The sequence below is a fragment of the Symsagittifera roscoffensis genome, chromosome 2, assembly GCF_963678635.1.
Source record: "Symsagittifera roscoffensis chromosome 2, txSymRosc1.1, whole genome shotgun sequence".
NCBI classification, from domain to species: domain Eukaryota; kingdom Metazoa; phylum Xenacoelomorpha; order Acoela; family Convolutidae; genus Symsagittifera; species Symsagittifera roscoffensis.
The window spans coordinates 42,941,028-43,058,687 of record NC_087063.1 but is presented as its reverse complement, the minus strand read 5'-3'; the positions used below and the strand labels follow the sequence as shown (position 1 = coordinate 43,058,687).

Genomic DNA, 117,660 nt, shown 5'->3' with positions numbered 1-117,660 from the left:
TGAAATTTTTTTATGAAAATCATCCCCCCACACGCCATATAAAGTACAAAAGGATAAATTTTGCTCCTTGTAACAAACCATTATGGCAGATAAGCTTCTTTTAACAATTTGGAACGATTTCTAAGACGGATTAACTCTCCGCTTACGCGTTAATAGCGCGAAATATATCGCGCGTTAGTTGTCCCAAATTGGCCAAAATGACAATCTTTAAACCCCCGTAACTTTACGAAAAATGACCACAGGTGAAATATCTTTTCAAATATGAGCTCAGGACAACAATACCTTTTGAATGATATAAAAAAATTCCGTCAAAAATGGCTAGTTAAAAAGTCGAAATTTGTCTGAAAAAAAAACCCACCCCGAGCACAAATATTCAATTTACGTCGACGAACCCTAAAATTTTTCTAAATATATACCAGTTGAGAAGGGTAGAGCGCGCCAAAAAAGCGCAATTTTTCGGCCAAAGATTTCAAAAAATGTCCAAAAACGAATTTTTTTGATCTGTTTTTTTTTAAGTACGCCTGCGGCAAAAAATGTTTGGTCAAAATTGGGTCTTTCTAGTGTTCTGGGAGTTCTCGAAAAATCAATTTGGTTAACCTAAAAATAGATCTACAAAATTTTTTCAAAATCCGCCCCCTCGAGAAAATCCTAGATCCACCCCTGATCAAAACCATTTGCAAATGAGTGAAGTCGGATCGTCAACAATCTACTGAGGCCAAACTAGGTAAGACCTATAGTTGAGGCCAATAGTTAAAACCTTTTAAACAGTAACAATTCATACGTTTGGGTGAAAGTGATTGTCCATTCTACTCAATTTTAGCATTTTTTGGAAGTAAAGCTGCCTCAAAAAGAAAAGGCTGCTTATGTCAGAAAACTGTACCGGACCGGTACAAAATTATGTTTTATGCACAAATTTCTTGAAGATTTTAAGAACTGACCGAGTCTGATTTGTACTCACCCCCATAAACAATAGAGCAGCTGATTTCCATGAGAGCCCTGCTTGAATCTATGGGCTGATTGACCATGAAGGCAGTGCCCGTTAATAACATCAGTGCACTTAGGAAGTCAAGAACAGCCATGCTGATGATGAGCAGGTCACTCTGGTTGAACTCGGAGGGTTCCCGGAAGAATTTGACGACATAGGAGGAAGCGATGACGAAGTTAAGCAGAGTCTAAACTTTAATTTGGAAACTAATTTATTGATATAAAAGTTTAGTACAAACAAGTCCAACTGTATTTATGCAAGTATTTATTAGAACACGTGAATGCTGTTTGTTCAAATCTTCAACATGACTTTTCATCATTTCATAAAAATGCAATTCTTTCCATGTGTATAACTTCTATTTATTTTTCAAAAATAGCAAAGTATCTGTCCTCTTTACGGAAAAAAGTAGCCTTATCATTCGAATTTAAGAAAACTTAAACTTTCCTAGATCAGTTTTAATGGCTAGGCTTTAAATCAATACACCATTCTTGATAGTTCGTTTAATGAAAGACATGTAGAGCCACGTTAAGGTACCAGGTTTGAGAAACATTTTTTTATAGTTTTGATAATAAATTTTTCAATGAGTTTTGTATTAAATAATTCACAACCGTTTGTTGGTCTTAAAACCACTAAATTTTCAATAACATTAAAAAAAATTGTTAGATGTTCTGGCCATGTTTTTTGCTGTGTTTTCCAACGCCTAAACAAAAAAATCAATTATTTTATTCCGTTTTATTTCTAAGTTACTTTTAATTTTGTGCAAGTAATATCTTTTGCTAGATAAAATAGATTTTTTGACTGATATTTTGATTCTTGGGATATGATCTACAAGTAGATTTGCTATTTATTTGGTATGGATTTTTGAGTTTTCGTATTTCATTTTTATGATGTTTTATGATGGAAGAAAGTCTTGCAAATTTCGACCTTGTTTTCTAAGTACTATTTTAATAAACATCTTTTTTGACAAAATTTTTACCTTTTTACTAACACATTCCTTTTCTCCTTTGTCATTTTTAATTTTGCTTTGTTTCAGTGTTATATTTTTGTTAAACGAATTTGAACCAAGCTCCAAAAAAAAGATTTCATCAAAAGAAAACTGTGGATTAATTTTTGAGTTCAACTAAGGCTATGTATACTAAAAAAATTTAAATCTAATCAAATTTTAATCTAATCAAATTTAAATCCAATCAAAATTATCCATCTTTGCAATTGTAAGCCGATTTACATCTAAAAACAAAGAAATTGATAGTTTGATAGTGCTCTTTAGGATAAACAAAGAAAGATTGATGACTTACACGCATTTAGGTATTGAATTAACAAAATCCCATACACAAGCCTTATGTAGTGGGCAAAAGTTATTGAACACTGTTTTACAATCTAGTTTGAAAAAATGTCTCGGGTTTCAATTAAACAGCATTCATTCTCTATTTTTTCTGGAGTTTTAGCTACTACATTTTTGTTAAACGAATTTGAACCAAGCTAAAAAAACCATTTCATCGAATGAAAACGGTGGATTGATTTTTGAGTTCAACTAAATCTATGTATACTACAAAAAATCTAATCAAACTTAGTTTTGGTCTAATCGCTTAAAGCTTCTAAGCATCTGGAATTTTTCTTCTTCTATACTTCCATTGAAATTCAATCATTTTGTTGAGAACGAAATACCATGATAGTCTGATAGGTCGTTGGGTTTTATTTCAAACAACCTTTCAATATTCGTCGATGCGGTTTGCCTTGTAACTGTTTTTGTTTATTTCAACACTAGACTTTCTACTAATTGTGTGTTCATCAATTTTCTATTATGACTTGTTGTTTCTGAAATTTTGATGTTCAAGTAACCGCATAGAATATGCTTGTATCTCGCTTGGGTTGCTAGCCTTGTCATAAGTTCCTGTAAATTATCTAAAGTATCTTCAAAACCAAAGTTAGGACTCGGGTAAGTAGTTGAAATTAAAAAGTAGCTCACAATATTTATGGTTTCTTAGCTCATTTTTTTGAAATTCTTACTCCTCTCTATCGACTTCAGCGCACTGAAAATAAATCAAATATTTTTCAGCATTTCTTTCAAAAATTATCATACAATTTTTGGTGCAGTTGAAAAATTTTGACTGAAGAATGGCGAGAAAGGGCTCAATAAGGCTTCCGAAAAAAACTTTCGTAATTGAGTTTGATATGTATCTGCTGAATCCGATTCTTTATTTTTTTGGCTGGCTGACCCAAGAACCATTCTAAAAAGGTCTTTGCAGCTAATAAATAATAATTACGATACGCAAGGGCGCGGCAAAAACTGAAACTTACTGTTTTGAATCCCACATAAAGTGATAAAAGCCATATGCCTCAAAACCTCCATGCAGCAAGTCACTTTTTCTTCAAAGAAGCAAATCTTTCTCTTAAATTTACGCTATCTTCATTTAGTTAGAGATTCTGAGGAGTCGCATATTCATAATAGACCTGAAAGCACCAATTTTTTTTCAAAAGCCGCCCTACGAAAACTTTGTTCGCACCAAATAGCAGGGTAAAAAATTTCAGTTCAAATCGGGTAAAAATTATGATCCCACTAACCCCGAATGAGCCGGAAATGAGTAGGAGATAGAAGACTGCATTGAGGGTGATGCACGTCTCCATGTCTATGAGTGGGATTTTGAACGGCAGAATGTCATCCAGCGTGTGGATTCTTCTCATGAAGGTGGCATTGTTCAGCTGGTCACAGAAAAAGTAGTCCGGAAGTATCATTTTTGTGGAGTCCACTCTGTGTGTGAACAGTTATTTTATCGCAAGTTTTTGTCTAACGGGACATGGAACCACTTTTCAAGCTTTGTAATTTTCCCAATTAATTCAGTTTGATATGCTCAAACGAGGTTATAAGTTGCATTTTACCTTTCTGATTTGTTTTATTGATTTGGAAACTTGGTTGGTTGCTCTCTAGACCCGAAAAATTATATTGAGTTGACATTTACTTTGATAAACTCTTTATGTCTTGTTTATTGTTTCTGAAGCAAACAGACATATCAAATATATTCAAAGAGCGTATATGTCATGAAGTTTGAACTTTTTGTCCTGGGTCCCGAAAATACAACCTCTTATGCATGCTCAAAAATGACCTCGGGAAAAATTTTTGGGATGCTTTTGAAATTTTTGATTATTTCCTCAAAATTGCTAGAACAATTCTTTTTATGCTAGCCATTCTTTTTGCAAACGACAACAAAAATCCACCAAATTCTGATGATATATTTCATTATAATGGATTGTTTTTTTTTCAGGCATGTTTCTGCTATTTATCGATTTTTCACTGCGTTTTGTGCTGAACAGGCTTTTATAGTGCTGATTGCAAATAACCGGATAATTTGAGTTAGGATTAAATTTTAAAACTTGTTTCTCTCAAAATCGGTTAACTTTGTATAACTTTGGGTCAATTTAATAGATTCGAAAATAAGGAGGAAAACAGCGTTATTTTGGGTTGAAACTCCGCAAAATGAGTCGCACCAAAAAACGTTTGCAAAATTCGAGCTGTTTTTGTCATCGTCATTTTTCGACCAAAACTAACTGAATTTGAGAGACACAAGTTGCATTATTTTTTAGTCTTAACTCAGTTTATCCGGTTATTTGAAATCAGCAGTATAGAAGCTTGCTCAGCACAAAATGCAGTCAACAATTGCAAAACCGTAAACAAACCCAGCATAAAGAAATATTTCATCAGATTTTGGCAAACTGTTGCTGTCGTTTGTAAAAAGAATGACTTCAAAAACAAAAAATTTTTCAACTTCTCGACTTGTGATACAACTCAAAAGAAGTAACAAATTTTTTAATGTTTAAAAAAACTAGGTGAACCAAAATTTTTGTGTATATTGGTAAAAACAACTAGTAGCCCAGACAAAGCTGGTAGAGGTACGTGCTTGATATTGAATTAAATTGCTGTACTGATGCCGCACGGAAAATGTGATTTCGAAAATTAGACTTTGTCCAAAACCTTAGTAGTTTCTTTTCTAAAATAATTGAGAAGGGTAAAATTTTGAGATAACCAATTTTCCCACGGAGATAATAACAATTTTCGTAGAACAATTACTGAGTCGCCGCTTCTGCAGGAAGCTTTTCATAACTGCTCAGTTCTTTGAAAGCAAAAACTCAGATTTGAGAGAGGTATTTTTGGAGAAAACGAAAAAAAATCAAAATCATCAGTCAAATATTCCCTCAGAGGCTTTTTCGACGGCTCTAGACAGAGGGGTCAAGTAAGAAGAGACTCTAGAAGTCAAAACAGACACAGAGGGTAGTAGGCGGTTTTTCAATTGATCCACTTTTTGAAAATTTTTAGAAGTTTCTGAGAAAAACTAAAGTTCTTATTAAACTAACTAATGAATATTAAACTAACTTTCTTTAGTGAAAAAAAAAATTCAGCAAACCGATTGGTGAACATATAACTAAAATGAAAAGTGCTGAAAAGAGTCTTCAATTTATGTTTCCCTTTAAACAACCGAAAATAAGGTCTTTCCGCCGATGAAAAATATGCCGAAATAAATTGGGCCGAGGAATTTTTTCTGAGCGAAAAAACAATCAAGAAGGAAACACGAACTCAAGGTAAGTAAAATTACAAATTGTAGGAGTAAATCATACGCTAAAATCAAAATTAACGAAAATTACCCACCGCAAAAAAATGATGTCAAGATGTGACAGCTATGCCGACAACAGATAAGCAGGCAATAAAATAAATGGCTGACGATTTTATTGGAAACAATATTTCACGTTTAAAAAAAGAACCTGGTCAGATTCAAACCCAGTACCTTTGCCGTTTGAGGCATATTTGTTATCTCCAGGCTAAGTTAGCCGGGAGCGCAAAGAAGTTTGAGTTCATTTTGATCTAAGATGCAAGTGATTCAATGATTCTGTTACACAAGTTGTTTAATTCCAGTTTGACAACGCTTGCTTTTTGCAATAGTAATAATACATTAAGCTGATCGCTAGAGTAGAAACTTAAATCGAAAAAAAAAATTGATTTGATTTTTTTCCATTTAATTGAGGAGGGTCTGTGGGGTTGGCTAAATGTTTTTAAAGTTTGTTGTGCGATTCAATCATTATCAAATAAGATCAACAAAATAAAAAACATTGAGAAAAAAACTCGACAGAATTAAGGGTGAACAACATCCAGCGCCGAAAATCAACCGAACAGTTTTGGCACCGAAATATATATTTTTTCTACTTTACAAGAATTCTTAACTTGGTCTCAAACGATGTATGCTACCAATACACTGACCATGCGATTACCTCATCAGTGGATATTGAACAGTTGATACTAATTACTATTTACGCATTCTGCGAATTAAGTTATTTACAGGAAAAAAGTCTGGAACTTGGATGCAATACTCCTTATTTGGAAATTTTGAACAATGATGAGTTTGGAGGAGTTTTCAATTCACATATAAACTTTTACCAGTAGAAATTGGCTAGTCGACAACTCAAATTGCTTGTTCATATTTATTAACACTGATGGCATGAAGAAAAAAACAGCAGAAAATAGGGTTATTGAAAACCTGTGTTTGACACTTTGTAACCTGTTGAAATAAACTGAATTATTGAAATTTGAGTTGTAACACTGAGAACTTAAAGAAAAAATAGCAGAGAACAGGGTTATTGAAAAGACGTGTTTGAAACTTTGTAACCTGTTGAATTGAGCTGAATGATTGAAATATGAGTGATGGACCCAATTTGAGCAGGTCGAAGACATTAAAAAGGGACGAGAGTACAATGACTAGTCACTGCATGCTTGAATACTGAGACGAAGCTTTAGAAAGTGCATTAGGAAAAACTAGAAGTAATTCTCGAGTTTGCAAAAGTTCGGCTAGGTCTAGAATTTGATCTGCGACCTACTGCCTTCTAGAGTTTTTGAGTTTCTCGCACTAAATACTCAGCCACGCACGCTTAACTACCGAAAAACACTAGTCGCGAATAAAGCAGCTACATATGCTCATAAGTTGCCACTGCGATACAGCAAAATTGGCACCAAATACAATTAGACGCAAATTTGCAAGTAATAATTTGGACTATAACAAATTGCAAAGCATAAAGGCAGATTATGTATAAGCTATGCTGTTTAAAAATAGCGAGGTATATTGAGTTAGATAATTTCTGAAATTGAGTTTTTTTATGGTTATGTTGTGTTTTCGGTTCATTTAATGAATCAAAAATGCATCAACTGTGTTAACTTATTACTATTCGAATTTCAAAGCACATGCTATCAAAAAGCTGCAAAGGTGCCCCATAAGTGGCACCAATATTTGCGACTTGGGCTAGAAACAAAATTCTTAATAATACACTGAGCTGACGCAAGTGTAATTATAATTTGCAGATATAGATGATTACGGCTAATAGAACATTGAAAAACTGGAGAATTAGTTGTTATATTTTTTTGGCTTCAACCCATTTTTACGAGCAATTCAATCAGAAAAACGGAAAAACTCAGACAATTTTTCTCGACATTTGGACTTTCAAAAATTGCAATTTGATTAAGATCTGAGATATCTTTACCTGACAAGATCCTGAATTTCTATTATTCATATTTGAAAAACCTTAAATTAGTTGAAGGTATTAAATCAGGTAAAAAAATCCAATTCAAAGATACAAAACAAAGGTATCATGGTACGGCAGTTTGCCTAAAAAAAAAGACCCCAGCCACTAAACCAGACAATGTTATGAAGTTCAAACGTCTATCAAGTCTAAGCTGAAACGAGAAGTTTTTTTTCAAATCAGTGTCGTTATTTTTGCCGTGGTGTTATTAAAGGAGCTGAACGAAAAACTGAAGACTAAACAAATTGAAAAATCATAGTAAAATGAGCAAATTGAAAAAAACCGTAGAAAAATTACTAAAAAAACAAAACAGTATAAAAAGTAAATTTTCAAACATTTGTTGAATTATTTTTGCAGTTTTTTGAAATTTTTTCTTCCAAAAAGCCGCTAAACTGCTAAAAAAAGTTTTAACTTATTCCAGTAAAACTAAATTTTACATTTTAATTTAGGCTATTATAAACTTTAAAGCCATTAAACTAGGCTTTTGTACGCCTGCTCGCTCGCTTTTTTTCGCTCGAATTAAGACGAATAACCAAAAATTTCAAACCGGTTTGTCTCGAAATCATGACGATAAGGCCTCAATATGATACATCACTCAACTCTCTCTGATGATTTTTTGGGGTACCTGACTTTGCATGGTAATAAAAAAAAAAGTACTACACACCCGAATACAAAGTTTCTTACCATTTTTCAATTGGTCGGAACAATCACAGCATGAAAATCATAATTATCAGCATTAATCTACCCCGGAGCCATTTTTTACCCAACCGTAACCAAGCCAATAAAAATTGGTTAGACACCCGTTGGGCGGTATAAAAAACTTCAAGCTATGCAAATTTTCAAAATCGAAGTTTAACGAGAAAACCGTAGAAGCATAAGCCAAAAATATTTGAGCCAAAAACACCTTAAAATTTTATATTAACATGAAAGTTTTATTAAATCTTAAAATTTCTATTACCTGCACTATTAGAAAAAGAAAAAACGTTATTTTCAAATGAAAGGAATTGCTGCTTCTTCAAAAAAGGCGCATACAACAAAAACTAAGTCGGCAAAAAATAAGCGGACACAATAATCCGAAAATTGAAATTTTTAAGCAGAATTTATGGTTCAAAAAGGCAGATTCTGCCCGGACTTGAACCCCCAAGCCTTCGACGCCCTAAGAAATAGCGTAATCTATGTGAAAAAAGGCCAAATCACACATTTTAGAATTCATTATGGAGCAAGTTGAAACACGCAACCTTCTCACTTGCGAACAAAGCAAGTCAAAACACCAAACCTTCTCACTTGCGAACAACAAGAAAAAATATAGTACCTGGCTGCATTACCCTTGCCAATCGCAAAGGTAAAGAATGCAATCAATTAACCCACAACGTTGTGTATATAATAACAACCTTATTAATGTCTTTTGGACGCGAAGAGAAACGGTTAACTAATAGACAAGTGACTGGATTCGCTAATTTGAGCATTTAATTATTCTCGAAGACATTTTGAGAAGTCATTTGGAAAGTCATCTAATTAAACTAGTATTATACAAAATCTTTAGGTCGTGTGCAGGGGCGGATCTAGGATTTTGTCGCCTTTTTTTAGGTCGACCAATTTGATTTTCCGAGCTCTCCCAAAGTACTAAATAGACCATGGTTTGGCCAAATTTTTGGCTTGGCGTCTCAGGTAGAATTTTGAAAAAAAAACAGGCAAAAAAGCGTTTTAGGCTTTTTTTGGAAACTTTTGACCAAAAATTTACACTTTTTCGGCGCGCGCTCCCTCCTCAAAATTAGTATATAGTGGCGCCTTTAGAAAACTGTTGGGGTCCGTCAGCCAAAAATGGATATCTTAAAATAATTCAAAGGGGGGGGACCCCTTGGGTCGAATCCTGAAGGGAATAAGCGTCTGCTACCTTTCACATTCAATATTCACTCATAAAATTTTTCTTAATCACAACGATTTAGCAACGGTAATGCAACCGGGTACAAAATTTTTCCTTGCAGATATTTTTTGCAGTTAAAATCTTTAAATACACGACCTAATTAGATAAAAATTCTCTTCGGTCATTAACACTGAAAAATGAGTTGAGTGCAATTCAAAAACATTTTTACGTGCGTGCAATCCTCTGATACAACAGGCTAATTATACTTAGAAAAATAAGAGACTGATGATAAAAAAAATAAATTCTCCAAATAAATAGCTAGATAGAAAAGAAGATACAAGTCGACAGCAGAAATACAAACTAACGAATCCTCCGTTACAAATTTCTTTTACATTAATAAGTTAACATTGCTTTTGAGATTGCCTCCAACGTTAGTTTTTCCAAAAAAATTCCAAAGTTCATTCAGTCGTCTAGAGATTGTTTGTCGTTGGATAGAATTTTGTATATGACTGAGAAGTCCTTGATGCCGTATCCCTGTGCGCACATGGTCCTGTAGATCTGGTGCGAAATGGATCCCAGAGGTGTGGCACTCTTCGATTTAGTTGCCTCGTGCTGTGCCAGACCCAAATCCTGAAACACAGTAGGCTAACAACTACCACTAAGCTATTGGCCTCTCAATCGAACTTTTGGTTGTTCGAGGCTCACTATGATACGTGCTCTTTGCTTGAGGGTCAAGAAAATGCACTTATTTTTAGCCGGGTCACAACAACGGTAGTGGGATGAGCGGCTAGCACATTGGTCCTTTTCTTAGTGGATGAATAGTTTTAACTTAAGTAAAGCTAGTTAAACTTAACAAAGCTTACATTGTATCGTTTTTCTTTTCTTCACTTTTTTTGTTAATTTGAGCACTGATCGCCTAAGAAGATCCTAATTGAAAAGAAAGATTTTGAACAAAATTTACTCATTTTCTGAGGTCACAAACGAAGTTTTTGAACGCGGAAAACCAATCTACCAAGTCTGTTTTTTATACAAGGCAATGACGAAATACTTGCAGTCTATTGGGGTCGTTGTTTTAGCTTATTAATACGACCGACCTTAGTGATGAGTGCAGTTCCAAATCCGTCCTTGTAATCATTGGAGGCTGGCACATTGGGTTTAACGCCTGGAACTGGGTTGTAGGTATCCACAGACCATGACCTTCCACTGCTCACACTGAGGATTTCAGTCAATAGGTTCTTGTCCAGTCCCATCCTGAAACATTTCACCTTTGAGAAACATGAGTATGATAAGGAACATATTTGTTCATGAAATGAGAAACTTTGGTTGGTTTAGCAATTTTGGCTACTGTTTTAAATAATATCCTATCAAGTACTTTATCAAATTAAACTGTTTTTATTGTGCCGGCATGTATAAAGCAAGTTTGTCCAGTGGCCGTAAAAACTACATATCGAAAAAAATCGCAAGAAATTATGCTATTGATGATTTTTGGGTAATCTTAGTTTCAGAGGAAACTTAGTAATCAACCTAAACTAAATTTTAAAATGGAGCGCGCAAAAAAGCAACCACTTTAGCGTCGAAGTTCTCAAAATTTAACAAACTTGCTATTTTTATAAATCCGAGTACTACTAAAAATCCAAGATCTTCGATCGCATTCGAATCTCAGAAATGCACTATCTTTAAATCAGATGAATCTATAAAACCAGTCCTCTTGACCAATGACAGGTTTTGGTAAAAAGCAGCTCTTGAACACTAAAGGGGATTTCGATTACAAGCGTATTATTAGCGGATTCGATTATTAGGAATTAATATCGTTTATTAAACGGATATAGCTGTGGCAAGAAAATTGCTACTGCAACAAAAAAACAAATTATTTGTTTACTCCGATTTTCACATGAATTTTAGCAGTAAGCCACGCAGCAGTGAATGAATGCGCTTTATTTTAGCAAAATAGCCCATGATGAAAGAAATATGGCAATTACATAGGAAAAGGACAGGTATTATAATACCACAAGCGTTGTTGTTCCGACTTTCGAAGAAAGTAAGGAACATAAATGCCTTGGCGTTTTTTTCTACATTCAAACCAATTTTACAAAAAAAAATGTCTGGATATCATGTGGATCGATCTGCGCGTTTTCAGGTTGCCAGGCGATCGTGCTTGCCACTGGCCTGATTACGGTTAGAAATTGCTCGATTACTTAACTAATTCCGGTTGCTTAACTAATTAAATAGCAAAAACGTTAACTGGTTACGAAAACTGATCAATCAAAAATTCCGAAAAAAACTACAGAGAACATTGTCAATGATTTTCAACCAACCGACATAAATGATATCTTATTAAAATTTCACACAGAGGCGACGGTGCGCTTTGCAAACACTAGAGAACACGGCAAAAGGCAGCTCTAAAAATTGCAATAAGAAAAAAAACATACGTCTCGAATTAGTAAAAATTCGGATACGTCTCGAATTCGAACCTACGAACGACTACGACCTAGAGATTATGAATTTCACGCACTAAGCACTCAGCCACGGACGCTTAAAAGATGACAACCACTAGTCGCAACTAAGCAGAAAACAGATGCTTTGCAATTTCCAATGCTAGAGTGAAATTTCCATTGGAAAGAAATGCTTTCTGAAATTAGTTTTTGACATAATTTCTATTAGCGCATTTTCGTCAACTCAAAGGTAATTTTTGTCTCATGTTCCAGCCACGATGTCGGTACTATTTTAGATCATAACTCTATTATGTGGTTGGCTAAAACTAATCAAAAGCTAAACAACAACTTTTGTCTGAACTCTTAGCCGTAAAACAGTAAAGACCCTAACTCAAAAATCATAAGGGAGCAAAAAAAAATACACAGATATCATTACGCAGATATCATTTTTGTCACAATTCCAGAATTGTGATAGAAATGATAAACAATTCAGTCCCAGACCAAAGGGAATTCGCTCACCTGATGCCGAGGTTCAATGTCTCTGAGGTTCCAATCATTGATATGGCCAGCATCATGTTGTTACAAATCTTTGCTGTCTAAACAAAGCACTTGAGACGCAATTAGTTCATAGAAGTTCAAGAAGTTTCACGTCTAGTTAATACACCAGACCTTAAGTACTGACAGACGAGCAAACACCCACCCCCCTGAAATTCACCCCTTTTCATAACATATCGAAAAAAATCGCAAGAAATTATGCTATTGATGATTTTTGGGTAATCTTAGTTTCAGAGGAAACTTAGTAATCAACCTAAACTAAATTTTAAAATGGAGCGCGCAAAAAAGCAACCACTTTAGCGTCGAAGTTCTCAAAATTTAACAAACTTGCTATTTTTATAAATCCGAGTACTACTAAAAATCCAAGATCTTCGATCGCATTCGAATCTCAGAAATGCACTATCTTTAAATCAGATGAATCTATAAAACCAGTCCTCTTGACCAATGACAGGTTTTGGTAAAAAGCAGCTCTTGAACACTAAAGGGGATTTCGATTACAAGCGTATTATTAGCGGATTCGATTATTAGGAATTAATATCGTTTATTAAACGGATATAGCTGTGGCAAGAAAATTGCTACTGCAACAAAAAAACAAATTATTTGTTTACTCCGATTTTCACATGAATTTTAGCAGTAAGCCACGCAGCAGTGAATGAATGCGCTTTATTTTAGCAAAATAGCCCATGATGAAAGAAATATGGCAATTACATAGGAAAAGGACAGGTATTATAATACCACAAGCGTTGTTGTTCCGACTTTCGAAGAAAGTAAGGAACATAAATGCCTTGGCGTTTTTTTCTACATTCAAACCAATTTTACAAAAAAAAATGTCTGGATATCATGTGGATCGATCTGCGCGTTTTCCGGTTGCCAGGCGATCGTGCTTGCCACTGGCCTGATTACGGTTAGAAATTGCTCGATTACTTAACTAATTCCGGTTGCTTAACTAATTAAATAGCAAAAACGTTAACTGGTTACGAAAACTGATCAATCAAAAATTCCGAAAAAAACTACAGAGAACATTGTCAATGATTTTCAACCAACCGACATAAATGATATCTTATTAAAATTTCACACAGAGGCGACGGTGCGCTTTGCAAACACTAGAGAACACGGCAAAAGGCAGCTCTAAAAATTGCAATAAGAAAAAAAACATACGTCTCGAATTAGTAAAAATTCGGATACGTCTCGAATTCGAACCTACGAACGACTACGACCTAGAGATTATGAATTTCACGCACTAAGCACTCAGCCACGGACGCTTAAAAGATGACAACCACTAGTCGCAACTAAGCAGAAAACAGATGCTTTGCAATTTCCAATGCTAGAGTGAAATTTCCATTGGAAAGAAATGCTTTCTGAAATTAGTTTTTGACATAATTTCTATTAGCGCATTTTCGTCAACTCAAAGGTAATTTTTGTCTCATGTTCCAGCCACGATGTCGGTACTATTTTAGATCATAACTCTATTATGTGGTTGGCTAAAACTAATCAAAAGCTAAACAACAACTTTTGTCTGAACTCTTAGCCGTAAAACAGTAAAGACCCTAACTCAAAAATCATAAGGGAGCAAAAAAAATTACGCAGATATCATTACGCAGATATCATTTTTGTCACAATTCCAGAATTGTGATAGAAATGATAAACAATTCAGTCCCAGACCAAAGGGAATTCGCTCACCTGATGCCGAGGTTCAATGTCTCTGAGGTTCCAATCATTGATATGGCCAGCATCATGTTGTTACAAATCTTTGCTGTCTAAACAAAGCACTTGAGACGCAATTAGTTCATAGAAGTTCAAGAAGTTTCACGTCTAGTTAATACACCAGACCTTAAGTACTGACAGACGAGCAAACACCCACCCCCCTGAAATTCACCCCTTTTCATAACATTTTAAAAGACCCATTTTTAAACCATAAAACTTTTTGAACGCACTCAAAGAGCTTCGAAAATGGTCATTTGTGTTTTTGGCACAGCTATATTGACATTTCCTACCTTTTTATCAAATAAAAAAAAACTATAATGCAGATAGCTTGGCAAAATATGTTTTCTGCATTGATTTTAAAGAGCTCATGAAATCAAGTTGGTCGACCCTTCACAAAATACATCTATGATGACGTATATAAATATTATCATAGATATTAAGCGCTGAAAAACTTTCCTATGTGCGCTTATTTTGGAAAAAAACATTTGCTTATATAAAGGCTTTTTAACCGCATCAAAAACGAGGCTTTTTAATCGCATCAAAAACATTTAACGCACCAGTCCTGCACCGACTGGTCCACAATGGAAGAACTTCTGTCCCATCGGTTGCAGAACCTCCTTGGCCAATTCATACTTCTCTTTGTCGCCTCCAACCATGAATGTGAGAGTGGCTGCTTTGGCTGCTGGAACTGCTCCAGACACCGGACAGTCCAGGAAAGAGAAACCCTTTTTGGCCGCCTCTTTATGGACCAGTTGGGCTGAGTCTATGTCTATTGTTGAGGAGTCCAGCAAAAGAGTGTCTTTGTTTGGACCACTGAAACAGTTATGGGCACATTGTAAGAAGAATAATAACAAAACTACAGGCACTAGGAAAAACCCAGTACACTTTTTTGGGCTTCACGAGACACTTTAATCAGGCATCAAAACAGGGTTAGAGTTGATTCAGTATCATCAACCTGGAACAATTTTAAGCCAAGGTATCGAACAATTTATTCAAATTAGTAATACAAGAGCGAGGCATTTAAAACTTATATAATCATTTGGAAAAAGAAGATATTTTTTCAATGAGTATAGAAGGACAAATAATATATATACAAGTGTATAAATGACAGATAAAAAAAGTGTTCAGAAAGCGTGAAAAAGGGTAGATAATGAGATCCGCCGAGTTGCTATCAGCCTATTCTTTGAACTTCGCAAATGAGAGTTTCATAAAAAAAGCTGATCTATAAAGTGAAATAAAAAGTAGAAATAAGTAGAATTTATAAAACTTTTACTGTGTCGTAATCGAGCCTGCTACCTTCGGATTTGGAGTCGCACGTCCTTCCCTCTCAGCCACAGACGCTTAACGATCGGCAAACATTAGCCATAGTGATTATGCGTCCTAGCCATAATTGTTAAGCGTCCGTATGTATTACTAAGAGTCAAATAGGCTTTTTTCCTTTCACCCCCTCCTCACATGAGCATGAGTTTTATGGTGCAGTGAGTGGTTTTACAAGATTGATTATTAAGACCAAATATGTTTGTCATGCCCTATTTAGTGCGCATGTCAATTTTCATAACAATCAAATGATGGGAACAGTATTTTACTTGTAAAAATTTGCAGGTGGAGGGAAAAGGAAAAAGAGCCGTCAAATGGAAATATAATGCAGAACTTCACTCATTAAATCAAACCAGTACTTGATATTACATTTTGTTGTAAAGAACAGAGCCTTCATGCCCGAGAACAGTATAGAAAATCTGTTCTCATGAAGCAGAGAACAGATTCCATGAAATTTTCAATGCTAGAGATCGTCATTATAGCACAAGTACCACCAAATAAACACGTTTATTTGCAAGTTAGCTTGGAAAACAGTAGAGTTTCACTAATACACTACTCTCGCTAGCTCGCTAAAGTGAAAAATCAAACATGAAAAAAAGCAATTTTTTGCAGATGCGATGAATTGAACACTCCAGGGATCAATCCTATAAAATCCGATCGAGTGGCTAATTCGGCGAAACACATCGACCAGCCTCGCCTCATGCAATTCAAATTTCAACCTAACTTTAGCTTCTCCTTTTTCCTTTCACTGTCCCTTCTGCGGCATATAAACAATTTTTAGCATTTTTTGGTCGGTTTGCCCAACAATTTTGCACGGGCTTCCACTGAAAATTAGCAAAAATTCGAGCCGCTGATGCCATTTAAAAAATTTCAGTGTCGGTCAGCCAAAATTAGATGTCGTAAAACAGTACCAAAGGAAACAGAGATGAGTAGTTCCAAAGTTTAGATCTGTACTCCATTTTGTGGAATCAAATTGTTTGGCTTACAGGAAACGGAAGCTCAGCAATTATTTCCAATGATGGCAGATCTGATCTGCCTACGAACATGTTAGGTTACCGACAACCTCCATTTAACAATTGTAAAGTCGATGGGTCGGGTCGATACATGTAACTGTATATCGACGTTCAGAGAAGAGGTGGGGATTTCTTTTTTACTGAGTGTCGACAGTTGCTGTCGATATTGAAGTGGTTGATTCTATGGATCGCAATACGTGCGTCATGGACATTGAAGGGTTGATAGTTCGCCATGGAACACGATGGATAATTTGGCGTCGCAGAAAATAAGCTCAAGAATGTATTGTTAGAATCAAATGGAAATAGAATCCAGAAATGTCACTCAGTAAATTAACTTTGTCTAGTGGAACAGAGCCCTACTGCCCGGCCTCTGATTCATTTTATTTTAGGTCACCAGGGTACAAGTCCTCTGTCTTGTTCCATCGAAGAGAACTTCAATTACCGCAAACGTTACGTTAGGGCTGAGTTATATGCGAATAGCGTTTAATGAGGATGATACTAACTTTATAGTCCCAAATTTAGCAAGAGGTCTGAGGAGTACACTGCGAGCTTAAAGAGTTATAGTGGCCAAGTTAGTTTTGAAAATATTTTAGATGCTGTAGAAACCTTGTGATCCTGATTTTCGGATAAAATTTTCTGTAACTCTCACCCTTTGAGAACCCCGTCCGACCCCAAGTAGACCTCTCTCATGTGTTTGCCCTCTGGTACCATGGACAGAATGGCATTGGCTCGCTTGTCCGCACACATTTCCGCCAGTTGAGAAGGACTGGAAGCTGCCGAGGCCCCTCCCTGCGAGACAAATTTGTCAGTGACCGACTTGGAGACATCGTATACGACGAGCTGATAACCTGTCAATCAAATACAAACGAGTGACCCGTATTCATAATACGCAAAACGATTCATTCAAGTGCGAATTTATGGTTGAATAATATCATATTTTTTTATTAAAAAAATTTTTAGAAATGTTTAACATTACACCCTTCCTCTCATCAGATTCACTGCTCAATTACTCACCTAGCGGTATTTAAAAGAAAAAAATTATGCGATTCTTTTTAAGAATTTATTAAATCAGTCTTTCTCAACATTGAGAGATTTTTGAAATAACTTTTTGAAATTCGATCACGACTGAAAGGGCTTTATTATGATAGACACTTGTCACCTAACAATTTAGCATGTGTCTAAATTGGTGTGGTAAAAATCACCCTCTGCTATGGTTTCTATCCATTTTTAGAAGTCACCAGAACAACAAATGTCTGAAACTGGCAGTGCGAAACTTTAACTTCTTTTGTCTTGGTCGCTTTGCCTTAAGTCAGCCCATTTTGGAAAAAATCGCGAAAAATTTTTAAATTTTAATCGCTTTGTTCGATTGACAAGAATCAACTCTATAAGTAGTAGAGGCAGGGTCACAGACTATGCCAATATTAGAGACCGTAAAGAGACTAAGACTATTGTTGCGATAAAAAATTGTATCAAACCGGGGCTAAATATAGCCGCTGCAGCACAAACAAAAATAGCTTTCGTCAACGTGGCAGTGACATGATTTCGTGCCATTCCAAATAGCGACTTCTATAAAAGCACTTAAAAGCCATCTTATTTTGATATCACGCTAGTCAAAAGACTATTTGTTTTGTCAAAAATCATGAACGATATCCTAATGATATTTGCATTGACTGTAAATATCAAAATATTCGCATTTTCACGTTGTCATTCTTTTCAGAGCTCAAATTATTTTTTGATTTCGGATTGCACATTCTTTCATACCCTCTCAATTTTTCCCAGTATTTGAAGGAACAATCGGTAAACCCCAGTCTGCCAAAACCAATAAGCTTGATCGCTCTTGGAAGAATTTAATATGGGAAAGAAATTTCTTCAGAAAATCCGCTGCCAATGTGTCTGTAGGTATCTGAACCAGGCAAATTGGTCTGCTTTCAAGTTTCTCGCGTAAGAATCAATTATTTGTAATAATGAGAGCATTTTTTGAGCGAGAATCCGGATGAAGAATATTTGTTGAACAGCTGAAGTTAGTGAAAAGTACTCTGATTTAACAAAAAAAGAGAACGTCGGTTCCAAATCATTCTCTTTGGTGTATATTTCGAGGCTCTTCGTGGGATAATACCAGGGGCGGATTTAGGGGGGGCGGACGCCCCCCCCCTCAGGGATTCGACCCCCTGCCGACCCAAAGGGTCCCCCCTTTGATACTTTTTCAGAAATTCCTTTTTGGCCGACCGACCCTAAAATTTTTCTAAAGGCGCCAATATATACTAACTTTGAGGGGGAGCGCGCGCCAAAAAAACGCTATTTTTTGTCAAAATTTTTCAAAGTGCCCAAAAACGGCTTTTTTGACTGTTTTTCAAAAATTTGCCTGCGGCGCAGAAAACTTTGCCAAAATAGGGGCAAAACAGTGCTTTGGGAGAGCTCGAAAAATCAATTTGGTCGACCTAAAAAAAAAAAGGTCGTCAAAATTTTGAAAATTTTTTGAAAATCCGCCCCCCCCTCGAGAAAATCCTAGATCCGCCCCTGGATAATACAACAATTTCAGGCCTAGTTTTCATAGCTTAAAAACGAACCGTAATAACTTTTTGGCCATGTTCAATCCGTTTTTTGCTTCCTTAGTGAAGTTTATAATTACTTATGACCGCATTTTTGATGACTCACAACTTTAAAGGTCAAATATTGAGAGAACGCTATCAGAGAAGATTTCCCAATCTAGAGTGATTGGGTTTTCAGTGATCTCAACTCTTTTTGATGAGAGCCATTCAAGTTTACCTGGATAATCTTTTCAAAACTTTTTTCCGAAGAGTATCAATAGCTCCTCTATATCTTTTTCATAAGCACTCGCTAAACTCAAATACTTAACAGAACTTAAACGTAGTTTTCTTTATAACTCAAATTTATACAATGCAATCATCATTTTTTGCCCTGTTAAATTTTTGCTGGTTCCTGATAACAGAAGTCGACTCCCTGCTGCTGCAGTGCATATTTTGATTTGTTCAACTTACAAACAGCTGTGTAACATTTTAAAGTAACATCTTGAGATAAACTTCTTCATTCAACTTCGCATGAAGATATGCTGGTTTCATATCTGAATCACGAAGTCTGCAATTTTCTTTGGGTGCTAGAGAAGTGAATCTATTTTGTTTGGCATTCCTTCTTAACGCCGCTCTTGATCGCTTGATCCGGTTGCCAGTTTAAAAGTTTCCTATTCTATAATTTGTGATATTTGTCACTCCTGTGTATAAAAAAAATGAAATAACTTTGTCAAGGATTTCTAGATCTGCGAGATCGATTCACACTTTTTATGATATTATAATGAGATTTTTTAAAACTATTTTTGAATTTTGGAACAATATTCGGCCCACCGATCAATTAAATCTACATAATGTGAAGCAGTTTTTTTTTTAAATCAACCGCAACAGCAAGGCGAGAAATAGTGTTCATTTGATCTTGCTTTGAACCTAGAAGATTTGGGTGCCCAGGCTCATTAGACCTAATTTCAATGACTAATTTTAGAGTTATGTTCCTATATCCTCCTGATTTTTTTTAATTTTCCTTCTTTCACGCTACATTGCTGATTTAAATTATCCGGACAAAACGCATTAAAATAGAAATTTAAAACGCATTTTGCACAAATTTGGTTGACATTAGGTGAAAATGAGGACAAAAATTGCTTAAAATGTAAGCAGAATTATAATGGTACAATTTGGATCTTTAGCAAAGTGCAATTATAATAATGGATCTTTTTTGGCTTTTTCAGTCAATCAAAACTACGCCAAAACTAATAGATTGATCACTGACATAATTAAACCAAAGTGCGCCTCTAACGTAGCCCAACAAACTTTAGCCATGTTATACTTTCCAAAAAATTCTATATATAAATTTATATTTGTTTGATAGACAAAAAAGGTCGTTTTCACAACTGAAAACACCAATTTTTTTATTTAAAAGCAATTTTTAAAAATTTTGCGCAATTTTTGTGGAGAGTATACCTTTTTAAGTTTGTTGGGCTAAGTAAAGGGCTCCCTTTGATTAAATTACGTTAGAGATCGATCAAGTAGTTTTGGCGTAATTTTCATTTGACTGAAAAAGCCAAAAAAGATCAATTTTTGGTGCAAAATAATGGGTCCGAATTTCTTAAAACAAATTGCATCATAATAATTCGGCTTAAATTTTTAGCAAGTTTAGTCAGCATCATGTTTTACGTTAAGTCAACCCAATTTGAGAAAAACGCGCTGCAAATTTCTAGTTTAATGCGTTTCGTCCGGATAATTTAAATCAGCACTATACTGCTATCCTCACCAATCCATTCAAAAACAATGTCTGTAATGGTTTCTTCTGATTCACTAGTTTGCGTTTCATTTACTGTACGTTGTTCAACACTTGTGTCCAGGTTGAAAATAGTTGTTGAAATTTGCAGATTTTTACTTTCAGGTTGAGCTGGAAAAACAGGTTCAATGAAGATTACAATTTTTGCTCTCTAAATTTTGAACTAATTTAGCCGTGCTATGGCCATAATTGCCGTAAAAAAACTGTTTTATGACCTTAGATCATTTTTGATTTCATAAGATCATTTGTTTTTATCTGGGCAAGTTATTCAAAAACTCAAATTTTTTGCTGAAATTCAATTGAAAATATTGTAATGTTGAATTTGGGTTGTTAGATTTATTTAGTAAAATACGAATGTGGTTTGCTGTTTCTAAAAATTGAACCCGGTAAATGTTACTAAGTCTTGAAAATTTTGGAAAACCACAAGTAATTCTAATTTCTGTTCAGTTTTATCGTTCTGCTAAACCAATTTGGGCAGGAAGATGATGGGCTGCAAACTCGTTTACGATCAGAAAATAAAGAAAGCTCTGAGTTTTTTTTGCAAATTATTCCAGTATCGTTATCAGTCCAAAGAATTGTTGAAAAACGTTTTTTATAACAAACTTCTCTAGTGTTGCAAACTTTTGTATCATGTATTTTACTTGCCAAAGTCATCACAAAAAATAATTACGCGTCAAAAACCTTTATGCATGAAAGTTTTACGGGGCTTAGTGCATGACACAAAGTTATGAAAACGCTTATTAGTCAGAAATATTCATAACTTAATTTCGCGAAATTTTAGCATGAGCTCAAACTGCGCCTATTTGGTTTTGAGCTTACATTTTTGATGGTACTGTGGCTTTTTATTCCATTCCTACAATTGAAATGATCAAATATTCTATGCCAGCTTTTGGGTTCTTGTTCGTGCTTGAATCAATGATTAACCGAGCGTTCTCAGCAAGATGCAGTATATGGAAGCGGATCTTGTTAACTATTACCCCCCCCCCCCCCCTATTTCGATTTTCAGAAATTCAACTTTGGCGGCCCCATTTTCAATAGCTTACAACAGTTTTCAGAAAATGTATGTATAAAATATGCATGTCAAAAATGTCAACAATTAAGAAGGTTTTCATTTTAGGTATTCGTATTTGTATTACTCACTATTTATATAATACCCACGTAAAAATTTTAAATATATATATATATATATATATATATATATATATATATATATATATATATATTTAAAATTTTTACGTGGGTATTATATAAATAGTGAGTAATACAAATACGAATACCTAAAATGAAAACCTTCTTAATTGTTGACATTTTTGACATGCATATTTTATACAGAAATGGTTGTCAAAAATAATACATGCATAGGGGGAAATAGATAACAAGGTCCAAAGGGGGGGGGGGGCGTAGTTAACAAGATACATGGAAGCAAAAAAGAATGCATTTTGATCAATCTTAAAATTTTGTCGTGTCATCATTGATTGTAAAAGTTTTCTTGTTTTTCGTGTCTGACTGCATAATCCTTTTGATCTCACTTGAAACAGAACTGATTTTTACTTTTTAACGGGTACATGAAGTACATATTGTTCAGTCAGAGTTTGAGTTTAGCTTCTTCAACTATTTGGGATTTTTACCTGCCAGACAGTTGTCAGACAGTTATAATTATTGAACCATCCTATTTAACTAGGCAAAAAAAACGTGATCTAAATCTAAATTTCACTCGTTTGCTTGTTGAAATCAAGTGTCTACTTGTTTATTGTTGCCCAGTGTAGGTTAAACTAAGATTTGGGTGGTAGATCAATAAATTGATATGTCAGTAAGCCGAAAACCAGATCAGTACACAGACCAGATCTTTTCACAAAAACCCCCAATTATTACATCATTCAACATACTAACTAAGATTCATATTTGTACAATAAGTATTTTTCGCAACATTTTATTTCACAAATTACAATTCGAACAAAATTGAAATGAAAAGATTCTTTCATTATCATAGTAACTTTCATATTATCAAACCTAAAAATCTTGCGAAATACAAATTAAATAATTATTTCGTAATTCGATTTACTGTCCTGGCATGGCAAACTACTGATATTTCGGTGTAAATAAGTAGCTTAGATTTGATGATAAGTACCTTTGTTGACCATGTTGCGTGCCATTAATGAGCCCATGTTGCCGAGGCCGATGAAGCCAGCCACCTTCTGAGCAGCCGCCATTGCAGATCTGAAAACACGCTGGGGGTGAGGTGAGACTAAATGAAGATGGTTTCAGAAAAATAACATAGGATAAAAGCAAAGTAGTGTCTCTGAACAGTCTGACTTAGAGGAGCAAGGGGCCTTAGAGGAGAGCCTCAGCAGACAATTTCCAGTTCATAAAAAATACATTTTCAGCTATTACCCGGGTCAAGGTTGTGGTTTAATGATCAGACCAAATTTGAGTGTTTTCAGACCGAAACTTGATATTTCCAGACTTTACAGACCGAGAAAATGTGTGCGCGACCGGTACACCGCAGTAAAGTTAGCCACGAATGGCGCGACCGAAAGAAAGTTAATCGCGACCGAAGGAAAATTAACCGCGACCGGCGTGACCCAAAGAAAATTAACCGCGGCCAGGGTTTGCCATTTATCTTTTGACCAAAAATTGGCATGTTTCGACCGTCTCGTCCCAAGCCATCTGTTTCGACTATGGTCGACCGAGGAAAAACGTTTCAACCAAATAAAAAGTTTTGACAAAGTTCAACGAAGGTAAAACGTTTCGACTGAGTTCCATCGAGTAGTTTTCAACCGAAAGAAATTTCGACCGAGAACAAACAATTCGACTATGTTTGACCGAGGAAAAACGTTTCAATTGTGTTAGAATGGTGAAAACATTTCGACTGATAACAAAAGAGGGTATTTTTTGATCGAATAGAATTTCGACCTAGAAAACATATTTTGAATTTGGTCAAATATTTTGCCCGAGTTCGACCAAGGGATTTTTCTACTCGACGAGTTCAATCGACAAATAGCTTCGAACTTCCAAAAAAATATCAATATATACCAATTTGTGGCCGAAAAAAATCAGAACACAGGGAGAATAATATCTTTATTCAGCAGCAAATTTTCAATAAAAACCGCAGGATTCTACTGAGCCTGATTTGACCCAACTTTTTCGCTATCTGGTTGATGAGTTAGCAGTTTATGAAATGTATAGTCTAGTCTAAAAGCAGCTCTCGAACTACGGAATCATTAGAAAATTGTAATATATTTCTTAAAATGAATGTTCGAAAGTTCCAAGCAGTTCCACTAACGCAGTTCCACTAACTCAATTCAGGGTAGAAACATGATCATACTTAACATCTGAAGGAAAAAATTGTTTTTAAAGAACTATTAGGAATTTTCAAACATTCAATTCATGAAAAAAATTACAATTGCCACCAACGGATTCCCGTAATTTGAGTTGGTTTAGACAATACTGTATGCTTAAAAAAACTGTTATATTCTGCTCTTTATATCCATTTTATTCAGCTTTTTATCGGCTCAATTTGAGACAAAATAGGGTATTTTGGAGGAATTTCGGGACAATTTTGGATTTCTCATAAAAACTATCGCAAATGTTGTGCCGGAGAAATCTGAAAACATACAATTAACAAGACAGCTCGTATCAGGGCGAAGCCCTGAATGTTCCGACTGCCTTTTAAGGTTTATGGAGCAGTAATAACATTAAAAAATTCAATGAAATAAAACAAAATGAAAAATTTTTTTTTCTAAAATTTGAAATTTTTTTATGAAAATCATCCCCCCACACGCCATATAAAGTACAAAAGGATAAATTTTGCTCCTTGTAACAAACCATTATGGCAGATAAGCTTCTTTTAACAATTTGGAACGATTTCTAAGACGGATTAACTCTCCGCTTACGCGTTAATAGAGCGAAATATATCGCGCGTTAGTTGTCCCAAATTGGCCAAAATGACAATCTTTAAACCCCCGTAACTTTACGAAAAATGACCACAGGTGAAATATCTTTTCAAATATGAGCTCAGGACAACAATACCTTTTGAATGATATAAAAAAATTCCGTCAAAAATGGCTAGTTAAAAAGTCGAAATTTGTCTGAAAAAAAAACCCACCCCGAGCACAAATATTCCGTTACTTTCGTATCGAAAGTCGGAACAATTACAACAATAGTGTAAACATTTGATACAAGTTTCTGCTAAGAAAAATAATTTTGCTTGAAATTTTTTCAGAAAGACTCCTAATTTTAGCGGAACTTCAATTTATCAGAAACTGTTAAATTTATCACTGCGCCATACATCAAATTCTGCTCTCTGCTGGTCTATATAATTCTCTGCTCTACAAGCACGATTCTGCTAATTTCTGCTGCTAGCCGAAGTATACTGAGCCTGGGCCAAAATGATTACCTTGAAATGATCCGTGAAATGCCTAGTAGCAGTAACCTGGTTTGAATCAAAAAGTTGTAGAGAGATAAACTTAGCAGGTGCGCAGGCATTGCTGCTTCATGATTTTTGTTACATATATATTTTAAAAACCGCTTCGAACTATTCATTCGAATACAGTAAGAAAACAAAGTTGCTTCAAATTTCACATGAATTACCATTGTGCAATTTATACTGTGAAATCCGCAACCAAAAACTTATCCCAAAAGATTATTTGATAAAAAGTCATATAAAAAAGCCTTTCACATAGCCCAACAAAGTTTTGGAAAAAGAAATCTTTTTGCGTAAAACGCAAAATGTGCTTTAAAGTTTTTAAATTTGTTTTTAAGCAAAGATTTCGAGTTTTATAGGGCAAAATGATCATTTTTAAATATCAAGCAAAAATATACTCTCCTCTCCTATACAGATTTTTGCCTTCTCAAACTTTGCTGGGCTTTGTGAGAGGCTTCTTTTGATAGGACTATTTCTTCAATTAACCAGGTAGTTTTAGCGTAATTCTTGATTAACTAAAAAACAAAATGACCTAATTTTGGGTTGCGATTTTAGTTGCGAATCTCGCAAAATAAATTGCACCATGGTAATTGTGGCAAAATTCGAGGCAACTTTTGTTCATTTCCATTTTTGTCTAATTTGCACAATATTCGGGAAAAACGCGTTTAAAGTTTCGAATGTTTTTAGTTTTGTCCGGTTAATTTAAATAAGCTCTGTACGTGTTCATTGCACTAGAAACTAATAATTGTTGAATGACTTAGTAGTTTTTAATTATTCTTCAATGATTGTTAAGGATCTGGTATCTCGAATGTCCTCTCCAAAGTTCCCCCTGGCTAGGTATCCTGGTTGAGCCCAATCTTTTTAGTTTTGCTACCCATGTTCTAGACTGTGTTTCATCGGAAATGATTGAAAAATTTCAAATCGCTCTAAAAATTATTCTGTTCGCATCAAAAAGAGCTCATAAATTTTAACTCAAATAAAGTTGCTAAATAGCCAACTGTAAATAACATTTGTATTCAAGCGAGATTAAAACTAAACAAGCGGAAAAGAAAATAAAACGACATTTTGGTATGCAAACAAAACATTCACACCAATTTTAATCCAAAACTGATTAGTTTCCCAAACAAAGCTGAAGAAAAACTGCGTGGCCAGTAATTGTTACCAAACAGGCAATTCAGATAAGAGGTATCACACTCTTCAGATTAAAGAGCAATGACTAGAGGCTATCGCGGAGCTCTGGTCATTTTTTGGGTATGAAAGGTCTTCTGGTATGAGAAAATTGGTCCCCAATAGCGTGCTGATGGGGGATGGGATGAGCATGGTCGATCTACCCTTAAATTTTAAAATTACTTTCGCACCAACGTACACTTTTTACGGGTAGGGGAGCAGGCGTCGCAAATGCGATGGTTTATCTACTCTTCCAAATAGTCTTTCGGAAGTCCTATTTTGTTAAAATTGCCTGCCTCATTGAAAACTATAGTTTAATAGGAAAATTCTTGATCTTCGGGGGCGCTCGGAAAACCAAAATGACTGACATATACCAAAATCGTATTGTCTTAACGAGATATAAAACACGATAGTATTAACTAAAAGAATGATGTTTTCGGACAATACTATTAGACACAATTTAATTGATTTAAATCAACTGCCATCTGAATTGCCTGTACACTCATTTTTTTCATATCAACCTTCGACAATGGAAAGTGAAGTGAACAAGTGGGACCCACCAAACCCATTCGAGACCAGTCAGGCACTGAAGGGCGGAGATGTAACACACAAAAATGAAAAAGGATATTTAGAAGACATATCGAAGAAAAAATTATTCAAGGTAGAAATTTCAATCTAATGGAGATTCAGTCAAACAAAATATCTCATATAAACATTTTTCACCAATCTTAATAATATTTTCAAAACAAATCCACACTCAAATTTTAACTCATATCTGAGGACCTTTGAAGATCTTATCATTTGTCAAGTAAATAAAATATTAAACATCTATGTCCCATAGTTAGCCATCTGACCGAACTCCGCTAAAAAAAACACGCAGACTAAGTATAAGACAATGCTTTAAGGCTGAAATCATCCGAAGTTGGAAGACAACTCGTGAGTTCCTGATGCCGCAGTTAGGAGGGGAGAGGAGCAGAGTCGAGATTATGATCTGGCTGCTAGTTTACTCGGGATTGGCTTACTCCATGGCCAGACAGAGCATACAACTGTACCAAGTTAGAAAATACTGCCAATATTAATCATCAAACATTTTGTTTTGATACCTCTGCTACAAACGTTTGTTGTATGGCTGCTTGTTTTGAAACTCTTAAATGAAATTGAAAGCCTGAATATTTCATAGGAATACCAGACTCAGCAGCCGTATGTGGTGGTGAGCATGGACTCTCAATACCCCACGCAGTTCCCTTCCATCTCAGTCTGCAACAAGAATGTCATATCCGCTTTCAACGCAGTCAAATACGCAGAGCTCAACTCACTCTACGGAGTCGAACGTAAGACAACGGACGACTCATCTACACTCGCGGCACACGCACAAACTAAACACACCATTCTGATTCTGACGATGAAGATAATTTATTTGAATGGTGTTTAATTAAATTAATAAGACACCATTCAAATAAATTATCTTCGTCGTCAGAACCAAAGATGTTTTCTGCACTCTTTGAGACAACAGGATGGTAATTCAAAAATTTGTTCGCCATGGCAGAAAACAAGATGATATGTAACGAAAATGGTAGCGATTAGGTAGCAAGAGGTACTTTAAACACGCCGTACAAAGGAAAAACATGAATAATAATTGCCTGATGCTCTGCAAGTAGCACAGAAAGTTCATACCGCGGTTATTTTGGATCTCTTTAACAATCGCTTTCCCTATGATACCTACTAAATAATTGCCATCCATATAAATAAAAACAATAAATTAGCTCTAAAACATTCGATTTATAAATAGAATTTTGCAGCATTATGATTGGTTGAAATATCGATTAACGTAAATTACTTAACAATTACCCCCTTTTCTTGAAGGGGAGGTAGATATTGTTAAGTAGATCCGTTAATTTTTCTATTTGTCGCTTTTTAGTGCGTGGATTGAGCAGATAAACTCAAGCTCTTGAGAACTTTATTAAGCGTTTTAACTGACCACAGTTATCTTATAGCATTACTTGCGATACATAGCAAACATAGCACGGCCAGCTAGTTAACGAAAAATGACGAAAGTCTCTAAGTTGAAAAAATGGAATGGGTATAAAAAAAATTAGATCTCTCTAACTCTCTAAAAATTCATAGCACGATTTCCCTCGAATGTAATTAATTTCGAGGAACGCATGTCGAGAAAAACAAAAGCCGGTGTACAAAAAGCATGGAAGCAATATTTACTAAGCGGTGACTAAGCCCACATTCTTGAGGCCGATACTCGTTGAGCCAAAAAAAATGATGCCATGAGAACTAAAGCTACAGAAAAATTTCTATGAAAAATGAAATCTATTATCATGAAGATATATGTTTGCCCTGCAAAAGACGCAGTATTAAATGACTAAGCCAATATAACCTACACCGATTTTACCTATGAAATGAATTAAACAAAATAAAACCGTAAAGAATTATACAAAATCGGAGTTGATCAATATAGAAGCAGGATAATGAAGAGAGGGTATTTTAAAAGCAAACACGCGCAATTTATGTCTGTTAACAAGTAGTGCAGGTATGAAGATGAAGACTAAGAACAAAAATAGTTCCGGAGAAAATTCTGGTACCCGGTTGCACTGCACTTACTAAAGCAAAAGTGATAACAAAAAAGAAAACTTTCTTCCAAAAAATTTACCAGAATTTTTTTTCACATTTCAGATTCATCTTTTAGTTTTTAAAACTCTAAGAGCTGAGGAAGCGCTAAACTAAAGTTCAAAAATTAGTTTGATTTTACTTTTTGAATTTTTTTTGAGAGCTTTTTGCGTTACTCGCTACAGAGTACACTAAAAGCAGAAATGTTAAAACAATTTTCTTGACACTAAAACTTTTGATGTCGATTGACTTACTACTCCAAGGGCTTTAATGTGATATATCACTCAACCCATTCTGATGATTATTGGTGGTACCTGATTTAGCAAGAAAAAAATGATACAGCACCCTTTTTAGTGATCGGAACAGTAAAAAAAAATCGATACATTAACATCTTTGATTGAGTACCATAAATTAAATAATTGAATTTTTTGAATTAATAATTCTGACTAATATTTAATCGTTCTTTGTTCGTTTTTATAATCATTTATAATCATTCCACTTAAACTCATAAAGGCAGAGTCCTATATGAAGGAGAGACTATCTTAAAAATAATAATATTAGGAAATCAAAATTGAGTATTCAAAAATCTCGAAAAAACATGCAATTCAATTTCGGCCGAATACCAAATTAGTAGAAAATGCAATTGAGCTGGTACGTCTATCCGAAATTGATTCCAACTAAAATTACCACTATTTTTATGAAAAAGCCAAAAAGAGGAAAATGTTTTGTTTGTATAGCTTTAAAATTTTAATTACAAACTTTTATTTAATGCCGAGTACTCGCCCATTTCAGAGAACCTGGCCTCCCGAGTAGCCAGTGGCGTGAACGCTCTGCGATCCAGGGGTGATTTTGAAGCAGGTTTCGCCCTCGAGAACCTGTGTATCTCCCTCGTTTGCCCCATACAGAACAGTTCGTGGGAGGATGAGTCTCATTTGTGCATTCCGAACGAGTGGCTGTGCGATGGGTTCAATGATTGTCTCCTAGATTCCGAAGCAGGAACTTCTTGGGACGAGACAGAGTACATGTGTGCTGTGAGGGAGGCCGCAAATTTTTCACAGGTACATAATGATAACAATGAAAAAATCATTTAAATGCCAAGATAAGGCTGGTAATTGCAATGAAATAGCTGGAAATATTTAATGTTGAGATCGCTCGAAAAAAAAATTTTGTTCTCCATAGCTTCAGATTTGTGACTAGTTTCAAAAACCACAATAAAACATCATCTTAACTTCAAACTGACCAACAAAACTGAGTGAAAAGCCTTCTTTTGAGTGTCTATTTAAGAGTGACTGAAGCAGAAGCTGATTTAGGGAAGAACTCTTGTACCCCTCAGCGAATTGTTCCCATGAACAGCCAAATCGAACACTCTGGTACATTTTTTGTGATAACGATTTTTGGCCGACCAACCCTAAAAACTTTGTAAAAGCACCTTTCGCGCCAATATACACTAAATTTGAGGATGAAGCTCGAGCTGAAAAAAACGAGATTTTTTGTCCAAACCCTTCCAAAATAAAACACCTAAAAAACTTTTGATTATAGCCTTCTATTTTGTGAAAGGTATGAAGATGGAACCTTGAAAGTTACGTGATACAGATATTACAAATGATCTGAAAATATCAAGCAATTACGAAACTTGATTCGGTTTGGCATCAAGATTCGGTTCAAAGTCTGCTAAGATAAGTTAATTTTTATGAGATAGTCTTCGAAAATTACATAACATACTTACTTACTTAGCTCGATGTAAAGGGCCATCAAAACATATTTAAAATAAATATCCGAAAGGTGAATGCCGTACATAAAGACATCTTAATGTAAGCACTTGCAAAGGAATGAAAAAAATCGAAACAACCACAACAAATAACTTCAAAACCCGTCCATAAACACAATCGACGGTGTTTATTGAAAATTCAAAAGCAATTATATAGAGGCAACTGAACCGACAGAACATGAGTAAATTCCCATAGAACCGAACACAAAACTATGAATTCTATTTTAAGATTTTTAAACATTTTGTATGATTCTGAGGTGAGCATGAAAACTATGTTTTCCTTGAAGGAACCAAAATTAGGTCACCAACCCAATAAAAAAAATAGCCGAAATCATTTGGGCCGAATTAAGTTCTAAGAAAAAATGAAAAAATACGAAGTCAAGGTTAGTAAATTTACAATTAGAAGAGTGAATCCAAACATTAAAAGCAACTACAATGAAATGTGCGTACATCAAAAAAAATCTAAGATATGGCAACTAAACCGACAAAACATAACGAGTCAAATAAAAGGCCAGTAATACTTTTTGAAACGCAAAATTTCCCCTATGAAAAAAACAGGCCCTGGTCAGATTCGAACCCAGGAACTTTGCTGAAACAAACGTAATAGTTACCTCTACACCAACTGTGTCGCAGACCCTAAAAACTTTCGATTCATTATTAAAGAAGATACCAAATGATTCAAGTGACTTTGTTTAACAAGTTGTTTATCCGAAATTTTTTTTTGTTAAGTACAAAGGGATGTAATCAGCGTCTATCAACTAAATTATAGTTCCAAAAAGATTGCCTCAAATCAAACTTGGAACGATTTGAGCCGGATTAAACATTGACTACCGCTGAAACAGTTCGAAATTTATCGCGCGTTAATTGTCCCTTAGTTACTTCCAACTCAGGCCTGCCAACTTTTATGAAACGAAATATGAACCTGGGACCAAACCTTGAAAAACGAACTTTATATGAACCTAAGAGAGCATTTTCTAACTATCAGAAAAACATGGTCAATTAAAACATTTATTTCTTGACAAATACTGAGTCAATGAAAACTGCAGACTGTTGATCCAATGTGACCATAGAAACAGTTCGTAGGTTATGGAGCAGTTCCTTCTTCTTTTCAAGAGCTTCAAGAGCTTTTTAAGCCTCGTCAATGCTAGAATCAACTTCGTTCACCTGGTTCTTGAGAGCCAATCATCGTACTACAGTTATCAATGAAATCAGAAAGCAATTTGGTATTTGTAGACACAAAAGAGTCAGTATCAACATTGACATTTAGTACCATGGTCCTCAAATATCGATTTTTTCGAACACCGTCCGCATAGTTAACAACTCAAGAGTTCATCCCTTGTTTTACCATTATAAGATGTTTCCTCGAGATGAATACCGACAAACTTGTCTTTGACTTCATTTTTCAAAATAGTACGAGCGTATGGGGCTATTACGTAAACTGCCACATAGGTTGCTTTTGTCTTTCCACATTTAATATTAGCGTGGCCCGAATCGGAAAACATTTGTTTGCAATTCCCGCGAGCACTAGATGCCGAATCACTGGAAGCGAAAGACTGGCCGTTCACTACAATATCAAGAACATGAATAATAAGTGCTCTCAATCGCTGGCAATCAGTCTGAGAAGATGTTGCTGTCCTAATGTCGGGAGTCGCGGCGCGCGCAGTTACCGCTTTCTTGTGGAGCTGAGTCTCTTCATGTATCTTTAGATCGAACCGCCCATGTGAAATCCGAAAAACGCGATTATCCAATATGCATCGGACTTGGTCCTGGTTCTCGAAAAAACTTTCGAAAAAAATGAAGGTATAAAAAAAAACTATATAAAATAGATGTTCTAAAAAATGTGAACTCTGGCTCAAATACGAAACAAATATGAACCATATGAACTAGTTCATATAATGAACTAGTTGGCAGGCCTGTTCCAACTCTTTGAGAGTAGTCGAAACAAAAAACCAAAGTTTAACGCTACCGAGACACTCGCAACAAAAGACAACTCGTAACAAAAGACAACTCGCGAGATGTCGCTTTTTCTGAATTTTTCGAGTTATTTTTTGTTACGAGTTGTCTTTTGCTTCGAGTGTATCGGTAGCGTTAAGCTTACGTTTTTTGTTTCGAATACTCTTTTATTTTTAACCTTGCGAGCTGTCGCTTTTTCTGAACTTTGCAAGGTTCAAAAACAAATTAATATTTGAGAACTAGTAGGAGCGGGGCTATAACCGGTTCTGAACTTCGAATTAAGTCCTACATTCTGTTGGCAAGCTCGCGACACGTTGGCGCGACTGCAGCTGAGAGTTTATTGTTCCGACCATTGAAAATGGGGAGGAACTTTGTATTCCGTTGTTTTAGTTTTTTTCTTCTTTTTGTTTTCCACGCAAAATCAGCTACCAAAAATAATCATCGTGCAGGGTTGAGTGATATATCATTTTAGAACCCTTCAGTCGTATTCGAACCATTTTTAAAAAATTCCAAAAATTTTTCCCAGTGTCGAGAAAAACCGGTTTGAAATTTTTGATTTTTCGTCTTATTTTGAGCGAGTGAAGAGAATGAAATAAACTCAATACTCCCGCCCTTGATAAACCAATTAAATGCTTGACTTAGTTTTTTTCTTCAAAAATGGGCGATTTTTTTTTTTTCATTGTCCGATATAAGATCTTTCTAAGGCCCAGAAGCTCTAACTGAGCGTGGAAATCGCTTCTAATAAATGGTATTCTCACTTATCCTGTCACGCCTTCTTCTGTTAATATCCAGGTGTTCAACATGTCCAGACCTCTTTCTCTAGAGTGTGCTCTTGGTTTCATTGCATGCACTGAGTACACGTGTGTGCCCATATGCGACTACCGGCACAAACCAGAATGTGTCTACGGAGACATCCCAGAGAGTCTCATGAGTGCAATTAATTGTTCAAACTGGAGCAAAGAAGATCTCTACACGCGAAGAAGTCAACAAGACTGGATCTTCGATCTGGTTCGGGGCAGAGTTGAAAAATCAGCGGTAATTTTAGATGCGCAGACGATGCAGAAAATTAAAGTTTGCTTCAATCACAACATTTTCAATAATCAATTTACAGTTAAAGGCTTAAATTAACACCGTCTAATTTATTAATCGAAATAGTTGAAAACTGAAAAAGTTTAAGCACCTCTCAGTGGTCATCATAGATCACAACCATCTATGCACTGAAAAAACTCGAATCATTTTAGATTGAGAGACTCCGTAGACAGAGACGACAAGTGACAAAAGGAGTAGAAGACCCTAATTGGGCAAGCTTGGGAAATCAGGACTGGAGAAAGATCTACATGGACACTCTCGAGGGAAACATGACCATGGACAAGATACCAACAGGTAACAGGTGAGAGGAAAACGTATCAAGTTAATATTGCATACAAAATTGCTACCAGTGCCACTCTAGAAAAAACGTTGTATCAGCATGAGATTTCCGATTCAAGCTAGAAAGACTCGAAACTAATGTTTACAACACATTTAGACACTGCAAACATCGAACAGCAAAAATGATGGTGCAGTTTTAAATTGAATCACTGATATTGGGAGGTTCAAATTATCACTCTGCCAACTTGGTACTACTAGCAAAAAAGAATCCTTAACTTAATTTTCGTTCAACGAAGCTCATACTTTCTTTACGAGAACATCTTCCCAAGTTCATACACTATACATCTATGAACTGCCTAAGTTTGTTTTTTAAAAACATTCTGAGATTCATAGTGAAGCTTTTGTAAATGACAATTTCGTGTTAAAAGATTCATCATACAATATCACAAGGGCTACGAGAAGCTTGGTTAACATTCGTGTATCTTTGAGCTATCAATTAAAAGAGTATCTTTATGCAATCGAAATGCAACTTATAACAATATTTTGGAAGAGAAAACAATCAATCATCCTAAAAAAGAACTTGCAATTTTTTTCTGAAGTGATAACTATGCCCATCAAATTCGAGATTTATTTATTGTAAGAAACAAAGATTTGACTACTTTATTCACATAGGACACAGGAGCTTTGTCTAATCATTAGAGAGAGAGAGAAATGCTTAACTCCTTTAATAGAATAACAAACTATGAAAAAAAAAGCAAGTAATGAAACTAGCTTTACAAGAAATACATCATTAGAGACAGAGTCGAAGCTGAGCTTCGCACCACTTGCGATACAACACAAGCATAAAAAAGAAGTCGAAAAAATAAGTTAAAGAAAAATTTAAAGAAACCAAAACATTCTCAATAAAAAAATAAGTTTGTTTTACTTATCCTGGATCAAAGGGGTAAATTCAAAAATTGGACTTTACCCGAAACCTTAGTTGCTTCTACTAAAATAAATGAGAAAAGTGAAAACTTTTAAGAAATTTCTATCTTCCCAAAAACATAAAATTTTCATCACAAAAAATGAGGAGTCGCCAATTCTGAAGGAAAATTTCTCGCAACCGGTTATTTCGATTGAACCCTACATCTCAAAATTCATAGGATAGTTTCTATGAAAAGCAAAATGTTTCTAAAAACTATGATAAGTTCAAAAACTTGTCTTTCCGAAATCTATCACTTTTCGATAAAAGTCCGAAATCTATCACTTTCCGATAAAAGTCAAGTTTCCAAAAAATGGTCAAAAACTAAAAAACTGATTTTTCCGTGAATCATACCTTTTTGAGTGAGCCGTAGCCGCTTGAGCAGAAGATGCTTCGATTGAAAGCAAAAACTCAAGATTTGAGAGTTTCGTTTTCGAAAACAGTTTAAAAAGACGGTACAAAAACCAATCGTTGTTTCGATTGAAAGCAAAATCAAAAGATTTGAGAGTTTCGCTTTCGAAAATAATTTCAAAAGACGATAAAAAAACAATAATTGACGTTTCCGAGGGCCATAACTTTTTGTAAAATATTGGGGGTAGCTGCCATGCAGTTGAACTTCCCATAACGCGGTCTATCCATTTAACCCAAAAACTCACATTTGATAGAAAAGTTACCGAGTAAAAGAAAAAAAAACAATCCCAAAAATATGGGTCAAACATTCCCCACATACTTATTCGAAGGCTGCAGACAGTAGGGTACAGTACAAAGATACAAGGGGGTTAAGCAGGCACACAGGGTAGTAAGCGCTCTTTTCATTGATATGCTTTTTTTGAAATTTCGGTAGATAGGTTTCTACTGACCTAAAATTTTTGTTGAAACGTGAAAAAAACTTCGAAAAAGTCTCAAAAAAGTAGAAATAAAAAACACAATCCCATAGTTTTTCAAAATTCTTGATTTTGTCAAACAGGAAATTTTTACCCTCAAAATTACAAAATATAAGTTGACTAAGCCGACGCAACATCAGCTGAAACCATTTAGTCGAAAAAAACGTCAAAGTTATTCAAAATCTGACGTGGTAAAATGACAACTTTCAACAATAAAAAAAAATAAAATACATGCTTTACAAATTAGTTTGATAAATAAAACCATCAGATAATAATAATGATACTTAAAAAAACGAAAAATGAACTGAGGGAAGCTAGCCCAAAACCACGAAACCGAAAAAAAACAGTAACATTTTTCGATAAATTCATTTGTGAAAATAATCACTGTCCCAGTAGTACTCCACCAAATATCTTAACTACCTAGATGAGGTACTTTTATTTGAACTTTCGAGAAATTGAGCACGTCTTGAAAATTACCATTCCTAGGTCGACCATTCTGTGACTTAAGTTATTTACGGGAAAAAAGTCTAGTACCCTGTTGCAATACACTTATTTATCGCAAGGGTAAAAAACATTACACAGAGGCGTAGCTGCTCTTCCCAAACACAAGCGAGGAAAATGCAAAAAAGATCTCTAAACAGGCAAAACAAAGTGAAATAAGGAAAAGGTTAAAAAGACACCTAGAGAAACTTTTTTGCAAGGCTTGGTAATAACACGTTCCCCTATCTGCTTCATGACCGCTTGTAATTTTACTAACACTAGCCACCAATAAAGCAGCTGCAGTTTCTATCAAATTGCCAATGCGATGCAGGAAAAAGTCGACCAAAAAACTAACTATTTCAATGTTCCGGTTTGGATCTCCTACCGATTGATTAGGATTTCCACTTCCTTAGCATCCCGCCATAGACGCTTGGAAGAAAAACTAGTTGCCCAGATTTTGCTAGATTCACATGTTTCAATATTTTGATCATATTTTGTACTGATACCGAAATGCGTAGTTTTGAAAATGGACTAAACAACTGAATTCAAAACTAGTTGCACAGATTTTGCTAGATTCACATGTTTTAATATTTTGATCATATTATGTACTGATACCGAAATGCGTAATTTTGAAAATGGACTTAACAACTGAATTCAACCTTTCAACTGAATTCATTATTTCAGATTTGGCTGGGTAGTTTTCGAAAAAAAAATCTAAAAAACGATAAAAAATCGAAAAAGTTGACTTTTCCTAAATTCACAAAATTTTCTCTATTAAAGCATGGAAATAGTCTCGTATGCAGAGAAGATTTCCACGCCCTGATTTTTAGATTGAATCCTTAATATCGGCTTTATCTTGTAGCTTTCGAGAACTTTGATGAAAAAAAAACGGGCAAAGTTTCAAAAATTGTACATTTTCAAAGGCCATATTTTTTCAAAACACAGGGCATAGCCGCTTGCGCAGGGAAGATTCGCTTACCACGTTTTTTCTTCCGGTTGAACTCGTATTCTCCGATTTGGCAGGGTAGTTTTTGAAAAAAGTCAAAAAAAACTAAAAATTATTCAAAATGTCAAAAAATGGGACTGTTTGAGGCCATAACTTTTTTCTTCCGAATTTAGGGAATGGCCGCTTCAGAAGGATAGATCCCAATTGTTAGTTCTGTAGTTTAAACGTTCATCTCAGATTTATGCATTTATTATTTGAGAAAATGACCAAACTCAAAATCAAATAAGTCAAAAATCCCCCTACTGAAACTTTCGAAAGCCGTAGAACGTGGTGTAAACTGAAAAGAGACTAGCAAAATATGCAGGCACATAGAATATCAGCCAGTTTTTCCAATGACACCATTGTTTTGAAAACTGGTTCAGTAATTTTTGAGAAAAAAAAATAAAACTTTTGCAAAAAGTTCAAAATTTTTTCTAAGCATCGCAAAAAAATTAACAAATCCCATACATTTCCATAAAACCTGTTGTTTTCAAACAGGACCTAACACTATCCAAAAATAAACCAACACTATATCCTATTAAATTACATATGCTTAAATACGCTTAAATTTGATGAAATTGAAATATACCAAAAGTTCCACTAATGAGCACTTTTATTTACAACTTAGGTTGAAAAAAAGTAGGTTCGTAATAATACACTTCGCTTCGCTTGTGTTAACACAGCTCGAAGTCTAGGTAGCTCGAAAACATTGTACATCTGCGTAAAAATAAAGAAACGTTAAGTGCAGGAGTTCGAAGCGCTGAAACTGGAGTCGACAAGCTGGTTTAAATAACTTTTTATTACGAGTCAATTAAAGCTGTGAAGATTCTATATAGTACGCAATGATTTTTTTTCGTTTGTTTTTTTGCAGAAAGAATTCTTAAAATTTGCTCACGCTCAAATTTGATATTTCGCGGTTTCGTTTTTGAGTTTTTTTTCTAAAATTCGGTTCATTTCTTTTGCTAAAAGGAACTATCGAACAGCAAGAAAGTAAGAGTCACTAAAAATGTGATCGATTTCTGGTTTCGAAAGAGGTTTTTAATATTCGGATTTCCTAGAGGAACAAAAAATTTACTTATTCATCCAGTTTTCTCAAGCGGGGTTAATTTTATTTAAAAAAGTGTCGATCATAAATTATTATTGAAATTGAAGAAGCTTTAAATCCATATATTTGTTCAAGTTCGAAAAATGAAAAATTTTTAGAAAGAAGTCAGTTATTTCTCTGTTTTCTTGGCATCACTGACTCTTTTCCAGCTATTTTATTTTAATCCCTTTGGCTGGATCATCAAACACTGATATGATTCTCTTGCGTACTAAATAATTAGTAAATGCATCAATGGAAATGAAGTTAGCTAATCCCTGTTTCTGCAGCGCCTCCGAGCATTCATTAAGCCTAAAACTCAGACTGACAGTTCGAAAAAACGGACGGTCTATGATCTTAAAGAAAAAGCAGAAAGCAGCTATGTAATGAATATGCATACTTCATCTCAAATTGAATATCCTGTAATTTCCAGAACCGTTGATTGATGCGGTTTTTAAAAATAACGGGATAAAGATGAATGCTTACATTCTGTAGGTAGTTTTTAAAATTCAATACACTTACGAACAAAAAAATTCGATATTTCGCACCACTTCCATTTTTACTTTGGGCGGTTAAGAATACTTCCTCTTGGAAATTGAACTTGAAAACGAACTCAAAAGTTCAAACCGAAAAAAAGAATGTTCAGCTAAATGAAAGAAAAAAATCAAAAATTTCTGAAAACCCTCTAGTAAAACCTATAATTAGGTATATATTTTAAAACAAGCAGCTTTATGGGACTTCCGAAAATTTCAAAGTAAGGCTGCAGGTAATGTTTATACGGACATTAACGTTTAAAATGGTGCTTTCAATTTTCAACAAATTGTGAAAAACCGTAGATATTGGAAATAAGATCTGTATCATTCGAGTAAACTCTGACAGCGCCCAATTACAGGAATGGTAATTTCAAATTTTGTTAAAAAAATTTCATTGAAGTTTTTTTTACTTAAGTTTTGAAAAACCATAAAATTCTGCTAAGTTCTTTGAAAAAAATTTAAAATGACATAAAAAACGTCGCATCTCGGAAAATGACAAAATTTGAATGCAAAATTTATACAATGAATGCAAAATTTATAACTTGCAGCTCGTGAGAGCACCTTTAATCACAAAACTTATTAACACAAATTTAAAAAAAAATCACAAAACACGTCATATCTCAAAAATACAAAAATTTGAGCAGTCTTCTGGAGCTAAGATTCGCAACCTCTGAGTGCACTCTGACAGCCCCCAACTAAAGGAATAGGGATTTCAAATTGAAAAAAAAATCAGTTTTTTGTAAAAAAATTTTTTTTTTTTGAAAAAATCACAAAAAACGTCATATCTGGAAATCTTCAAAGATTTGAGCAGTCACATTTGGAGGCAAGACTTGCAACCCCTGAGATTACGTTGACAGCCCCCAAGTGCTGGGTTGGTATTTTGAAAATTTGAAACAAAAAATTAAATTTATAATTTCTGAATTTTTTAAAAAACTCCCAAACAGCGTCATATCTCAAAAATTTGTGCCGTCATATTTGGAGGCAAAACTCGCAACTCCTAGAAGTACAATGGAAGAGCTTCATGTAGAGATGTGAACTTCAAGTTTTGTAAAACCCTTTAAAACTAAGTTCTTTGAACAATTAAAAAAAAGACAACAAACGTCACATCTCGGAAGTAAGAGCATTTTGAGCAGTCGCATTTGGAAGCAAGATTGGCGACTTGCAGCTCGTGAGAGCACCTTCGCAGTACAAAACTACAAGGTCGGAAGTTCCAATTTTCTGAATTTTCTAAAATCTAAATTGTCTGAAAAATTATAAAGAAATCATAAAACACGTCATATCTCGAAAACTACAAGGATTTGAGCAGTCATATTTAGAGGCAAGATTCGCAGCCCCTGAGACCCTCAGAATACTCTGACAGCCCCCACTACAAAAGCGGGAATTTCAAATTTAGTAGAAAAAAATAAATTTATGTTCTCTGGAAATTCGCAATTCAAGGGTGTACCCTGACACAGCCTCACTATTAGAGATAGAAACTTCAAATTTTGTGAAATTTTATATCTAAATTCTTTGAAAAACTTAGAGAACGTCATAACTCGAAGATTACAAGGATTTGAGCAGTCATTTTTTAAATCTAAATAATTTGAAAGTTTTTGAAAAATCATTAAAAACGTCATATCTCGAAAACTACAAGGATTTGAGAGGTGAGATTAGGAGGCAAGATTCACAATCCCTGAGTTTACCCTGAGAACTCCCAACTACAGGTTTGAGAACATCAAATTTCGTGAAATTTTTCAAATTCAAGTTTTCTAGACTTTTTTGAAAAATCTCAAAAATAGCCGTATCTCGTTAGCTAAAAGGATTTCATTATTCAGATACGGCGACCAAATTTGCAACCCTGGGGAATCCTTATAGCATCCTACCATTGGGTTGCTAATTTCAAAATTGATAAAATAATCCTTGACATCGAACTGGAAAATTGAAAAAAAAATCTTAACCATTGCAATATAGGATATAGCTTAAACGTGTAAAAAACCTTTCATTAAACATGCAAAAATATTACGTTGAAATTATTTAAATATGGCGAGATAGTGAAGCCCGCATTTAAATATATAATAGATTTGTTGCCTAAACAGCAGTTCTGTTTTCCAGGTACTCTGGTAGGTATGAGCTGGGGCCAGATGTCCACTCTAGGCCTGAACTTGGAGGAGTTCGTGGTGGAGTGCATGTACAACACAGACTACTGCAACCGATCGAACTTCCTCGAAAGCACCAGTGCCACATACGGGAGGAGAGTAGCAAAAATTAATTATATTCTATCGATTATTAAAAAAGTATGAATAATGACTACAGGAAAAACAGCAAAAAATCAACACAGCTGCGAGGTTTGAAAAATTCATTATATCAATTCTAAGCCGCGATATTTCAATGGAAGCATACCGAGAGAAGATATGATTTCAAATGCAGAACTTTTTATTGACTTAATCCACAGCGAAATCAGAGAACGTGTATTTTGTTCATACATGAAGAGCTTAATGCAAAGAAACCATAAACTGTTAGTCATTTGTCGGAGGGATGAGAGAAAATAAACTATAACAATTATCAACTCACAGCTGAAATAAATTTAAAGCTTATCTCATTGTCATTTTTGCGCAACATTAAATACTCTATGCGGCGTATTTTATAGGTGTTACACATTCACCGCAGACAGACCCACTTTCCAAACTGGCTCGGAGAGTGGACTGCAGCTCACGCTGTTCCTGGACACAGTTCACTCTATGGGGACACTGACCCCCGAAGTGGGAGTCGACCTATTCATACACGATGCACCCGATGTCAGAATGGCCAAACTACAAATATAACACTACAAAAACCATTTCAATTATTTCTTGCCATTATTTTTTCACGCAAGGAAAACCTTTTTCACACAATGAAAACCATACATTTCTAAAAGCAGTTGAACATGACTAAAAGAGAAAAAGTACAAAATGGCTCAATTTGAAGCAGTTAATCTATTGCAAAAAGTTTTTTAAATTGGCCACCCTGTCCGAGGTGCCCCCTACTGCTATGGATCCGATCTCTCTCGAGAATGGCAAAATGTACAGCATCGGCATAGGCCAGAGATACTTCGAAAGGGAACGTGACTTGAGCAAATGCCGATCCGAATGGCCAGATGGTAATTATATCAAGCACAGACGGAAACAATGTACAGTTACTGTACAAAACAAATTAAGCAGTTTCTGACTTTTTTACCCTGAATTTAATGTAAGTTTTACTTGCTTCGATGAGCTATTTAAAACAATTTTAGCTAGAATATATTTTGACAAAGAGGCGAAGCGGAGCTTCGCACCATTTTCGATACAACACAAACAAAGAAAAAAAGTCGAAAAAAATTTAAATGTTGAAAAAACTAGAAGATTCCCAAAACCGAGTTTCTCGATTCCACGCAACCTGAGAATTGGTACGGTGGTTTTCGCGTAAAATAAAAAAATTTTCCAAAAAACTGTATAAGTTTCTACGCTTTGACTTCTTTGAAGGCCATAAACTTTTTCTGAAACAAACTAGGCATAGCCAATTAAAAACAGATTTTCAACAGCCTGTCAACTCGATTAAGCCTTTGAAATCAGATTTGGCCGGTCAAAAAATCCGACTGTCATAACTTTTGGTGTCCAAAAACTTATGCTTAGTTGCATAATCAAAAGAATTTCTTACAACGCGTTCTTCGAATTGAACCCAAAATCTCAGATATGGCAAGGAAAACTTCGAGAATATTCAAAAAGTTTTAAAAAGGACAAAATCAAAAATTTGACTTTTGAGAGGGAAACAACTTTTTGTGTAAGCAAAACTTTGAGTGGCCGCATACACAGGGAGTTTTTCAGAACAATTTCATTCATTGAACGTAAATATTCTAATTTGATCGTAGTTTTCGAAAAAAAAAAGAAGAAAAAAAAATCAAAAACATGGGTCAAATATTCCCTCACAAAAATATGGGTTAAATACTTCCCTACAGACATTTTCGAAAGCTGTAGACAGAAAAATCAAGAAAAAAACACTCTAGACGAGCATAGAGGCACAAAAGAAAAAAAGACTCTAGGCGAGCATACAGGCATTCGATTGATATCCCTTTTTCGAAAACCAGTAGAAGTTTCGGAGAAAAATTAAAACTTTTCCAATATAATTGAAAATAATATTCCATAATAAAAAAAATCTTTCAACAAACTAATTGGTAAACATACAACCAACTTGAAAAAGCGGAGGAAAGTGTTTAAATTGTGCTTCTATTCAAAGGACCCGAAATTAGGTTATTAGGTTATTAGGCCGATGAAAAAAAAACAAACAAGGAAATACGAAGTCAAGGTAAGTAAAATTACTTATTGTAGGAGCAAACCAAACACTAAAGGCAACATTAATGAAAAATGCTCGTAGCAAAAAAAAGACGATTCCAAGATATGACAACTAGGCCGACAAAAAATCAGCAGACAAATAATTGGCCGACAATTGAAGTTGAAACAGAATATTTCCCGCTTGAAAAAAAAAAACAGGGCCTACTCAGATTCGAACCCAGGACGTTTGCCGTCCAAGGCATAATCATTACCTCCAGGCTAAAGTGGGAACGCAATGAAATTTGAATTCTTATGAACCAAGATACAAGTGATTCAAATGATTCTGTTAAACAAGTTGTTAACCTGGAAAAAAGTCTATATTCCAGCTTGATAATGCTTGCTAATCGCAAGCGTAATAATTTTGCATCATAAAATATTTGCCGCTTTTAACAAAGCCCCAAATCATCAACTTTTCGGTCCTTCGTTCGAATTTTGTGTAAAAAGCAAAATATTCAGAATTTTTCTCATCTACAACAAAGCATTTTTTCCAGAACTTTTCATTTCAGCTCGACCCATAACTACTAATGTGATTTATCACTCGAGGCCATATGACGTTAAATTATGGCATTTGAGCTTGTATGAGAAAAAACTTTAATCTGTTTTAGTCACCTAATTCAAAATGTTTTGTGTCGAGAAAACTGGTCTGAACTTCGCAAAAATTGATGACACTGTCAACTCATATTTGATAACACTAAACTTAAATCTGCTCCAATTTTAAAATCAATTTTTCTATAATTACCTCTCATTCTGCAGTTTCTTACCTAATTTATTAGCCAATTGACCATTTTTTCATGTTTTCTCTTATTTTTGAACTTCTGTGAAACTCAAACAGCAACCGGCTATCATTTTTTGTTTTGTTCATCCATGAAAACTATTCCATTTATTGTTGCAGAGATGGGTATTCACAGTCGTGTATCCCTTTTCACCTACAACCAGGACATGTGTGACAATCTGTGGTGTCAGAAGGACTACCTGGACAACTGTGGCTGTATCTCAGACTACACCGGATACCTCATAAGAGAAGACGCTCAAATATGCAATCTTAGGGACCCTGAAACATTGCAGTGCATGAAGAACCGACATCTGTAAGTCACAACAAACCATAAGGGCTCTAAAACTTGATAAAAATATTGTTCCTACGGCAATTTGCATGCGGTGAAACGACAACTCGCATTAAATAGCATTTTAAAACCGCATATCAGCAAAAATTGACAGGGGAAATAGGGTTTAACATCGTAGTTAAAAACACGATAGGTAATTCGAGAAATTATTAAGGAATTGGGAGAAGTCTCTCAGTGGTTAAAAGCAAGTAATTTAAGTTTAATCTATGAAAAAACAACACAAGTAAATATAACAAAAAAAGCGCTACTTGAGTTCCAGTTTTTTTTGATAAGTAGAAACTTTTCTCGCTAACATCTAGGAATAAATTTGATTCAAAACTAAATTTCCGTGAGCACATTGAAACGCAAGCACATAGATTACTTAAGCACATTGCATCTGAAATTAGGCATTATGTTCCGCGAAAGTTGTTACCGTGTTACTATGATTGCAATTTTTAGTCTATTTTTCAATACGGTATCCTCACATATGCTTACTAAGCTAAAATGCCCTTTTACGCATCCACAATTTACAAAAGAAGATAATTTGAACAATTTTTTTTTCTCAGAAAACATCAAGTGTTAAGGCAAAAAGCGATCGATCAAATAATTTAAATAAACTCGAAGTAATAATCGAAATGCAGATCATCGAAAAAAAGGGCTTTTGATAATACTTTAAAAAAAAACTAATATGCAAAAAAATCTCAATTAAACACGGAGGATCTAAGCTGTTCATTTTGTTGCAAACAATAAATTGGTCCCACTAGAGGTTCAAAGCTCGAAAGAAGCTCAGTTTTTAATAGTTGTACATCGCTCAAAGGATCTTTTAGTCTTAGAAAGCAACATGCTTTCCAAATTTGTTTTTAATTGATTCGGATCTCAATTTACCTCATTACTTATACTATATCGCGGTTTTGCCAATGGTTTCATATCCATTATTTCGGGTTCAGTTTGCATATCCATTATCTTAAACTGAACCATTCTTGTACTTATTCACTGGTTACTGCAGCATGGGTGTCCGCTGACTGAAAAGCATGTATCCTGCTGTGCGAGTGTTAAACAGGCTATAGGGACCTGGCTCAGTTAGAAGATGCATTTACCAAATAGTAAACAAACTCAAAAATTTTAATTTAACAGGGTACTAGGTCCTGCACAAACGATTTTTTATTTGAAGTTTTGAAAAAAGTTTTCGTAATCTGTGAAAAAACCACAAGCATGCTAGATCGAAACTTTCAGGCGGCCAGCCAAAATAACGTACTGCTAACATTTAGAGTTCTAAATTACAGAATATGCAATTACGGATTTTTTAAAATAGTTTTTCCAAAGTATTTTAAACTCATTAATGTTATTTGAATGTTTATTTTATTTTTGTCGATTATGGTTGAAGGGCAGCTGTGTGCAACCCTAGTAGGTTCGTTGGCTGTCCTCTCAGGATATGAACAATAATTCTTCTTCTTCTTTTAAAATGACTATGATAGAGTAATCAGATCGAGCAAGCTGAATTTTATGGGAAAAATATTTGCAGCCCCTGCTCGACCTCTTCGATGTTTTTCTGCCAACAAGCATGCATAGAGCTGGACTACAAACTGTCCATATCACAATCGACATGGCCTAGCTCTCAGAGCACCCTCCTATTGGTTAATGAGTTGAACCGACTCAATATGAGCGAACTCCTTAAAAGCTTCCTCTACAACACATTGACGCAGCCTGATATTGGAGTGGAAACCATTAGAAAATCTTTCGCGGAAAACTTTCTCAAAGTGAGACTGTACCTGAACGACCTCCGAATAGAGGTAACATTATTGCAGACCCAGGATTTCGATGTGAAAAATTGTCATACAGCGCTTTCCTTATTGCTTTTTTTCTTCACTTGTGATACGTCAAAACAGGAAGTTAATCACTTTTTCGATGGTTGGGTGAAGGGGGTTCAGAAGTTTATGGGGAAAATAAGCTTTATTTATTGGCATTTTCGGCTATTCTGCTTCAAAAACTACCAGATAACTCGAGAAATCAACAAGGCTGACTAACTACAAATTACGTTAAAATCAGTTCGCAACGCCAGGACTTCAAAAAAAATTTTAGTGTAAAATCTAATTTTTGATTCAGCGCAGTACCGAAGTGAAATCGAATACGATCAATTCATCCCTCAGTAGTTTCGGGGGATCCTTGGGACTGTTCCTCGGGTGGAGTGTGCTCTCTGTGATCGAGCTCGGCGTTCTGTTGATCAGACTAATCGGAATACTGGCCAACTGGATATCTCGCAAATGTACAGATACATGTCACAAAGAAACACACTAAAAGGGACTAGAAAATAACCTCTATTGAAGTTTACATTGATTGCATGATTTGTTTCTATCAAGTAATATTTTTTAAGGGTAATATGAAGTAATATTTTCTAATTTTCTGCGAAATTCTGAGCATGAAAATTCATTTGCTTTCAACATTCAGAAGATTTCTATTCGCTATTTTTCACAGCCAGAAAGTAAAATTTTTGAAGGCGCCAATATATGCTAAATTTAAGGAAAAGGGGTACAGTTTCTCAAAAACCTGCCACACTCATCGTCATTGGCATAATTTCTTCACAAAGTCAGGATTCTCAAAACCTATACACTATCCCTTCCAAAAAACTAAGATCTTTCCCTATAAAAGGCAGATTTAATTTAATCGAAATCGGACGGAAAACACTTAGTTCATTTCTTTTACCTTCATCGCCAAAAAACTCCGATTGATTAAACTGCCAGTGGAATACTGGATAAACAATTGCTCGCACTACAACTAAGTTTTTCTTTTAAATTACCTTTATTTGTGACCTGATTTAATTGTTCAAAGAAAATTGATTCGATTTGATTTAACTATCTGTTATGGCAACCTTCGAGAGCCTTTCGCTGTTTGTCCTCTCTTGATCTAAAATCTATCCTTTTTATCTATTTCCACATTTCCTCGCTCATGATAAATAAATAAACGATTGAGTAAATGAAAACAAATAAATATTCATGAACTGCATTTTATGTTCATCAAATTTTTGACGAGTTTCTTGATTGCCATTGTTGCAATTATTGGGAGGGAGTTCAAGACTGAAAACTTAGGAAAACAGACAATACAAAATATATTTTGTTGATACTTTAGCTACAAATGGTACCAAACAAACAAAATAATCCTATAACTTTCGGCGAAGCAAAATATACAATTTTTTAAACATTAGCAAGGAATGAATTTCCCACTCAATTTTCAGCGATGCATTTTATCTAAGCAACTGCACTGAAAGCATTAGTCAAATCGTCGATCAAATCATCAATATCTTCTAGGCCCACCGAGAGGCGTATAAGCTGATCGGAAATTCCGAGCACCGCTCGCTGTTCGGGTGGGACCGAGGCATGAGTCATCACACAAGGCAATTCCACAAGACTCTCGTAGCCTCCGAGACTCTCGGCCAGCGTGAACACTTTAAGACTTGCGATGAACTGTTTCGATGTCTCAACATTTCCCTGAAAATGAACATTTCTTTTATTTGAAAAAAACTATGTGCTTTATATTTGAGGCAAAAATTGGTGTTCAAATACATTTTTGCCTTTATAGCATGCATCAAAAAATTACAAACATTCAAGGACTTATCAAACTGGCAATCTGACCTTGATCCAAAATGTGACCATGCCTGAGTTGCCAGTGCACTGTTTCTGGACGATGTCATATCCAGGGTAGCTCTTCAGTCCAGGATGCATTACCTTCTCAACCATAGACTCCTTCTCCAGAAACTGCGCAACCTAAAATTAAAATGCCCTAACACTTTTAATAGTTCAACAACTCAAAAACACTGCATAAATCAATTTATAGCGAGAGTAATCCTAGAGCAATATTCAACAGTAAACAAATTTATGTTCAATGAAAGGTACAAAAATACTTAAGATGCAAGATTTTTTTTTGTCCATTCTGAAACTTGATTCTCACTAAGCCTGAATTTTTACTGGTTTAAGAGATAAGAACAGATTTAAAAAATAATAAAAACAGACTGCATGTGCGCTTAAACCTTCAATGCGTTGCTATTGTGTCTTTCCATTCTCAGATGAAGTGTCTTCAGCCCTCTATTAGCTAGAAAACAATCGAAGGGTGAGGGCACTGCTCCGATTGCATTCTGCAGAAACTTCAACTTCGCCGCCAGTTCATCATTGTTAGTCATTAGCAGACCCATGATTACATCTGAATGACCGTTTATGTATTTGGACACTGAATGCATTGAAATATCAGCTCCAAACTGGAGAGGCTTCTGATTGTAGGGTGACATGAATGTATTATCCACTACAAAAATCGCGTCGGGTCGTTTCAGCTTGGCCTTGATGATCTTCGCGCATGCTTCGATGTCCACGCATTTCATAGTCGGGTTGGTAGGAGTTTCGATCCAGACTATTCTCGTTTTTTCATTGAGAGCTGCTTCTAGTAGATCCAGTTGTGTGCAGTCCACTTTGTTGACGGTGACTCCGTTCGGCACAAATACACGGTTCATAAGTCGGTTTGTCCCCCCGTAAACATCGTCCATGCACACAACCTGCTCAAGAAAAAAACTAACAACAGTAGTCACCACACATCACATCACTCAAAAACTGTAGTCATGTATCATGACAGGGTGACCACTTCGGCCGAGAAAAAAAAGTGACCTGTTCTTTTTATTCGTAAAATAGCTATAGCATCCTAGTTGCCTCATAAACAAGTGGATTTTTTGAACAAATTTTGTTGGATTACTCATGAATGCAACAGTAAAATGTTAAAAAACTTTTAAAATGTTTAAAAAAAACACAAAAAAAATCTTATATAAAGTTGAATAATTATAAAATTTGATTGGAAGTGACTCTGGCCCATCCATTTTTCGTCTTACACTAGTAAATATTTTTTTGGAATTTTTCAATAATTGTAGTTTTTTTTTACAAAAACGGTTATCAGTGTTTACCTCTGACAATGGCAATACTTTTGGGTGATTCAGATTCCAATTTCAAATCGTAGTTTAGTTGTTGCTTTTAAATGATTTCTTTTGATTTTTGAGTTTTGAGTCTTTCAGTTTACTAATTTGGCGGCATAATCATGTCAAAAATGTGGTAAAATTAGGTTCGGCAAAGATTAAAGTTCAAATGTCGTAGACATAGCCGGGCCCATTTGCAGGTTGCAAATTAGAAAATTGTTCGTTGAAGCTGATGGTACGTCGTCGTTGATTGTAATGGTCATCTAGTTGTTAGCTGTCGTTGATCATGTTGGTCATCTAGTTGTTACTGTGGTCCAATACTCGCGAGAGTTTGACTGCTGGTCGGTGTAGAATCCCCCTGCTAGTTTTAATTTCGCAGGAGCGAACGATTCCGTCTGCACCTGGGAAAGTACGAAGTACCCGTCCCAGGGGCCAAAGACCTCGAGGCGTTAGGTCTTCCAGTATCCATACAAGGTCTCCTTGCTGAAGATTTTCCACATGCTTTGTCCATTTCGTTCGGGTCGTCAAGGTTGGCAAGTAGTCTTTGAGGTATCTGTTCCAGAACTGTTGACTCAAGGCTTGAGCTTGTTTCCAAGTTTTCTTGTCCGTTGTGTGGCGAGGGAGAAACAATCCGGGAGGCAAATTGTTTGTTGGTCGTCCTAGTAGAAGGTGATTGGGTGTAAGGGGCTCGTCGTCGGTTGGGTCTGATGAGACGTGGGTTAGCGGGCGAGAATTCATCATAGCTTCAACCTCGCACGTGAAGGTTGACAGAGTTTCGTCGTCCAGTGCCCGTGTTCCAATGACTTTGTAGAAGGCAATCTTAAATGTTTTTATGAGGCGTTCCCATGATCCACCAAAGTGAGGAGCTGCAGGTGGGTTGAACTTCCAGGTTATTCCAAGTAATTGGCATTGATTGTTGAAGTCGTTGCTGTGTTGAATCTCAGAAAGGCTTTCCTGTAATTCCTTGTCAGCTGCAACGAAGGCTTTTCCGTTGTCAGAGAAGATGATCCTGGGTTTACCGCGTCTAGCGATGAAACGGCGTATGGCTTGTAGAGTTGAGTTTGTGTCAATTTGCTGGCATATTTCTGAATGAACTGCTCGCGTGACGAGGCAGGTGAAGAAGAGAACGTATCGCTTACTGTACTCGTCGTTGTTCCGCGTGGCAAAGGGTCCAAAGAAGTCAATTCCTGTTGAGTAGAAGGGGTAACTGTTTTCCGATAAAGGGAGTCGTTGTAGGGGTAGATCTGCCATCAGAGGCTTCACTGGTTCCTGTCGAAGGCGTCGGCAAGGTATGCATTGTCGAATAGTTTTCTTCAGATGCTTGCGTGATCTTATGATCCAAAAGTCCTGTTGAAGAATGCTTCGGGTGTGTTCCATTCCACAATGGGAATTTATTTCGTGTGTTTGCTTCATGAAGAGTTGTATTGGGTAGTTTTCTGCGTTCAGAATGACTGGATGTCGGCTGCAAAGTAGAAGCGGGGCTTTCTGTAGTCGTCCTTTGGCACGTAAGTATCCGTGATCGTCGATGAAGGGGCAAAGAGGTTGTAGAGGGCTGCGGGGTGGAATGTCAGATTTCTTTGTCAGGCATGCTATTTCCTTGGGGAATGATTGATTCTGTGAGTGTTTAATGATCCATGCGAATCCTAAGGTGAGGTGTTGAAGTGAGAGGCTCTGGCGTGTCTTCCTTTTGATGTTTTCTGCGAAGAGAAGAACATATGAAGTAACTCTGAGTGCTCTTGTCCAAGTGCTAAATCGGTTGAAGTCGATTACTGATGTTGGCGGTTGTGGGTCGTTGTCTGTCAGATGAATATCGGCTGTAGGTTGTGTTGGCGGGTGATTAGGCCAATCGGATGATGGTCTTAACAAGAAGTCTGGTCCTTTGATCCATCGTGAATCGGTAGTCATGTCACATGCTTTGTAACCACGTGTTCCGTCGTCTGCAGGGTTGTCTTTGCTGGGCACGTTTCTCCAGTCCAGAGGAGATGTTGAGTCCATGATGAAATTCAGGCGGTTGGCAATGAAGATCCGGTGTCGTTGATTCGGCGAGTTTATCCAATGAAGAACTGTTGTACTATCTGTCCATAGTGTCGTACTGTCGATTCGTATGTCATGTTGTTCTTTGATGAAACGAGACAGTTTAGCTCCGTTAGTGGCGGCTTGAAGCTCGAGATTTGGAATTGTCATTCTGCTGATGGGTGCTACTCGGGCTTTTCCCATTTCCGTTGTGTCGTCGTCGTATCTGATTCTGAGGTAAGCAACTGATGCTAAGGCAAGCTCGGAGGCGTCGCTGAATACATGGAGTTGGGTTTCCAGTATCTTCGTTTCTGGTTTGAAATAAGTCCGGGGCAGGCAGATGTCGTTGAATTGGCTTCGCTTGTCTATCCAATCGTTGAGGTCTGTTAAATGCTCCATGTTTAGAGGTTTGTCCCATTGAGGTCCATTACTCCAGGCAAGTTGAAGTGATTGTCGTAGTCGAATTGTCAGTGGCATCGTAATTCCAAGCGGGTCAAAGATTGAAGAAGCAAACTTCAATAGTTTGCGCTGCGTTAAGTCCTTCTTGTCAATGGCGTGAAACTTCTTTGCTTCCACAAGAAAGACGTCCGTGTCTGGTTTCCATTTCACTCCAAGAACTCTTTCGAGGGGTCGTTCCTTCTTGGTGAGGCTGTCGTTGTTTTCCAAGTGGTTCTCGTTAACTGTTGTGAGGAATTGTTGAGAGTTTGAGGTCCATTTTGTGAGGTTGAAACCTCCAAGGCTGAACATCTTTTGAAGGTCGTTCATTAACTGTGTCGCTTCCGTCGGTGTTGAAACGGCTTTGTATAGGTCGTCCATGTATATGTTGCGTTTTGTGATTTGCTCCAAGGCTGGATATTTGTCGGCATTGTCCTTCGCACATTGTCGAGTGGCGTAGCAGGCAACACATGGTGAGTCGGTAGCTCCGAAGATGTGGCGGGTGTATTGGAAGGTTGCGGGTTGGCCCGTGTTGTCCTTCCACAGAAATCGCAAATACGGCTGGTCCTCTGGGCTCACGAAGACCTGCATGAACATTGCTTCAATGTCGGCAGAAATAGCGATTTGGTCCTCGCGAAATCGCATAACGATTCCAGTAAGGTTTGTGAGGAGGTCTGGTCCAGTTAGTAGGTTGCTGTTGAGTGATACTCCTTTGTAGATGCTCGATGCATTAAGGACTCGGCGTACCTTGCCAGGTTTATTGATGTTTGTCACTGGATGATGAGGAAGGTACCATTTTCCTGTTGAGTCTTCATGGGAATCATCAACTTTGACTATGAAACCTTTCTGCAAGTCGGTGTCGATGGTCTCCTGATATTTCTGTGCCATCTCGGTGTTTCTCTTCAGTCGTCGGAGAAGGCTGTCGAGCTGCTTCTTGGCAAGCCATCTATTGTTTGGCAGTTGTTGTCCACGTTTCCAAAGCATTCCAATTTCGTAGTGTCCATTGGGCAAGCGAGTTGTTGAAGATTCCAAGATGCGGAGAGCTTCCTTGTCGTCTGTTGAGAGGCTGCGTTGGTCAGTTGAAATCCCTTCGGCGTCCAATTTCATCCATTCAGCTACGTGGCGAAAGAGTTTATCGTCTGTCGTGAAGTTGATTGTGTTGATGTCGTTGGGTGTCGCTGCATTGTCTCGTCCACAGAGAGACCATCCAAGTGGCGTTTTCCATCCAATAGGCACATTTTGTTTTGAATGGATTACTTCTGAAGGTGTCACGAGTTCGGCGAAATCGCATCCAATGATGATTCCGATTTCTTTCGAGGGCAGTGTGGCTATCCGAATGTGTTGAAGAGGCTCGTTTCTTTGGCAGATGGAGTTGACGAGTTCAGGGTTGAATTGGGAAAGGTTCCAATCCATTATGACGTCGATGTCATTTAGTTGAAATGGCTGCTTTTGCTGGTTGTAGGGTCCAATCGCAATCGTCATCTTTGTAGAAGCTGTGTCTGATGATGTCAGTGCTTGGTTTAGCTGGATGGTGTCGTCTAACTGCAGATCTGGTTTGAGTTGGAGGGCGATTGATGATTTAAGCAATGTCAGTTTGCTTCCACAATCAAGCATTGCATAGGCATGAACTGTATGTTTGCCATGAGAGATCGTTATTGGCAGGGTCGGAATGTGGCGAGTCGATTTCCTTCTGTTTATGCTGGTGCTGCAGTTGGTGGTGTCGTCATGTTGTCTGGAGTTCCGGTTGGCTGTCTCCCTTTGTGTCGTCGAGTTGTAGGTGCTGCTGTTGTGCAGAAGTGTGTGGTGTTTCTTACTGCATCCGTCCGTCCGGCAGGTTTGCGTTGATTGACAGTCGGCGAACTTGTGGGGGCTGAGGCAGTTGAAACATAGTTGTAGGTCCCTGGCATGCTGTAATCTGTCCTTTGGGTTCATTGCGATGAAGTGATGGCATTTTCCAAGGTACTGGCAATTGCGTTTCTCCGGGCAAAAATCTCGTCGTTGATCCTTTTGTCCAGATTTATGTTGCTGCTGGCTGCGTTGCTGGTTCCGGTGGTTCTGATTGGCGCGGTGATCCGATGGTCCTTGTTGGTGGGTGTGACCGTTGGATGATGATCCTTGAGTGTTGCTGCTGTTGTAGTTGTTGTTGCTGCTGCTGTTTCTGGTGTTGTTGTTGTTGCTGTGGCTCGGCAAATCGCTGCATGCTTCGGCGTAGATGTTGAACCAATTGGTGAGGTCGATGAGTGATGGTTGTCTGATGTTGCATTGCAGATTGTATCTATTCCATTCTAGTCGGCAAGGGGTAGGCAGTTTTGACAAAACTGTTTGGACATTTGTCGTAGAGTGTAGATCGTGCTGGAATCCAAGTGTCGTGAATGTATCGACCATTGTCTGTAGGAAGTTGGCGAGGTCCTTGTAGCTTCTGGTATGTCGTAGATTGGGGCCGCTGATGGCGTCGAGTCGTCGAAGGAAGGATGTAACTATCTTCGTCGGGTTACCAAAGTCGTTTTCCAGTCGCTGAAGGGCTGCGTCATACATTGCTCCATTGCATCCATATCCTCGGATGAGAGATTTGGCATCTCCGGATACAAGTTTCTGCAGATGTGTCATCTTTTCCGAGTTTGTCATGTCGGTGCTGTTGATGGTTGCGTTGAACAGTCCTATCCAATCTAACCATTGTTCAGGTTCTCCGTCGAATATGAATGGTTTGACAATGGGCACTGATTTCCTGAATGTCTTCGAGATCGTTTGATGATGGTTGTGGTCTGTCGGTGCTGTTCCAAGGTTGGTAGGAATCGGGAAATAAGTCGGCTGGTTCTGATGTGCTGCATGTTGATGTGCTGCATGTTGATGGACTGCATGTTGATGAGGGGGAGGTCGGTTGATATTTTGGTGAGTTGTTCCTGTTGGTCCCCTGCAGCCTGCATGAGTGAAGGCTGTGGTTGATGATGTCAGCATGTTCGTAGGGTTGTATGCTGTCGTGGTTCCCAGAAATCCTTCCTGGTACGATCGCATGGCAGGTTGTGTACATTGGTGAGTCAGGGTCGGCTGGCTGGAGGTCCAATTTGTTGCTGTTCGTTGATCTCCTTGGTTTGTTGGCAGTAGTGCTGGTTGTGCTGGTATCGGTACTCCGTTGATGTTTGTGATACCCTTAGCTGTCGTCTGGTGTCCACAGAACACGTTGGTGGGGGGATGATTGGTTGAATTCTGATTTCCAATCGTCAAGATGGGTCTAAAGGCGCTATTCGGATTATGTGTCCTCTGTTGCTGACTTGGAGGCTGATTCTGTTGTAGGCTTGAAGGCTGGTTCTGTTGTTGGCTTGAAGGCTGGTATAGTCCATGTGGGGGGCTAGCTGTCTGGGGAGCAAGAAATGGGTGTGTGATTTGCTGTCCAATCATTTGACTCTGAGCTGCTTTTGAAGTTGCTGTCGGAAGAAATATTGGCGCTGAAACATTTCTTTGTTGGGTTGCTGGTGCGTTCATCTGCTGATTGAAAACTTGGATTTGAGTTCCAGGGTTGGAGTGTGGTGACGTTTCATGAAGTTGAGCTTCTGAGTTCGGTCTTCGTCCCACTGTTGCTGTCAATTGCTGGTTGTCGATTTGGAGTTGAGTTCCATTGTTCAATTCTTTTGTCGTTCCTTGAAGTTGAGCTTCTGGGTGGTTCGGCTGAAGGTTTGAACTTTGTGACAAGTCGGCGTTCGGCTGCTGCAATGAGAGGTTTGACTGAGGATGGAGGTGAGTTCCATGGGCAGTTTGAGTTCCAACAGTTTCTGTTTGTTGTTGATGAATGCGATGATCCAAGGTATTGGCGTCGCTGTTAGATCCGGGGCGAAGTAGGAGTCCTGAATTGTCCTGGGTGGAATTTGATCTGTGGTTTGAAGTAGCGTTTAAGATTGCTGGCAATCCTGAAAATTGTGGCGAATCGTCCGGGGTGTACTGGTCCATGGTGACGTTTTGTGTAGTGGTACTACGGGTTAAACTTTCCGTTTGGCGTCGAAGGGGAAGATTTTCCAAGGCTTGTCGTATTATTGAAGGCGTCGAGACGTTGCTGGCTACTCGTGATGAGTTTAAAGAAGACGTGGCAGTGTTGTTGAGGGTACGCTCGTATCGTTTTGATCGTAGTTGGATCGTTCGGTACAAAACTTTCAAAGTTTTCAATCGTTCAATGATTGAGTCTTGCTGGTCCGTTCCGGTGCGTATTATCTTGACTGCTTCGTTATTGGCATCGTCAAGCAAGCTCTTCAATTCCGTTAAGAAATCGTTTATGATCTGTACTTCGTCGGAATCGCTTATGGCTTGGTTAATTGCTTTTGCTAAAATTTCTACGTCTGTTTCTATGACTTTAAAAACAGCATCATAGGTTGAATTCATTTTTAATTGACTTTGTCTCCTAAACTTAATTCACTTTTTGACGTGTCAGACAAAAATGTAAATGGCCAATATGTAATTCCTTTGATTACATGGAACCCTCGCAATTGTATTGTAACAAAAAAAAATGATTTTGAGTTTTTTTTTTTCTTTGGAACTTACAATCCAAAAAAAAAATAATAAACTATATGACTGGTTAGTATAAGGATGGGTTCGTTGATTTTTCCAACAAAAAAAAACCTTGGTTTCGGTTTCTTTGTTTTAAAAACTATTGGGCGCCAATGACAATGGCAATACTTTTGGGTGATTCAGATTCCAATTTCAAATCGTAGTTTAGTTGTTGCTTTTAAATGATTTCTTTTGATTTTTGAGTTTTGAGTCTTTCAGTTTACTAATTTGGCGGCATAATCATGTCAAAAATGTGGTAAAATTAGGTTCGGCAAAGATTAAAGTTCAAATGTCGTAGACAACCTCTTCGCCCTTCTCTAATACATGCAGCAATGTCGCTGTAGCCGCGAGTCCAGAGGCAAACGCCACTGCATGCTTCGCCCCTTCTACCGCCGCTACGCACTCCTCGAAACATTCGCGAGTCGGGTTTCCCGACCGACTGTAGTCAAAGCCACACTCGGACAACTCCGCCGGACCAGTCTGAGCAAACGTCGATGCAAGACTGATCGGCGGAACGACCGCACCACTGCGCCACTTCCAGGGATCCTGTCCAGCATGGATAGCTCTCGTTCCAAACTTGAGTTTCTCACTTTCCTTCACCATGTTTTCTGATATAAATTTCTTCGAACTTTGGAATGTATCTTGATTCAGTGCTTTGACAATTTGCAGGCAAAGTTGGCAATGTTGTTACTTCTTATAATTTTATAGCGAACTTACAAAATACTTTAAGTGAAACAAATTTAAGGCCGGAAAGATTAGCTCATTAATATATGATGGTCCCCTTTAAGCAACATAATAAATCAGCGGGTCAACAAAACTTTTTGGCGAAAAATATCAGCAAGCGAAACTTTCAAAATTGCTTCAAATAGTTATTTTGGTTCTTCAATATACCAACTTTGCTAATTGGATATCAAATTAAGATTTTTTAAAATAGTCAAGGCTATCGTGACGGAAGTGTGATAAGATAATAAGCTAAATGAGCCCCAACTCAAACAATCATCTCAATTTCGAGGGCGTCAATCAGAATTAGTTCATATATATCAGAGACACCAGAGTGTAGTAAGAGATACAGTAAATTTTATTTTCACAAACACAAGCCGTCAAAATCAAGTCAAACGCAATTGCTGACCAGTCAAATATTTTACGCAAGTCCCAGGAACGTATACATGCTTCCAATCTAGAACACAACGAGAAACAGTTTCAAAGACATCTTTTCCAACTGTCTGTTTGCTATCCTTTTCTTAAAATGTCAAAAAATCCTTTCTTGTTTTAACAACGAAAACATTACTGGCCTCTATGTTCAAGTACCAAAATTGTGATGACATTATTGACACAGAGTCGAAGCGGAGCTTCGCACCATTGCGATACAATACAAACATAAGAAAAACATAAATAAAAAAAAATTGATGTTGAAAAAAACTAGGTGAACCAAAATTTTCTTATATCTCGATAAAAATTAACTAGGGGCCAGCTAAAGCTGGAGGTACGGGCTTGATATTGATTGAAATTGCTCACTGATGCAACACGAAAAATGTGATTTCAAAAACTGGACTTTGCCCAAAACCTTAGTAGTCTCTCTCGTAAAATAAGTGAGAAGAATATGAAATTTTGAAATAACCAATTTTCCCAAGGAGATAACATTTCTCATTCAAAAATTAGGGAGCCACCGCTTCTGCAGAAACAATTATTGCAACCGGTGTTTTGCAATAACAGAATTGATTAAATTTTAAAATGATCAAAAAATTTCTAAAAAATGTTCGACAGTTCTAAGAAACGGTCAAAAGACTTTCTGAAATCCATAACATTTGTCTGGAAAAGCAGGTTGTGACCGCTTGAGCAGAGACGATTCCCAAAACCGGGTTTCTCGATTGAACACAACCTGAGAATTGGCACGGCAGTTTTCGCTTAAAGTCAATTCTTCCCAAAAAACTCAAAGTTTCAAAAATTTGACTTGTTTGAAGGCAATAACTTTTTTCTTAAACAAACTGAGCATAGCCAATTAAAACCGTAGGCTTTCAAAAGCCTGTTAATTCGATTAAACCTTTGATCTCAGATTTGGCAAAATAGTTAGCTAGAAAAGTCCGACAAACGGTAATTAAATCAAAAATTCGACAGTGGCGAATATCATCGCTTTTAAATGATAAAAAAGGGGCGTAGTTGCTTTTGCAGAAGGAATTGACGCAACCCGCAATTTGGATTGAAGCCAAAATGTCAGATTTGGGAGGTTAATTTTCGAGAAAAAAACAAAAACGTTAAAAAACGGTCAAAAAATCTGAAGTTCATAACTTTAAGCGTCAGAAAAACTTGTTTTCACTAGAAGAAGCAAATGAGCTTCTTATAACAGGTTCTTTGAATTGAACCCAAAATCTCAGATATGGCAGGGAAAATTTCGAGAATAATCAAAAGTTCAGATTCAGAGGGCAATAACTTTTTGTGTAACAACTTTTTTTGAGTGGCTGCTAAAGCAGGGGAGATTCCCACTGCTCATTATCTCGATTTTACTCACAAAATCAGAAATGAGAGGTTAATTTTCGAAAAAAAAGTCAATAAGAATCACAAAACGGTCAAAAATCAAAAATATGAATATTCCGAGTGCCAACTTTGTGTTTTAAAAAAATTGAGCGCGGACGCATGCACAGGAAGCTTTTCAGAACCTAATTCATTGATACCAGAAACTTCGATTTGAGAGGAGTAGTGTTCGAGAAAATGAAAACAAAAATCAAAACATGGGTCAAATATTCCCCCAAAATATGGGTAAAATATTCCACAACAGACTTTTTCAAAGGTCGTAGACAGAGGGTTCCAGTAAAAAAAAGACTCAGGAGAGTATGCAGGAACACAAGAGAGTAAAAAGTCTTTCAACTGATACCATTTTTTGATTTTTTGGAGACCAGTAGAAGTTTCTGAGAACAACTAAAATTTTTCCAATTTATTTGGAAATGTTTCCATAATAAAAAAAAGACCGAAACAAAAAACAACGAAGGAAATACGAATTCACGGTAAGTATAATTATAAATTGTAATAATAAATCAAATACTAAAAGCAACATTCAAAAAATGTCCGCAGCAAAAACACGATTCGAAGATGTGACAACTAAGCCGACATCAGATAAGCAGAAAAATAATTGGCCGACAAAAAAAAATTCTGCGCGCATCCTGGTCAGATTCGAAACCCGGACCCTTGCCGTTCCAGGCATATTCATTACCTCCAGGCTTCCGAGGTCTTAATCCTCTTTTACTTGAATTGATTTTTTAACCAATCTACCCAAATGATGAATCATCAAACTAATTTCACACAGACAATTTTGCACTAACAAACCGTTTTGAAAATAGAATCAATGGTTTGTGAACAGAAAACACAATAATCGCTTATTGTTTCATTCTGAAAGTTATAAAACTTACATTTTAAATTTGGACAGCAAAAAACAAACTGAACTAATGACACTACAGACAGGCCTCCTTGCATTGCCCTCGAATGAGCAAATAAATCTCGATCCTAAACAAGCAAAAGACTTTTCGTTCGAACGAACCCCCCCCCCCCAGGGATTCGACCCCCTGCCGACCCAGAAAATTTGTTCGAAATGGGGTCTTTAAAGTGATTTGGGAGAGCTCAGAAAATCAATTAGGTCGGCTTAAAAAAAGGTCGACAAAGTTTTCAAACTTTTTTGAAAATCCGCCCCCCCCCCCCCTCGAGAAAATCCTAGATCCGCGCCTGCATAAGATGGATCAAAACACTTGACGCTAATCTTGGAGCTATCTTGAAACTGTGTCTTCTTCTCTTCTTCCAGTTTGCTATCAGATGATTTGTACAGATCTGCTTCTGTTGTAGAAGAATTGGTATCTGGCTATTGACATTCCTCGATGAATTTCACAAAAAAGAACACAACTACTAGATTGAGGAATTGCAGATATTCAGCTCAGTGAAAATAGTAAACACATTACAGATCGTTCAATTTTATCAGAGCTCTAAGACTGCAAATAAATAGCTTAGATTGAAATTTTAAGGCTTTATTCCATTCCATCACATAAGAACAAATATTTCTATCATGGGTCAGTGGATCAATTGACCATACTGTTAAAAAAATATTGAATGCAAAAGACTATAAGAAGGGTTAAAAGAGTATAATGAGAAAAGGTATAAGAAAATGGGAACTGTTTCTTTTTTGAATGAAGTTTGTTAGGCAAAGATACACGAGAATGGAAACTGGTTCTTTTTTGAATTAAGTTTGTTATGAAAATGTACAAGAGAATGGCAACTGTTTCTTTTTTGACTTAAATGTGTTGGGAAGAAGTATAAGAGAGAGGGAACTGTTTCTTTTTTAAATGAAGTTTGTTCATCAGGTGAACAGAAGAGAAACAATAGCACAAAGTTAGCTGTTGCCGACAAAAAGGTTAATAAAAAGTTGAAATGTGGGATTTTCGAAAAGCTAAAATTGTAGAAACTTAAAGATTTTTTGATCAAAAATTTGACGAGCCATTAGTTACAAAAACAAACTCTCAGATATCATAAGGATTAGGATGACAAGTTGTAAGTAACCAAAACCAATCAAACATAAAAAGTTATCCAAAAGAAACATGATGCTGAATAAACTGTCGTCTATTTCAATTTTTCTTTACAAGCAGAAAACTTTGGAGGGTATAAAAACAAAACCAGGAAATGTGAAAAAATTACAAAACTGAACGAGATGAACAAATCAAGAACACTAGATATAAATAGCGAAATAGAACTAAATTTGACATTTTAAAATAAATTCTGAAAATTACGAGCAAAATATAGATGAACGTTTTTTAAACATTTTTCATTTGATAGCACTTAGGGTCTCCTTAACTCAAGTTTATAGCTAAAAAACTATATATCATTCTACAAAAGTATGTAGTCTAGAAAACAATATTGAAAATCAATTGATGAAAAAACGGATTGAAATTTAATCAAGAAAATTGCGTATTAACTCATGACTTCAATTACTTTCGCCTTAAAACACATTAGGAGCAGCAAGCAAAGATTTCATCCTTTTTTGCAATGATTTCTTGCAGTGATTAACAGTGAATTTAAAAATTTCAAAAAACAGCAAAAATGAATCAATTGAAAAGAAGCGAACAAAAAAAACAAGAAAACATGACATCAATAAGCCGACAGTCAATACGCTAAAAGACAGCCAAAAAATTTTCAGCAAAAATCATCCAAAAAGATTTTCATCTACCGGCTACAATTCAAGCCCCCAAATGGGAAAAAAAGAAGGCTGCATATTTAAGCTGTGTACTTGTGAATTTACCATTTCTAGCTTCTTTCTAAATCTGTACCATTCTGCGAGCAAAGTGATTTATTGGAAAAAGTTTAGCACCCGGTTGCAAAGCCCTTGCTTATCAAAAGGGTAAGAGAACTAGATCTAACAAAAACTTTTCCTGTGTTCGAATTGTTTTGAAGATACTTCAATTCTTTTCAAAATACATGCAGAGTAAATCAATTGAACTTTAAATTAGCTTCGGAATCAATTTTTTCAAGCGATAATATAGCCAAATTTATTTGAGAAGACACCTGTTGAGCCAAAAATGACGCAAGTAATCGCTTGAAAAACTGATTCCGAAGCTAATTTTAAGTTCAACTGATTTACTTAACATGTTTTTTCAACAGGAATGAACTATATTCAATTATTGATATTTTGTTTCTTAAAATGATTTTTCTTTTTAATTTAAACATCATTAGAGTCAAACAAAGTAGCAATCATTCCATAAGAATTCAAAAATTGCAATTAGACCGGCAATGTCTGTTTAGTCACAAAAACTGTTTTCATAAAACTTTTGTAGTAGTAAGTTTTTAAGCTTCCCTTGAAACACAAAAATACTGAAATTGAGGTTAATCAATAAATGAAGCAATGAAGGGTGACTCAGCTGATTAAAACACCAGCCAAAATCATATGAGCTGAGAAAATCCTTTCACACGAAAAAACGAAAATTATACAAAATGAGGGATCGCAAAATTACATGCAGGAACGAATCAAAATACATAACGTTTTTAGCACAACATCTTTCAACCAAGATAAAATAGCAAAAAAACGCTCCAGGGCAGAGTCAAACCCTTTATCTTTGTCGTCCCAAGCATGTACGTTATTTCTATACGTAAGAGGCTAAAATGTTAATTTGAACTTGATATACTATTAAATTCTGCTGAGAAAATGATTCAATGATTTTGATAAACAAGTTGTGAATCTGAAAAAAAGTACATAATCTGTTTCGATAAATATCTAGCTTAATCATCAAACTTCCTCATATTTTTTATTAAACTTGATTTTATTGCAAGATTAAGTTCGATCTGCTCATTTCCCTACACTTATGATTCACGAAACTTCGCTTGGAAAGATCGAAATGAGAGAATGGGACATGCTAAAAATTGAAATCGAAAAAAAAATAGTGCCGTTATACTGGCATTCACATATTTTTCAGATGATTTGATCAAAAACAATCATGATTTCAAAAGAAATAAAGCAACGCGGCCAATAATTATTTAATTCGGAATAGAAAACAACGCGAAGACAAATAATAAATTTTCAAACAAATCTATCTGAAATCGTACCAAGATATAAAAAATCAAAACAAAGAAAAACTCAGCAAATATTCTTGGAGTTTAATTAATTGCACCTTCAACTAAACCAATTCATAAATTTTTTGAATGATAGTGATAAAGACTTATATTATCAACAAATTGTCGTGCGGTGGCAGCTAAGCCGACAAAAAAGCAGACAAGCAAAAGTCGGAAAAAGACTTTTCCGAACGCGGAATATTTCGCGTCTGCAAAAAGAATCAAAACCTTGTCGGGTTCGAACCCATGACCTTTGTCGCTTCCATTCCACGCTTATTAGTTATTGGGCTAAATTGATACCACAAACTTGAAATAAAAAGTAAAGTGTTCAAATGATTCAGTTAATTTGTTGAACTAGTGTTAACCCGAAAAAAAAGCCTATATTCCAATTTGATAATGCTTGCTAATCGCAAGCGCAACAAAATCAGAAAACACTTTTTTATTAAGTATGATGATTTTATAAGGATGTGTTCTTCTATATTTTAGCAAATCGAACAAAATTAGTGACTAAACTAAGAGAGGTATCAAATTTGGGAAACAAAAATGAAATTTTGAACGCGATCGACAAAAAATTAATAGATAGTATTTTAAAATAGCTCAAATATAAGTTTTTCAAAACCAATTATGTATTTTTTCTTCGCTATCGCCTTCATGTGAGAAGTTTGAACGTTTGAAACAAAAATGAATTAAGGTTTTAAGATATTTATACAATAAGTTTTCAATATTTACAGACAACAATTATTTAACAATCACAAATCTATTTTAAAACTACATCTAAATGGTGAAAAAAAAAATTAAAGCTAAATATACAGTCTACGGTTTATGCACAGCACGTTTTGAATATATAAATATTGCACATGAATAAACTAAATGATGCTCTACTGCAGTTTTATTGCACTACTATTTACAACGCCTGCTCTTCCTCGCTGGCAAGTGGCGTGACCTTGTAACTCTCCGATTCGGTCATTGACCTTTCTTCATCGTCTCTGACATCCGACCTTGAATTCTGTCTTTCCGGCTCCCAATCATTTACAACTCTTTCGCGGTCCTTTGCTTCACTTTTTCTGCGACCTTCAGATTCGAAATTTTGTTCATTCGGCTGACTACCTGATACATTTCTTTCGTCTACAATCAACAAATTATTCGGAACGGGGCTGAACACTCTCTCCTCAAGTTCTTGATTTTCATTCATATTATTCAGATCTAAATTTGGCACATCGTAGAATACATTAACATTCGCAGTAGCTTCAATGTTCTTTTGCTCTTGTATTTTCTGTTGACCTTTCTTGAACTTTTGCATAGTTTCCTTCATCTTGTCAATTTCGCTCCACTGAAACAATTTTTCATCGCCGTCACGAGTTTCTTCATTAACCTCTAGGGTTCGATTGTGATTGGTTGAAACGGTATCATTTAACATCCAATCAGAATGTAATAATCCGTGAACCAAGTCAGTTTTCCTCAAATCCTGAGCATTAGATTCATGTTCGTAAGTGTTTCTCGCGTGAATTAATTCCTTAAACTGATCGTGTCTTCTAACTAAAGCTTTAAACTCTCTTTTCAACTGATTATGAACTTCAAAAGGTATTCCTCTATTTTTCGCTTCGTTATGTTCTAGGAACTTTATTTTTGCATATGATTCATCGAGCAAAGCCTTCAATTTAGCATTTTTTTCTCGCAAATTTGTTTTCATACTGAGATGTATTTTTGCAGCTCTAGCTAGTTTTTTCTTGTAATTTTCAGTTTCTCTTGTCAAGTCGGCAATTTTGGAAGCGAGTTTGGATTTCTCTTGAAACCACTCTTGCAAAGTACCTTGATACTGACTTCGTTCCGTGTGTTGAATGGTGATCAATTTTGTTTCTAACTCTCTAATCTGGGAGTCCATTTTCAAATTCTGTTTTTCCAGAGAATCTTTGGCGGTTTGACACGTTTCAAACTGCGAACTCAAATTTTTTACTTTAAATTGCAACTCTTCAGAACTTTTATCCAGACTAGAAATCTCATTAACTCGCTCTCTAACTTCCAGCTCTTTTGCATTAAGGTCACTTTTTTGCTGTTCCATTTCCAATTTGAGTTTTGATATTTCTTCTTTTAAATTTGAGCATTCATTCGTGGATACGTTTAAGTCAAACTTCAGGCTTTTGCTAGTGTCGCTCAAAGTTTTAACTTCACTTTCTGAAGTTATAAGTTTGGACTCAAGTTCCGCTTTTTCCTCCAGCACTTTATTAAGTTCAATACTATGCGACTCTTTGCCCTTTTCCAGCCTTCTCGTGAACTCTCGCTCTTTGCTCGTCATCAGCTGTTTGAACTTTTCCACTTGCATATTCGCAACTTCTTTCTCCGTAATCGCATCTTCGAGCTGTTCTTTTAATTTCAACGTATGTTCCGAATCATAATTTGCAAACTTCGACATTTGCAGTCTAATTTCACCGTCTTTGATGCTTATTTGGTGCGTTAATACTTCGTTGTCGTGGGTCAATCTTTGATTATCGCGTTCAATTTCGTTCATGCGTGCATCGCGATCTCGCATTTTGTTCACTTGGTCATTAGCTTCACTTTTCAATTTCTCAATCTGGTTCACCAAACTAGTTTTCTCTAGCTCCATTATTTTGATTTTAGCCTCATGGTCCGTTATGGTCTTAATATGTCCCCTCTCTCTCAAATCTGAATCATTTCTTAATTTGTCGATTTGCTGTTGAATTTCTTCGTTCATACTTTGCTGTGATATTAATCTTTGCTTCAAATAAGCGTTTTCTTTAACATTGTTTTTAATTTTTTCTTCAGACTGTTTTCGCTCCTCTTCTGAAATTCGAACAATTTGCTCTTTAGACGCCAAAATTTCATTTTTCTCTGACACAAACTTGAAGTTTAGATCTTCCAGATTTTTCGCAAAGTCGTATGCCTGCTTTTCATATTCCGATTTCAAAAACGAGTGATCATGCCTCAACTTATTGAAGTCATTTCTGTATTTTTCAACATCCTGCTCCATATCCAGCATTCTTCGTTTAAAAGTCGACTGCAGATCTGATATGACCTTGAACTTTATAGATTCTAGTTTTTCTTCAGTCAAAGCTTGACCTTCCAGCTCGTCAACTATTTGATTTTTCCGTTTTAATTCTGACTCCAGTCCACTTATCACTACATTAAACTGCTCTTTAATTCTAGCAACTTCCTCATTTTTGGCCTGCAATTCGTAGCTCTGAGTTTTGAACTCTGAGCTCATTTGGTCTGTCTGCTTTTTGAGCTTCTCGTAGTTAATTTTATGCTTTTCACTACGAGATTTTTCATCCAGTAACATTTTTTGAACCTGTGACTGACTAGCTACTGTGTCTGTGTAGTTAGTGTGGTGTGACATCGCAGATTTGTCCATTATGTTTCCAGATACTCCTCCAAAGCCAGCAGGAGACTGGAATGTAGGCGTGATCATGTCTAGAACAGGAGTTCGGATGTTGACAGTCGGGACATGAGACAAGGACGGAGGGAAAGAACGCCTCAGGGGGTTGTTAATCATCACATTCTGAAAGAGTTATGACTCTTAAGGACTCAAGTTTCACTCTGAAAGTTTCGCTAAAGTCATCATTTATAGTTTTCTTTTCACTCTCACTCAATCTAACCGCGTTCACACTGGTCTTTGATTGGTTAAGCATTACAGTCTTAAAGTTCTGGTGTTGATTAAAACCAGCAAAACGAATGCATTCAACGTCAAAATGTCAAAAGACTGACATGCATAAGCTCAGCTAAAAACTTTATTAGAGGAGAGAGGGTGAGCTCCAAAACTAGAGGAGAGAGGGTGAGCTCCAAAACAACCAAAAAAAATCATAACAGCCAACAGACAGACAGTTGGAAAAAAGTCATGAACGCAGGGAAACAAAAAAATTTATCAAAGAAAATTTAAAATATATATGGCCTTAAAGCTCTTTGAATTTCAAGGACAATTTATGATTGACACACTTTTTATTTAAAAAAATTAGACCAATTTCACAAAACTATTTCCGAAACTAACAGTCGATCGCGTTTTTTGTGAATTTTAAACTTTCGCTGTTCAATAGTGGAGTTTGCCTTCCTTTTAAGAAAAGAAATGAACTTAACTTAAAAGAAATGAAAAGTCAAACCGCGAAAAATCAAACTTTAGCGTGAACAAAATTCAAGACTTATTCCTGAAGAAATATACATCACCAAGACCTATATAAGAGTATTCACCACGTTCATAAATCCTAAAAATTCAGAACCAAGGGTATTATCGCCATCCTCCCTAATAAGTAAAATTCCCAATTTCTTTGTTCTTTTCCTCCCTTCGCAGACAATTGCTCTCAATCTGCAACCGTTCACACGCCACGAAAATTATAATTGTCGATAAACCAATAAATTTTGTAAATCGTAAATCGAAGATGCTAGCTAGTACTGTAAAAACAAAAAAACGTATTGCCATACGCAAATTGATCAGCTAGCTTCAAAATTCCAATCAATAGAAGCAAGTATGGTTGAAAGCCTCCGTTTATCCAGCATGCTTCATACCACCATCTTCTTCGTTTAGGCTTCCTTATTCAAAACAAAAGCCATAAACAATTGAGCCATAAAATGTCCATCTACTGAATACAAAACAAATATATAATGGGAAACTCCATTTGAAAACATGAAAAACTGGTCTGAATTGATACGAAAACTGGGACTAAAATGACTGGCTGGCCTTTGCATCAACGCAGATCCGGTCCTGCCGGTTTCCGTACAAATTCCTGCAGAAGGCAAAACCCCACTCTTCTAACGGAGCCTTCAAGTTACTACAAAAGCAGAGAAACCGGATTAAGCAAATCGGATCAAAATATCGACCAAAACAGTGAACAATCGAACCAGCTGCCTTTTGATCACAAGTTTTGTACTAGAGGACTTCCAAAATTCAGACCGAACACTTTTAAAACCAGATGCAGTTTTTTCCGGAACTCTTCGCCTGAAAAGTGTCCAGACAAAATTGTTTATGTATCAAACGAAAACAATTTCAACTCTCGCTCTAACTCGCCCACATTTCGGAAATTAAACGAAACTAAGAATTACTTGTTCCGAGCTATCAACGTGGAAATGATGGATCGCTTTGGAGTCAATCAGGTGATATATCAGAAACAGAAGTTGTTTATTAATTAGATAAATTAAACTTCTAGTAATTAAATTCACATACAACAAAATGCGTGATGTCAGTTGAATACAATGAAAATTTAACCTTTTGAACTCATTTGAAACAAATAACGTGAAACAAATATAACAAATTTAAAATAAATTACGTGAACTACGTTGAATACAATAAAAATTCAATCAAGAAACAGAAGAAAACATTAGTATTTACAATCACCTGTTCTGATATATCACTATCAACAGTCTCTTCACTCTATGGAAACAGTTTGCAACCCTGAAACCGACTCGCTTTCAATCAGTATGCAAAATATCTGCAATTACAGAGGAGTCAAGTATCCAGACTCCATTTTCACAAAGGCAGTCGAGGAGCGGAATCAAGACTGGCATTTTGGTCCCAGAGTTGAAACAGTGGACGAATTTAAACACCCGGAGTTAAAACCCTCGCCTCAATTAAAGCCACCAATTGAGATTCAACCAGTCAAGAGAACTATTTTGAAGCTACCCGATATTGGAGTTCTTATTTCGCCAGTTCGGGTCAAGTTTAGGGGTAACTTGCATTATGCTTACAAACTGGCAGATGAAATGCGCTTCGGGGGTAGTCAGTACAACATTGATAAATGGATTGAAGAACTGCGACAGAAAAACGAGAAACAAGGTCAGTCAGTGCTAGATTGGAATATAGCTTGGAGCACGAAACTTTGCGTATTCAAAGGCCTCCGATTAAATTGTTTTCAATACCTGAATCGCATTTAAGCCATCGTCGTTAAGTTTATATTTGAAATTTCGAAACTAAAATGGCGTTTACATCAGGGGCTGATATAAATTTTTGGGCGCCTTTTGGAAAATATTGACCAAAAAATCGCGGTTTTTCTGCGAGCACTTCGTTCAAAATTTGTATATATTGCCGCCAAAGTCGCCTTTAGAAAATTTGAAGGATTGTTGGCCAAAAAGCAATTTCGTAAAATAATACCAAAGGAGGGCCGAATCCCTGAAGGGAAACAGGGCGTTCCCTCCTCCCCCTAAATCCGCCCCCTGATTTATATTTATTTTTTTTACAATCGTCAAAAAACTTGATTTATCAAAACTATAACGAGCAAATTATCATTTGATTTAGCCGATGAAAAAGGTGCAAAAACAAAAGAAATCTCTCAAAGCGAGGTTGATTTTGAGATCCCCGTGAATATAAAAGACAGCCGTGACAACAGTTACATGATTGACTTGAACGAAGCTATGAATCGAATTGAGAGCCGACTGAGATCTGCTCGGATGGACGAGGATTCTTCGTATGCGGACGCTAGTACTTCAAATCTAACGACACAGAAAGTACCACAGAAGAAGTTGAACTCATTTCGCGTCCCTCGTGCTTATAATGTTCCGCTTTCTGAACGAAAAGGAAAATCTAAAGCAAAAACCAATTACTCCAAGGGTAACAGTTATTCAACAGACAAAAAGCCAAAAGAAAGCAAAAAGTTAGGCAAAAAGAAGTCGAAAGGAGGTAAAGGGAGAAAATATTATGCTGGCAAGAAGGCAATCGATGACATTTCTGGTGCAGTTGCTTTTGTCAGCAACCCCTCAACTCCAAACGTTAAAGACGAAGCTGATGAAGAAACAGAAACAACTTGAGAACAACCGAAAAGTTGTGTGAAATGATATATCAATAAATTGAAAGAAATATTTTTTATGAATTATTTCATAACAAATATACTCAACAGGCAGTTTGAACATAGCTAACGGAGGGTTAGAAGAGTTTTTCAACGCCAGGAAAAAGAAAAAAACGGATCGTTTTTTGAAAAACTTCAACTTTCGAATTTCAGAGAAAAAAAACTTAAGGCTTTTAGTTCTTTGAATTTCAATAAAAAGTATGATGGCCACTTTTTGATAAAATTAACCCAACTTGAGATAACCTAATTAACCCAATTTGTGAGAATAAAGCCCTTGAAACTACTCAGCATAAGTTGACTAAGCCGATAAATTAAGTCGAACCCAATTAACCGAAAAAAGATCACTTCAGAGTTGGTCAATTTACAAACTACAGAACAACTTTCAATTATAGTAAAAACTGTTTGCATCAAGAAAATGAAAAACCCAAGAATCAAAACAAGAAAAACCCAGATAATATTATTTGCACTGGGAACAAAAATCAGTCGACAGAAATTGGGACGAAAACTACAAATCCAAAAAAAAATATTTCAATAAGTAAATTTGAAAAATTAATTACTACTTCAAATGAAATAAAGAGGAGTTTTACTTAAATTTTCAAGAAATTGAGCGTGTCAAAAAATCAAAACAGAAATTGTTAACGGAACTCAAAGCCAGGAAAAAACTCTTTTCTCGCATTACTTTTTCAGAACTAACTGCATGATATTGAAGCTCTTTCAGCTATAACGATTTCAAAAAAAAACAAATATAATCTAAATAGCCCGATTTGTGGAACGGCGTTCAAAATTTGTTTTTTGCCCGTGGGAGTTATATAAATCTAACCGACAATTAATAACTCAGAGCGAAATAAATATCACCCCAATTTCCCTATGTTATTCATGGGCGAGCTTTAAAGTCAGCTTGGTAGATAATGCAATTGCAAAAAGATCTTACGGTCAGAACAAAAAAGGAAAAAACTTTACCTAATTATTTAAAAAATCCATTATCGTTAAGACTTAAAACTTCAAACAACTGTACCTGAAGATTGTAACTGAAATTTGATTTTCAATTCAAATGCGTCCAATATAAAATTATGAAATATAATTTCGTCCAAGAAGATAACACATTTGCAGACAAAATCTAAACTTTTTTCAACACAGGCGAAGCGGAGCTTCGTATCTCTTGCGAAATAACACAAGCATTAAAAAACATAGGTCAAAAAGATGAAAAATATTGGAAAAAACTAGGTCAACCAAAAATCAAACTTTTTTTTATTCCTCGATAAAAGCTCAAATTAGGCAAACATGTCGACATTTAATTTTTTAAATTACCAACGGAACAAATCTGACTGTACAGTAAGCCGACAAAAAATAGAAAGAAAAACGATAGTCCGAATAATAAACTTTTAAGAAATATTTTCTCTATGACGAAAGAGAAGGACCGGCCGGGATTCGAACCTGAGACTTTCTGTACCGAAGGCTTTACTTCTGGATCACGTGGCTCTACAAGAAACAAGTTCAATTTTGTACATATCTCAAAAAAACTGTCTCGCTGGAGATCGAACCCAAAACCTTATGCTCCGAAGTCGCGTTCTTTACATCTAGACCAAGTCTGAAGAATCTTAAAAGGCACACATACAATGTATATATACACAGAGTGTAAAAAAAACAAGTTCCGGCCGGGAATCGAATCCGAGACCTGTCGCTCGTAAGAAAAAATGTAAACGTGGAAAAAAATACTGTTTGAAAATGCGCATAATTTAACTTCCAGTTTTTCACACAGAGGCAAACAGGAGCTTCTCATCACTTGCAATCCAATGCGAGCACAGCATTGCAAGCTAGCGAATAAAAAGTAAGACGGAAAAAACAAAATCGAAAATATATATATATATATATATAATAAATATATAAATCGAAAATTAACCCAACTTGAGATAACCTAATTAATTCAATTTGTGAGATTAAAAAAAACCCTTGAAACTACTCAGCATAAGTTGAAAAAATAAAACCCTTGACGAAGACTACAAATCCAAAAAAAAATTATTTCAATAAATAAATTTGAAAAATTAATTACTACTTCAAATGCACTAAAGAGGAGTTTTACTTATTTTATACCAAAGTCTAGTTCTTTAAGTTCCTCTTGAAACTACCATAAAAAACACTTGTACTTGCAGCTACAATGAAATTTGCTTAGAGCACAAGCAAAAACGGCGATGTGGCAACGGAGCCGACACTCCTTGAACAGACACCACTTGAGACAAAAAATTTTTTAAAAAGAATTAGGAAGTTTCAAGTCCCCCTGAAATTAAATATAGAACGCATGCACTTGCAATTAAAATGAAATTTGTTTACAGCACAAGCAAAAACCGCGAAGTGGCAGCGGAGCCGACACTCTTTGAAGACACCACTTGAGACAAAAAAAAAACAATTTAAAAAAATTAAATTTCAAGTCCCCCCGAAACTGCACGAAGAACGCATGCACTTGTAACTACAAGGGAAGTTGCTTAAAGCACAAGCAAAAACCGTGATGTGGCACCTAAGCCGACCAAACGTGCGCAGACAAACATTTCCATTTTAACTGAAAAAAAAACATTCAATTGCATACATACTGAAAAAATTAAGGTGCGGCCGGGACTCGAACTCTGATATTAGAGTGCAAACGCGGCGGCGCTTCCTCTAGCCTAAATGAGAACGAACCTGTCAGTTGTTAGGCTTTAATAATAAAGCAAGTAAGATTTGTAAAAATTGTTTAATGGAAAAAGTCTAGTTCCCGATTACAAGACACTTGCTCTCGTAAGAGTAATATTATTCCCAAAACTGAGCAAAATCATCATAGGGCTAAGTGATATGGCTAAAGAGCTTGCTTATACCACCACGTTTCGCACTAATGTTCACTAAAAGCAAAATCAAAATTGGTCAGCATACAGACTACAGACCAACTTTCAATTATAGTATACTGCTTAAAAAATTAGAATCTTGATGCTTTAAGAAAAAAATCCATACTTTGTACAGTAAGCCGACAAAAAATAAAAAGAAAAACGATAGTCCGAATATTAAACTTTTAAGAAACATTTTCTTCATGACGAAAGAGAAGGACCGGCCGGGATTCGAACCTGAGACTTTCTGTACCGAAGGCTTTACTTCTGGATCACGTGGCTCTACAATAAACAAGTTCAATTTTGTACATATCTCAAAAAAAACTGTCTCACTGGGGATCGAACCCAAAACCGTATGCTCCGAAGTCGCGTTCTTTACATCTAGACCAAGTCGGAAGAATCTTAAAAGGCACACATACAATGTATATATAAACTGAGTGTAAAAAAAAACAAGTTCCGGCCGGGAATCGAATCCGAGACCTGTCGCTCGTAAGAAAAAATGTAAACGAGGAAAAATACTGTTTGAAAAAGCGCATAATTTAACTTCCAGTTTTTCACACAGAGGCAAACAGGAGCTTCTCATCACTTGCAACCCAATGCGAGCACAGCATTGCAAGCTAGCGAATAAAAAGTAGGACGGAAAAAACAAAATCGAAAATATATATGTTGGGAAAAAATTCTAGAAAAATAGTCAAGAAACATCAAAAAGCATTAAATGAAAGTTTAATTTTTCAACAAGCGGCCACTAAGCCGACACTGCATTCATTGAGCCAAAAAAGCCGACAGTGTGTGTTCATTGAGCCAAAAACAGCCACTCATTGAATAAGAAACTGTTGACAAATTTTTTTTAGAGCAATTAAGTTTCAAATTAATGCGAATGCATCTACGACAAACTTGCTGAAAGCACAATTAAAAATTCTACAATAAGGCAAATAAGGCGACAAAACAAACAGACAAAGGCGACAAAACAAACAGACAAAAAATCAGACAATTTAATTTTTCCCGGAATTTTAAATAATTTCATTTATACTGAAAAAACTAAGGTACGGCCGGGACTCGAACCCCACACCTCAGCGTGCTGAGACAACCGCGTTACCTCTAAGCCAGGTCAAAAACAGTTTCGAAATTGCTTAGGCTGACTAATATGGTAACTTTAATTTCAAGTTCAGATGTAAGAAAAGTTGTTTACGAGGAAAAAGTCTAGCTCCCGATTACAAGACACTCACTTGCTTTCGGAAGTGTAAAGTCTAAGCAAGAGCTATCTTTTTTCTATTGTTCTTTAAATTGACGAACACTCATTTGACCAAATTAACAGTTCATGAAATCGTTTGGGAAAAAAGATAAGATGGAAATTTTTATACTCAAATCATAAATTCAGATGGTTTAAGGCAAATTTCGAAAGCTAGCGATTAGTTAAAGAACCGGAATAATTTTTTTTGGGCAAAATTACAGGTTAATTACAAAATTTTTTGGTTGTTTTTCAGAAAGATAACCACTTAAAAAAAGCTTTTAACAATTACCGCGCGATAATTGTTAAAAGCGTGGGTAGCCTGTTATAACAATTACCTGTTATAAGCCGACAGAACGTGGGTAGACGCTTATTGAGCCGAAAAAAAATTTGGAATTTTTACAGGAAAGCCACCTGACTAGTCAACAGACAATTGGAAAAGAGTCAAGACACGCAAGGAAACAGAAAAGAAACTATCTCGTATTTTCAAAAACCTCGAAATTCAGAATAAAAAAGATATGACCTGGAAGCTATTTGACTTTCAAGAAAAATCTATGATTGAAATTTTTTGACAAAACTAACTCAATTTGAGAAAAGTATTCCAATAATTAAGTTTTCTTATCCCGCTGGGAAATATGAAAAAAAACCCTCTGTAGAAATCGATCACGTTTTTCGTGACCTTTATACTATGGCTGCTCGATAGGGAAGTTTGCCATCGTTTAAATAAGCCAATGTCAAACCGCAAAAAATCAAACCTGAGCCTAGAAATTTTTAAAGATTTTTCCCAGAAAAAAAATTATCACGATCAGTATAAGGTTCCTCACTACGCTCATCGACTTTTGACACAGAGGCGAAGAGGAGCTTTGCACCACTTGCGATTTAACACTAACATGAAATAAAAACATGAAAAGCCGAAATGAAAATTTATATAACCTAGTTTTTTTGTGATGTCTCGATACAAGTTCAATCCAGGCAAATATGCCGGACACTTGAATTTTAAATCAGCAACAACGAAAAAAAATTTACGAAAAGAAACAAAACCGACAATCTTTGAGCAGACATAAATTGAGCCGAAAAAGTATGATTTTTATTTTTTAAAAAATGTTTTAAGTCCCACGTTAAACAGTGTATTTGTAACTATAACAAAAATTGTTTAGAACACATCAAAAATCAGTTATGTGGTAACACAGCCAACAATCTTGAGATGAAACCACTGGAAACGAAAAAAAATTTTTTTTTTTAATTTATACTTAAAATCTTTCAAGTCCCCTTTGAAACTAGAATGAACAGTATTTGTAATTGCAACTACAATTAAAAGTTGCTTACAGCAAAAAAAGACAGTGATGTGCCAACTAAGCCGACCATCTTTGAGCAGACACCAACTGAACCGAAAAAAAAACAAAGATTTTATCAAAAAAAAGTTTAAAAACCTTTCAAGTCCCCACTTGAATATAGAATGAACCACATTTGCAACTACAAGGAAAATTGTCTACAGCACAAGCAAAATTCTCGGTGGCAATTTAGCCGACAAAACCTGAGCGATTAAACGAAAACCCAACAACTCAATTTGGTCGTTTTTTTTCAATTTCCTTGATACTGAAAAAAAATTAAGGGAACAAGAGGAACTAATTTACCTCCAGGCAAAGAAGAGGGAAGCAACCTGAAACATGTTAAGAGAAGGTAGAAAGAAGTGAAGACAAGAAGAGAAGTGAAAAGAAGGGATTCAACTGATTTTGTTAAAATAGTTAACCCGAAAAAAGCCAAATTCCAATTTGACAACGCTTGCTTAGTAAGCGTAATAAAGAAAGTTAGTTCAATTTCTTACAGATTAAAAAAAATCTTTTCGGAAAAAAGTATGCTTCTCAATTACAAGACATTTAAAGAAAAAGAAGTTTGACACAGAGGCGAAGCTGCGCTTAGAAAACACTAGCAAGAATATGACAAACCTTTGCTACGTTTCAGATTCGAACCTCCAATCTCGAGAATTAAAGTTTCATTCCTTGCCCTTTCGGCCACGGACGCTCAACAATCGGCAGACACTAGTCACAAAGTAAGCAGCTACATATGCTAATAAATTGCCAATGCGATGCAGCAAAACGTGGCACCAAAATAGACACAATTTTTGCATGTAAAAATTTGGAATATAAAAAACTGCAGCATCCACACTAACTTTGCATATAACACATTGGAAAGCCAGATTACATATAAATTATGCATTTCAAGAAAATGCGAGATTTATTGAGTTAGAAAATTTCTGAAACGAAGTTTTTATTATTGTTAGGACGTTTCAAACAAATAATATTTTTTTGGTTCATTTGATTAATTAAAAATGCATCAACTGTGTTAACTTAGTACTAACCGACTGTCAAAGCACATGCTCTCAAAAAGCCGTAAAGTTGCCACCAACGGAAGCACCAATATTTGCGACTTAGCTTGGAAAAAAAGAATAACCGTACTATTACAATACGCTCGCTAAAGCTCGCATGTGTAAAAAAAATAACTCGATGAATGTGAACTTACTATGGAGCGAAAAGATTTGCTTGACAAGCTATTAATCCGAAAAAATTCATAAGCTCCAGTTTGATAACGCTTGTTAATTCCAAGCGTCATAAGCCGAGTAATCGAACAAAAACCTTGTAATCCAGTAATTTATTGTATTTAAATTTACAAACGAGTAAAGTCCTCTGGTTTATTCAAGTGTTCAAACTGGATTAGTAAGGTCAAAAGTAAGTTACATTGTGAATCATCTATTTCTTGATCGGTTTCCCATTCTCCCATAGTGTTGGCTTGCAGACTATCTCAGCTCGCTTTTCTGCTTTATCTCTAATTTCGGGTTTAAGTGCTCTACGCAATGCTGCACCAGCAACATTGCTGTACTTTATGTACGAAAGCCCAGCTTGTCTCCACGCGTAAGTCATTCTTTCTTGATAGGTTTTACAAATCAAAACTGAAAACAAAATAAGACTATTTCATGACAGGGCATCTTTTAAGTCTTCTTTTTACGACAGTCACAATAATAGTATAAACATATTCACTCGACGATTGGAAAAGAGTAACGAACGCAAGTAAACAAAAACAACTGACTTAGTTTAAAAAAATCTCAACTTTCGAATTTCAAAGAAAAAAATAAATGCCCTTTGAGCTGTTTGAATTTCTAGAACGATTTATAAGAAAAAAAATATGCCGCTTTATCGATAACATTAACCCAACTTGACAAAACTGGATCAACAGGTAAAGATTTCATTCCGCCGGAAATATACAAATTAAATTCCACTTTGGACACTAGAAATTGTTCACGTTTTTTCGCGCCATTTCCATGTTCGTATATGGAGAGTGTTATTTACGTCAGTTTCCGCAGATGAATTCCAATTGAAGTCAAAAAGTGAACATACACTTAAATGCATTCATAAATGCATCAATATGTATGAATGCACATCTGTAATTATTAGATACTTTTATGCATATTTTAAGACTTTTTCCTGAAAAAAAAACAACAAAAAAATCAGCAAGACCTATATAAATCTCTTCACTAGGTTCATTATTCTTAATAAGGAAAAATCAGGTAGTTTTCGAAAGTAACCTCTAACAGTAGTTAATGAAATTAGGACATCTTTAACTGCTATTGTAGAAAAAATGGTAACGAGGCCCAAGTGCACCTTTTAAGTAATTTTTTCCACTTTTTATGAGATAATCAGAATGTCAAAACTATCAGCGTTTCAAAGTCACAATAAAGTCTTAAACTATGTCACAATAGAAAGTCACAAAAGAAGTCTTGTCACAATAGAAGTCTTGACTGTAACCTCGGTTACTATGACGACTGTAACCTCGGTTACTATGATACTTTTGACTTTCTGATTATCTCTGTTTAAAAAAATAAAAAATAGAAGTCTTTCATCAATAGAAAAAGAGCTAACCTCAATGGTGAACTCAGTTAAAAGTTTTCATTAAAAAACTAAATTACAAAATGGGCCCTTCTGTTTAGTTACGGTAAGTGCACAAGCTGGATAGGGCCATACCAGCGATATAAAAATGCATATATATCAGCAATGAAGCCATGAATCAGCATTAAATGCATCGTCGTAATGTTAATTTATTTATCTTAGCCGTCCTTCCTCTACAATAGCGCTTATGGAGTTGTCGATAAATTGAACTTTGCGTAGCGATCTGCAACCCCTTATACAAAGTATAGAGCTCCTCAGGAGCGCGAAGCTTATTTTAGTTCTTATGTAGTTTATAGATTCTGGGTAGCTTTCTTGTCTTTTTTCACTTAGTTTTTCGGCCAATCGCTGCATCGTCCGCGTGGCTGTTGGAGCAGCGCCACCGTTGCATCCAAAATAAGCGGGCAGAAGCTACTCTGCTCTACGTTTAAAATTCTTTGCTGATATTTGGAGTTCTTCAGCGTTTCGTGGTATTTGTATGCAACCTTATGCAGTTTTCGCGATGTTTTGGCATAGGGGTTGAAAATATTCACATCAAAGAAAGCGCGGCTGAATCGTGAACCCCAGAGTTTGTTTGCCTTAATGTCAAGTCGTGCCTCATCTTCAGTTGTAATTGAATTGCTGACGAAGCTCGTTCATGAGGTTGGCGAATGTGTCTCTAATTTCATTGTGTGTTATGTGTGTGTAACCACCCTTTGCACAGTGAAGCGCATGTGTCAAGTTAAAATCAGCACCACATGCACATGTGAGTGGGGTTTTGGTTGGTTCCCATCCGTATCTTAAGTAAATACCATCTCTGAACTCTGATTTATTCAGGTTGAAGTTGTATCTGCTCAGTGGTAGAGCATTGAGCCAGTTAGAGGCTCTTTTTCAGAGGCCAGATCGATTGCGTATTTATCTGTTTCATTTAAGGAGTAAAGGAGGTTTGTTTGTTTTCTATTTGTCCTATCAGTTTTCAATTTTTTGATTCTCGTTCATATTTTTTCTAGCTGTGTTACTGCTGTAATAGGATCTTGAGATTCCAGTAATAGTGATGTTTCCTTAGACCATTCTAGTTAGCTTTCATGATCGGATGGCAGCTTGATGTTAAGTCCGCCCATTTTAAGGGGTAAGGAAGATATCTCACGGAACTGGGGGTTTAAAGTGTCTTTACCGACTAGGTTAGGTAATAATTGTTCTTTGATAAAATTTTCACATATTTCTAAGGTTTCCATAGTGTTGAGCGTTGTCCTGGCAAGAAATGAAAGCTTTTCTTGAACTCCCTTAGTATAGCAGGCATAAACATTTTGAGGGGAGGTTTTAGCGGTTTTCGTTAAATTTTTTTTAAATTTTGATTTGCTCATTCTGTTGAAATTCGTGTAATTTTTTACATTCAGATTCTGTTCCTGTAACTGAACCAAGCACTCGGGCTCCTGCTTTTATAGTGATTCCTGTATTTTGTAACATTTGCCCAAATACTACACAGCGACGGAGCGTAGAAAAAGTACCTATTAACGACTGGCAGGCGTTAGTTACCTTAATCCTACTCGTTTTTCACCGTCTCGACCTTGCCAGTTGATTTTCTGGTCTGTTTAGGGCTAAGTAAAAATTTACTATTTTTAGGCCATCAGTCAAACGACTTTTGATCAGCTTTCGTTTACATGCGAACACAACCACATAGCTGAGTCTCGGATCCTCAGACTACGTGATTGCCATTAAAAACACGGCTCGAACAACCTATTTTAATATGTTTTTGTGTGACAGTTCTATATTAAATCCATTGGAGATGGATTGACCCTTTCCTCTTTCTAGCTACTCATATTCTAAAATATCAAATAATACCGGTGTTAATTCAGAGTTTTACGACATCCAAGTAGCTACAAAGTCAGTTTTATATAGTCCCTTCACATAAAACAGTCTCTGGGGGACCAAGCCTCCGCTCCCGTAATCTTCCTAAGATAACGTCCTTATCTCTTCCAATTTGTGGCACGGGAGGGTTCCGTGGAATATTCCTTCCCCACTGAAGCTTCGTTCTCCACTAATATCCTCTGCTAAGAGTCTTATCGTGTGTTGTTGCCACGACAAGAGGCTTCGTGTTTTTCGTCTCTTGTGCGACCGTTTTCCACAATATTTGTCGTTGTACTGTTTTTTCGTCCTTTTTCGTCAAAATGGCCGTCTTTTTTGTATTTCTGAGAAATATTCATTCTGCGATCGAAATTTTAAAAATAAGAATTCTAGAATATTCCTACCCCCCTTCGCAATACTTTTTCGTTAATAAGGCCTTTATTCGTTTTTTTCTGTCCCGCCGGAAGGTCGCGCTCTGCCAATCTGGCAGAATGGCAAATACTCCCCGGACAAGTCCCCATCAATGTCCCTATTGATCGCATAACACCGGGTTATCGTCAAGTAGTGTTCCAGTTCTCTGTAATCAATCTTACAAATCGCATAAGAAAATGAAATTTATCTACTCCACCTCAACTCACTACGTGATCACAAATGGCATCGTACTACATCTCACTGCCTTTCAACATTTTCACAAAATTTGCACCATAAGGAGTGTCTTAGATAAAATTTCTTTTCTGACTACTTACGTCACTTGCCATAAAACTTTTTTCGCTCTTTGTGTTTAAAAAGTTGGGACGTGGCACGGCCACGCACCCGTTAAAATTAACTTAACAACACTCACCAAGTATAATCAGTTATTTATGCGGTCCTTTCAATATTAAAACTAAGAAACTCTGTGGCTAGGAAAGTTATTGAGTTATTCACCCTCTCGAGCGAGTTTACTCAAACTTACCGTGTCGCCACACAGTGAAATTGTGTCTTACACAGGTTAAAAACTTCAGTCATGTTTAAATAGGTAAATATACTCACCTATGTTCTATATATATACATTAGTAGTATAACTAAAATTCTCTTTCAACAATTTTAACAATTGCAACAATTTTCAAAGTTTGGTTTGACCAAACTAGATCAAAACAAAAAGTTTAACAAGTTCAATAATCAAAACTTGGTTGATTGGTTCAAGTTTTAACATACAAAGACAATCAAGTTTTTTCTCCTTCCTTTCTTTTCTTGCTCACGTCTTCACTTGTCCTCTTCGTTCCATCATCTTCATTCCATTGCTTCTCCATCCTGATCTTCAGCTTCGCTGTCTTCTAGGACTTTCTCCAGCATGTCCATGGAGTTGCGGGCCGTGCCCCAACTCTCCTGTTCCAACAGCCTCGGTTTGCAACAAGGTAGCAGGTCCACATTCACCTTTTGCTCCCGGTTCCTGCAAAAGCTGTTGTGAAGACATAGGCTCACATTTCTTTCTAGGTCAGCTCTTAAGACCTCTTTCTTCTCATCTTCAGTTACACAAGGCGCTCCAGCTACTCGCTTCACCGCCGTGGTGACCGCGTTTTTGTGCGTCAGGAATGCTCTCTTATAGGCTCCCGGTCCTATATCTAGCTGGAAAGATTGATAGGCTTCCGTGTTCCTCGACATGTGACGCTTCGCGCGTTCATACATCCATGATAACATCACTGCACGGAACCAAGGCATCAATCTTTGCCTTGACCATATTCTTTCAATGGCTTTGGGTGTTCTCAGAACCTTGCAGGTGGTTCTGAAAAGATCCAATTCATTACTCATCTTCACGTTGCTCAGCTGTTCAGGAGTCGGCACGGCCGTCTCCTGTTCACTTGTGTCTGCGTTAGCCTCCAACCATCTCACTGCCAGCATGGCACTAACCACCACGATTGACACCTGTTGATTCTGATCGGGCAATCCCGTAGAGTACAACTCTTCCACGTCCCATACTAGCATCAGATTCCTGCGTTTGGGGTACCACAACGTCTGCGCCAAGCAGTGGCAAGGATACTCCCCATGGGTTCTCACTATGTTCCTTCGGGTCCGATACCCTGAGGCTCCCAGCAACGGATCCACCTCCATCAGAATTCTGTGTAAGTCGTCTTTCTCTTCTATGGTGGGGAATTCAGTGGGTAACGCTACACTCGCTTTCTGCTTCTGGAATTCTCTCACATTACCTTCGTTCAATCTCAGGAACTCTTCACCCACTACGTCTTGCAACTCGCCTTCAGATCTCTTCGGGACTGCCCGAAAGATCTTCGCCAACAAATCATATGACCTCTCCGACATTCTGGCCAACCTCACGCACTTTGGCACAGAGAAAAGTTGGTCAATCAACACCTGCTGTGTCCTCGCATCCATCACCACCATGTGTGTAGAATACCTACTACTGCAATATGGTGCGGAGCTTGAACCCACCAGATATTTTGAACCAGTAGGTTTATGATAGGCTTCACTATCTTTCAGATTCATTTCGTTCTCCAGAGCTTCTCGCCAGCCTCCGATCTTCTGCTCTGTCTGCAATGCTCCAGGGAATACTTCCACGCTGAGGGACGTCACTAGCTCATGGGCACGCTCCAGGCGCTCAAGCGATTCTATCGAACTCGTCATGCTACAAAACCCCAAGGCTGTGGTCAAGTTTACATCCGTCACCCCATGACAATCCGCGACTAACTCCATTCCACTCTTATCCGACATGCTCAATCTTACGTACAATCGTGCCAGTTGTCGATGCTGCTCGCTCAGCGTAATCAGGCAGTGCCCCAAGTTGCAAACATGTCCTTCCATCCCACTATGTTGAGCCAAGCATGTGCCTTGCTTCAACCAATTGCTCGATGGACTTTCCTCGGATAGCTCCGTGAATGGTTTGCTCTTCCGCTTCGTCAACCTCATGGCCAGCAGATGGTGTATCATGGCCAGATCATGTAAACTTGCGTCATCATCCAGGTCTAACGTGATATCCGCCGTCATGTCCCAGATTAAACCGGCGTTAGGATGAGGACACCAAGAAGGCTTCATGAGTTCCCACATCGTTACTAGACTGGTTTTCAAGGGACCGTCCCAAGAACCACAATCAAAACTCACTTGCCCCTTTAGCTCGGGAACCGATGGTTCGACCACTCGTTCTTCCAAGATAATTCCCAGCTTGGGTTGTTCCGCCATCAGCATTCCAGTTTCTTTAATCCGTTCAACCCAGAAATTGAGTACTATGACTTGCTCATAGTCGAAGTACGCTTCCCTGGCTTCTTCATTCACGAAGGGATTATACGCCATCCCCGGTATGCCAGACACATATTGGAACGACTTCAGTTTTCCTAGTGTTGCAAAGACCTTTTGTCCCTTGACTGCTTCAATCAACTCCCGGTTCACCTTCAATTCTTTGTTGGAATATCTTCTCACTTCTTTCAACTTGCGATAGCTCTCCATGTCATTCGACTCCTTATTTGGTACAGTCAACGGCATATCCTGATATAGTTCCAGGAGTGCCCTAAGGAAGTTTATTTCGCAATCAACTCCCTTTTGCCGAATGATCTTTATACATTCTCCCAAAACAGGAGTGGGGATACGATCCACCACGAACCTGACAAAGCAAAGAGCATCCTTACGCTTAGCCCATGCTTTCGCAGAATCGGCTTTCGAAATCAACGCTCGCAGAGCTTCCATCAACTCCAGCTCCTGTTCCCGTGACTTCGAATCATTACTGGCTTCATATTCCGCCTTCTTGATGCCCATCAAGCACCAAGCCAACCGTACTTGCAGATCAGTTCTCGTGCAGGGATGAGCCAGGTACGCTGCCACCGTCGCAGGTGCATGCATCGTCTCGTCGAAGTATCTCTGGAGGGCCGCTCTCCAAGAAATTTCTAGTAGTTTTTCCAATCCGATCTCGTTCTCTTCAGAGGACATTACCGTGCCGTATTCTTTTCGATTTAAGTTTGAATTCTCCGTAAGCTCTTTCAGATATTCCTGCATGGCTCGCTTCTCGCTCCAAGCCATCAGGTGCCCACTCGCGGAGTTCCTCGCTTTCAACCCCCTGCTGGATCTCCCATGTGGACCGATTCCGGCACAGTGACTAGACTGTACTCGACCACGTCGAGTTGTCCTTCCAGTTTCAACTTGGCCATGTTGGTTCGCGAGGGCCTGTAATCTTCAAGTCCTCCAGATCCACATTGACTGATGATCTCCATCTCTAACTTAGTGTCTGCCAAGGTTCGTGCTGTCTTCTTTGATTTCATGGCTGTCATGGTCAGACCTGCCAAGAGCATAGGGGGTATCAGATTCTCTTTTTCTCCCCCTGTCAGTGTCGCACCATCTCCTTGCCCGCTCTCGCCTGAACGACCTGCGCTCGTTAAAGAGGCCACCACTGCGCTGGCTTTCGACTTCACCACTCTCGGGTTCACGGCTCGACTTCCTGTCTTCCCTTTTAGTCGCTTCAGCCCCTTTCTGGCTCGTCTAACGGGTAATTTCTTTGAGACCTGCTGATCATCGGCACTGTCTTCTGTAACTGACTCGGTCAGAACATCCGACTCCATGGAGTTCACTATTTTCTCCAGGACCTCACGCATGATGGGTTGGTTCAATCCCACCTTCATTATGGACTGCGTCCCATATCGTCGTATCACGTCCCATGACCTTTCCATGAAATTCACTCGGCTCCAGGTTGCCCCTGTCTTGCCTTCTAACTCACTTTGATACCTCTCCCATTCCTCTTCCGGTAGCGTACTCAGGAAGGATACCCTCATTGACTCTTCGATTTTTTTCCTCCATGGTGACTCATGGAGCAATCTTTGCGGATCTCTGCTTCGGCACTCTCTCGCCTGACTTATTGGGTCCATCGGAGATAAGTCAGCCGACGCCTCCTTTGTAGGGGACATAAACGACGATGGCGTCATCAGCAATAGACTACCATCGACTTCCCCATCGTCGTCTTCACTGAACTGGTACTCTAGCAAGTCTCTCTCCAACGCTCCTAGATCCGTCTCACCCGGTTTTCCCGTCTTTCCCTCGATGTCGTTATCGTTATCGTCCTGATCCATCAATTCATCGTCATCTGCATCAGGTTTTGGCTTGAGTCCTGAAGGGCCTTGTCGTGTGTCTATGCCCGAATCCGGCCGAGCCGGTACGGTCATGTCTCCTGCGTGATAAAACAATTCATCGTTCACCAGGAATTCTACGGACTCCTCGCCATGTGGTGCCAGGTCCTCTATCGTTATGTATGAGCCTCCTCTGCTCTCCTTTGCCACTTCCAGCATCACTACTTTCGCTTCTCCTGACCACTTCAGTCTTGATAAGTCATCTGTGGGAGTATACACCTCGTTCCACATTTCAGCCGATATCTCTGGTCTCCTGGAAGGTAGTGCCTTGATCTTTTTCCTACTCCAAGCATCAGGAAATGAGAAGTCAAACGTGTGCGCGGCTGCAACATTCCAGCTGATAAAGCGCGGCTCCATCCCTTCACTCCACTTCAGCATTCTCTTCTCTGCATCACGAGCTGCTCCGATGCAAGGGGCAATGACGGGGGATGTGACTCCCAACAACATCCTCCTTATCGGTGGATATCGAGGGCATTGGTCCGGCAGCGGCCTGGACCCCGAAAGCCACGCTTGCTGGTTCTCTTTCGCGTGTGCGTAGGCTTCTGGCAAGAGTGGGACTCTCATAGCCGCTCCTGTATCCTTCACTACTGGTCTCAAATTCCAAAGCTTCGGGTAAACTGGATGTGGGAAAGATCCTCACGACCCATTCGGCACTTGAAGTGGTTGTTGAAATCCATCAACACCCAACCTGGCTCCGCTATTCTTCCGAACAGCCTATCGTCGCTGACCAGCCCTCTTGGTTCCCTCTGATCTACCCAATTCAGCACGGAACAGTCCACGACTGAGACCAGGTTGACATACAACACAGAATTCCTGTATGCCTTGACTTGCACGTCCGGGAACGCGAAAGACATCACCGGTCTATACACCACCGTGACGAATTCCCGCAGTCCGTGAATCAGAGCCAACGGATCGATCCGCATCATGACAGCCAAATCTGTCAGCAAGGGCATGCCACAATACTGCCCACACTCACTCGCATCCGTCGCCACCTTATCTTCTCCCGTGCCGCTTCTGTTCTGTTGCAAGAGATATTGGAGCAGGAGAGTCCTCCAGTCTTTCATCTTCCTGAGCGAGGCGGTTTCCAACTGCGCCTTGAACTCACGACTTGGTCCCTGGAGTTGTTCAGGGTAACGCAACAGCACAAGCAAATCACCCAGTCGACCGTAGGTCATGGCAATCAGAGTCAGGAGTCCATCCAATCTCAAATCTGCCAACGCTTGGGTGAAGAGATTCGCCGGTCCCTTCACGAAATTTTTATGACCAAATGTCACGTATAGGGCTAATATCAGGCCAATCGACAACTTCCTGATGTCCTTGACGAAACTCGCGATCAGGAAGGATGGCGTCCATCCCACTCCCATTCCACCCAAGATGGCATCCGATCGTTCATACTGTGCCCTCGTGGCTAGCACGTCAGCTTGGAACTTGTCCAGTGACATCGTGTTTACCTCCTGCATCAATTGCAACATCATGCCCTCAGCTAACTCCCGGACATCAAACAAGTTTATCAGATACACGTGTATCTCTTTTATCACTGCCGGCGCATGCTCGAACGCGTCCTCACCCAAGGTGCACAGCCTTGGTGACAAGTACAACCATACGTTGTTGTGCGGCTTCCTGCGCAAAGCCATTGCCATGAGATCTTCTTCCGCTGATGTCATGTTCTTCCTGACTGTCCTGCCCTGCTCATTCTCGGCATGATCCATCTGTCTGAACCAGAGATCATCAGCCACCTGTTGTACTAACAGATGATCGTCATCTACCCCTGGTCTTAACTTCAACAATCTGGCAAAGTTGGACAGCTCCAACCCCAGAACCTCATCCAGCACCAACCGAGTTGTGCTACAATCTTTGAGTCCCTGTATGGCATTGGAAATGTCAGCCTAAACGGCGGGAAGCTCAGATCGGGACGGATAGTAATTGTCTGGGTCTACCACTCTGTTCGGGGCAGGAATTATCACGTTGAACCGTCCCTCTGCTATCGTTGTGACCATCGTGTACACAAACTGAAGGGGTTCTGGCAATGCAGCGTACCCTGGTGACAACACAAAGACCACCTTCACTACATTTTGGGTGAAACGTTGTTTTGCTGCTGTTTCTACCTCAGCCATCGCCGAGTGCAATGTCATTATCGCCTCCCCTATGACCTCGTTGCTCGGGATCGACCCATCCGTCAGACGTGTCAGCAAGCCCCTGCTTTGCAGATGATCATTTGAGCCTGCAACCACTATCACCTGCGGCTCCATGCTGACCACTCTTCGTACACTTATCATCATGCCTAATGCCTGTCCCCAGTCCAATTTAGGCGCCGTCAAGAAAATCACGTTGGGCCAAAAGAGAGAACGGGGCGTGTAGTGATAGTCGGAACTGGCCACAATCAGATACTTGGCAGCTTTCATATCTAAGGGATCATAAGCGGCAAACAGGCCGTCGCCTATTGGGGCCTTCAGTTTCCCATATCTCTTGTCATCTCCATCCACCGTGGTCGTTCGGGGGTAGTCCCTCGAATATTCGCCAGGCGTCTGACCGGGTGGTTTAGCAAACTGCCTGTACATCTTGTGATGCTTGTTATTAGGCTTGTTATCTGCCTGAAACTTGCCCTTGCGAGCAGGTGGCGTCAGTTCCCGGGCTCTCTGTCGGACGTCCGTAAGAGACCGGGTATTCAAAGGTCCAAAAGTATTGTCCTGAGGCAACCCATTCAAGTCTGCGTGCCGGAGCGTAGTCGTGGAACTGAACTGCTCCTGCTCTGCTAGCAGCCAATCCACGCCCGGTTCCGATATAGTCGCGACACTGTGGGACTTTCTCCGCCAATCATTTTCATTGCGTCCTCCCGACACGTCAAAGTATTCATGTTCAACTTCGTTGACATGTCCGTCTTGTACTGTCCCCAATGACTAGGGTCTGATCGGTTCCAAAGCAGCACGCTGCCTGGTTCAACTCCCTCCACTGGCACGGCGCTCGTAGACGGTCCGGCTGCTGAAGCTGGGTTTGCCATGGCAGGCGGATCGTTCCTCCTAGACACGGTCTGGGAGTTATTCCTGTTCTGATCAACTGATCTCCCGAGTCGGCTTTCAAGCGGTTGTGTTCTGGGAGGAGGAGCAGTCCCTAGCCTCTCTCTTACGTTTGAGCTCGGAGCGACGGTTGCAGCTGCAGCCGTCTCCGTCGCCAAGGGCCCTAGGCGGTTGACGAGGGATTCGGGCACGCTTGCCCTTATTCTATCTCCTCCGGTCGAGCTGGTCCGAGCCAGAGAACTGGTCGCCCTCGACTCCTGCTCCACTTCCCTCAATTGCGTCTGAAATACATCATTGACCCAGTGTCTCCCTCGTTGGGTGTTGAAATGTATTCCATCTCTGGTAAGCGCGATGTGATCAATCATGCGCAGCATGTTTTCGAGATCCAGAAGTCGCAGCTCGCCAGGGTTGTTTCTCACCAGACTGCGGATCATTTCGTTCCACCGTGTCACGTTGCCATTCATGAAGTCTGCCACTCTGGTGCCCACCAGCGGGTTTTGTGGTATCGTGCACAGCACCACAATCCTGGGCCTGTACTTCTCCTTTAGTTCGTTCAAGAGGCATACCAATAAAGGCTCCCACTTGCTCTTCGGAGTCACTGGGGCTCTCGAGACGTCGTTGGTTCCCAGCATTATTACCAGTGTATCCAGGTGATCTTCGCTCTGGAATTCCATCATCTTGATGACCTGAGCCACCGAGGCTCCTCCAAAGGACAGAGTGGTAGTCTGACCATAGACGAAGATCTCATGCAGATCCCTCACCAAACTGTCTCCGATGATCAAGTGGCGACTCCCTGGGGGAATTACCTGATCGCTCGTAGCGGGGTTCCAGCTCATGTCATTCAGGCAGGCTCGAGGATGCTCCGCGGCCACTTGCGTGAACTGGTGACGTGCCATCAGATTCTTCCTAATGTCTACCACGCGGAACTTTTGAAAGGTTCCGCCATGCGCGGTCCCCGAGGACACTACCGTGCGGGGTGCTCGCTCCGAGCTATTGGATGAATGATCACGACGTTGGGAAGGAACGATCCTACCCAATGTCCGCCCAGTGGTTCGGTTGATCTCATCCATTGTTGCTCTGGCCACTTGGTTGAATGGTTCTTGGAACTGAGGAGCGAGGTAGGTGTCAGAAGGGTCTGGTATCGTGTTCCTCTGGCTGGAAGCAGGCTGTTGTGTCTGCTGAGGAGCCTCGGGCCCTCTCGATGCACACAGCTCCTGTACTCTTGTCTTGGGGCGTGTGTCGCTGGATCCCTACGAGGATATCATCGTCGCCAGAACTTCCGGTGACACTTGGCTCACCTTTGCCATATACAGCTCCTTCAGGTGCTTTATTTCATCCTCCTTGTAGGCCACCTGCAGATCTTCATATTTCTTCTTCCATTCGTCTCTTTCTCGAGCTATCTCCCTATACTCCTGGAGTTTGGCACACAGCTCGATCTGATCTCTCTCCTTCTTCTCCAGCGTCTCAATTGTCTCCGACGTCTGGATCTCTATTTCACTCACCCTCACTCTCTTCGGAGGAGGAGCAGCTGTTGGAGAGTCGACCGAATGTGACGGGCCTGGCCCATCACGTTGTCTCTTCGCTCCGCTGAGCGGCTGCGCAGGTGGGACCGGTAAGGGCATCTCACCTAGCCGGTGGTCCCTCTGTTCACCCAGTCCTGGCTCACGAGCCAGGTCGTGGCCAGACATTTCTCCACGCCGCCATCTCATCAGTCGGTTTCGACCTCTCTCGGCGGTCCCGGACTCACCGAAGACCAACATCAACACGACTTCTGTAGGGCGATTCCCTCGACCCTCTCGTCCTATTGCATTGGGGAGCGCGAACACAAACATCGCCAGCCCCGTGTCTTCTCGTGTAAATTCGCAATCGATCAGCCGCTGATAGATCTCGTCTAGAGTCGCTCCTAGACTCGCTGAGAGGAATTCCATAAGTTCGTTCGTGTCACCCATTTCTTATCGCGTTGATTCTTGTTGTCGTGTAGTTTCTTCCTGTCTCGTTTGATTCAATGAATTCAATAAACAATTCTGATCAACCAAGATCTAAAAATCAAGTCGCGACTTAAAACCATCATTTTTGGATAAAACATCATTCAACTCTTTAAAACTCCTCATTGAAATTCTCTTCTCAATCCTGATTTAAAAATTTAGCACCAAGGTGGATCGTCCCCCTGTATCTGTGTCAGGGTATCACAATGAGTGCTGTCACCTTGATGACCTGGAGAACTCTAGGTCTTTTATGACACAAAACAAAAAACATATCATAACAATAACATATTACATAAACGCATAAACATCATACATCTATATTATCACATAAAAAACATAATCCCTAATATTGTACCTAAAACCTAATCCTAGTCTAGAACTTGACACTAATTCTTATCAAGTAACTTAATAAAACCACTTATCGCCAAATGCAATTCCCAGCATATGCTCAGATAGTATTTTTTATGTAAGTAAACCTCTATGTCAGTTTCTGAAAATATCACATGTACAAGTGCGTACAACTCTCTCGGATGTAGCTTTCCCCTATTAGGATCATATACTGGTAACGAGAGAGAGGTCACTCCTCTCTCAACCAAAAAATCCTTAAGTCGAGTCAAGGCCAATACCAAGCTCTTTGGATCTACGTGTTGTCTATCAGTGGCCTTGGTAACCAGGAAACACAAATATTTCCCTGGTATCTGTGACGCAACAGGGGGCAGCGCTATCATCCCTCCCACACCAGGTCTCTGTTTCCATAAAAACTCGATGTTCTTATACTCTCTTTTGAAATCAGCCGCTAGTGCTGTTTTGAAGCTTACGTCCGCGGTTATCGCTATAGCGCAAGTGCGTTCCGTGAGTATGAAATCGCTGTCCGTTATGACAATATTGTTTGAATAATGGTTCGGTAGGTCAAAATACGATTCAAAAATTCGTCCAAAGGGTGTTTTTTAGCACTCTCGCCCTCTGTCTCTAGCTCTCCGGTTTCTCTTGCCGATTTAAATTTTTTTATTATCAGATTTTCGGTGTGGGTGAGTCCTACCCCCACTCCCCGGACAAAAATATCCATCGACGTCCCCGTCGATCGCCCAAAGTCTAGGAGATCGAGGTTGGATTGTGGAACACGTAGAGGACCATCTAGGGGCGACCCAGTTGGACTCGGTATTGTCACGACTGATGTATTTGATGCCGTCTTTATCGACGTCCTGAATCGTCAGGATCGTCTCTTTTGAATCTGTCGGCAGATCATGGAGCCATTCGAGCACTCGCAAGTTCGTTAGTTCTTGCTCACCGCTTCTGGTTCGAACTCCACTTCTGGTTCTGATCGATCGTCGATCCAATCCTGATCCATGTCATTCACCAAGTCTATTTCTTCTAGCACCGCCACTTCGTCCAGTCCTACCAGCGAGTCCATCATATCACTTACAACTATCCTGTCTACGACGAAATCCTCGCCGTACGGATTGTATTTCTTTTTATTTTTTCCTCTCTTGCTCTGGCGCGTTTCAATGGTGAGAGGAAAATCAGGCTGTATTCCTTTGTCAATTTCAATTTGTTCCGGGCAATCCCAGTCTTCCTTGGCATAAGGTAGAGTGTCATCGTCCACCTCTACTCGCTCGGTCAACTCCAGATCCAGTGGTAGGTCGCAATCGTCCACCACCTCATTCCCGTCGTTTTTGTCGCGAGTACCCCTTTCATTCAATTCACATGCGGGATCCACTATCAAATAGTCTCCCTCTTGCATGTCCGCTGGGATGCACCAGTCTTCTGACGAGGCATTGTGTGGTTTGATATTTTCGTAATGAGCTGCTCTTCCAGTGCTCAGCCGATAAAAACGACCTCCTTGGTGCACCTCTGTTATCTGAAATGGACCACGCCATTTCTTTAATAATTTCTTGGTTCCTTTTGGTGGAACCACTTCCTGGAACACCCAGACGTAGTCACCAACTGAGTAGGCTTTCGCATCGGCTGTCCTTTTATCAAACCTCCTTTTTTGTCTAATTTGCGCCTGTTGCGTGTTTCTCCTGCATAAGTCATTGAGGTCCTGCTGTCTTCTAAAAACATCCCGCACGTACGTTTGCGGTGCTGTTCTCTTCCCCTCATATTCAGGGTAGAAAAACGTCAACGGAAGCGCTTTTTCGTGGCCCGTTAGCATCATGTGTGGACTTATTCCCGTGGTGGAATGCTCCATGCTGTTGTAAGCACCCATCACTTGCGGCAAGTGCGTTCCCAGTCATCCATGTAACGCGAGCAATAGACTCTCAGTATGGATACCAGTGTGCGATTTTGCCTCTCGACTAGGCCATTCGTTTGCGGGTGATATGTGGTCGAGTGGGCCTACGCTACCTGCGATCTTTCATTAACTCCTTCGTGAGATCACCCACGAATGCTTTGCCATTGTCAGATTGGAACGTGATGGGGCAGCCATGCCTCGCTATCCACACATTTATCAAATGATCGCTTGTTTCTTCCGCCGATGCTGTCATGCAGGGTGCTGCCTCCGCATACTTCGTAAAAGGGTCGATCATTACCAGCACCTGATTATAGCCCGTTGCTGTCATGCAGATTTTCTGATGATCAATTTGCACCACTTCATTGAATCCCGACGACTCTATTGACTGTAGGGGGAACCTTAGTTTCCTGGGATCCTTCGCCTGCTGACATGACAGGCATGCGGCGATCCACTTCTCACAAGCCTTCTTCAATCCAGGCCATTCGAATCGTTTCTGTATCCTGTTGTACACTTTGTCCACGCCTTGATGGCCCATCTGATCATGTGAGCGAAAGAGCAATTCGGTTTGGTACAACTGTGGTAACACTATTGAATTGTATTTATAAAGGACCTTGTCCTCCTCTTTACGTTTACAGGCTACGATTCCGTCCTTGTTCAGGTACAACAAGTCGCTTCTCCTCAGGTAGAATTTCTTCAAGATCTTGTAGCTGTCTTCTTCCAAATCTCCCTTATCAGGTGCTCCATTCTCGATCCATCTCTTCAGACTGCTCGTCATTCTATCATTTCGTTGAGCCCTTAGGAGATCCGACAGCCTGTACCTAGCTTTCAAATACGTCTTTACCACGTTCATTTGCCCACTCATTATTTCCGGAGCATGAGCATCGTCCATCAACTTGACACACCATATCTTTTTCAAAGGCGTCGCTTCCTGCACAGATGGTTCCAGATTGGTACGGACGACCGTACCATGTGGCAGCAATCTGGTTGGGCGTTTCGAAACTGCTATCAGCTCGAGCTCGTCTGCGGCATTATCTACCACAGTACCCTCTTCATCTGAGGTGTATCTGTCCCTGTCTGGATCCTGATGGGTTTCTCGGTCCAGCCCACGCTGCCTCCAGTCTACCAATAAAGAATGGATTGCGATCTCTGACATATCGGAATTGGACGTTGTTTCAGATGTGTTGTCCCAGGACTGGGGCCTCGAGTCAACACTTGAGTTGACTGATCCCCCAACATCATATTCCAAGTTGTCTGAGATTTTTCTCGACTCCCCGGGCGAAACTCTGTCCATTGGTCGCTTTGAACCCGACTGCGCGGACAAAATTCTCGTCAACCTCTCCCCGGACAAGTCGTCCTGCACGGGCTCAAAGGTGTCTGACTCCTCAGACAAGTCGTCCTTGACTGGCTCGAAGGTATCAGACTCCCCGGACATTGTCTCGTCCCCGGACGAACAATCTGGGCTCGGCTCGTATTCTTCTTTCGCATCCGTGAAATGCACTCTCCTCGCGAAGCTAGATTTCGACTTGATCCTGACTTCCTCAGTGGCTTGGGTCTGATTCAGTGTCCCATATTCAGTGAACGAAGTTCTCAACAAGACCTCCTTCGGCATCGAGCTCACCAGCTGGTTGACTATTGACCTGCAATCCCGTTCAATGCCTCGGCTGCGAATGGACACTGGCCTCTTCTCTGTTCTCTCGGTGACAGTCAACCGCTGCATGGTCTCCATCCACTCCTGATCATGCCTATCCACTTCCATGTCCAACAAGTGACGGAGCTTTCCCATGACGTCCGGCGCCACGTTCACCGTCCTGTTTAATAGAGCCATGCTGTTTATACCCAGCCTGGTAAGTTCTTGCTGTACCAAATGGGATCATACTAGCAGATCCAACGGAACGGGCTCGCCTCTGGCTAAAACCTTTATCTCCGCGGCCGTCTCCACTGGAAGGTCAGGGTGTCCGGTTATAGGATGCCCTGACTTATCTAACCACCTAGTAAGTGGCAGTTTGTCGTAGGTTTCCTTGTCCAGAAATGAAAACCCGTCTTTGATTTCCGATTGATTAGCCTGCTTCTCCTCGAGGCGCTCATAGAATTCTGTCTTTTTACTGAGGCTGTCTGCGTTCTGGTGCTTGTCACGGGTACGATGCTCTATGATCATGTGGTATCCACCCAGGCGGACGATCCAACGACCAATATAACTTTGATCCATCAAATAGGTTTTCAGCCAGGCAAGGGCACGATTATCCACACGCAATTTGAAGTAAGCACTCCCCAAGTAGGCCCTGTATTTTGCCACGAAATTGATCACCGCGAACATCTCCGCTTTTGGTGCGCCGTACTTCATCTCAGTATCACTCAGGACTTTACTCCCGTAGGCTATCGAACGAAGAACCGTTCTTCCGTTCCACTCCTGCTCCTGGTGAAGTATGCCCGATATCGCAACCACTGATGCATCCGTGTCCAGCACGAACATCCCCTTCTCTGTTGGCATGCCGAGGACCGGTGCCTCGCAAAGTTCACGTTTGATGTTCTCAAATGAAACTTGTGCCTCATCAGTCCAAGTGAACTTTTTGCCCTTGTTTCTCATCAACCGCTGCATGGAGTATATTTTGTCAGCATACCCCTTGATGAACTCTCGATAATAATTAGCGAATCCCAAAAAACTCATCAGCTGTGTATCTGTTTTAGGTGCCTTCCAGGTCAGCACCGCTTCAACCGCTTCAGGATCTGGTCTCACTCCATGTTTATCCACCAGGCGGCCCAGATACTTTATGGAATATCTGAGGATTTCACACTTAGAGGGTTTACATTTCAGACCCGCTTGCTTCATGCAAGAAAACACCTCCTCCAACCTCTCTATATGGTCTTCTACTAAGGTTGGTGTTGCAATGACGACATCATCGACATAACACATGATGAGATTCCCATATTTCTTAGTGACGCTCGTGAGTGCCTGGGCCATCAGTCGCTGGAATGTGGCCGTCGCGTTGCACAACCCGAACGGCATCCTCTTCCACTGGAACAATCCCAGCTCGCACGCGAAGCCTGTTTTTCCTCGATCTTGCTTTCGGAGTGGCACTTGCCAGAACGCAGAGCCCAAATCCAACGTCGTGAAGAACTTCGCGTCTCCCAGCTTGGATAGGCTCTCATCGATGCGGGGAATCGGGTATGCGTCCTTTATAGTCACTGCGTTCGGATAACGGAAATCACAACAAACCCTGAGTTGTCCACCTTTCTTTTTCGCCATTACCACGCCACAAGCCCACGGCGACTTCGACGGCTCGATCATGTCATACTACATTAACATCTCGATTTCCTTCCTACACGCTTCTGACTTGTGAGGGGTCATTCTTCTCGCCCCTTCCCTATGAATTACCGAGCCCTCTTCTATCTCAATCTCGTGTTCTACAAAATTACAGCAACCTATGTCGGCCTTGTGTTTCGAAAAAACGTCTGCGTTCCGACTTAGCACCGCTCTGAGCGAATCTAGTTCCATGTCTGATATTTTACCCTTCAAATATTCTATTTCAGGTAGGACCGGTTTATTCGCTGCTAACTCTGTCTCTGTCGGCCTCTCAGGAAAATTGGAACAACGGGACAGCCCATCATCTGTTTCCGACTTCATTGAAAACAATTTCCTAGAAGATTTCAATTCATTTACTCTCTTCATTATTCATTCTTGGTTCGCATGCAATGGACATTTAGTTACATCAAACTTTTTCAAGTTCACCACACTCTGAAAGTCTGTGTTCAGAGGCAAAGCATAGCCAAGTTTCTTTCTCCTCTGTATTGTCACTGTTGTTGCTTCTGTGTTCAACAACACACTCACACACAGTCCGCTCTGAGTGAGTGAGAAGCTTCTTCCTAAAATAGCTGAGCTTTTACTGTTTGGATTTGGTACCAGACACACCTGTCTGTCATTGCTGAGCTCATTCAAGTTCCTCATCCTAAACGTCGCTACTACGGCTTGGTTTGGTTTTAATCTAACTTTTCGATCCAGAAAAATCGGCACCTTGGCCTGGTTAATTAAGATCTTATTAAGGGGTTTCTTTTCATACTTTCTCTCAGGATCCTTGATCCTAATCAACCCGTCATTGAGATCGATCGTGACATCAAAGTTGCGCACGAAATCCCTTCTTAAGATGAACTGATCGGATTCGTCCAAATTCTCCACTACTAGGAAGCTCATCCAAAGATGTCTTCCTCCGAGCTGCAGTGAAATGATCGGGGTTCGTCCAGTCACATAGATCGCTCCCTGATTGGCAGCTGCCAACCTGATGTTTGTCGGTATGAGATCCGACCTTTCGAAACCCATGTCGGTCCAAGTTTTGACTGGCATGACACTAACCACTGCTCCCGTGTCTAGCAGTCCCTTTACTGAAAGTTGTCTGCCTTGCACGTCCAGCACGTGTGCGGCCAGATCGGCCTCGCAACCTATGTGCACCGCATTTTGTTCGAGCATCGCATTGTGTCCGATTCGTCTAACCTTCAGCTCCTCTTGACCAATGTATATCCGGCCAATCTGATCGTTCGCATCAGTTATGTGAGCTTTTGTGTAGATATTGATGCCATCCACATTCATTAGAATCGGGTAACGGCCATGGACATCGAGATAATGTCCATCCACTTTCATCAGCCTCGGACCTCCTATTGTGAGCAGCGCTCGCACTGCCCTGGAGTCCAGTTTGGGATCTTTCTCCTTCAGGTAGTCGACATAGATGTCCAGGTGGACTAGTGTAATCTCGGATGGTTCACTCAAGTTGTTGACCACCTGGTGCCCTGCGACTGAGATAATGGACATTATTTTCGTCCCCTCCTCCGTCATGCCGAAAGTTCTCCCAGATATAACGTTCAGTTTTAGTCCCTGTTTCCTGGGTTCCTCTTTGTGTTCTACTTTCGTCGTTTTACCCAGAATATTAAAACTTTCCCGAAGATCTGTGCTCTCCAGCTCCGATCTTACCCATTGCTCCACTTCTTTCGTGGCTAGGTCCTGTTTGACATTCTGCAGCGCTGTCCTTGCCGCCAGACCGTAATCCACCTTGATTGGGCTAGCCGACTCTGCCTCCAGGTTCGAGCTACCACCTCGTCAGGCAGTGTCTTTACCTTCTTAGTCGTAAAGGTGCTCGGTGTGGTCTCCTTTCTCCGAGACTCGGCCTCGTTCATCAGACGTGCTCGACTGGCCTTGACACCCGAAAGCGCCTCTTCGTGGTGGGGATGTTTTGCGTCGGCTACTGCATCCCAAAATTGAGTGCAATCCGACTTGAAATGTCCCTCCAAATTACAGAAGAAGCACCTCGGACCATATTTCATGATGAGCCCTCTGACGTGCTCTTCGTGATCCTCGTCGGTCGCGTCGACGTCATCGAGAAAGTAGCCTATTGCCTTCATGTTTTGTTCGTATGGAGAACACGCGGAAACGTGATTGTCCATCAAACCACAATTCGCACACGACCTCCTCTTATCCATGTCATCGCGAGGTTTGTACCAACTGGAGTTCGCACCAGTGTTTGTCCCGCTATAGTTACCATAATTGCTGTAACGGTTTTGCGCCCTCGGTTTTATGAGCAAATACTCGCGTGACTTCATACGCAAATCATCGGGCGTGGGTACCTGGTCAAGTGACAGGGTGAAGTGTGTGGCCAACATCGTTTTCAACTCCTCACTCTTTACTCCGTCCATGAACTTCGAAGCAATCGCCAAGTTCCGCTCGGATATTCTCTCATCGGGATTGCTTCTCCTCCTAAGCAATTCAAGGTCGTCCAAAAATTTATCTATGGATTCGTCATCTCTTTGACGCCTCTTTTCGAACTTCACCATAGCCTGGTGCCCTTGTACTCCAGAGCCGAAACGATTCAGCAGGATGTCGAATATCTTGCGAGCGCTGTCTCTTTCATTGGCTCTTTTCGCCATTATGCAATTTAGTGCCGTACCCTCCAGGTTGCTCGTTAGCGCGCTGCACTCTTGTTTCTTGGAGAGATTCTCTTCCTCAAAGTGTAACTTCATCACCTCTATCCAAGTATCAATGCAGCCGTCGGACTCGTCTTTGTATGACTTCGGCTTTTTCAGTGTCCTTCTTGACCTCTCTCCTCTCTCGGTTGACTTCGAGAGTTTGGTGATGAATGTTTCTAGAGATCTGTTCAGAGGCTCAAACATCAAAGCATACATCGTCGTGTCCTGTGAGACTGTAGTCAGATCTGGCACTGAACTGACTTGTGGCACAGTTGGCAACCTTGTCTCCGGAATAGCATCTGCCTCCGGCGGGACTGAATTCGTCCAGCCAGGCCTCGACGGGGCTGCCCTTGGCCGCTCCCTATTCCTAGGTTCGTAGTTCGTTCTCGAGCTTTGCTGGGCTCTGGCATAGCTGCCCGTACCATCTCCATCATTCGCATGGCGTGAGCGCTCTCTTGGGTTGGAACGCTCCTCCCAATTGCCCCCGTTCAAGATCGCGTCAAGCTTCCGCATCATTAAGTCAGATTTGGCATCTAACCTTTTTTCCAGGCTAGTCATCGTGTGGGCGTAGGTACTATCATGATCGTTCAACAATCGCTCGATCTCCCTCGTCATCCTAGCCTCTCTTTCATGTGACTCCTTGTTTGCCTGTGCCAGGCTCTCCGCCAGGCATTGATCGGTGTTGCGAATCAATTGAGCCTGATCAACCCTCGCCTGCGACACCACGTGCGTTAGTTCATCTCTCAGATTCTCTCGACCCTGGTGAGCTCTCTCGTCAACCTGATCTATTCTCTTAGTCATGTCCCGTCTCAGTTCATCCAGACCATTCATTACGCCAGCGAACATGTCACTTATATCGCCAGTGGCCCCAAATGGCGGGGTTAGTCCCAAAGAAGATGAGGTCAACTGCGGCTGTAGCCTGGTGCTTTATGAAGCACCGCCTTTTTGCTTGCTCATCGACGTCATCAATCTGTCGAACGTTGATGACGCTCCCATGGTTATCCCATCTGATATGGGCCTGGTCGGCGAGGCGGACGACGCCTTCCTGCTCATGTCGTTCCTTGGGCACGGTGAGAAGTTCACATCCGGATGGGTTATCTCCGGGTAGTCATAACTGGAAGATAAACCTTCAGTTCGTAGTGACGCCATGCGCTCATCGTACAAAGACTTCCAGCTCTTCTTGGCCTTCGAACCTAGTTGTTCTTCACTCGGAGGGTTACTTCGGAGGGTTCCCCAAAAATCTTATTTTCGTCCCCTCCTCCGTCATGCCGAAAGTTCTCCCAGATATAACGTTCAGTTTTAGTCCCTGTTTCCTGGGTTCCTCTTTGTGTTCTACTTTCGTCGTTTTACCCAGAATATTAAAACTTTCCCGAAGATCTGTGCTCTCCAGCTCCGATCTTACCCATTGCTCCACTTCTTTCGTGGCTAGGTCCTGTTTGACATTCTGCAGCGCTGTCCTTACCGCCAGACCGTAATCCACCTTGATTGGGCTAGCCGACTCTGCCTCCAGGTTCGAGCTACCACCTCGTCAGGCAGTGTCTTTACCTTCTTAGTCGTAAAGGTGCTCGGTGTGGTCTCCTTTCTCCGAGACTCGGCCTCGTTCATCAGACGTGCTCGACTGGCCTTGACACCCGAAAGCGCCTCTTCGTGGCGGGGATGTTTCGCGTCGGCTACTGCATCCCAAAATTGAGTGCAATCCGACTTGAAATGTCCCTCCAAATTACAGAAGAAGCACCTCGGACCATATTTCATGATGAGCCCTCTGACGTGCTCTTCGTGATCCTCGTCGGTCGCGTCGACGTCATCGAGAAAGTAGCCTATTGCCTTCATGTTTTGTTCGTATGGAGAACACGCGGAAACGTGATTGTCCATCAAACCACAATTCGCACACGACCTCCTCTTATCCATGTCATCGCGAGGTTTGTACCAACTGGAGTTCGCACCAGTGTTTGTCCCGCTATAGTTACCATAATTGCTGTAACGGTTTTGCGCCCTCGGTTTTATGAGCAAATACTCGCGTGACTTCATACGCAAATCATCGGGCGTGGGTACCTGGTCAAGTGACAGGGTGAAGTGTGTGGCCAACATCGTTTTCAACTCCTCACTCTTTACTCCGTCCATGAACTTCGAAGCAATCGCCAAGTTCCGCTCGGATATTCTCTCATCGGGATTGCTTCTCCTCCTAAGCAATTCAAGGTCGTCCAAAAATTTATCTATGGATTCGTCATCTCTTTGACGCCTCTTTTCGAACTTCACCATAGCCTGGTGCCCTTGTACTCCAGAGCCGAAACGATTCAGCAGGATGTCGAATATCTTGCGAGCGCTGTCTCTTTCATTGGCTCTTTTCGCCATTATGCAATTTAGTGCCGTACCCTCCAGGTTGCTCGTTAGCGCGCTGCACTCTTGTTTCTTGGAGAGATTCTCTTCCTCAAAGTGTAACTTCATCACCTCTATCCAAGTATCAATGCAGCCGTCGGACTCGTCTTTGTATGACTTCGGCTTTTTCAGTGTCCTTCTTGACCTCTCTCCTCTCTCGGTTGACTTCGAGAGTTTGGTGATGAATGTTTCTAGAGATCTGTTCAGAGGCTCAAACATCAAAGCATACATCGTCGTGTCCTGTGAGACTGTAGTCAGATCTGGCACTGAACTGACTTGTGGCACAGTTGGCAACCTTGTCTCCGGAATAGCATCTGCCTCCGGCGGGACTGAATTCGTCCAGCTAGGCCTCGACGGGGCTGCCCTTGGCCGCTCCCTATTCCTAGGTTCGTAGTTCGTTCTCGAGCTTTGCTGGGCTCTGGCATAGCTGCCCGTACCATCTCCATCATTCGCATGGCGTGAGCGCTCTCTTGGGTTGGAACGCTCCTCCCAATTGCCCCCGTTCAAGATCGCGTCAAGCTTCCGCATCATTAAGTCAGATTTGGCATCTAACCTTTTTTCCAGGCTAGTCATCGTGTGGGCGTAGGTACTATCATGATCGTTCAACAATCGCTCGATCTCCCTCGTCATCCTAGCCTCTCTTTCATGTGACTCCTTGTTTGCCTGTGCCAGGCTCTCCGCCAGGCATTGATCGGTGTTGCGAATCAATTGAGCCTGATCAACCCTCGCCTGCGACACCACGTGCGTTAGTTCATCTCTCAGATTCTCTCGACCCTGGTGAGCTCTCTCGTCAACCTGATCTATTCTCTTAGTCATGTCCCGTCTCAGTTCATCCAGACCATTCATTACGCCAGCGAACATGTCACTTATATCGCCAGTGGCCCCAAATGGCGGGGTTAGTCCCAAAGAAGATGAGGTCAACTGCGGCTGTAGCCTGGTGCTTTATGAAGCACCGCCTTTTTGCTTGCTCATCGACGTCATCAATATGTCGAACGTTGATGACGCTCCCATGGTTACCCCATCTGATATGGGCCTGGTCGGCGAGGCGGACGACGCCTTCCTGCTCATGTCGTTCCTTGGGCACGGTGAGAAGTTCACATCCGGATGGGTTATCTCCGGGTAGTCATAACTGGAAGATAAACCTTCAGTTCGTAGTGACGCCATGCGCTCATCGTACAAAGACTTCCAGCTCTTCTTGGCCTTCGAACCTAGTTGTTCTTCACTCGGAGGGTTACTTCGGAGGGTTCCCCAAAAATCTTATTTTCGTCCCCTCCTCCGTCATGCCGAAAGTTCTCCCAGATATAACGTTCAGTTTTAGTCCCTGTTTCCTGGGTTCCTCTTTGTGTTCTACTTTCGTCGTTTTACCCAGAATATTAAAACTTTCCCGAAGATCTGTGCTCTCCAGCTCCGATCTTACCCATTGCTCCACTTCTTTCGTGGCTAGGTCCTGTTTGACATTCTGCAGCGCTGTCCTTGCCGCCAGACCGTAATCCACCTTGATTGGGCTAGCCGACTCTGCCTCCAGGTTCGAGCTACCACCTCGTCAGGCAGTGTCTTTACCTTCTTAGTCGTAAAGGTGCTCGGTGTGGTCTCCTTTCTCCGAGACTCGGCCTCGTTCATCAGACGTGCTCGACTGGCCTTGACACCCGAAAGCGCCTCTTCGTGGCGGGGATGTTTCGCGTCGGCTACTGCATCCCAAAATTGAGTGCAATCCGACTTGAAATGTCCCTCCAAATTACAGAAGAAGCACCTCGGACCATATTTCATGATGAGCCCTCTGACGTGCTCTTCGTGATCCTCGTCGGTCGCGTCGACGTCATCGAGAAAGTAGCCTATTGCCTTCATGTTTTGTTCGTATGGAGAACACGCGGAAACGTGATTGTCCATCAAACCACAATTCGCACACGACCTCCTCTTATCCATGTCATCGCGAGGTTTGTACCAACTGGAGTTCGCACCAGTGTTTGTCCGCTATAGTTACCATAATTGCTGTAACGGTTTTGCGCCCTCGATTTTATGAGCAAATACTCGCGTGACTTCATACGCAAATCATCGGGCGTGGGTACCTGGTCAAGTGACAGGGTGAAGTGTGTGGCCAACATCGTTTTCAACTCCTCACTCTTTACTCCGTCCATGAACTTCGAAGCAATCGCCAAGTTCCGCTCGGATATTCTCTCATCGGGATTGCTTCTCCTCCTAAGCAATTCAAGGTCGTCCAAAAATTTATCTATGGATTCGTCATCTCTTTGACGCCTCTTTTCGAACTTCACCATAGCCTGGTGCCCTTGTACTCCAGAGCCGAAACGATTCAGCAGGATGTCGAATATCTTGCGAGCGCTGTTTCTTTCATTGGCTCTTTTCGCCATTATGCAATTTAGTGCCGTACCCTCCAGGTTGCTCGTTAGCGCGCTGCACTCTTGTTTCTTGGAGAGATTCTCTTCCTCAAAGTGTAACTTCATCACCTCTATCCAAGTATCAATGCAGCCGTCGGACTCGTCTTTGTATGACTTCGGCTTTTTCAGTGTCCTTCTTGACCTCTCTCCTCTCTCGGTTGACTTCGAGAGTTTGGTGATGAATGTTTCTAGAGATCTGTTCAGAGGCTCAAACATCAAAGCATACATCGTCGTGTCCTGTGAGACTGTAGTCAGATCTGGCACTGAACTGACTTGTGGCACAGTTGGCAACCTTGTCTCCGGAATAGCATCTGCCTCCGGCGGGACTGAATTCGTCCAGCCAGGCCTCGACGGGGCTGCCCTTGGCCGCTCCCTATTCCTAGGTTCGTAGTTCGTTCTCGAGCTTTGCTGGGCTCTGGCATAGCTGCCCGTACCATCTCCATCATTCGCATGGCGTGAGCGCTCTCTTGGGTTGGAACGCTCCTCCCAATTGCCCCCGTTCAAGATCGCGTCAAGCTTCCGCATCATTAAGTCAGATTTGGCATCTAACCTTTTTTCCAGGCTAGTCATCGTGTGGGCGTAGGTACTATCATGATCGTTCAACAATCGCTCGATCTCCCTCGTCATCCTAGCCTCTCTTTCATGTGACTCCTTGTTTGCCTGTGCCAGGCTCTCCGCCAGGCATTGATCGGTGTTGCGAATCAATTGAGCCTGATCAACCCTCGCCTGCGACACCACGTGCGTTAGTTCATCTCTCAGATTCTCTCGACCCTGGTGAGCTCTCTCGTCAACCTGATCTATTCTCTTAGTCATGTCCCGTCTCAGTTCATCCAGACCATTCATTACGCCAGCGAACATGTCACTTATATCGCCAGTGGCCCCAAATGGCGGGGTTAGTCCCAAAGAAGATGAGGTCAACTGCGGCTGTAGCCTGGTGCTTTATGAAGCACCGCCTTTTTGCTTGCTCATCGACGTCATCAATCTGTCGAACGTTGATGACGCTCCCATGGTTATCCCATCTGATATGGGCCTGGTCGGCGAGGCGGACGACGCCTTCCTGCTCATGTCGTTCCTTGGGCACGGTGAGAAGTTCACATCCGGATGGGTTATCTCCGGGTAGTCATAACTGGAAGATAAACCTTCAGTTCGTAGTGACGCCATGCGCTCATCGTACAAAGACTTCCAGCTCTTCTTGGCCTTCGAACCTAGTTGTTCTTCACTCGGAGGGTTACTTCGGAGGGTTCCCCAAAAATCAAGAAAAAAGGTTATGTTCCCGCGATAAAGTCTCCAAAAGCGGTCCACCTAACTTAAAACTAGGTTGGCTGACTCCGAACCAACAAATTCTAAAAAATTTTTCTTTTCCGAGATTATCAACCCAAAAACGGTTGCGGTCCGGAAACGTGGTCCAAAACGTCGACTTATGGTACCAAAAATATCCCGATCGGTTGGCTATTCTTTGAGAAATTGCCAAAAACGTGTTTGTCCAAATGGGCTTTTTTCACCACCTATGTAAGTTCTGAGATTTCTCCGCAATTCCTAAACTTTTTCCGCAATTCCTAATGAAAGTGCCTAAAAATAATTATACGAGCGTAGTAGCCCTGTACGGCACTGGAATAATGCAAAAAACCGGACCAAAATTGGTTTGGAGACAAAAATTTGGCCAATAACTATCAAATTTGGACCCTTCGATTCCTTCCTTTTCCAATCCTTAAGTCGTTAGCTCTATCCACGGAGCTAATCGGAGGGTTACTCAAGAATTTTACTGGCAGCCGAGCACGTTATGCTAGCACGCTTCTAATACAAAAAATTTTATTGCTCTAACTCTAAAAAATCAAAAACTCGATCCCCAAAACAGATTGACAAAATTCAGAAAATTATCGAAATTTTGACCGAAAAATTTTGGTTTTTTCCAACTTTTACTGAGTCTTTTCTCACGCGGTTTGTTTAGTTAGGGGATCGAACTACATAGCTACTCCCTATATAAAAGTTTTTGCTGTTCGGAGAAGCTCGGATATCCAAAAATTTGGGGGTCTATAGTTTATCAAAAATCAGTAATTTTCGACAAAATTTTGGTGTTTCTTGGGTCTAAATAGGAGATAAGTAATATATAGTGGGACAATAATCTATTAGCAGTCGTTAATGAATATTGCTAAACCCTCTTTTCCACCAAAATACCCGAATTAAGACCCTTAACTCGGAAATTTGTGATCGACGGATGTTACAATCGGACCGCGCCAATCGTGCCCCCCACCACTTAAGTTTTAATGAAATAGTACCCGAACGATACTAAAATTGTCTCAACGATACCCAACAGTCGTTGTGGACGTTGTCCCCATGTCCTTGTTGAGCGTGGAACACGTCGGTCAGCGTGCCACTCTACCCTCCGGTCACCGGCAAAATCACCATTAACGTGCTTAAACACTCAAATTACACTCAAGGGAGGGTATCCAACCCTTCACCAAAAAACACAATCTTTCTATCAGAAAAGATATAAGTCAATCTGAAACAACAACAAATAGAAAAGTCAGATCACATCTCGTCCGGAAATAACATATAAACTGTCACTTTATGTTTTTTATTGTTTTTGGTCTTTTTTGGATTTTTTACAGTTTTTTGTACTTTTTTGTTTTCAAATAAATTTGTTTTTTTCTTTTTCTTGGTTATACACTATTTTTGTTTGGTTTTAAGCTTTCTCTTTAATTGTTTTTGGTCCTGGGACCTCGGGACAAGCGGGCTCTAGACTTCCCACCTAACCCTCCGGCCCCCGGAATTTTCGGTGTTAACTAAGTTAAAAAGCTAAATAGTACTAGACGGAGGGTACGCACCTTCCCCCTAGTGCAATAACGGTCATTAAGGCCTCTAACTCGGGCATACGCCCGGATTGGAGGGTTCGTCGCTGAAACGCTTGCTGGTCATGATGGTCTTATGCCTTTGACAGGCCCACCCAGGAGCGCCATAAAAACGTCTATGTAACATTCGCCCAAATACTACACAGCGACGGACCGTAGAAAAAGTACCTATTAACAACTGGCAGGCGTCAGTTACCTTATTTCTACTCGTTTTTCACCGTCTCGACCTTGCCAGTTGATTTTCTGGTCTGTTTAGGGCTAAGTAAAAAGTTACTATTTTTAGGCCATCAGTCAAACGACTTTTGATCAGCTTTCGTTTACATGCGAACACAACCACATAGGTGTGTCTCGGATCCTCAGACTACGTGATTGCCATTAAAAACACGGCTCGAACAACCTATTTTAACATGTTTTTGTGTGACAGTTCTATATTAAATCCATTGGAGATGGATTTACCCTTTCCTCTTTCTAGCTACTCATATTCTAAAATATCAAATAATACCGGTGTTAATTGTTAATTCAGAGTTTTACGACATCCAAGTAGCTACAAAGTCAGTCTTATATAGTCCCTTCACATAAAACAGTCTCTGGTGGACCAAGCCTCCGCTCCCGTAATCTTCCTGAGATAACGTCCTTATCTCTTCCAATTTGTGGCACAGGAGGGTTCCGTGGAATATTCCTTCCCCACTGAAGCTTCCTTCTCCACTAATATTCTATGCTAAGAGTCTTATCGTGTGTTGTTGCCACGACAAGAGGCTTTGTGTTTTTCGTCTCTTGTGCGACCGTTTTCCACAATATTTGTCGTTGTTCTGTTTTTTCGTCCTTTTTCGTCAAAATGGCCGTCTTTTTTGTATTTCTGAGAAATATTCACTCTGCGATAGAAATTTTAAAAATAAAAATTCTAGAATATTCCTACCCTCCTTCGCAATACTTTTTTGTTAATAAGGCCTTTATTCGTTTTTTTCTGTCCCGCCGGAAGGTCGCGCTGTGCCAATCTGGCAGAATGGCACATTTGCGAAGATTTTCTGAGCTTCACCGAGTTTTTCATCCTTGACAATGAGTTGGCATTTGGATGCTTTGACGTGGTAGCCGAAAAATTTACCCAGTGATACAATTTTATTGAGGACGATTCGTAGATTGCTTAATTTACCGACTGCGTTTCCGTCGTCTGCGTTTCCGTCGTCTGCGTACCATTTCTGGGTTACATCGTCTACTGATAAAAGTTTTATGAGGGGTATTATGGCTAGACCGTACCTGGCCGTTGTTAGTGGATCCCCCTGGGTTGTCCCTTCTTGAGAGTAGATTGTTTTTTTGTTAACGAATAGTTTAGATGGATTGGAATAGGAGTTCTGAATCGCTGTTAAAAGGGAAGGGCAGGTATTTCCGATGTTTTTTAATGCCAGCTTTAGGTTCAGCGAGTTGAAAGCGTTTTCGGCATCTATCAGTAAAACAGCATCGGCGGAAAATTTGCTGTATTGATTTCTTAGCGTGTGGATTGCATATTCAATGCCACATTTTTGTCCTAGGCAGAGTTGGTAGTTTGAACCAAGCGACATGAGTTCGTTTTTTAGGCATTTAGTTATTGTTCGCCCTATTATCCTACGCACAACTTCTCCTATGCCTATGGGTCTTACCCCTGGATTCTTATCTAAGGGTATTAATCTGCATGCGTTATATGGTTCCATTAGTTCTGAATTTAGTTCTTCTGTGGCCAATTATTTGACAATTTGAGCAATTGTTTTTGAAATTTCAACTGATTGTTGCCCGAAGTGTGTTAAAATACGTCTCCATTCATTTGCATCGAGGCCAGTTGGTCCATGCGATCCGTGCGTTCTCATGGCTGCCTTCTTGATATGTTGACCGTTTATCCGATCAAATATCGATGGATGGAAAGGAATTGTTTCGTTTGAGACTGGTGTAATATAGTTCTCATCAATTGGTTTAGATGGTGGGTGTTTCTCTATGAGACTCTGTTCTACTGTCTTACCTTTGACAATCTCGTCAAGCGAAAGAACGCCTGTAGATGTGTCTGTTATTTTTGCAATTGCGCTTGATATTTTTCCAGTATTCATTAGTTTGTTGAACTGTTGTGCTTCAGTTTCAGTTTTTCTTCTACTTCCTTTCAACAAGCGCATTTGCAGCGCCTTTCCTTCGTTATATAGACCATCCAGGTCTCCGTCTTGCCATTGCTTAAGTTGCCTTGCTATTGTTTTGGATAAAGATCCATCAATTTTGGACTTTGTTTTGCACAGTAATAAGTGTGGAAACATCATTGCTGCGTGCATTGCGAAGGTATTTTCGTTGTTTTCTATTAGGCTGTTCAAAGTTCTATTGAGGGTTTCAATGAAGTTATAACCAACTTTATTTTTTGACAAGATCATAAAGACCGGTTTCCAGTGGACCACTTCGGTGTATATTTTCGTGGTGGTTTCTATGAGTTCTGGACAGGGGTTTGACCATGGGTCTTGTATTGTTCTAGGTTCTATAGTGGAGAGTTTTGTGAGTGTGGGGCAGTGGAAGGGTGAGGGTGCATTTGTGGGAGCGTGGTTGCAACTAGGGTTGGGGGATTGCATTCATGCTTGTCGTTAGCTGAATGAAATTGGGAGGTGCAGCGATGACAACTGAAGTCGTCACAGTGATCACTGCTGCGGGCTAGGCCGCTGCATTTTACATGCATTTAGCCTGGGCATGTGAAGCACCAAACTCCTCCGCCTCGCAGGCTGCTTTTACAAATAAGGCAGTGTGTTTGAGTAGCCATTTTAGGAACGACGGCGGTGTCAAGTTGGCGAGAGAATTTATAGATTAAATTTGCAAGAAAATTTGTAAAGAAATCATCACCGTAGAACGAGAAATGGATGCCATCACGGCAGAACATTTGAGGGGTTAGGTTTAGGTTGAGGTTTGGCGAAACACTACGTGTATGGGGGTGTACAAATCTGTTTATCAAATTAAACAGCACATGATTATGAATATAAATTTTGCGGTTTTTATTTCGGAATTATTACAGTTCTGAGTTGTTTTGGGGATGATCAGTGTCTTGGGCTGAAACTTGTTAGTGATGAGGTTAATCAAGTTTTTCCACTGCTGCTCTAATTCTTGTGGATGTAGCCTGTTGTCATTGTATCCAGCAACTATTGTTACTGTATTTAGGCGCTTTGGTCTGTATTGTAACACTGTTTCAAACAGATCATGAAGCGTTGCGCGCGGTAGGAGTGAATTGTTGATTTTACTAGGGCTGGTTTGTTATATTTGGTCCTTGAAGTCCCGATAACTAGTTTCTGTGAGAACTCAGGGATGCGTCTTGCCTGGAATCGCGGCATCAACCTAAAACACAGACAACTGGGGCGAGAAAGGAAGCTCTTTGGGGTGATTTATGAATACTTTCACTTAGGGTTTAAAATTGCTGAGGCAAAAGCGATGAAAAAAAAGGAGTGGTACAACCTGACGTCGATTTAGAGGTCGATTCACCAGCTCACTCCTTCTTGCGTCTAGTTACGCCAGGGAAACTTCACTCGCCTACGGCTGGGACGGCAAGATTTAGTAAGATAACCAGAAGAGGAAAGCCCAGCGCGCATATAATATGAAAACACACAAGCGGTAAATTTGAACAAAGAACTATTTAATAAGTTTATCACAACAATTAGTTAAAGGTTTTCATTCGAATGTCCGCCATCAGAACTAAAAAAATGAAAAAATACTAAGACAAGGAGACCCTGTACAAATAAAAACCCAAAATAGAAAGCTAAGCAAGCTATGCACGGTAATCAGAAGTTCAAAAGTGTCATAGTAACAAAGGTTACAGTCAGGAGTCCCTTCATTACGTATTCCAGTCAAAATCCTATTAATTTTCCAGATATGGAAGTGAAAATGATAAAAGAAAAGGACAATTGCTTAGGTCCTTTTCAATTAAAATCAATACGGGTTACGTTTTCTTCAGAAAATATAATATACAAGTGTTACAAATAAAAAATTTCGTCGAAATTTATTTTGTTATTTTTTACTCCGAGTACGCAAGCGGCGTTCGCAATCTGTATTGCCAGGGAGATTCTCTGTTTTAAAAAGCTGCCTGCTCTGGGTTCCTACAAAGCATGCTCAAAAAATTTCTGTGCTGGGGCCGGCCGCGCCCTGAATTTCAAAAGCTAGCGGTTGAAAAAGATATCCATCATTTACAACATCTTAATACTTGTCATTTTTTTGTTCTTCCGCTTCAGCGGCAGCCGTACCAGGGTTACAAACAGACCCGGCATTAATCCTACAAGGAACTAAGGAGTCTACTACCATTACATCCCACAAGAGCTGCTTACCAACAGCCCATAAAACGAGCGTCAAACCGTCTGGTCGCTTCTGATCGGTCTTGTAGAGGTGTCGTGGTTATAAAAAAGACGGAATGTGAGTAGAAGATAAACTCTGCTTTATAAGGGCATTCAGATTTGAATGCCTAGAGAATCTCCCTGCACTTTTGAGGCGAGAAAAACCATGCCAACCATCCTCGGTAACGTCTTTTCCGCACAAGCATTTATGCCGTTCGCATATTTTTAAGCCTAATCGAAGTCCTATCGCAATTCTGAGTTGTTGGTTCGACAGTTTTAACCTCAAATTTTTGCACGGGATGACGTTTAACCATTGGGAGCCAAATCTATCTTGGAACGCGTTGAATCTTTTTACGTCTGTTGGTTCGAGTCGTAAAATCAAGTCTGCAATTTCGCTGTAAAAAAATTGGCTCCGTCCTCGCGCATCATCATAGGTTCCATCCACAAGCTCCAAACCAAAGATTTCGCTCAAGGCATCTTTCGCTCCTACTGCTGAGGCTAAGAAAGCGGGTAAAGTGAGCAGACGAGCGGAAGAAACGCCCAAGCGAGCATGGGCTGCCGGGAGAGCTGCTTGTAAAAACTGGTTATCATCCATTTTCACGTAAGTGACCTTGCCGAACGAATTTCTTAGTAATTTGTCGTAGCGTTCCAAAAAATCATTTTGCAAAAAATAAGGGCTCGTACGCAAAAAATATAGGAGTTTTGGCATGCTAAAGCAATTTTTCAGGAGGTAAAAACCATAATGGGCGTCTAGTTTGTCAATGACATCCGAGATTTTTTCAAGCTCCTTAATTTTTTGTCGAGCAATTCTTTTGGGCAAGGTTATCCTAAAATGAGGAGTTCTTCTTTTGTTTTTATTTTTATTTTGGGGCATATTTTTTGAAAAAAAATGTTAAAATTGAATTATACTGTGTCTTAGTAGTGGGTCCCAAAAACGAAGTTCGCACTTCTCAGTGTTCAAGCTCAGGCCGTAAATTTGTTCCGATTTCAGAAAGTTTTTAAGGTCCCAGAGTACTACCCTATAGTCTTCGGCTAAATTTCCATCATCTAAATACCAGATGTTAATTTTCGACTCCAACTGTTTGACTAGTGTATGAATTGTTTCCGCGAAAAGGGTTGGGGCTTCAGGATCACCTTGCTGAGTTCCGTCTTCTGACATTATGACAGACATTCCGTAAAAAAGATAACTAGGTTTACCATAAGCGCAATGGGTGTAATTATACAATTCAGGGCGATTTGAATAAACATGATTAAGCATTTTTTTCTCTATTTAGAGAGTTGAAGGCATTCTTAAAATCTAGTTTTAAAAGAACAGTGCATTTTGGATTGTCGTCGCGTTCAATTAGGTTTCGAAACGAGTGCGCAGCTATTTCTGCTCCTCGTTTGGTACCGCATCCTACCTGTAGGTTTCCGAAAAAACTTTGTCGCTCGGAGAGGGCCTTGCTTCCAGCGCATTTAGACGCGATACGTCTCAGCGTGTTGCCTATGGCAATCGGTCTCAACCCTCCGTCTATCTTTATGAGGGCGATAAGCTTTGCGCCAAAAAAGAAAGGTCTTAGGGGTTCGGGTATTTTGCCATCTCCAATGAGGTTTATCAGATAGTAAAAGATTTCAGAAAATTAAGACCTGCACTGCCATTCGACTTACTAATAAGATCTATCAAAATTTGAGGAAATATTTTATCAGGACCTCCTGCTGATCCGTTCGGAAAGAACATTATCGCGTTGTATAGGTCGAAATTGGTTACGAAACAATTATCCAACTTTTTTGGATTTAGAGCTGCAAATTTGGCTTGCTGAGGGTGCTTAGAAGATAATTTTTGATAGTTATCAGTTGAAAAAGGAGCAATTTTGTCATCCGAAGCAGCAAGTTTTATTCCTCTCTTTACATTTCCTTCATCGAGCTTACTATTATAAGCTTTATTCTCTGCTCGAGGTCACTCAGAGGCGGGCTTGAAACTTGGGGATGGGGTTTTGGAAATGACACGTCATTTGCTCGAATTTATTTATATATCAAAGAGCTAATGCTTGTGGTCTGTTTGCGTCCACTTCTTTTCGGTTGTTCCAAAAAAAAACAAGAACGACGTTAAAAAAATTAGCCATTTTGTAACATCTTCTACATTGTAGACCATGTCATTTATTTTGTCCGACAGACTTTCCGCCAAGGGAACACGCGAGTCTTTTGGTACTCTCTTGAGTACTCGGACATTTGAGATGGCTGTATTAACATAATTGTCTAGCACTAAATCATTACCTATTGTTGCTTTATTAACAGATTTTACATCAACGCATAAAAGAAACTGAAACTATTGGGTTTTCTTAGAGTCGCTAAGAGACATATTTACACAACTGATATGATACCAACTAGTACAACAATCAAATCTAATCCAATTTATCAGTCCTGAAGGTTTTAAGCAATCTTTGCTTGTACACTCTTTGTTGTTTTTCCTCATCTTGACGCAGCAAAAAGGTTAAAAAAAATGGATTTTGACTGGATTTCAGGGGACTGAACTAACCCATGATAAGCGGTTAGTAGAAAAATTATAAATCAGTAAATAAAAAAAAGACAATTAAATTAATTTAAATTTTAAAATCGAATTAAGAAAATCAAAAACAAGGAACAATCTCACCCGAGCTCAGTAGGTCCAGCGGTGCACCACCAGACTCTTCAAGCCAGTTCCAGTTTCCCACCTCCCCACAGAAAGCCACTTGACAGACCTCTCTCTAAAATCGCTCAGAGGGCGCTCCACAAACAGGCACAAACATCAAAAATAACAAATCTGTTTAATAAGTTTATCACAACAATTAGGCTAAAAAAAACAAAGATCAGTTCGAAATGGTCCTCATGAGATTGGGTCAGCAAGGTTGTTACGGCTTAAAGGCTATCAGCCGAGTCGCACAAACTATAAACAAAGATAGCTGATTGCTGTGCAAGTAGCACAGAAGGTTCTGACCAGATTCACTCAATTTTTTTAAAAAAAATTCTAGTTATTCTTCGCATAAAGGTCGTTTTCAATGTGTTGTACATAACGAGTAAAACTATAGCATATAACGACTGGCTAGCGTCAAGATAGAGATTCATGTGCTTTTAACCGTCTCAACTAAAGCCAGTTCAAATTGGATCTCATGACATCTGGTCAGCAAGGTTGTTGCGTCTTAAAGGCTATCAGCCGAGTCGCGCAAATTAACTTAGTTGCATGCAAAATAGTGAACTCATGGCTGGGTTTCAGTATCCCCGGTCCACGAGGTCACTCGTAAAATGGGGTAGATACATTATCACTATTATATTACTATTGTTTTTGTACAGAAGAGAAAATCACCCTATCCATCGAAGATGGATCGACCCTTTCCTCAACTTCTAGGTTCTCATAGCCTAAAACTGAAAATCAATGGCTTAATTTAAATTCAGGATATCTCCGGAAGCTAAAAACTATTTTTGAAAAGATAGTTCAGGAGTTAACTCCAGACCCTTCCGGTTTCTTCTATATCCGTGAAGAAACGCCTTCTTCACAACCAGGAAGGGTTGCTGTCTTCACCTCCAATCTCCATGATTAGTTCCGGTAACGATTGTAAAAAGCACAAACGATACACTTCGGAAGGCTCCTTTTCAATGGTTTCGTTATCTTTTTCGCTGTACGTGGTTGATCTCTCTTCTACTAGCGAAAATCGCGGTTCTGATGTTAGCTCAGTTTTTCAGTTTTTGCAAATATAAATTGGTCACGTATCATGCCCGAATCGTGATTCTTGAAATAATTTGTTGGATTCGAAGTAACCCTTTCGATTTTATCCAATTAGACGATTAACAGTCTTAATCCCTCAGACAGTCAATTTTCTCGTCTAACTGATCGAATAAAATTTCATTTGTTGCTATGCATTTTTGGTCAATCTGGTCGAATGTCACATACTCCCCGAACAGCACCGGTCAATGTCCTCATTGAGTTGTGAGTAACTAATCAAAATGGTACAGTGACATCGAACAGAATTTACAAAATGCATCAAGAGAATTTTATTCAGGTTATACTGACTCACTACGTGCTATAAATGGCATCATACTACAATGCAGGAGCCTTTTAACTTTTTCCACTAATCTGCATGAGAGGATATAACTAGAGATAAAATTAGCTTTTTGATTTCCATCGCCAGTTCCTAATTAAAACTTTTTCTCCTAGGTTTGGGACGCAGGAAGTTTCTGCCAAGCAACAAGCTAAAATTATCCTACCAAGTCTAGTCCCTTCCGGAAGCATTTTAGTTGTCATCGGTCCTGAACATTAAAAATAAAAAACACTGTTGTTAGAAAGAACATTAAGAACACTACCCTTTTCAGAGAGACTGCCCGCGTTTCCTCATGTCACAACAAAGTGAATCATTCTCTTAACTGGTTAAAATTACTAATGCAGGCTGGAAAACTTCAAATCTACTTCTGACTCATGTCTCTTATAAATTAGTAATAATGTTTCTAAAACCACTTGATCAAATTGTACAACAAATCCATATCTACAATAAAATTTTAACTCAAAGTTTGAGCTAAAGTTTTCAAGTTTTCAATTCATCCTAGTAAGCTTGGTTAATCTATTCAGTTCTTTCACGCAGGAAAATATTCCCTCATCTTATTTTACTTAGTCTCTTTATCGTTTATAAGTTCTAAAACTTCTTAATACTTCCTTGCTGCTAGCTTGTATTCGGCTGTTTCTTTCAACTTTTCATCTTTTGTCCTTGAGACATCGACTCGGCACTCTCGGTTTCTGTGACCACCAGCTTACGCTCTTGGAGGCAGTCCTCTAACACCTCTGCTCTTCCAACTTTTCTTGCACCACGATACAGGATCCACAGCGGTCTCTCTGTTCCTACAGAAGCTATTGTGGAGGCACAACGTCATATTCCTTTCGAGGTTTTCTTTCAACGAGTCTTCTTGTCCTCTTCCATCCTAATCAATCGTCCTCACTGGTCTTTTCAAAGCACTATTCGCGGCCTTTCGATGAGTCACGAAAGCTCGCTTTAAAGTTTCTGGTACTATGTCCAGTTGGAACGAACCGTACACTCTGCTATGTTTCGACGTATAGTTTTTAGCATACTCGTACAACCATTCAGTCATGTTGACTTTAAACCATGGCATCAGTCGTCTGCTGTTACATATCTTTCTCACCTCTATCGGAAGATTCAGGACTTTGCCAATTGTCTCGAAAGAATTTAAAACTTTCAGACGGTTGAGTTCCTCCAATTATTCTTTGGTCGTCGCTTCCTGTCTATTGTTTTCTCCTATATGAGCTTCTAGCCACCTAATAGCCATCATCACTCCGTCTATGATTATTGTTGTCTCTTGTGATGAATCTGGTAAGCCCCTGAAGGGCAGCTCTCCAGCGTCCCAGATCTGCACCAGATTACTACGCGCGGGATACCACCATGTCCGCAACAAACAGTGGCACGGAAACTCATCATGAGTCAGGATGTTGCTCTTCCAATCTCGATGTCCCGACGCTTCTAACAGCAGTTCTACTTCTATCCTTACACAGTGGATTTCATCATTTTTGCCAACTGCATTGTAATCAGTGGCTGCTGATCTTTTTGTTGTTGTCTTTCAAAATCACTGAAGATCCACCAGCGTTAAGTGGAGGTTCGAGGCTGCGATAATCAAGAGTCCCACCTGGGCAGCCCAGGAGTAGTCAGGTTTATCACTACTGAGGTTTTTCAGGCTCCCACAATCCACGTCCTGTTTTGTTAGATTGGTCTCTTTAGGGTCCGCGGTCATCTCATTCCACCACTCCAAGACCCGCAAGTTGGTGCGCTCTTGCTCGTAAGATTATTGGAGCTCGTCATCGACTTCCACTTCAGGATTAAATTGGTCTTTCATCCACTCGTTGTTCTGATCATCGACGATGTCCACTTCCTTCGACGCGATTATCTCCTCTAGACCCACTTGTTCTTCCCTCAACTTTTCTAGGTATATTCTATCTACCACGAAGTCATTCTCGTATGGGTTGTACTTCTTGACAGGGATTACTCTGTTGCTTTGTCGCGTCTGCATGGTGAAAGGCAGGTCCGGCTCCGTGTTTCTCGGTTTTTCACTCTGCGCTGGATCATACCAATCCTCCTCCTCTGCGTAGGGTAAGGTTCCATCGTCAGCTTCAATCACCTGATTGGGATCCAGATCTAAAGTTAAACTGACTCCCTCCTCTCCATGAGTCTCATTTCCATCGTTTTCCCCTAGTGGCCTATTCATTGACCTCACAAGCTGGGTCCATCGTCAAGTAATCATCCTTCTCGATGTCACTGGGTATGCAATAATCTTCCGATGAGGGTTTATGGGAGTTGATGTTCTCAAAGTGCGCGGTCATTTAGTTCTGGCTGACGTCTATTCACGTCTCTGACATATAACTGTGGTGATGTCCTCTTGCCTTCACACTCAGGGTAGAAAAATAACTGTGGCGAGGCCTTTTCGTGTCCCGTCAACATCATGTGGGGACTGATACCTGTGGTAGAGTATTGTGTACTATTGTAAGCCATCATCAGCTGTGGCAGATACCTGAACTCAGAAGACTCTATTGACTGCAATGAGAACTTCAACTTCCTTGGGTTTTTCACTTGTTGACACGACAGACAGGGTGTCACCCATTTTTCACATGCCTTTTTCATTCCAGGCCATTCACAACGTTTTAGGATTCCTTGGTGAAACTTATCTATCCCTTGATTCCCAATCTGGTAAAGTGACCTAAATAAAAGTTCAGTCGCATAAAGTTGCGGCAACACTATCGCTATTTTTATCTACAACTTTAACTTCATCTATTCTTTTGCAGGCGATGATTCCATCTCTATTCAAACACAAACGTCCCCTTTTCTGTATGAAGTACTGTCTTAGGATTCGGTAACTGTCCTTCTCAAGTTCTCCTTTGTGCGGGGCTCCATTCTCGATCCATAATTTCAGACTACTAATCATGCGATCAATTTTTTGTACCCTCAGCATGTCCGAGAGCTTATATCTGGCCTTCATATATGTCTTTTCCACTCTAAGACGACTACTGAGCTCCCCAGGTTGATGTGCATCATCTTCCATCTTCACGCACCATATCTTCGCTAGAGGTTCGGTCTTTTGCCCAAATAGTTCAAAATTGTTACCTCAGAGCTTTTTTACATGCTTCCTATCTAAATTCCTAATTAATCCACTGTTCAGATGTTCTAATTTTCTAAATATCCAAACTAATCCACTGCTCAGATCAATGGTTACATTAAAGTTTCCGACAAAATCACGGCCTAAAATCAATTGGTCGGAGTCATCCAGTTTTTCTAATTATAGAAAACTCATCAATAGGTTGCAACCCCCTCATCTGGAGATGTGTGATTGGTGTTCGTCCTGCTACGTAGATAGCTCGACGCGTCGCAGCTGCCAATCTCAGTTTTGTTGGTATGAAATCGACCCTGGTGAACCCCATCTTCTCCCAGGTCTTGATTGGCATCACGCTGCTCCAGTGTCCAGGAGGCCTATAGCTCCAATCTTCTTTCCGTGTATGTCTAGCAAATGTGCGGCCACATCTGCTTCATAGCTTATATGCACTGAGTCCTGTTCCATCATGGCATCTTGGCCAATCCTGCGCACCTTCAAGTCCTTTTGTCACAGGTGTATCTGTCCCACCTGGTCACTGTCCATTGTGACGTAGGTCTTTGTGTAGATCTTGATCCCAGCCACGTAGAGCCTTACTTGATAGAGTCCGAAGACCTCCATGTAGCGCCCATGGTGCTTCATGGTGCGGGATCCGCCTTTGACTAAAAAGGCTCGCACTGCTCTGGATTCGGTCTCTGATTCTACTTGACGCAGATAGTCCGTATAGATGTCAAGGCGCATCATAGTGAACTCCGCTGGTTCGCTGAGATTTATGATCACGTGGATATGACCACCGATATTATTGACTGCACCCTTTAACCCTCGGGCACCATCCCAAAAAGTTGGCGAGAGAT

The 117,660-nt window shown here is 39.4% G+C and overlaps 6 protein-coding genes across 7 annotated transcripts; 3 read left to right on the top strand and 3 right to left on the bottom strand.

The window, feature by feature from the left end:
- Nucleotides 1-9,687: 9,687 nt before the first annotated feature.
- On the bottom strand, nt 9,688-109,042 carry LOC134840669 (3-hydroxyisobutyrate dehydrogenase, mitochondrial-like). The gene is made up of 7 exons (XM_063856637.1): nt 109,022-109,042; nt 22,877-22,967; nt 17,075-17,273; nt 14,653-14,908; nt 14,072-14,148; nt 10,499-10,655; nt 9,688-10,034 (listed from the first exon to the last, which is right to left on the bottom strand). Exons 2-7 carry the CDS (start codon nt 22,956-22,958, stop codon nt 9,867-9,869), a joined length of 939 nt encoding a protein of 312 aa, XP_063712707.1. The 5' UTR covers nt 22,959-22,967; nt 109,022-109,042; the 3' UTR covers nt 9,688-9,866.
- Nucleotides 26,860-41,285, top strand: LOC134839646 (uncharacterized). Of its 2 annotated transcripts, none has more exons than XM_063855267.1 (7): nt 26,860-26,999; nt 27,244-27,393; nt 27,519-27,669; nt 29,747-30,012; nt 33,468-33,710; nt 33,917-34,058; nt 41,059-41,285. In XM_063855267.1, exons 1-7 carry the CDS (start codon nt 26,868-26,870, stop codon nt 41,244-41,246), a joined length of 1,272 nt encoding a protein of 423 aa, XP_063711337.1. In that variant the 5' UTR covers nt 26,860-26,867; the 3' UTR covers nt 41,247-41,285. The 2 variants fall into 2 exon arrangements, with proteins under 2 accessions (XP_063711337.1, XP_063711338.1); XM_063855268.1 differs by having other exon boundaries at nt 33,917-34,065.
- LOC134839647 (amiloride-sensitive sodium channel subunit beta-like) lies at nt 41,412-46,712 on the top strand. The gene is made up of 5 exons (XM_063855269.1): nt 41,412-41,741; nt 41,959-42,082; nt 44,182-44,374; nt 45,912-46,179; nt 46,493-46,712. Exons 1-5 carry the CDS (start codon nt 41,685-41,687, stop codon nt 46,682-46,684), a joined length of 834 nt encoding a protein of 277 aa, XP_063711339.1. The 5' UTR covers nt 41,412-41,684; the 3' UTR covers nt 46,685-46,712.
- LOC134840668 (cystathionine gamma-lyase-like) lies at nt 47,478-57,490 on the bottom strand. Its single transcript, XM_063856636.1, has 5 exons — nt 57,211-57,490; nt 56,619-56,968; nt 48,411-48,926; nt 48,016-48,147; nt 47,478-47,871 (listed from the first exon to the last, which is right to left on the bottom strand). Exons 2-5 carry the CDS (start codon nt 56,916-56,918, stop codon nt 47,632-47,634), a joined length of 1,188 nt encoding a protein of 395 aa, XP_063712706.1. The 5' UTR covers nt 56,919-56,968; nt 57,211-57,490; the 3' UTR covers nt 47,478-47,631.
- Nucleotides 63,550-66,401, bottom strand: LOC134840303 (centrosomal protein of 83 kDa-like). Its single transcript, XM_063856055.1, has one exon. The coding sequence runs from the start codon at nt 66,397-66,399 to the stop codon at nt 63,796-63,798; it is 2,604 nt and encodes an 867-aa protein (XP_063712125.1). The 5' UTR covers nt 66,400-66,401; the 3' UTR covers nt 63,550-63,795.
- Nucleotides 67,453-69,782, top strand: LOC134839893 (uncharacterized). Its single transcript, XM_063855520.1, has 3 exons — nt 67,453-67,988; nt 68,256-68,667; nt 69,127-69,782. The coding sequence occupies exons 1-3, from the start codon at nt 67,563-67,565 to the stop codon at nt 69,633-69,635; spliced, it is 1,347 nt and encodes a 448-aa protein (XP_063711590.1). The 5' UTR covers nt 67,453-67,562; the 3' UTR covers nt 69,636-69,782.
- Nucleotides 109,043-117,660: the final 8,618 nt, after the last annotated feature.

Coding starts and splice junctions, on each gene's coding strand:
- LOC134839646 (XM_063855267.1), top strand. CDS start 26,868: ATGGAAAGTGAAGTGAACAAGTGGGACCCACCAAACCCATTCGAGACC. Junction 27,394..27,518: donor AGAGCATACAACTGTACCAA/GTTAGAAAATAC, acceptor AATATTTCATAG/GAATACCAGACTCAGCAGCC. Junction 30,013..33,467: donor AGGCCGCAAATTTTTCACAG/GTACATAATGAT, acceptor GTTAATATCCAG/GTGTTCAACATGTCCAGACC.
- LOC134839893 (XM_063855520.1), top strand. CDS start 67,563: ATGACTGGCTGGCCTTTGCATCAACGCAGATCCGGTCCTGCCGGTTTC. Junction 67,989..68,255: donor ATCGCTTTGGAGTCAATCAG/GTGATATATCAG, acceptor CACTATCAACAG/TCTCTTCACTCTATGGAAAC. Junction 68,668..69,126: donor ACAGAAAAACGAGAAACAAG/GTCAGTCAGTGC, acceptor CATTTGATTTAG/CCGATGAAAAAGGTGCAAAA.
- LOC134840303 (XM_063856055.1), bottom strand. CDS start 66,399: ATGATTAACAACCCCCTGAGGCGTTCTTTCCCTCCGTCCTTGTCTCAT.
- LOC134839647 (XM_063855269.1), top strand. CDS start 41,685: ATGGGGACACTGACCCCCGAAGTGGGAGTCGACCTATTCATACACGAT. Junction 41,742..41,958: donor TCATACACGATGCACCCGAT/GTCAGAATGGCC, acceptor ACCCTGTCCGAG/GTGCCCCCTACTGCTATGGA. Junction 46,180..46,492: donor TGAACGACCTCCGAATAGAG/GTAACATTATTG, acceptor TTTTTGATTCAG/CGCAGTACCGAAGTGAAATC.
- LOC134840668 (XM_063856636.1), bottom strand. CDS start 56,918: ATGGTGAAGGAAAGTGAGAAACTCAAGTTTGGAACGAGAGCTATCCAT. Junction 48,148..48,410: donor ACAATAGCAACGCATTGAAG/GTTTAAGCGCAC, acceptor TTTTAATTTTAG/GTTGCGCAGTTTCTGGAGAA. Junction 47,872..48,015: donor TGGTCACATTTTGGATCAAG/GTCAGATTGCCA, acceptor GTTCATTTTCAG/GGAAATGTTGAGACATCGAA.
- LOC134840669 (XM_063856637.1), bottom strand. CDS start 22,958: ATGGCGGCTGCTCAGAAGGTGGCTGGCTTCATCGGCCTCGGCAACATG. Junction 10,656..14,071: donor ACATTGAACCTCGGCATCAG/GTGAGCGAATTC, acceptor GAAATGTTTCAG/GATGGGACTGGACAAGAACC. Junction 10,035..10,498: donor GAACTGCACTCATCACTAAG/GTCGGTCGTATT, acceptor ACTGTGTTTCAG/GATTTGGGTCTGGCACAGCA.